The sequence below is a fragment of the Eretmochelys imbricata genome, chromosome 4 (genome assembly GCF_965152235.1).
Source record: "Eretmochelys imbricata isolate rEreImb1 chromosome 4, rEreImb1.hap1, whole genome shotgun sequence".
Taxonomy (NCBI): domain Eukaryota; kingdom Metazoa; phylum Chordata; order Testudines; family Cheloniidae; genus Eretmochelys; species Eretmochelys imbricata.
This window is the reverse complement of record NC_135575.1, coordinates 117,400,889-117,545,067: the sequence shown is the minus strand read 5'-3', so window position 1 is coordinate 117,545,067 and position 144,179 is coordinate 117,400,889. Positions and strand designations below refer to the sequence as shown.

The following is a 144,179-nucleotide window of genomic DNA, read 5'->3' as shown; positions in this document are numbered from 1 at the left end:
CAGCTGTTTGGCAGCTCAGGGAGGGTCTTGGAGAGGGAAGAGAGCAGAGTGGTGGGCGGGAACCTTGGGTAGGGGATGGAGCTGGTTCCAGCTTCCTGCATCTGGGGGAGATTCCCAGAGGTGGAGGTGGGTCTGATTCCCTCCATGCTGCATGGAGCCTTCAGAGCTGGCAGCAGCCATGGAGGTTCCTGCAGCCTGGGGAGGTACCCAGAGGTGGGTTTGATCTCCCCTCAAGAGTGGCCATGTAGGGAAAAGGAAGTCCTTTTCCTGCCCAGCCCGGATAGGATTAGCAACTAGGAGCTGCTGGCGGGGAGATCAGACCCACCTCTACCTCTGGGAATATTCCCCAGGTGCAGAAAGCTCCATGGCTGCTGCCTTCAGAGCTGGATTCTGAAAGCAGCACAGCCGCACAGCTTCCTGCAGCCAGGGGAGGTACCCAGAGGTGGGTCTGATCTCCCCTCAAGAGCGGCGATGCAGGGGAAGAGGAAGTCCAGCCCCTCCCCAGTCCTATGGGCTAGCAGCTGGACCCTGGTGAACAATAGGAGCTCCCGGCTGGGGCGCTCCTAGTCCAGCCCCTCCAGTAACTAAATTTCATGGGGGAAGTCTGATTTCACAGTTTGTGACATGTTTTTTACAGACGTGAATTTGGTAGGACCCTAGTGGTGTGGATGTCAGAAGCCCAAAACCCATATGGCCTAGGTTCTAGCCTTGCTGGTTCTTACAATGCCAGACAGACAGCCTTGGGGCAGGGGACCCTTGAACTCAGAGGGTCCACACTTCAGAGGTGGCCTGCCATGCAGAGTGTATCTGAGCCAAGGACCATGGAGCTTTACCTTTCACAGATATTTTTTTCAAAATATCAGAATCCTCCACAAACGGAATTACCTTTCTCTGCACAGCTCCAGATATTAAACATCATGCTTCAGGATTTAAAGTAATCTTTCCATTAGGGATTAGGATGAGATCTTCATGGGTGGGAGGAAGGGAGGGGAGGAGGAGATTACCCCACGTATGACTAACGCAGGGTTTCTTACACCTTCCTCTGGAGCATCTGGAGCTGGCCACTGTCATTGCCAGGATACTGAATTAAATGGACCTTGTGTCTGATCCAGTCTGGCAATTTCTATGTTCCCAATTTCCCAGTGGGACCCCGAACTCACAGGCTCAGCGGAGATGTGTGAATGTCTACGTATGCCTATATATCTACAGAAAGTTATGAAAAATCTTAAGCAAATTCTTTTGCTGCAATGTTGCATTTCAAAAGTCTCTGTTTTAGGGCAGTGTTTTTTCAATCTGTGGTCCACAGATCCCTGGGGGTCTCAGACTATTTCTAGGATTTCTAAAGGGATCTGCACCTCCATTTGAATGTTTTTAGGGGTCTGCAAATGAAAAAAAAGGTTGAAAACCACTGTTTTAGGGTAAAGTCCAACAATCTGCTCTTCCTGCATATCAACGAGTTGCACACATGTTGGAAGGAAAGACAACTGGTAATTATTGAGGCTCACTGAGCAGATCTGTGCATACAATTTTGTCCTTAAAATGTAAAATTTTAAATACATTGTAAAACCTGAAATACTGTGACTCTAAAGAAATGTGGAAACACACTATCCTCACTCCAATAAAAAGATGTATTTGATGAGCTTTTAGGTGTTGAGAGAGAATACATCGTTTTTCAGCGGCAGACCTATTAGCAGTAAAATCCTGCTAATGATGCTATATTTACATTGTGTGGATTGTACGAAAAGTTCCAAGACTAAGGTGAAGGCACCTTTTTTCCCACTTTGAAGTTTAGTTTAGCTACCTCTTTATTCTGAGACCTGAACTAAAAGTGAAGGGATTCTATCACCCCAGAGATTGACTGAAAAAATGTTCAAATAACTCAGAGTGCAGCCAATACCTTAATAATTCAATTATGTAAATTAAGAATATGAATTAGTAACACCAAGTGATAATAATTCAGTGTTAATTTATCATGAATTATGGAAAAATGGTTTGTAACCTTAAGGTCAATCCATTTAGTCCATGTCCCATACTTCAGAAAATTGCATTAAATTGTCCCAGGTGCTTGTCTACTCGTCCACATTTCTATAATTTTGGTATCTTTTATTCTGACCCATGTAATCTTTTCGGTACCTTTTACCGTGTGAAGTTAATTATCAAATATATGTTATCATTTATTCTGAGTAGTTGAGGAAAACCATAGGAAGCTAACTAGAATGACAATAATCAGCCATTTATTTTTATGGATTCTTTTATATTACTTTTCTTTCCCAAAATAATAATTTCACTCTGATTCTGCTGCTTCAATGGAGAATTGAGAGTTGTGAAAAATTAGGGGCTCAACATTTGGACATTTCGTAAGCAAAATAATTGTTACCAAGAGTTTGCTTTCTTCTGAGCAAACTTTGCTCTCCTATTCTCTTAGAATAATTCCAATTTGCATGTATATGCTGTGTTTATCACTGTACACAATTACAAAATTAATATTTGAAATTGTGCATAAATTGCATTAATTACTGGGTGCTGAGGTGGTTACCTGCCAGTTTAAGCACCTAAATCCAGCATTTAGCCATCACTGACATTCACAAAACCCCTGTTCAGCTGCTGGATAACAATGTAGGTATCTGAAGTCCCTAGGTGCATACGTTTCTGCCATTAAAGTCCCCAAGGCACCTACATCTTGGAAAAGGAATTTTGTAGTTTCACAATTTGCTGGAGCTGTATCACACTGAGAAAATCTCCTCTTATGCCCCACTTTTGATCACTCATTCTACCCCAGGAAAAGTCAAAATAGGGAGACCTCCGTGCTTAAGGTTGCAGTTGCTTTGCTGGCAGTTTTGGAATGAGTAACAAGGAGGACATGTCATGTCATCAGGGAATAAAATGACTACCCCAAGCAGTACAGTCCATTCATTAGGACATGGAACTGGAAGTCAAAAGACCTAAGTTTCTCTGCTTGGCTTTGCCACTGATATGCAGGACACTGAGCAGATCACAAAGTCACTTGATCTTGCTGTACTCTAGTTTCTTTAGCTGAAAGAATGAGGATAATGATACTTCTATTTCTTGGTTGAGCCCTTTAATTAGAGAAGCAGTGTGCTGGAACAGGCATTGAACGAGGAGACCGAAGAGAGCTGGGTTCTGGTCCTGGCTCTGGCACAGACCTGCTGTATGATGTTGGACCAGTAACTTCATCTCTGTTTTCTTTCTAATTAGATTATAATATCATTGGGTCAGAGACTGTTACTTACTAATTATAACTATTATTTGTCTTATGGTAGTGCTAAGAGGCCCTAGCTGTCTTCAGGATCCCATCTTGTTGGATACAGTACAGACACACAGCCCCCACCCAAAGAGTTTACCATCTAATTATATTAAATATCTGTCTATGTTAATAAAGTATCACACTGAGAATTTGTTCACTCTTTTTAGCTGTTGCCTGAAACACATGTTCTTGAAGTGTGGATCTATACATTTCTCCTACAGCCAGACCCTCATTCAAAGAGCAATAAAAATCAAAGAGTAGAAATTCTGCTGCTTTTAGAGCACACTGGTAGCTGACAAATTTTTCAGCTTAAGAATTTTTTTTTTTTTTTTTTTTTGCTTTCAAAGGAAACCACCTGGCCCTTTGTCCAGCTTTGTTTTCATGGTTATTAGTCACTTTCTCTATTCAGAGCACAGAAAAAAGCAAACTGGATTTTGGTTGTCACTGCTTCTTAATAGCTCTGTTCAAATAGACCATTAAATGGGAATCACAGATAGCTTTCTATTGGCATAAATCTTAAAGTTCATCTCTGCTCTGAAATGTGAGTGAATAAATGGAACAGTGGGGTTCATGTTTATCATGTCACAGTGACCTCTGGACCAGATTTGCTCAGTTTACAAATGGGAACATGTTTTTCTAACTCCCCGCCTTGAAAACTCAACCTGGAATCTGAAAGTCAAGCTTCATTGTTTTACTGGGTCATGCATTTTTAACAGTAGTAAGGATTCTGCTAGCCAAATTCTATCCTCAGTAAGCTTCACCTCTGCAACCCCTGTATGGCACTGTTCAGATGTAAATGAGGGCCAATTTTGGCCAACAGCTGGAACTTAATTAACACTTCTGTTAATGATATAGACAAGGACCATGTTCATTTCCTCTTAGCCATATTAGCTCTGCAGAGCTAACAAGAGTGAGAAATAGGATAAACTTATTAAAATGTCACTCTTTGACATTTGACACTCTTTGACTTTGACACTCTTTGAAGAGAAAAATGACCTTGAAACAATGTAACCAAATTTCCAATTGTCTGATCTATCATCTGACTTTGACAATTGGGCTGAAGATGAGGCCGCATAATTGAAATCAAGACCACTTATCATGAGTAGTGAAGCATCCATGTGCGCAATACATGGATGTCAAGAGGCACAGTATTGATAATGGTTAATATTAAAATCACTGCCTTTAAGAATAAGTTTTATTAGCAAGAACGACATTCTGAATTTTTAAAAAAGGCCATTCAGGGCCATCAGCATTGTGGAGTAATCTTTTCTGAATAAATACTGCTTAAAATAACTGAATGCTTCAGTAGGCACTTAGAGTGGGCTTGAAATTTCGCTGGAAATTAAATGTGATTGATAAGCTCTCTGTGGGTGCCTCTGAGAAAGTTTAGCATCCTATGTCACTTTCAGTAAGAGTGGGATGTAGCCACAAGAACCTGAGAAACAGCTGTTGATATAATGTGTTCTAAGAGAGGGCTGGACGGCTCAGGGTATTGATAATGCAATGTGAACTCTTTGTCACTTAGATGCTGGCTTAATTTCAGCCCCTGTCAGTAGTGACTGAAAGCAGTTACTGTCTGATGACTGTGAAATGACTTTGTGGTCTTAGCGAAATTCCTAGTAGGGAGACGCTTCCACAGTCAGTTCTGTGGCTGAACAGCAGACTTCTCTCTGCAGGGTTGTCAGTGAGGTACCTATCATATGCACTAAAAAGCTTGTTAAAGTATAACGGACTCTAATGGCCATTGATGATTGCGACCTGCTATTGAGTGGATAGATTTCAGAGTAACAGCCGTGTTAGTCTGTATTCGCAAAAAGAAAAGGAGTACTTGTGGCACCTTAGAGACTAACGAATTTATTTGAGCATGAGCTTTCGTGAGCTACAGCTCACTTCATCAGATGCATACCGTGGAAACTGCAGCAGACTTTATATATACACAGAGAATATGAAACAATACCTCCTCCCACCCCACTGTCCTGCTGGTAATAGCTTATCTAAAAGCCATTTCCAGCACAAATCCAGGTTTTCTCACCCTCCACCCCCCCACACAAATTCACTCTCCTGCTGGTGATAGCCCATCCAAAGTGACAACTCTTTACACAATGTGCATGATAATGAAGTTAGGCCATTTCCTGCACAAATCCAGGTTCTCTCACTCCCTCACCCCCCTCCAAAAACCCACCCCCATACACACACAAACTCACTCTCCTGCTGGTAATAGCTCATCCAAACTGGCCACTCTCCAAGTTTAAATCCAAGTTAAACCAGAACATCGGGGGGGGGGTAGGAAAAAACAAGAGGAAATAGGCTACCTTGCATAATGACTTAGCCACTCCCAGTCTCTATTTAAGCCTAAATTAATAGTATCCAATTTGCAAATGAATTCCAATTCAGCAGTTTCTCGCTGGAGTCTGGATTTGAAGTTTTTTTGTTTTAAGATAGCGACCTTCATGTCTGTGATTGCGTGACCAGAGAGATTGAAGTGTTCTCCGACTGGTTTATGAATGTTATAATTCTTGACATCTGATTTGTGTCCATTTATTCTTTTACGTAGAGACTGTCCAGTTTGACCAATGTACATGGCAGAGGGGCATTGCTGGCACATGATGGCATAAATCACATTGGTGGATGTGCAGGTGAACGAGCCTCTGATAGTGTGGCTGATGTTATTAGGCCCTGTGATGGTGTCCCCTGAATAGATATGTGGGCACAATTGGCAACGGGCTTTGTTGCAAGGATAAGTTCCTGGGTTAGTGGTTCTGTTGTGTGGTATGTGGTTGTTGGTGAGTATTTGCTTCAGGTTGCGGGGCTGTCTGTAGGCAAGGACTGGCCTGTCTCCCAAGATTTGTGAGAGTGTTGGGTCATCCTTTAGGATAGGTTGTAGATCCTTAATAATGCGTTGGAGGGGTTTTAGTTGGGGGCTGAAGGTGACGGCTAGTGGCGTTCTGTTATTTTCTTTGTTAGGCCTGTCCTGTAGTAGGTAACTTCTGGGAACTCTTCTGGCTCTATCAATCTGTTTCTTTACTTCCGCAGGTGGGTATTGTAGTTGTAAGAAAGCTTGACAGAGATCTTGTAGGTGTTTGTCTCTGTCTGAGGGGTTGGAGCAAATGCGGTTGTATCGCAGAGCTTGGCTGTAGACGATGGATCGTGTGGTGTGGTCAGGGTGAAAGCTGGAGGCATGCAGGTAGGAATAGCGGTCAGTAGGTTTCCGGTATAGGGTGGTGTTTATGTGACCATTGTTTATTAGCACTGTAGTGTCCAGGAAGTGTATCTCTTGTGTGGACTGGACCAGGCTGAGGTTGGTGGTGGGATGGAAATTGTTGAAATCATGGTGGAATTCCTCAAGGGCTTCTTTTCCATGGGTCCAGATGATGAAGATGTCATCAATATAGCGCAAGTAGAGTAGGGGCTTTAGGGGACGAGAGCTGAGGAAGCGTTGTTCTAAATCAGCCATAAAAATGTTGGCATACTGTGGGGCCATGCGGGTACCCATAGCAGTGCCGCTGATCTGAAGGTATACATTGTCCCCAAATGTGAAATAGTTATGGGTAAGGACAAAGTCACAAAGTTCAGCCACCAGGTTAGCCGTGACATTATCGGGGATAGTGTTCCTGACGGCTTGTAGTCCATCTTTGTGTGGAATGTTGGTGTAGAGGGCTTCTACATCCATAGTGGCCAGGATGGTGTTATCAGGAAGATCACCGATGGATTGAAGTTTCCTCAGGAAGTCAGTGGTGTCTCGAAGGTAGCTGGGAGTGCTGGTAGCGTAGGGCCTGAGGAGGGAGTCTACATAGCCAGACAATCCTGCTGTCAGGGTGCCAATGCCTGAGATGATGGGGCGCCCAGGAGTTCCAGGTTTATGGATCTTTGGTAGTAGATAGAATATCCCAGGTCGGGGTTCCAGGGGTGTGTCTGTGCGGATTTGATCTTGTGCTTTTTCAGGAAGTTTCTTGAGCAAATGCTGTAGTTGCTTTTGGTAACTCTCAGTGGGATCATAGGGTAATGGCTTGTAGAAACTCGTGTTGGAGAGCTGCCGAGCAGCCTCTTGTTCATATTCCGACCTATTCATGATGACAACAGCACCTCCTTTGTCAGCCTTTTTGATTATGATGTCAGAGTTGTTTCTGAGGCTGTGGATGGCATTGCGTTCCGCATGGCTGAGGTTATGGGGCAAGTGATGCTGCTTTTCCACAATTTCAGCCCGTGCACGTCGGCGGAAGCACTCTATGTAGAAGTCCAGTCTGCTGTTTCGACCTTCAGGAGGAGTCCACCTAGAATCCTTCTTTCTGTAGTGTTGGTAGGGAGACCTCTGTGGATTAGTATGTTGTTCAGAGGTATTTTGGAAATATTCCTTGAGTCGGAGACGTCGAAAATAGGATTCTAGGTCACCACAGAACTGTATCATGTTCGTGGGGGTGGAGGGGCAGAAGGAGAGGCCCCGGGATAGAACAGCTGCTTCTGCTGGGCTGAGAGTATAGTTGGATAGGTTAACAATATTGCTAGGTGGGTTGAGGGAACCATTGCTGTGGCCCCTTGTAGCATGTAGTAGTTTAGAAAGTTTAGTGTCCTTTTTCTTTTGTAGAGAAGCAAAGTGTGCGTCGACGAAACAGCAGACTGGACTTCTACATAGAGTGCTTCCGCCGACGTGCACGGGCTGAAATTGTGGAAAAGCAGCATCACTTGCCCCATAACCTCAGCCATGCGGAACGCAATGCCATCCACAGCCTCAGAAACAACTCTGACATCATAATCAAAAAGGCTGACAAAGGAGGTGCTGTTGTCATCATGAATAGGTCGGAATATGAACAAGAGGCTGCTCGGCAGCTCTCCAACACGAGTTTCTACAAGCCATTACCCTATGATCCCACTGAGAGTTACCAAAAGCAACTACAGCATTTGCTCAAGAAACTTCCTGAAAAAGCACAAGATCAAATCCGCACAGACACACCCCTAGAACCCCGACCTGGGATATTCTATCTACTACCCAAGATCCATAAACCTGGAACTCCTGGGCGCCCCATCATCTCAGGCATTGGCACCCTGACAGCAGGATTGTTTGACTATGTAGACTCCCTCCTCAGGCCCTACGCTACCAGCACTCCCAGCTACCTTCGAGACACCACTGACTTCCTGAGGAAACTTCAATCCATCGGTGATCTTCCTGATAACACCATCCTGGCCACTATGGATGTAGAAGCCCTCTACACCAACATTCCGCACAAAGATGGACTACAAGCCGTCAGGAACACTATCCCCGATAATGTCACGGCTAACCTGGTGGCTAAACTTTGTGACTTTGTCCTTACCCATAACTATTTCACATTTGGGGACAATGTATACCTTCAGATCAGCGGCACTGCTATGGGTACCCGCATGGCCCCACAGTATGCCAACATTTTTATGGCTGATTTAGAACAACGCTTCCTCAGCTCTCGTCCCCTAAAGCCCCTACTCTACTTGCGCTATATTGATGACATCTTCATCATCTGGACCCATGGAAAAGAAGCCCTTGAGGAATTCCACCATGATTTCAACAATTTCCATCCCACCACCAACCTCAGCCTGGTCCAGTCCACACAAGAGATACACTTCCTGGACACTACAGTGCTAATAAACAATGGTCACATAAACACCACCCTATACCGGAAACCTACCGACCGCTATTCCTACCTGCATGCCTCCAGCTTTCACCCTGACCACACCACACGATCCATCGTCTACAGCCAAGCTCTGCGATACAACCGCATTTGCTCCAACCCCTCAGACAGAGACAAACACCTACAAGATCTCTGTCAAGCTTTCTTACAACTACAATACCCACCTGCGGAAGTAAAGAAACAGATTGATAGAGCCAGAAGAGTTCCCAGAAGTTACCTACTACAGGACAGGCCTAACAAAGAAAATAACAGAACGCCACTAGCCGTCACCTTCAGCCCCCAACTAAAACCCCTCCAACGCATTATTAAGGATCTACAACCTATCCTAAAGGATGACCCAACACTCTCACAAATCTTGGGAGACAGGCCAGTCCTTGCCTACAGACAGCCCCGCAACCTGAAGCAAATACTCACCAACAACCACATACCACACAACAGAACCACTAACCCAGGAACTTATCCTTGCAACAAAGCCCGTTGCCAATTGTGCCCACATATCTATTCAGGGGACACCATCACAGGGCCTAATAACATCAGCCACACTATCAGAGGCTCGTTCACCTGCACATCCACCAATGTGATTTATGCCATCATGTGCCAGCAATGCCCCTCTGCCATGTACATTGGTCAAACTGGACAGTCTCTACGTAAAAGAATAAATGGACACAAATCAGATGTCAAGAATTATAACATTCATAAACCAGTCGGAGAACACTTCAATCTCTCTGGTCACGCAATCACAGACATGAAGGTCGCTATCTTAAAACAAAAAAACTTCAAATCCAGACTCCAGCAAGAAACTGCTGAATTGGAATTCATTTGCAAATTGGATACTATTAATTTAGGCTTAAATAGAGACTGGGAGTGGCTAAGTCATTATGCAAGGTAGCCTATTTCCTCTTGGTTTTTCCTACCCCCCCCCCGATGTTCTGGTTTAACTTGGATTCAAACTTGGAGAGTGGCCAGTTTGGATGAGCTATTACCAGCAGGAGAGTGAGTTTGTGTGTGTATGGGGGTGGGTTTTTGGAGGGGGGTGAGGGAGTGAGAGAACCTGGATTTGTGCAGGAAATGGCCTAACTTCATTATCATGCACATTGTGTAAAGAGTTGTCACTTTGGATGGGCTATCACCAGCAGGAGAGTGAATTTGTGTGGGGGGGTGGAGGGTGAGAAAACCTGGATTTGTGCTGGAAATGGCCTAACCTGAAGATTACTTTAGATAAGCTATTACCAGCAGGACAGTGGGGTGGGAGGAGGTATTGTTTCATATTCTCTGTGTATATATAAAGTCTGCTGCAGTTTCCACGGTATGCATCTGATGAAGTGAGCTGTAGCTCACGAAAGCTCATGCTCAAATAAATTCGTTAGTCTCTAAGGTGCCACAAGTACTCCTTTTCTTTTTGAGTGGATAGAGGCAGTTCTGCTGGCCTACATAGTCACTGCGCTTCTTTAAATTGACTCCATACTTTCTAAAGCCCTTGGGAGATACCAGATCAATAATATCTGTAAAACCAAACGATGTTCTCTCTGAGTGATTCCTGTCATTCCTAAACATATATTTTCATTTTGTGCACCGCCAACATATACACTATTGACCAGCTTTTACAAGTGTCTGAGTCAGAAAATAGTGCTGCAGAATTTAGATAACAATGCCAAATTGCCCCTTTTTCTACTGTACAAGATTCAGTCACTATTGCAATTATAAACCCCAAAGGGTTTTAGTTTCATAATAAACATTGTTGAGGAGAGCTGAAATTTGTCACGTGTGTTCTCAGCCAGAGATATTTTTTAATTTCAATGTAGAAACAAAATTCCTGTAGTCTAAAACTGCATGGAGCCAGAGATGTAGGTGCATTGTTCCAGTAATTGTTGTAACCCTCACAGATGAAATTAGTGATTTGGGGGGGGAGTTTTATAGACTGTAGTTGTGGTGGTGAAAGTTCTCTGAGATGGGAAGATAAGGTGGAATCTTATCTGGGGTAAATCCTGCAGAGTCTTTCCTCAGGATTTGACGCCATTACAGTTATCCGACCTGTGCTGCCTGCGTGCCTCCCTTGCTCACTGTGTGGCTTTGACCTGAGTGTACGGTCACAAAGATGCAGCAGTGTGATAGGGCATTTGGAATTGTGATAGGGCACAAGACTAGTGACTCAGGAAGGAAGTTGATGACAGAAAGCCCCAGTGAGCCTAATGCTTTTTTGCCTTAGGATCCCTTAGGATCTCTGAGGGCCAAAATTAATTAAGTTACAAGGCTATGATGCCAGCAAATGGTACTGTGTACATTCTAATATCTAAATTGTTTTTAACTTCCAAGGCCTCTGTTTAAGTACAGTGATCGAGTGATTTTACTTTCGACGTTTTTAATTTAAATTCAGAGCCAGAGTCATCCAGTGATAGGACTGAGGGGGAAGCAACTCGCAGTCCAAATGTTGCCCTTGCTTCAGTGAGCCAGTGGGATAGTGTAGGGTGCAGAATAGCTGGTGCATAAAAATGCCATGACCACATTGTCTCCTTAGCCCAATCCACTTGCCTTTCCCTCAGTCCCACCTCTGTCCCAGGGTGCCTTAATAGTCTGTGGAGACAGTGCAGAGCCAGCACTGGGAAAATCCCTGGGAGATAGACTGACCTAAGGCCCTTTTGTGGCAACCTAGCAGGAGCAAAGTGGACATAAAGCAATATTGGCTATAGCTCTATCGGTTTTCGTTCTGCAAACATTTATGAGTACATTTTCAGACACTGCAACATACACTCACATAGAGATGCATAACATTGGATATATTGTACATAACAAGATTATAAGCTTCTGGACAGATACTGTCTTTCTGACTACACAACACCCAGCACAACGGGGCTCTGACCTTCTCGGTGGTACTGTAATACCAATAATAATACAAATGGGTACTTCTGTGTACAGTTACCCATTTTGTGCATGCAGAGATGATGTTGCTTGCAAAATGGGTGCATGGGCGTATTTTGCTGATGAAAATTAGGCCCTGTCTACAGGGCGGGTGGAATGAGGCCCATTTTTCAATTGTTAGCTTACTACGCCTGGAAAGCCTTTTTAATATCTATGTAAACCAGTGGTGCAAGTAGGGCGGTATGGTCCGGTCTGCCATATCAGTGAGATATTTATAGATGGTGCGCCGTACCAGAAAGACACAGGAGGAGCAGAACATGGGGCTGCTGGGCGAACCCACACCAGAAGCTCCTCCAGCGCAGCTGTACCACCCCCAGCCCTACCCCCAGCCTGTCCACGCAGCTGCGTCTCCTGAGTCCTGTCTGGGGCCTGTACAGCAACCCCGCAGGAGGACAGGGCTTGGGGGCGGGCCTGGGGCCTCATGTTCTATTCCTTTCACTGCTGCGGTTGCTGAGAGCCCTGCGGTTCAGCGCAGCAGGAGGAGGACAGAATCTCTCCCCCAGGTAACATGAGATGGATCATGGGGAGGAGTAAAGGAGAGCATGGGCCCTGGGCTGGGGGTGGGGTGGGGAGGAGTCACATGGGAGGTAACTTAGAAGGTCACTTGCCCCTCCCTCCACCCCCGTTAGCTGGTTCAGGTACCAGTAAGAAATGAATTCTACTTGCACCACTGATGTAAATACAGCTTAATATCATTGAACATCTTCAAAGTCATGTGAACTGGTTGTGTGGTAGCCTAAGCTCCCCCGTCCATTACAACACGACCAGCCAACATGACTGAAAAGACGTTAAACTGTGTCAACTTGGCATTCGGAGGGCCACCAATTGTGTTATGCTAATGTGACTGAGCTAAGGCCTTGTCTACATAAGAAAGTTGAATGGGTTTTATTTAAACTGGTTTTTAAACTCATGTAGTTAAACTGGCACAAAACCTTTGGGTAGACTCTTCCATTTTGGTTTGAGTGGTTTTCTTCAATTTAGCTGAAACAAATTTCTAATCAATGCAAGCTAAACTGAAATAAGCCTGGTTTAACCCTGATAATGAGTATCTACGTAGCTTTTTCCACAGGTTTAAGTAAATCAACTTAAAATCACACCTAAAGTTAACTTGTCTTTTGTAGATTAAGCCCTGACTCAACTGGAAAAAAAATCCTTTTCCCACATATAGACAGGGCCTTACGCACCAATGCTTGGAAATGTGCCCCTCAAAATGTATTCTGAAGTTCATTGTAGCTACTGTATAATATATTTACAGACACACTTTAGTGCAGTATGTACCTTTTGGGCCACATCACTCCATTCCATAATTGTTTTCTGAAGAAACCCTTACTCTTGATTTGATTTACACAATACAGATGGTTGGTAAAACTTGAATTTTTATTGATGCATAGTAATATCTTTCTGGGCACCCTTAAAGAAAGTGACATAATTCTTTAAGACATAATATTACACTTAGGAATTGCAATAGGGGATCATCAATCTTTTGTGAAACTCTTTGAGCACTCTGCCGGTGTTAAATAAACCATGACTAAAAATGAAATTCAAAATAGTTTGAGTGATTTCTTCAAAACGTTCTCCATTTGCCAATTATGTAGCACTATATTTCATCTTCTCAGTTATTCATTATTCTTTGCTAAAAATACAGTAACAATAGGGGACTTTTGCGATTTCCATAAGAATTATAGATGACCCATTTCAAGAAAACCATGCTGTATATTATAACAAATGTCAAAATTAATAAAGTAAATAATGATGATGATGCATTTGTTTTTCAGAGTTGGTATCTTGTTAAGAAAAAATATCGGTGTCCAGTTAAGGGGACAGTGAATGAACAGAAATATGTTCTGACTGGTCAGTTGGGCTTTTGGAGTGATGCTCATACCACACTGCCTCCCCATCATGCATGGTTGAGACCTCAGCCCCAAAAGGAAAACCCCAGCAGCTCATGTGGGATGAGGAAGGGGGAAATTAAAAGGACCCAAAGAGAGTAATTATCTTTTCCTAATTTTAAATTAGGCCAGACCCTAACTTAGTGCTTCCTTCTCCTCCTGGCTTATCCTCAAGTCTTTCCCTTACCATCACATTCATCATCTTACCGTCAGTGATCCTTTTGCCATGGTGGTTTAAATACTGAGTTGGGAGCCTTAAACAAGCTCACCTTAAAAGCCTCACTGCAGCAGGAGCACTCATGGCAGCGCTTTGAAGGAACGCTGCTGTTTCCCCTCTTGGCCCAGATGTGCAGCTCTAAAGAAGAACTAAAGAAGTTGCTGAGCCACTTTAAACTGCGTTTTACCTGTAGAGAACTGCGCCGGTAGCTTACTTACCCTACGACAGCAAGTGCAAAAGAGCCCCCGGGGTAAGAGGAGCACAAGGGAATGACCTAGAGGGAAAAAGTTCAATATTAAAATCCCCACCTCTCATTTGCACCAGCCTGCCTGCCCCTCACCAGCCCTTTGACCTCTCACTTTAAACTCATTTCTCAAATTTAAAATACTAATTATGATTTTAAAGAGCTCCAATTTGGACCTTGGTAGCTGGGGGTCCCCAAACCTCTAAAATCAGTCATTAGGGGCCAGACACTACAAAAGTGTAAATCAGAGGAACACCACTGAATTCCTTTGGCCCAAGGTTCTAAAGTTCTCCCAAAATCTGAGGCACACAAAAATGGTGAACACTTCTGAAAAATGTAGACATGGTTTTTTTTAAATTGCAGAAGGCAAAAGCTAAGATAAATGTCAATGAGGCACTACGGCGTCTCAGGCCAACACAGATATTCAGTGTACTGAAGGTGAAAAATCCATTGCTATCTACATATTGCACAGACAATAGTGAGAGATTATGCCATACGCTATCAAAGAAACTGAGGAACCACCTGATCAGCATCCTATACAGCAAACAGGAAAACATCAAAAACCTGGAGACTCTCATAAATAACCAACCTTCCATACAAACGGACTTTTCTAAAAAAAGACAGGAGATCTGCATACACACTTCACCTCTTTACAAAGGAAAAAGAACGGTACGCTGTCTAAAATCCTACGTGCCACATGGGGCCACAATACTGGTACCCCTAACTCACCCAGCAATATTGTCAATCTATCCAGCTACACATTCAGCCCGGCAGAAGAGTTTGTCCTATCTCGGGGACTCTCTTTTTGCCCCGCCACCCCCACAAACATGATACAGTTCTGCAGTGATCTGGAAGCCTACTTTCGCTGTCTCCATCTCAAAGAATACTTTCAAGATAACACTGAACAACATACTGATACACAGATACCCTCCCACCAAAAGCACAAGAAGAACTCCACATGGACCCCTCCTGAGGGTCGAAATGACGTGCTGAGCCCCTTCTTCATTTTCCAACTCTGCAAACCTGTTCTTGAGCTCTATTTCTCCTTCACTAGCCCATCTTTTCCTTTGCCTGGTTCTTTTAGTCACATGCTTCCACTGACCACTTTCCTCACCCAGTCTCCCCTCAGAATTCCTCAGTCCTGCTTCCATCTGCAAGTCTGAGCTTTTCCCTTCAGATACCTCATGTCTTTGCTCCATAATCTGCTCAAACCCCTTCCTAAACTCAACCAGACTTTCCACCTGCATCTCCAAACCTCGGATCTTTTCTTCCATCAGCTCTGTCAGATGGCATTTCATGCAGACAAGATGGAATACAATCTGTCAGGAACAGTATCCCTAATGATGCCACAGCACAACTGGTTGCTGAGCTCTGTGACTTTATCCTCATGCACAATTATTTCAAATTTGGTGACAATATATACCTCCAGACCAGTGGCACCGCTATGGCACCCGCATGGCCCCACAATATGTCAACCTTTTTATGGCTGACCTGGAACAACGTTTCCTCAGCTCCAGTCCACTCACTCCCCTTCTCTACCTACACTACATTGATGACATCTTCATCATCTGGACCCATGGGAAGGAAACTCTGGAAGAATCCCACCACGATTTCAACAGCTTCCACCCCACCATCAACCTCAGCCTGGACCAATCTACATGGGCGGTCCACTTCCTAGACACCACGGTGCAAATAAGTGATGGTCACATTAACGCCACCTTATACTGAAAACCCACTGACCGCTATGACTATCTTGATGCCTCCAGCTTCCATTCCTGACACACCACACGATCCATTGTCGACAGCCAAGCGCTTAGGTACAACCACATTTGCTCCAACTCCTCAGACAGAGACCAACACCGACAAGAGCTTCACCAAGCATTCTCAAAAACTATGATACCTGCATGAGGAAATAAGGAAACAGATTAATGGAGCCAGACGTGTACCCAGAAGCCACCTGCTTTGAGACAAGCCCAAGAAAGAAACCAAAAGAACTCCACTGGCCATCACATACAGTCTTCAGCTAAAACATCTCCAACGCATCATCAGTGATCTAGAACCCATCCTGGACAATGATCCCTCACTTTCACAGGCCTTGGGAGGCAGGCCAGGCCACGCCCACAGACAACTCACCAACCTTAAGCATATTCTCACCAGCAACGACACACCACACCATAGTAACTCTAACTCAGGAACCAATCCATGCAACAAACCTTGATGCTAACTCTGCCCACATATCTACACCAGCGACACCATCACAGGACCTAACCAGATCAGCCACAACATCACTGGTTCATTCACCTGCATGTCCACCAATGTAATATATGCCATCATGTGCCAGCAATGTCCCTCTGCTATGTACATCAGCCAGACTAGACAGTCCCTACGTAAAAGGATAAATGGACACAAATCAGATATTAGGAATGGCAATATACAAAAACCTGTAGGAGAACACTTCAATCTTCCTGAACACACAATAGCAGATTTAAAAGTAGCCATCCTGCAGCAAAAAAACTTCAGGACCAGACTTCAAAGAGAAACTGCTGAGCTTCAGTTCATTTGCAAATTTGACACCATCAGCTCAGGATTACATAAAGACTGTGAATGGCTAGCCAACTACAAAAGCAGTTTCTCCTCCCTTGGTGTTCACACCTCAACTGCTAGAAGAGGGCTCATCCTCCTTGATTGAACTAACCCCATTATCCCTAGCCTGGTTCTTGCTTACATATTTATACCTGCCTCTGTAAATTTCCACTACATGCATCTGACGAAGTGGGTATTCAATACGTCTGTTGGTCTATAAGGTGCCACAGGACTCTTTGCCACTTTTACAGATCCAGACTAACATGGCTACCCCTCTGATACTTGATAGATATTCATGTGACCCCAATCACACTGAAAATTTCAGTTTTGACAAAACCCCATTTTCCAGTGGGAAAATGTTTCATTTGAAATTTTTCACCCAGCTCTCAGAGTAAATGTATGGATGCAAGACACACTGCATCAGGACTGTGCCCAAACAGTCCGCCATCTGGGTGCCACATAAGGACACCCAACAGCACATAAAGCCTCTTACACCAATGATTGAGGCAAATATATTGACAGCTGTGATGTGCATAACATTTCCTTTAATCAAAGGCACACTGCATCTAAAATGGTTTTATCACACCTAGACCCCCAAAAAAACCTGACTGTGGCTCGATACAGCAGAGGAGTTGGTATAGAAAGTGCCAACCATACCCTAAAAAGAAAAGGAGGACTTGTGGCATCTTAGAGACTAACAAATTTATTTGAGCATAAGCTTTTGTGAGCTACATCTGAAGGCATCCAATGAAGTGGGCTGTAGCTCACGAAAGCTTATGCTCAAATAAATCATAGAATCATAGAATCATAGAATATCAGGGTTGGAAGGGACCCCTGAAGGTCATCTAGTCCAACCCCCTGCTCGAAGCAGGACCAATTCCCAGTTAAATCATCCCAGCCAGGGCTTTGTCAAGCCTGACCTTAAAAACCTCTAAGGAAGGAGATTCTACCACCTCCCTAGGTAACGCATTCCAGTGTTTCACCACCCTCTTAGTGAAAAAGTTTTTCCTAATATCCAATCTAAACCTCCCCCACTGCAACTTGAGACCATTACTCCTCGTTCTGTCATCTGCTACCATTGAGAACAGTCTAGAGCCATCCTCTTTGGAACCCCCTTTCAGGTAGTTGAAAGCAGCTATCAAATCCCCCCTCATTCTTCTCTTCTGCAGACTAAACAATCCCAGCTCCCTCAGCCTCTCCTCATAAGTCATGTGTTCTAGACCCCTAATCATTTTTGTTGCCCTTCGCTGGACTCTCTCCAATTTATCCACATCCTTCTTGTAGTGTGGGGCCCAAAACTGGACACAGTAATCCAGATGAGGCCTCACCAATGTCGAATAGAGGGGAACGATCACGTCCCTCGATCTGCTCGCTATGCCCCTACTTATACATCCCAAAATGCCATTGTCCTTCTTGGCAACAAGGGCACACTGCTGACTCATATCCAGCTTCTCGTCCACTGTCACCCCTAGGTCCTTTTCCGCAGAACTGCTGCCTAGCCATTCGGTCCCTAGTCTGTAGCGGTGCATTGGATTCTTCCATCCTAAGTGCAGGACCCTGCACTTATCCTTATTGAACCTCATCAGATTTCTTTCGGCCCAATCCTCCAATTTGTCTAGGTCCTTCTGTATCCTATCCCTCCCCTCCAGCGTATCTACCACTCCTCCCAGTTTAGTATCATCCGCAAATTTGCTGAGAGTGCAATCCACACCATCCTCCAGATCATTTATGAAGATATTGAACAAAACCGGCCCCAGGACCGACCCTTGGGGCACTCCACTTGATACCGGCTGCCAACTAGACATGGAGCCATTGATCACTACCCGTTGAGCCCGACAATCTAGCCAGCTTTCTACCCACCTTATAGTGCATTCATCCAGCCCATACTTCCTTAACTTGCTGACAAGAATACTGTGGGAGACCGTGTCAAAAGCTTTGCTAAAGTCAAGAAACAATACATCCACTGCTTTCCCTTCATCCACAGAACCAGTAATCTCATCATAAAAGGCGATTAGATTAGTCAGGCATGACCTTCCCTTGGTGAATCCATGCTGGCTGTTCCTGATCACTTTCCTCTCATGCAAGTGCATCAGGATTGATTCTTTGAGGACCTGCTCCATGATTTTTCCAGGGACTGAGGTGAGGCTGACTGGCCTGTAGTTCCCAGGATCCTCCTTCTTCCCTTTTTTAAAGATTGGCACTACATTAGCCTTTTTCCAGTCATCCGGGACTTCCCCCGTTCGCCACGAGTTTTCAAAGATAATGGCCAATGGCTCTGCAATCACAGCCGCCAATTCCTTCAGCACTCTCGGATGCAACTCGTCCGGCCCCATGGACTTGTGCACGTCCAGCTTTTCTAAATAGTCCCTAACCACCTCTATCTCCACAGAGGGCTGGCCATCTCTTCCCCATTTTGTGATGCCCAGCGCAGCAGTCTGGGAGCTGACCTTGTTAGTGAAAACAGAGGCAAAAAAAGCATTGAGTACATTAGCTTTTTCCACATCCTCTGTCACTAGGTTGCCTCCCTCATTCAGTAAGGGGCCCACACTTTCCTTGGCTTTCTTCTTGTTGCCAACATACCTGAAAAAACCCTTCTTGTTACTCTTGACATCTCTCGCTAGCTGCAGCTCCAGGTGCGATTTGGCCCTCCTGATTTCATTCCTACATGCCCGAGCAATATTTTTATACTCTTCCCTGGTCATATGTCCAACCTTCCACTTCTTGTAAGCTTCTTTTTTATGTTTAAGATCCGCTAGGATTTCACCATTGAGCCAAGCTGGTCGCCTGCCATATTTACTATTCTTTCGACTCATTGGGATGGTTTGTCCCTGTAACCTCAACAGGGATTCCTTGAAATACAGCCAGCTCTCCTGGACTCCTTTCCCCTTCAAGTTAGTCCCCCAGGGGATCCTGGCCATCCGTTCCCTGAGGGAGTCGAAGTCTGCTTTCCTGAAGTCCAGGGTCCGTATCCTGCTGCTTACCTTTCTTCCCTGCGTCAGGATTCTGAACTCAACCAACTCATGGTCACTGCCTCCCAGATTCCCATCCACTTTTGCTTCCCCCACTAATTCTACCCGGTTTGTGAGCAGCAGGTCAAGAAAAGCGCCCCCCCTAGTTGGCTCCTCTAGCACTTGCGCCAGGAAATTGTCCCCTACGCCTTCCAAAAACTTCCTGGATTGTCTATGCACCGCTGTATTGCTCTCCCAGCAGATATCAGGAAAATTAAAGTCACCCATGAGAATCAGGGCATGCGATCTAGTAGCTTCCGTGAGCTGCCGGAAGAAAGCCTCATCTACCTCATCCCCCTGGTCCAGTGGTCTATAGCAGACTCCCACCACTACATCACTCTTGTTGCACACACTTCTAAACTTAATCCAGAGACACTCAGGTTTGTGTTAGTCTCTAAAGTGCCACAAGTCCTCCTGTTCTTTTTGCAGATACAGACTAACACGGCTACTACTCTGAAACCAACCATGCTCTGACGCACTGATGCAGGATTGAGCAAGCTACTGTTTGGATGATTGCACTGGGAATCCAAGTGGGGACCTACCAACACTGCCCGAAGTACCCAGATTGAGGGATGTCTATGCAGAGCCATGGCCTCCCCTGTGGTGTGCATTAGCAAGGACCAGAAAGAAAGTGCTGCGGAGAGTGCTGTGGACAAGTCATAGCAGCCTATGTTTTTGAATTCAGAGAGCGCTAGCAGTACAGCTGGGTTTACATTGCAGACACTGGACGAGCAGTTTCACTCACTTAGACGTTTTGCATTCCCGTCTTTCAAAGTGTGTGCGATTCAGTCTTGGCATAAAGTTCAACTTCAGTAGAGTTTTAGAGAGGCATGTTTCCTCTGACACTCCATGATGTTTTTCTAAAAAGAAATGCTCTAGTTCAAAAAGGAATTCTTACGGGGAAGTTAAGATCGGATCAGATGATCTCAATGGACCCTTCTGGCCTTGGAATCTATGAATGATATATCCACCTTTTATATGTGGGAAAATGTGCCCAACAAACAGTTTCAGTCACCAGATCTTCTTCCAACAAGATGGAGCTTCTGTTTCATTGTTGTTATTTCACTGGAACTGTGAAGCATAAGAACATTGCATAGAATAATATAACTGCAGCCAGAGTTCCTGGCTTTACATTATAAGTGTTATACGGTGTAACACTTCTTGGTTTACAGATTCACAATATAACACAGCACGTAAATAATGTTTATTGTTGACATTATGCAATATGAAAATCAATAAAACTCTCATCCAAGAGCTACACTGAGGGATATCATTAACTTCTAGCAATCTAGATCCAGATTCCTAAAAGCAATGAAGAATTTTTGATCCATAAATGGATTTATTTCATGCCCTACATATCAGACTGTGCTTCACTGCTGAAACGGGCTGAAGTCCCAAGTCTCACACTCTTGCTAATGTAGCGAATCAGAGCCCAGACGTTTGAGATCCAGAATTATTTTGAAATTCAATCACTATATCAGTGCCAAACCTCACAGACACAGCAATGACATGATTTAGAAGTGTGACAAATATGTTACAGTTGTTAAAAACAGTTTCAGTATTGAACATAAACACGTCTACACAAAAAATCCTCAGAAAAGAAGCTTCTGAAGAAAGTAGGCAAAGGCTTGCAAATAAGCAAAGGCAATAATGATCTATGTACATAAGCGTGTCTTCTAAAGTATCTGATCTGAATGCCTGCAGCTGTAGCAGGGTATGGGTCCAATATTTCAAAGTGGGTAAATATTCTCATCAGCAATGGACTTTAATGAGAGGTGGGAGATACTCAACAACTCAAAGCCCCAGGCTCTTTATTAGTTTATCTGTGCAATATCTGCACACTTTCTGTACATACACATGCAGTGTACTTCCTCTCTTTTATTTATTCCTTACCTTTAGAGTTGATTTTCAATACTTTGGAGAGACAAAGGTGAGTGAGGCAATATCTTTTCATAAAATATCAGGGTTGGAAGGGACCTCAGGAGGTCATCTAGTCCAACCCCCTGCTTAAAGCAGGACCAATCCCCAATTTTTGCCCCAGATCCCTAAATGGCCCCCTCAAGGATTGAACTCACAACCCTGGGTTTAATAGGCCAAAGCTCAAACCACTGAGCTATCTCTCCCCCCATTTTATTAGATCAACTTCTGTTGATCACAGAGACAAGCTTTCAAACTTACACAGAGTTCTTCTTCAGGTCTGGGTAGAATACTTGAAGTGTCACAGTTAAATACAAGGTGGAACAGATAAAGAGTTAACACATGTTGCAAGAGACTATTCAAGATGAAGTGGGCAGTCACAGGGCAGGTGCGGGTTAGTGAGTTACAGATTGTTGTAATGAGACATAAATCTAGTGTCTTTATTAAGACTATGTTTTAGGTGTTTAGCACAGTTATGAATTTAAGTTCCCAGTCTCATATTTTGAAGGTGATGTGCTGGTTTCCTTTGAGAATGAGGACTGAGCAGTCAGATAGGTAGTGATTGTTTTCTTAAAAGTGTTCACCCACGGGTGATATGGTGTTTTAATCTTTTATCATTTTTTTGTGTGAGCTCATCTGCGAGTGTAGTGATTGTCTTCTTTCACCAACATAGTTGTTATTGGGACATTTAGTGCACTGGATGAAGTACACCTAATGTTGCTGTGTAGAACCTGTGGATCTCGAAAGGTGTGTTGTGTGGGGTATTGATCATGATAGCAGTGGAGATATGTCTGCAGGTTTTGCATCTGTTGTTATGGCAGGAGCTGGTGCCACTTTGAGTTGTTGTGTCTTGGTCTGTGGGAAGCTTGTATTTGATGAGGAGCTTGGTGAGGTTCAGGAGGTTGTTTGAAGATCAGAAGAAAGGGTTCAAGAAAGATTTATTTCAGGATATGGTCCCCATCGAGTATGGGTTGTAATTGTTAAATGATATCCTGTAAGGGTTCCAGCATGTGGTGGTAGGATTTGCAATCAGAGAGGTTTTTTGTCCTGTATTGCAGCAGGTTCTCTCAGGGTATTTGGATGGTCCACTCCATGATGCAATCTACTTCTCTGGCAGAGTGTCCTTGTTTGGTGAAGGCAGTTTGAAGTATGTTAAAATGTGTACCCTGGACTTTCTCCTCAGAGCACATTCTGTGATAGCTGAGTGCCTGGCTGGAGATAACAGATTTCTTGGTGTGTTTGGGGCGGTTAGTTGATCTGTGGAGGTAAGTGTGGTGATCTGTGGTTTCTTTATACAGTTGTCTGTAGGGTTCCATTGTTGGAGCTGATCATAATGTACAGGAAGTTGGTGCTGGTGTGGAAGTGTTCTAGAGAGAGTTTGATGGATGGGCTAAGTTGTAGAAGTTGTGGTTGTAATCTGAGAGGGAGTTTAGGTTGTCTGTCCACAGAATGAAAATATCATTCATGAATCTCACATATATCACTGGTTTTGTGGTGCATTTGTCCAGAAATTCCTCTTCAAAGAAGCCCATGAGGAGGTTGGCATACTGGGGAGCCATCCTAGTACCCATGGCTGTTCCCATGGTTTGGACAAAGTGTTTGTTGTTGAATGTAAAGTTGTTATGGGTGAAGATGAAATGGATGAATTTGGCAATGTGTCTGGGGTGAATATCAGAGTGTTGTTCATTGCCTCGTAGCTATTTGAGGCAGGCAGCAATTCCAATTGTGAGGGATGTAGGTGTACAAGGAGGAGGCACCCATGGTGGCAAGGATGGTGTTCCGAGAGAGGTTGTTAATGTCAAGGAGTTTCTGGAGGAAGCTGTTTGTGTCCTGGAGGAAACTGGCCATTTATGTGGTGAGTTGTTTGAGGATGGTTTCTATGAGTCTGAATATTCCTTCAGTAAGCATGCCATGGCCAGATAGGATGCATAGGCCTGGATTCCCTTGTTTGTGTATCTTGGGAAACGTAGTGGATCACCGGGGGGTGAGATTGTACAGTTTGCCTTGGAGTGTTTAGGGGAGGATTTTATGATATCCTTAAATTTCTGGGTGGGTTGTCTTCTTTGAGTTCTTTATAGTAGATTATACTGGAGAGTTGTCGGTTGACGGACGTAGTCTTCACCGTCGAGGACTACTATGGTGCTCCCTTTGTCTGCTGGTTTGATCACTATCTGGTGGCTGGATTTCAGGGACTGTATTGCTGTCCTCTTGATGACTAAGAGATTGTAGTGGATGTGATGTTTGTTAAGAATTTCACAGTCAATCTTTTTCCTGAAGCAATCAGTGTAATTAATAAGTGCGTGATCTTGTCTGTGCTGGGGTATCCAGTCAGATGTTTCTTTTTTCTTATGACTGTTGGTAGGGACATGGCAGTTGTGGGTGGTGTCATCTTTGATGTGAAACAATTATTTGAGGTGAAGTAGTGCAATGAATTTTTCCACCTTATAAAACAGTTATTTTCACCTCTGCATATGAGAAATTAAATTACTTGTGCTATGTACTGAATAGCCACAGACTTTGAAATTTTGGCCGCAAAATTTATGTTCCTTCATAGAGCAAACACTGTTGCCCACAAAAGTTTTCAGATAGTGGGTTGAAAATGAAAACTTCTATTTGCTTTCTAATTGCTGTGACTATGCTGAAAAGTTAAAAGAAAAGAAGTGAAGCACAGTTTAAGCATCAGCTGTTCAGCAAGGGAAACAGATGTATTAATTAACATGTACTGTGGGGCATATTCTGTATTGAAATAGAAGACTGAGAAAAACAAGTGTAGAGTGCATATCCCCATGGGCAAGAAAAACTGAGTTCTGACCTAAGAAACAGAGTAATACATTTTTTTCAATACCGCATGTCTAAGAAAAATAAGCCAACAGTTTTGAGTTCCGAAGTAGACCATGAAAACCACATGCCATGTGTTACCAAGGTAATCAAACATATGAAAAGAGCAAGTGCAGATCCTGGAATATTTAGAACAAGTTAAATGGACCCAACATTGCTGATGTCACTGCAGAAACAATGAGAAAAAATGTAAATCATCTTCAAAAATAAAGTCTTCTTCTTTATAAGAATGAACAGTAAGGAATGAAGACTTAATAGGAGAGTAGTTTTTAAGAAACCACATCTGATACTGAAGCACAAGCAATGGATTCAAGTCCATTACAAAAGAGTGAAAAATTCTAGAACAAAGTTTTAAGGTCTGATGAACTACGAATGGTGATGTTCCACTCTGATGGGAACGTTTATACAGAAGAAAATGGTAAAAACCAAGTGAAGTATAATGAAGGTAATGTAGTAACAAAGGCTATGTCCACATGAGTATAACTGAAGTCGGAATATGGCCCAAAGTGTTTGGCATCATGACATCAGACATATAATCTGAATCCATTTAAAGGAATTTTAAATTAATTGAGCACAGGAGTAGGTAAGTTAAGAGGTCCTACAGCAACAAGCTAAAATGAATCAGCATACTATGCACACTTCAAAGGAGCTGTCTTGTATTTTCAATAAATATACAGACAGTGTTCCCAAGAGACTCGAGGTGTAATAAAATGAATGATGGGCTGGAAAACGATTGCTAGAAAGACAAAATCAGAACTTGAAGAGGTGACTTGTGGATATAACATGCTTACTACCTCTGAACCCGTACTCTTTTTTTCTTCCCCCGTTACACCTCCACTGGAGGGGATCAAGTGATAAGGGCAGCCATTGCTTTCTCCACAAATAAAACCTAGAGCACATATCCAAGCACTCCTTTTCCAATAACTTGCACGCCTTTCATTAATGTCTGCATGAGTAGACATCAAGGTGGAATTTGACTCAGAGTTTAAATAAAGGGTATTTAAATTATTTTTTGGTTGATGGCTTTTTTCACACTCGTGAGCTGATCATGTGTTGCTAATATGTTCTCCACATTTGTCTGTTTTCTGTTAACATTAGCATCTGTTACTTTCTTTGAAAACTTGTTTCCTAGCTATTAGTGTCATAAACCAAATGTTTTCTGCAGATTCCCCTGTTATTTGGACCCTAGCCAAAACACTTCAGCATGTTCAGAAAGCAGAGCATCAGAAGAGGGGGATATCATTGCAATCCAGTGATTATACAACAAAAAGGATGGGTGAAGCTTGATCCCATTACAGTTTCTCATTAAAATTAGTTATCAGCCATGGGTCAATTATTGGTCAGTGCTTGTAGCTAGAGTTGGTGAACAATTTTTGTCAACACATTTATTTTCTGTTTTCACAAAAAAAATTCTTGGCTTCTAAACATTTGTGCATTTTGCATTTATTGAGGAAAACCTGAGAAATTTCAAAGAGAAACATAGTTTTTCTTGATTTTTTTCCTAGAGAAAAAAAGTCACATCTTGACCAGTTCTACAGCTCTTATTGATCCAGAAAAGTGCTCACCAACCACAGGAAATAGATGTTTCCAACATCGAACCCCATCTTCCTTGTTATGAAACTTTCAGTAGTTTAATGGTATGGTTATTTTCCCCTCTCCTTCATTATGCAATCAAGATAGGAAATGAACTCTCAATAAATCAAGCTAAAGATTGCTGAAGAGGTCAAAATAATAATTCATTAATTTGCATCATGTAAAGATTATATTAGATGCATTGCATTATTTATAGAATATATAGACTTGAAATTTCTGCTATAGTAGCAATAAAAATGAGGCAATGTGAACAAATTGTATCCATTTACTTTTTATTATGATTTTTGCCCATTCTTGTTCTTGGGTAAATTTTCAGAAGTACCTAAATGACTTAGGTGCCTACGTCCCATTTTCAAAAGTTATTTAGTCACTTAGAAGCTGAATTCTCACTGAAAAAAGGTTCCTAAATGCTTATATCACTTTTGATAATGGAATTTAGGCTCCTAAATCACTTCAGTGTTTTTTAAAAATTTCACCCTTAATCTCTAATTTGAGGATCCCAAACGCTGTAATTTAGCATATGGAAATTTCAGTTACCCCTGCATTCATATACCTTTACCATTCTTTCAGTGAATGAAAACGATACATCAGAATGTTATTCCTGGCCGTTTAGTCAAAATTAATTGTTTACTGTCACATCTGATTTTATAATAATGTGATCATTCACAAGCTTGCAAGAAAGTGTGTAATCAATCCTTACCAAGAAGAGGTCAGCTAACCACGGTACAATCCTTGCACAATATAGTAACTTTATATTTAAATTCATATTGACATTCATTCACAAACCTTTTTAGAAATCTGAAGATTACATCTGCCTGATTAAAATGTAACAACTTTGTGAGTGTTCTTCAGCTATAGAAAAGTCTAAATAATACAGTGAGCTTTATCAAAGGGAATCTCTGCATCCAGTCACTGGCACAATACAATGCTTCATGTTGGAAGTGTTATCTGTGGGAGGCTAAGCTGGTTCTTAAAGTGACAGTTGCCTGACACACCTGTGTGAAATAGCCTTAAGAAAGTTTTGAGGAGGATACAAGTTATGATGTTGCCTTACAAATAAGGAATTATATTTTGTATTCGATACCTGACTGTTACAATATACACTGTGGCTCGTTTGAACTGTCCTGTTGAGCTGTATCAATCTATCTAAATATTTATCAGTGACATTATTAGCCACTTCAAGCAGGATTATTAAACAGAAATCAGGCAACACTATGAATGCTGTATCAAATCTGCAGCCTCCTAGGAACTTCCCAGTTGGCATTATGCTGCACAACATGGCTTCTTGGAATTTCACATTGAAAGTGGGGAGAGACTTCCAGTTTTCCTTCTTGCAGAGGACAGGAGATTACCACCAGTGCTGAAGAAAAATCTTTGCTGGGTATTGGCATGCATAGGGACCACGAGTTTGAGAAAGGTGAGCAATTCTGATTCCATCCAAGAAAGTTCAGTGAAACCCTGGAGAGTATACCACCCATCCATCCCAGAAGACCCTGAAGGGAAGAAGGCCAAGTAATGAGCCCTGAGACGGTGAATTAGGAGAAGCAAGCCTATTTACTGATTCCTGCTAGAAGGTGCAGTGCTTCCCCCATTAGAGAGGACAGAGGGTTTGAAAAGGGAAGTCCCAGATTGTGTGGAAATTGAGAAAAGATTCTCCATCACTAATAATTTTTAAATCAAGATTGGATGTTTTTCTAAAAGATAGCCTCTAGGAATAGAAGTTCTGTGGCCTACAGGAGGTCAGACTAGATGACCAAAATGGCCCCTTCTGGCTTTGGAGTCTACGAATCTATGAAGGTGATTCATACAGTTGTGGGAATGAGGGAACAACTGAAGGCTCAAATAACTTGATCAAGCCAAGGGTTTCCAAACTTTTTCATAAGATGGGCTGCAGTTTAACAGAGAGATTATTTTACCCATTACCTCCCCTGTAATTTTTAATCATATGACATCCCTGTGGCAACTATGATTGCTTACTTGGAAAAGTACAATAGGACAGTATTTAGGATGACATTTTCAGAAGTGTGCAGAGCTGGGCCAATGCTGGGCACTTTTGAAAATTCTACCCTTTAATGTATCTTTATCCTCTTCTAATACAATTTAGCAGCTAAAACAAGGGGGAGAGCAGCACCATCCACAAGTGCTCTGTATAGACTAATGCACCATGGAGCACAGTGTGGGGACCTCTGAATGGGAGATATTGTTTGGAGGTTTATTTGAACTGCACTAAGAGAAAAGGAGTACTTGTGGCACCTTAGAGACTAACAAATTTATTTGAGCATAAGCTTTCGTGAGCTACAGCTCACTTCAGCTTTCGTGAGCTACAGCTCACTTCAGCTTTCGTGAGCTGTAGCTCCCGAAAGCTTATGCTCAAATAAATTTGTTAGTCTCTAAGGTGCCACAAGTACCCCTTTTCTTTTTGTGGATATAGACTAACACGGCTGCTACTCTGAAACCTGTTGAACTGCACTGGAAGCCCAATCTTTTCAGTGATGAGTGACTGAGGCGTAGGGGAAAGACTGAATGTGTTCTGATAATTTGCATTGGTTTAGGCCAATTTCTAACTATTAGAGATCAGGATGAGACCTATCTGGAGGACAAATTAACCCACATCTGACTACTGTAGGGTTCTTGCACCTTCTCTGAAGCATCTGGTGCTGGCCACAGTCAGAGACAAGATATTGGACTGGAGTCTAAAACAATAATGTCCACATACTTGTTTGAATTGAGCACAAACTCCAAACCTTTTGAGGTTTGCCCCTCATTAGATTCACTGGAGCACTACACCTGCATTACACCACTTTACTGACATAAAGCAGCCATACACTTGGCTAAAACCTGATACTATTGAAGTCAATGTCAAAGCTTCTGTTGACTTCAATGGATCCAGGTTTTGATCACTGACTTCAATAGGAGTTGGATCTGGCTTTTTTGAACATTTGCTGCCCTATGACCCTCCCTATTCTGTATGTCTGTCCTTGCCCTGGTTAGTAACGACAAGAGAAATACAGGTATCAGCTTCACTATGTGAAGAGTACTTGCTTTTTTAAAATGCTTTTCAAATTCTTTTTAAATTCAAGATCAACAGATTTTTTAGGAAAAGCCCTTTTGGGTGCACAAACAAACCAATGCATTTTTCATCCTTTACATTTTTCTGGTTGGTTCTAAAGTTTCATTGCATTTAGGAATAATTTGCCTGCTTGATGCTTTTACTGGTTTTTGTGTGGTGGTTTGGGTCTTTTTTTTTTTTTTTTGATCCTGCATTTTCAGCAGGCAGCTAACAGAGACAAGTGAGAGTTCTGACTCTCATCTGCTAGCTATCTGCTGCTTTTCTGCTCCTGTTTCCTCAGAAACATAGTTCTGATCTATGAAAATTGAGCAATTAATATTTTAAACCTCTGACTTTTTTCACTGCATTTTTAATATTTTAGAATTTTTAAAAACTGGTCAGAAAAACATCTTGTTATTCTCCCTGCCTAGATGAGTATAAAAGATTTTTCAAAGGGTGGACAATGAGTTCTGACCTGTATGCATATACTCAATAGCCACAGCGTCTGAACCTTCATCAACCAACCTAATGCCTCTGTTGATATGATTAGATTGTCAGTTTACAATAAGGGGCAGTGCACAGCTGTGTTTCCCCAAAAGCAGACCAGGGAGGGAATTGTGACCTTGAGAGTCATAATCGCCCTGTTTCCCCACTTGTTCCAAGGGTAATTTGCTAGTAGCCAATCCCAGTAGCAGATTACTTCATCTTTCACACCAGCTCAGCTCTGCTTGCTGGTGTGTTCGGGGTCAGAGCTCGGACTCCATCCACTCTCCAATCATCCCCACCCTTCTAACAGGAATTGAGTACCAGTGTGCAGAGGCTATTCTCCCCTTCATTGTATTACGGAATGTGATGCCTTATTCCTACATACTCCTTATAGGGAAAAAAATCAATCTTGCCAATAATGTCCAGATGGTAGGCGGTCAAAAGATACCAAGGAGTTCTGTGATGAGTTCAACTAAGAGTTGGATCCCACAGTCTTCTCACAGGCAAAACTCCAACTGACATCAGTAGAAATTTGCTTATGTAAGGACTTCATGTTTCAGCCTTTGAAATACGTACAGTAGTTTTTTTATACCTATTCGTTATTTCTTCATATTGAATGTGATCATATGCCTTTCTTCTCTTTGAGAACACTAATATCCTGAGACAAGGGTATGAACTTGCTAGTGAACTGATTCCTTCTTCAAATAATCAATAAATATGGGGGCTTGAAACAAAATCCAGTCGATTTAGGATAATTTTCATTAAACATTTTCATCCTTATCTGTGTTCCCTAGGGAAGGTCAAATGCTTCTGATACTGAGCACTTAGCAAACAACGGCATGGAACTCTGTGTTCCTTTGTTTTTGCCTTTAGGATTCTCAAGGTTGAAAATGCTAAATTCTTCTCTTGGGGCCCATGCCTGTTCCCACTGAAATAAATGGCAACACTCCTATCCTGAGGAAGATTGCACTGTCACAGCCTGTTCTGTTCTGGGTAAATAGACTTTAATCTCCAGGCTATCAATCTGGCACTTTTCATGAGCAATAAATTCACTTAACATTTTAAAATGTAAGTAAATCTTGTGTGCTGCATCACTTGATCTCAATCTAAATATTAGGTGCATGAACAGCAATGCTTATGCTGGCACCAGAGCAGCTGGTGAGGGAGGGAAATTATAAGAAAATACAACTGAAAATGAGCCTAAGATGAGTAAAGAATACTATTTTTTAGATTTTTTTCTTTGCCATTTTATGAAGCATATTGTTTTTCTTTTGCAAGAAATGGCTGGGGAGCTTGGCTGACTGGGGGACCAACCGGGAGCAATAGATAAAGAAGGGTGAAAAAGTCAAAAAGAGGTCAAATGAGAAACAAGATCCAGGGAAAGGTTTGAAGAACAAATTGGAAAGATTTATAAATGCGAAATGAAATGAAAGAAAGAATGAGATTCAGACAGCTTGACAAGGGGAGAGAGAATACTAAGCAAAAAACCCTCCAAATGTCATTCAAAAATCATTATTCTGGCCTCCAAAAGTAGAAGTTTTATTAAAAAAAAAGTTTAAAATAAATAAATGTTGGGTTCATTTTATTTGCCTTCTTATTTTTGAGTCTTTAGGGTTCAAGGTTTTTTCCACAACCATGAAGTCTAAAAAAAAAAAAAAAGTTGAAGTTCTCACATGACTCCAGGAACTGGAGCTTTAAGAAAGTGACCAAATACAATGAGAGTCAAGATAAAATCACAAAATTGGCAACACTGTAATGTCCTGATGGCCCTGAGCTTTCAGCGATGTGTCCATTTTCTCGCTCCATTTACCTGTATTAATGTTTTCTCATTCACACATGTGCATGTGCTATAAGTATTCTTCTCCACACACACACTAAATCAGTTCCAATCCTCCCAAATATCACTGACTCAAAACCATGTTATGCCCCAGTCCATTCCACCCTCCCACAAAACAAACACCGCTGTGAAAAATTCACTCCCAATTCATTTTTGCCACACCCACAGTTCATTGCCCATTTAATCCACCTGCCTGATCCCACACCAAATACAATGAGAGTCAAGATAAAATCACAAAATTGGCAACACTGTAATGTCCTGATGGCCCTGAGCTTTCAGCGATGTGTCCATTTTCTCGCTCCATTTACCTGTATTAATGTTTTCTCATTCACACATGTGCATGTGCTATAAGTATTCTTCTCCACGCACACACTAAATCAGTTCCAATCCTCCCAAATATCACTGACTCAAAACCATGTTATGCCCCAGTCCATTCCACCCTCCCACAAAACAAACACCGCTGTGAAAAATTCACTCCCAATTCATTTTTGCCACACCCACAGTTCATTGCCCATTTAATCCACCTGCCTGATCCCACACGCCTCAAATTTCCATCTCATGTCTCCCCTAATCCTAGACTTTCTTGAGTCATCCTGCTGTTCCCAGACCATTAGATCTCTTTTGTCCCTATGTTGTCCAAAGTAATTTCTTGGGCTAGGGATAATGTCTGGCACCAGCGTCACTGATTGGTGACTTGCAGTTTATTCTTGGTGAGTCATTCCTGGCCTTAATACCAGAGGTGGTAGCAGTTTGATTTGAGGTGGGGATGGGGAAGAAAGGGGCCCTTTTAAAAAAATAAATAAGCAGTGATCCATTGTGCCATACATGTCTTGGATGGAGTTGAATTAAGGGGGCAAAGCTAACAGCTCAGAAATCTGCTAATCACTAAGTAAGGTTGTAGCCCGTGGACCACAGTTTAGGAACAGCTGTTCTAGAGGGTCCTAATTTTGGTGCCAAGACCATATGTGCAAGAATGAGGATATATCCTGAGAATATACTTGAATGAAAACAATGGTCAATTACTTACCTACAGATAGCTGTAAGTATCAGATCAACACACATGTGAGCAAAACAAAATTAGCAAAAGTTTCCCTTGCAGTTCATGCTCACACACCTGGTACAAGTTTTGCCTTAAAAGAGACATAAACTATTATTTTAAGGATTTATAGCACTCAAAAGGCCCAAAATTATGCAGATTTTAGATATGTGAAATAACTAAACTAGACTTTGAAATTAATGTTGCAGAACATAAGGACTTAACAAGAATAAAGTTCAGTCAGACCAGATTAATCTGTGTTTGCTTATGTCCGAATGCCCAAAACAGTTCACTGGCAGTTAGTCCAATAACAAGCACTGTGTGTTACTGCTTTGTTAATCTAGAGGGTTTTCTTTTTAATATTTACCAAAAAATGGTTTTCAAACTGATTCAGACTAACCAGATCTGATTGTACTGCCATTATCTTATCACAGCTTACTGTAGAACCTCAATACTGAAATAATTGCAAATGTGGTTTTTGAAAGAAAATAGAACCACTACTGCTGGAGCTTAAAACTCTGGGGATGACAAATTGTATTTATGATTATATGTTTGAAAGGAAGACAAAGTCATTTTAATAAACGTATCTGTCAAGAAACAGCATCAAAGCATTGTTAAAGTCCTCTATGCCCTTTGTCGCACAGACAACATTGAGAGATGCATCAAACCGTCTGCCTCCAGTGAAAGGATAGCGTTTAGCACAGCATTACATTTAACACAAACTGACAAGGTTGTTGACTTTGTAACAATCTAAGAAGATAAACAGTAAAAGTGAAAGTGAAGACATGACCCTGACTATTCCAATCCTTTAAGAGACACTTGAAGGGTTTCAAGATTAATCTCCATTTTATTTTATAAAACCAAACTCTCGTATAAATTACCACTGAAAATAAACAAAATAGACAATATCATTATATATTAATGTTATTTCTTCATTTACATAAAACATTTAACCTGAATGAAAGCATTTTGAAAAAGAATATAAATCATCCAACTCAGTTTGCCCGCCTCAAAGAGTATATAGTAAAATTACACAAACAGAGCTCCAGATTGTGCCATTCAGACACAGCTCCACAATAAATATGGTGGGGAGTCATATTGTCCCTAGGTGGCACACTGACAGACATTAACCTCAGAGAGGAACGCCTCTCATAGCTCCCAGATGCACAAGGGAAGGATGCCTTGCCAACTGCTAAAAACCTTCAGGGTTTGCTTCATGCACCGCCAGAGACATCTTGCCATGACCCTCCCTCCTCTACACCACCCTTTTTGGAAGCCAGGAGAGGTAAGAAGTTCCTGGGTCTTAGTCCTGTGCTCAGGCCACTCGACCATGTTACCCCTCTCTGTGTTGTGGAAATGCTCTTGCACTAGCCAAGACATTCTACTGAATACACTTATCAGCTCTCCTCACTACTGTACCTTCATAGTACCTTTGACGAAGGCTTCATGTCCTTAATTCCCACAGTAAAAGAAATGTTTGGAGGCTTTTCACCACTACCCCAGCCATAGTCAATGTGCATACTGGCTTTGCGTCTGTCTTTAGAATTTGGAACCTTCCAGGGCCTCTGCCATTATGATGACTCAGAATGTTTGGGCAACCTTAGAATTTAAATAAGTGACCCGGAAGACCCTGATCAACATACCAACTTTTGACATTGCTGTGATCCCTCCCTAAACTGTCATTAGATGGCACAGAAATTGGCTGGCATGGCAGAAGCAAGGCAGATATAGTATTTTCTAAACTCCTTGGATTTCCTGCATCCCTGTCAATTGGGTTTCAGGATTGGGTGTGGTATGAAGTCTACGGTGGCCTTGTAGTTAATGATCTCCTTGGGTTGGGCAAAGTTCAGTTGTCCATATTAATTCTTTTAGCTGTCAGACACCTTTGATACCTCTTATCAGCTGGGTTGGTTTGTTTTTATCCTACTGTATTCATAGATTCCAAGGCCAGAAGGACCACTTTGATCACCTAAACTGACCTCCTCTATAACACAGGCCATAGACCTTCTCCAAAATAATTCCCAGAGCAGATGTAACCCACACACCACCTGGGTGTGCTGCTCTCTCCCATCTTCTAGTGGCACCGAGACCACTGAGAGAGAGAGAGAGAGAGAGAGAGAGAGATTATGAGTCTGCTCTACAGCCTTAGCTAACAGCCAGTTGATTTTTAGCTCATGCAGTCATAGACACCGACTCCGTGGGTGCTCCGGAGCTGGTGCACCCATGGGAATAAATTAGTGGGTGCTCTGCACCCACTGGCAGCCAAGCTCACCCCCCCCGCCCTACTTCTTCCTCCCCGAGGGCACCATATCCCAGCTCCTCTGCCTGCCTCCCAGAGCATCCCGCCAGGCCGCTGCCAAAGAGCTGTATGGCAGTGTTAGTATGCTCTGGGAGGGGGAGGGGGAGGGGGAGGGAAAGGAAGAGGGAGGGAAAGAGTGCGAACGTGGTGAGCTCAGGAGTAGGGGAAGACACGGGGGTTGGGCCAGGGCTGGGGCAGGATTTTGGGGAAGGATTTGGAATAGGGGCAGGGAGGGGGTGGAATTGGGATGGGGGTTGGAATGGGGGCAGGGCAGGGGTGGGAAGAGGCAGGGCAGGGGCAGAACCAGGGGCAGAGAGGTGCCAAGCACCCACAGGAAAGAGAGGAAGTCAGCACCTATGCATGCAGTAGAGGATCATGCACTAAGCTTCCAAGACCCCAGGTTCGATTCCGCCTGTCAACAACCAGAGTTTGTCAGTGTTACACAGATCTTTTAGGAAAAACCTTCAATCTTAATTTTTAAATTGCCAGTGATGGAGAAAGAACGAGGAGTACTTGTGGCACCTTAGAGACTAACAAATTTATTTGAGCATAAGCTTTCATGGGCTAAAGCCCACTTCATCAGATGTATGCAGTGGAAATCACAGTAGGAAGAGAGATATAATACAGAGAACATGAAAAAATGGGGGTTGCCATACCAACTTTAACAAGACTAATCAATTAAGGTGGGCTATTATCAGCAGGAGAAAAAAAACTTTTGTAGTGATAATCAGGATGGCCCATTTCAAACAATTGACAAGAAGGTGTGAGTAACAGTAGGGGGGGAAATTAGCATGCAGAAATAGTCAAGGAATTTCTGTTAGGTGTTTAGATACTACAGTGATAAGAACAGTCAAATGTTTAGGGAGACAGAGAGATGGAAAGGCTACAAATGCAATCCTTGTCTTTGGACTGCCTTACATATAATACTGCTGAGTAATTTATGTTTTACTTTACTTTTATATATTCCAGGAAAACCAAACTTTCCAAATAAAGAGCAGAGCTCAGGGGAAATAGAGAAAACAGGTTAAAACTAAACTTTATCTGAAAACAGAAATGAAATTTTGTAGAGATTTTGTGTTCTTTCCTTTTCCAACCAATTCTAGGAAATAGCATCTCAAAAGGTAAAAATTTTGGCCTACTTCATGGTTAGTTGTGTCCCAAAGGGTAGTTATCAGCCAGCTGTCAGTGAATCAATCTACTTGACCACCCAGAAAGAGGCAAGGTCCTTGAAGAGGACCTGCTGCTCACAAACCAGGAAGAATTAGTAGGGGAAGCAAAAGTGGATGGGAACCTGGGAGGCAGTGACCATGAGATCCTGACACAAGGAAGAAAGGAGAGCAGCAGAATACGGACCCTGGACTTCAGAAAATCAGACTTTGACTCCCTCAGGGAACTGAAAGGCAGGATCCCCTGGGAGAATAACATGAGGGGGAAAGGAGTCCAGGAGAGCTGGCTGTATTTTAAAGAATCCTTCTTGAGATTACGGGAACAAACCATCCCGATGTGTAGAAAGAATAGTAAATATGGCACGTGACAATCTTGGCTTAACAGTGAAATGCTTGCTGATCGTAAACACAAAAAAGAAGCTTACAAGAAGTGGAAGATTGGACAAATGACCAGGGAGGCGTATAAAAATATTGCTCAGGCATGCAGGAGTGAAATCAGGAAGGCCAAATCACACTTGGAGTTGCAGCTAGCAAAAGATGTTAAGAGTAACAAGAAGGGTTCTTCAGGTATGTTAGCAACAAGAAAGTCAAGGAAAGTGTGGGCTCCTTACTGAATGAGGGAGGCAACCTAGTGACAGAGGATGTGGAAAAAGCTAATGTACTCAGTGCTTTTTTGGCCTCTGTCTTCATGAACAAGGTCAGCTCCCAGACTACTGCACTGGGCAGCACAGCATGGGGAGGAGGTGACCAGCCCTCTGTGAAGAAAGAAGTGGTTAGGGACTATTTAGAAAAGCTGGATGAGCACAAGTCCATGGGGGCGGATGCGCTGCATCCGAGAGTGCTAAAGGAGTTGGCGGATGTGATTGCAGAGCCATTGGCCATTATCTTTGAAAACTCATAGAGATCGGGGGAGGTCCTGGACGACTGGAAAAAGGCTAATGTAGTGCCCGTCTTTAAAAAAGGGAAGGAGGAGGATCCAGGGAACTACAGGCCAGTCAGCCTCACCTCAGTCCCTGGAAAAATCATGGAGCAGGTCCTCAAGGAATCAATTGTGAAGCACTTAGAGGAAAGGAAAGTGATCAGGAAGAGTCAGCATGGATTCACCAAGGGCAAGTCATGCCTGACTAATCTAATTGCCTTCTATGACGAGATAACTGGCTCTGTGGATGAGGGGAAAACAATGGACGTGTTATTCCTTGACTTTAGCAAAGCTTTTGATACGGTCTCCCACAGTATTCTTGCCAGCAAGTTAAAGAAGTATGGGCTGGATGAATGGACTATAAGGTGGATAGAAAGCTGGCTAGATCATCGGGCTCAATGGGTAGTGATTAATGGCTCCATGTCTAGTTGGCAGCTGGTATCAAGCGGAGTGCCCCAAGGGTCAGTCCTGGGGCCGATTTTGTTCAATATCTTCATAAATGATCTGGAGGATGGCGTGGACTGCACCCTCAGCAAGTTTGCAGATGACACTAAAGTGGGAGGAGTGGTAGATATGCTGGAGGGTAGGGATAGGATACAGAGGGACCTAGACAAATTAGAGGATTGGGCCAAAAAAAATCTGATGAGGTTCAACAAGGACAAGTGCAGAGTCCTGCACTTAAGATGGAATAATCCCATGCATTGCTACAGATGAGGGTCTGAGCAGATAGGCAGCAGTCCTGCAGAAAAGGACCTACGGGTTACAGTGGACGAGAAGATGGATATGAGTCAACAATGTGCCGTTGTTGCCAAGAAGGCTAACGGCATTTTGGGCTGTATAAGTAGGGTCATTGCCAGCAGATCGAGGGACATAATCATTCCCCTCTATTCGACATTGGTGGGGCCTCATCTGGAGCACTGTGTCCAGTTTTGGGCACCACACTACAAGAAAGATGTGGAAAAATTGGAAAACATCCAGTGGAGGGCAACAAAAATGATTAGGGGACTGGAACACATGACTTATGAGGAGAGGCTGAGAGACCTGGGGTTGTTTAGTCTGCAGAAGAGAAGAATGAGGGGGGGATTTGATAGCTGCTTTCAACTACCTGAAAGGTGGTTCCAAAGAGGATGGATCTAGACTGTTCTCAGTGGCAGCAGATGATGGAACAAGGAGTAATGGTCTCAAGTTGCAGTGGGGGAGGTTTAGGTTGGATATTAGGAAAAAACTTTTTCACTAGGAGGGTGGTGAAGCACTGGAATGCATTACCTAGGGAGGTGGTGGAATCTCCTTCCTTTGAGGTTTTTAAGGTCAGGCTTGACAAATCCCTGGCTGGGATGATTTAGTTGGGGATTGGTCCAGCTTTGAGCAGGGGGTTGGACTAGATGACCTCCTGAGGTCCTTTCCAACCCTGATATTCTATGATTCTAAGAGGTTCCACCACAAAGCCAACAGTGACCTTCCTTTCATGTAAATGGTGGGGCAGCAAAAACAGAGAGGTCAACTATATATATGGAGCTCAAATGAAAAGAGTATGGAGTGGGTTCAAAGGGGCAATGAAGGGAACACTGAGTGGAGAACCCAGACACTTTCCACAGCTCACAAAAGGTCTGTCCATGAACCAGGTTGATAGTGGGTTCTACAGAAAGAAGCCAGCAATGGAGGCAGTCTGAAAGAAGTCAAGCAATAGAAAATAGGGGAGACAAATAGATTCATAGACTCATAGACTTTAATGTCAGAAGGGACCATTACAATCGGTCTAGTCTGACCTCCTGCACAATGCAGGCCACAGAATCTCACCCATCCACTCCTGTAAATTATTAGCTTTCTACAGGGAAATAGTGATGCACTGTTTTAAAAGAATCTGGCTCAATACCTTTAGCTACAAAGCTGTGTAAACAACATCCTATTAATTGGCCCCTGTGCTGGAGGGGAGGATGAAAGCAAAGGGAAATTGAGGGAAATTGAATCAGAAATACCAGCCAACAAAAACAGATGGGAATTTAAGAAGTAAAGCATGCCCATTTTCCTTGGAACTTTATTCCTAAGTAGAAGAGTTAGGGTGATCATATTTCTCTATGCTGAATACAGGACACCTGGTAAAATTACTCGTATTCAAGAGAGTTCAATGACAATCAATCAGAACTATGCAGTACAAACATTCAAGTTAACATCAAGTTGACTGAGCCCCGCTAAAAAGAAATATTGTGTAACTGCATTCTTTTTATTTATATTCTTGTCTTTAAGACGCACAACACACTTCTGTACACCTCTCTCACACAGAGAGGGTGACTGACCAACCCAACCTTCCCTGCCTGGCGCTCTCTGCCCTCCATGCCTGGCTGGGCCCCCGGGACGGACCCATACCTGGTGCTATGTCTTCCCAAAGCAACTTGTTGTGGGGCATGCAGGGTCACATGCCCCCCCCCCCTCAGATTTCTGCCAGGGGTCACACCAGAATGTGGCCAGCAGCAGCCTTTTGGCATTGTGCAGAAGGGAAGGGATGGGAGCTGCTTCTAGCTGCAGGAGAGGAGGAGGAGGAACAGGTGACCTGGCCCCATGTCTTTGCAGAGCTCATCTCTCCCCAGCCTCCCCCATGGCTGGAAGCAGCCTGTCTCTTCCTGCCAGCAAAGAGGTGAAAGGCAGCTAACACCTCCAGGCTGCTGCTGGCCACTACATAACCCAGCTGCCTCCTGTCCCTCAGCTACAGCACGGGCAGGAAGGGGTTAAACCCTAAGGCTGCATTGCACACCAGGGCTCAAGGAACCTGATTGCAGGGGCTTCAGTGAACACAGCCAGAGAGGTGGCTCAGAAGAGGAAGGTGCCCAGGGGATGGAGAAGCCCCTCACTCCCTGGGGGTAGGACCCAGGGTGGGGAGCAGGGTGGGAGAGGAACAGGTAAAGAGGGTGCTAAGCCCCTGCCCTGGGGCTGATGTGGAGCCTGCAGGTTCGGGGCACGGACAGGCTGGAAATCACTTCCCCCCATGCCACTCCAGAGCTTAGCTGAGGGGTGGAGAGGCTTCCCCGTGCCAACGCTGTGCAGGGCTTTGGCACACTCAGGGCTTGGTTCCTCCTGGCCAGTGCCCTGGGCTGGAGGGTCTTCAGCTTTCCCATGGTGCTGGCCCAGCCAGAGGCAGTGGGGGAAGGAAAGAGCCTGCTGGCCAGGCTGTTGGTGAGCTGAGTGCTCCGACCAGGGGCTGGGTCTCTGCAGAGCACTGGGAGTGGGACGCACAAAGTTGGGGGGGGCATATGGAGGAGCAGCAGGGCTGGGAGGGGTGAAGGGGCAAAGCAGGGAGAGGACAGCGAGAGGGGGAGCATGTAAAGGGCCGATGGGTGAGCAGCTGAGGCGACACATAACTGGCCGCCACCTGACGCCTCCCAGCACTCACTGGCCAGTGCAGCCAGCGCCGGCCGGAAATGGAATGGGGGGAGGAGCCCGCATGCTGCAGGAGCTGTGCTGACGGACTGGCAGAGAGGGCAGCCGGCTCTGCACGCTGCATCTTCACCCCGCCATTAGCCTTGCATACCCACCCCCATCGTAGGCCACTGGACCCCCCCCACGCCCACTAACCACTGGTGGGCGGACAGCTGTTGAGCAGGGATCCGGCCAGCAGCAGGACCCACCAGTACGGATGAGGGTGAGAGAAAATATATGGGACAATTTGCTCATTTTTAAGAAAAATTTGGGACACTTCCAGGAGGGCTTAAATACACGACAGTCCCTTTAAAAATGTCTAGTCACCCTAAGAAGAGTGGTTTCATTTGCAGAGCTGTACAATTCTGGCAGGGTGGCCATTTAGAAATCTTTTCCTTTCTTTTCTTTTTAGATGGGGAGCATCAGGACTGTTTGGGTGTTTCAGGGTGTGTGTTTTCCCATTTGGAGCCACTTGAAAGTTTGGAAGGTTAGCCGAAAGAGGAGTATTTTTCAAAAGAAAGTTGGCTTTCTGTACATGTAGGGCCCTTGGAAGTAAAATTTAGCTACGTCAATGCGTCTGAATGGGGTTTCTACAATGCCTCAATAGCCTGTGATAAACTCTTGGTATGCGCATTTGGCTTCCTCTAGGTTGAGTCCCATGCCTGCGTCTTCCCTGCATCCCAGGGATGGCTACTGTGAGGCCAGCAGAATTTGGGAGAAAAGGGATATAAGAGAAAACAACTCAAGCTGACTTAGAGCGGTGGGAGAAGAAGTGAGATGGATACACATATTCTGCAGCCTGCTCTGCTGTAGTGGGAGACCTGCCCCTTCCTTGCTGAGCTGTCACTAGAGCGTGATCCCCTTCCTCCGCCCTCCTCATCTACACAAAGCTGATTGGCTAAGGGCGTTTCACTCAAATACAGAATTACTCACATCCCGGGGGTGGGGGGGGTGAATGAAGGGAATGAGGGGATGGGCGGGGGGGCATGTGATAGCAGCTCAGCTGAGACCATGTAAACCACACACCCTCCTGATCTCAGCCAGCATGGCAGCCATGGACCAGAGCACACAGATGGCTTGGAGAAAGCCAAAGTGGGGGAGGGCTGCACTGGTCTGGAACAGTGAGTCTGTGGGTGACTAGCCTGGTGGAGGCAGGGTCCTTTTGCTGTATGCTGTGCCAGGGGCCAGGGAGCCTATGTGAGCCCCACTAGAGTTCCCGAGCTGGGCCTGCTCCTCGCTTTGCTTGGGTTAGAGGAAAGTGGTGAAGATAAGAACAGCCCTCCTGGGTGAGACCAATGGTCCATCTAGCCCAGTATCATGTCTTGACAGTAGCCCATGCCAGGTGCTTCAGAGGCAATGCCAGAGCAGACAGTCATCAAGTGATGTATCCCTGCACTGTCGTCTTAAGTTTGGTGCTTGTTCCAGGGGATAACTCTCATTCCCCCGCCCCGACACACTCCAGGGAGGGAGCGTTGGTGGTTGCGTCGAGGCGCGTGGCTGGGACTCGGGCCCCTTCCCCAGCTCTGGCTGTGTTCTGCTGAAGGCCACAGAGCCCTTGCCTTTTTTGCCTGCTGCCTGAGAGTCAGGCCAGCTGTGGGGAATTAGCTCAAGCCATACAGTGCTCGCTTTGCATGCGAGAGGTAGTGGGGTCACTGCCCACATTCTCCAAATGGTTGGCTCCTGATGAGCATGGTGGGTGGGCAAGCCTGCCAACTTTGGGCCTTGCTGTCTGTAGCAGTCAGGCCGAAAATCAAAAGCCATCCTCCCCAGGCCCACGGCCACCTTTGCCCCATCTTGGCTTCATTAGTGCCACGCTCTGACCAGCTGAACTAGGCAACCCACAGGAGGCTTCTCAAGGTGTTCCCCTGGTGAGGCTCATATGTAAAAGCACCTGGAAGTTCATCAGCTGTTGCAAGAAGTGTGAATAGTAGGAGTGGTGACGGGGCTGTAGCTTTCCACATCGTCTCAGTTTGGGCAGCTTTCCATTCCCCCTTTCTGTGTAATGTCCCTCCCACTGGTTTCATTTATGGAGCTGTACAATTCTGGCAGGGTGGCCATTTAGAAATCTTTTCCTTTTCTTTTTAGATGGAGAGCATTAGAACTGTTTGGGTGTTTCTGGGTGTGTGTTTTCACCATTCTAAGTCGGCTTGAGTTGCTTTCTTTCATACCCCTTTTCTCCCAAATTCTGCTGGCTACTGTGAGGCCAGCAGAATTTGGGAGAAAAGGGGTATGAGAGAAAGCAACTCAAGTCGACTTAGAATGGTGGTGCCCCTGGGCAGAGTGCTCCTCCTGCTCCTTCCTGTCTGAGCTCTGGGCTCCAGTGTGGGCTTACGGGCCATCGGGCCAACCCACTGGGGACAATGGGGGTGAGCGAGCAGCCCGGCGACTTTGCTTCCTGGGCAGCCAGCTCAACCCTCGTCTCCATGGGAGCTGGGAAGGCAGCTGGCCAGGCTCACCCTTTTCCTCCCCTCCCCGGGCCCATCTCTTTCAGCCAGAAGGTTGAGCAAGGAGCCCAGAATGGGGAGGAAAGGAGGTGGCCGAAGCTTGGTCCTGCCAGCCTCCTCCTGCCCAGCGCCTGCACTATCTGACCTCTTCCCCCACCAGGGTTCTTGCCTGCTCCCTGCAAGCCACTCAGCCCATCTCCTTTTGGCCTCTCTGACCCCTAGCAGCAAGCCAAAAGAGCAGAAACCACCCTCTCCATCCAGGACACAGAGTGGCCAGCATGGGGTTTGAACCCATGACCTTGGTGTTATTAGCATCACGCGCTAACCAGCTGAGTTAGTTGGCCCATAGCCACCCTGTGCCTCCTTTGCACTGTGGTTCCACAAGAATCACTGATGACAGGTTTTTGTCCTATATTACTATGCTTCTTTGTTCTTTTTCTCTTTTTTGGACCCATTCAACTACTTAAAATGTACCATAACTGAGAATTTATTATACTGAGCTCTACATTAGTGTTATGCCTTCTTGACTATATTTGTGATTCTTGATTGTTTATTTCAACTATATATCTCTGGTACAAACCTGTTGGACTCAACCTATTTAAGTATGGTGTGCTTGTCATCTTTGTTGCATTACAGGTTCTGAAACTGCTTTTACATAGAGCTGTCTGTCTCTAACGGCTTTATTGCTTTTCTTTGCTTATTTAGATGATAATTACAACTATGGGATATCATGATACATTTTGATATTATTCCTATTTGTAACATCTGTTTACGGTACCTGACCTGAATATAATTAAACAGTTGTCTGTGTTTTATTCTGTGTTAGAAAATATTGTTTTACACAAAGAATTTCATGTTTCTCTGATGACTTGTGTTTGCTCAGAAAATGACATATTGCAGTGAAAACATTAGCCAAAATTATAGTATTACTTTAGAAATTCAATATCACCATTCTCTTTTTACTCACTCTACGGAATGTTATTGAAATCATGGTTAATTTTGACTTATTGTCATTGTACATTTAGAACATCTTCATATCTTAATGTGCACTAGCTCATTTTGAATGTTTGAATATTTTGACTTGAAGAGCTTAAGGCTATATTTTACTATCGGCAGTAAAAAAAGATGCATACGCTAAAAGGCCAGACGAAATCACTATCATCTGGTCTGATCTTCTGCTTAACAGAGGCCATAGAATTTCACTCAGTGTTTTTGCAGTAGAAGGCATTGTTCTTCTCCACTATACATATAAACACTACTGAGCCATCCCTATCTGACAAATCCTTGAGGAAGAATATTATAAATTCCCAAGATTTTTATGTGTTTAACAATACCATGACAGCACTCTCTGATGCTCCTTGAGTTCTCCCATCCTTCCTGGCAGCAAAAATACAAAGATTCCCATAATGTGGAAAGGAATGGAACATTTTTCTCTCCAAGACCCAAAGAAATGGCAGCCAATTTTTCAATAGGCAGATGTCATCTTACCTTACAGTTTACCTTTCTGTCTCATCCTCTTAAAGCTTGCAGCCCTTTAAAGTAATGACCCACAATACAATATCTTAAAATAGTAATATTACGGGGCTACTCTCACAAAGGGATTTAGGTGCCTAATTGCCACTTTAGGCACCTACATTTGTGCTGATAAAGTCCTTTAGGCACCTAAAAATCTGCCAGTGATCCTGCATAGAGCCACCTAAATGGTGCCGTTCCACTTTGTATAAATAGTTAAATAGTCATGGACACAAAGACTCTAATCTCCTACATCCCAGATGAGTGCCTTCACCATTGGCTATAGAGTCATTCTCACTCCTTCTCTGCACCAATGAATATTTAATTATGTATACACTGTGCAACCACTTCAACAGGAGAGCCCCTCACTACAGAGTGGTCTGTAGCCCAGAGGGTAGGGCACTTGCCTAAGAAATAGGACATGTAAATTCAAGTCTCTTCTCCACCTCAGGCAAAGGGGGGATTTGAAACTTGCTTTCCTGGGTCAGTGCTCTCACCACTGGGCTAAAAATTATAAGGGGGAGAGCACCATATTGCTGCTGCCTTTTTTTCCCCAGGAGAGGATACATGGCTGTGAATCCCAAGCAGAGATAGGCACTTCCCTCCAAACAAGATTTAGGTGTCTAAGTCCCTTTGAGGGGTGGGGCTTAGGCCACATCCCTCTCCTCAGCATTTCCTGTTGGCTGGTGTAGCTGGCTCCACACTCAGCATGCTGGCTTTTGTGGCTCCCATCATTAGACACCTAACTCTCCCCATGATTCCACTAGGCAGCAAGGCACCTCAAAGTTAGGTGTGGCAACACTGAGCCTAAGTTCCCTTTGTGGCTCTAGTCCACACAGTGTCTAGGGCCATTATTGTATAATAATGCAGTATTTTCTTTAAGGGTCAAAGCTCCCCTGATTTTTGCAGGCAGTGAACTATACAGTGCTGTTTTATAGGTAAATCACATCAGTTTATACTGTTTTTATGAGAGGAGGATGGCCTCGTGGTTAAGGACTCAGGTGATCTGAAATCAATTCCTAGCTTTGCTACAGACCTCCTGTGTATCCCAGGCAAGTCACTAAATCTCTCTGCCTCAATCCCCATCTTTAAAATGCTTCCTTTCTCCCATGCTTTGTCTTGTCTCTCTAGTTTGTAAACTCTTAAAGGACTATGTGTATGTATAGTGCCTATACATGATAGGGCCCGGAGGTAAGTTGGGGCTTCTAGATGCTACTGTAATACAAATATTAAATTAAGTAGATTGACAAATATTGTATATTAGTGCCCTTTATTTCAATCAGTGTGGAACGATCTACATGGCAAAAGCCCATTCCAATTAGTTTCTTCCTGAAAGAAATCTTGTTGTACCGGCACACATGGCATTTACTCACGCTGTAGCTTTTTCCTGCCTTTTGTATTTTTTCCCATGCCCAACCCTTTCCCCTCCCCCCATTTTGTTGTCCATTAAAATGTGTCAATCCAATAACAGAAGATCAATTGAACAGAGGAATATGGTACAGGTTTTAGGCACTATCTTGCTCATTCATCAGTGAGACAGATCTTCTCTTCTACCTGTAAAGGGGAATGATATATGATATATGGAAAATGAAACTTCAGTCATCTCTCACTCTTTTCGCTACATGATGATGCAAAGTCTGCCATTGGATTAAAAATGGCTGAAGAACCGTTCCCTCAGTTTCTCATCTCTCTTGACATTTCATTTTTTAAAGCTTCTCAGTGGCACAGGAGCCTGAGGATTGATGGTTGGGTTACTTTTGTGGAGCTCAGTTTGTTCCTTAAGGGGTGATGAAGGTAGAATCAGAAGATAAGTCATATAACGCAAATGGCAGTTATGTCCATATTCCCAAATGTTTTTGCAGGAGTTAATAAACAAATATTCCTATGGAATGGCATATAAGTTAAAACAGGGATATATAAAAACATTACAGGATTCTACTGAAACTATTCTGAAAGTATATAGGTAGACTATAATAGAAAATTATATCCTCTATTATTACATTCAATAGGATGTTTCAAAAGAGCAATGGAAATATTATTTTCCCTAGTGTATCTGTTACTAAAATTGCCACTTTCCTCCCCACCCCCACCCCAGTGCCTTTCCCTGTGGGGTGAAAGGCCCATGGGACTATACCCTTACTTGTCCAGATTCTGCTTTCCAACCACATTCGCAAAGGGGTTGAGGTGAATTGAGGATAACTTCACTTTGTGTTTGAAGTACACGATGTGTACTCACATATTGCGGAGTGGGGGAGAGGGGGCGTGAGACCTAGAGAGGAGGAATCAGCCTTTGTAGGGATGGAAAAAACATGGAAAACTGGCTGGGGTTGATGTTTGCTAGATCTGATGCATTTTAGGATGGCTTTCGCTTTTCACGTGGCAGTGAGACTTCATTGTGTTAATAAAAAGAAAAGGAGTACTTGTGGCACCTTAGAGACTAACCAATTTATTTGAGCATAAGCTTTCGTGAGCGAGCTGTAGCTCACGAAAGCTTATGCTCAAATAAATTGGTTAGTCTCTAAGGTGCCACAAGTACTCCTTTTCTTTTTGCGAATACAGACTAACACGGCTGTTACTCTGAAACATGTCATTCTGTTAATGTAACATAATGACAGAACTTCTCAACCCCCTTACTGGGCTGAACCCAGCTCCTCAACCTTAGCAGTAGGGAACTGGATTGACTTGGAATGATGCCCCCATCTTATGTATGAGGGTTCCAAACTAATTACATTTGGTGTGTGAAGTGAGGAAGGAACTGCCTTCTTTTGAAGGATGTCTGATGGAAAGGAAGTAGCTTGTAGTGACTAGAGGCCCATGGGATTGGATGGAATTGGGTCTACAACATTTTGGGAGCAGGGTGGGAAGACATAACTCCTCTTTGAAATCCCTTCCACTTCACACTTTTTCATGGCAGGGTGTTAAATGTGTAACAACCTTTTAAACGTGGCACGATTTAGCCCTACATTTTCATTTGGGTGTTCAGGAGCTAGCTGCTACATACACATTTTCCTATATAAGCTTTGTATAAAAAACAACAGCTTGCACTTCAGAAAGAAGGTAGAATAAAATACTCATGTTACCTCGCTCAGTGTAAATTGTTTTCCAGCTAACACATTATAAAATCTACTTACTGTTTACTTTTCATCTGACCTTTGTTGCTTACAGAAAAGTGCTGTGAACTTCAGGAAAACCAGGAAGGAAGAGTGCAAGAAACTTAAAATAGACAGCTGTCTCCAGACCATTACTGCGCACAACTTTGGTCACTAGAACAGGCTACTCTTTGACTCTGGTTGTTATTTTCTCTGTAAGAAATAAACACTATTGTAATTGGTTTGGTTTTACATATTTTTTTAAACAAATAGTTACTTATTCTAAATAAAAAGAACAATAAATTTGGGTTTGTTGATTTAAAGCACAGTTATTTGTCAGACACTATTGACTGGAAACATCAGTAACCATGAGCATAACTCTCTATGTATCTCAGGTATTTTAGTTGTGCATTGTTATGGAAACAGCGCTCTATTGATTGCATTCAGAATTAAAGCACTCCTGTGCTGTTGCAAGCATACAATGAATCACCTGCAATAAATTTGTTTGGGGAACTTGCTTAACTACAGCATCTTCAGGAAAAAAAATCAATGGCATGTGCCTATTGGCCTTTAAGATTAAAAAACCCAAAATAATAAAATATTTTGTATCTACATATTCCTTACAATGCTTATGCAATGTTACTTCAACAATGTTGTGATTGCATTCCACTATTTTTCAAATGTGAAAAATAAAACATTGGTCCAGAATCTAAGCTGATGTAAATCAATGTAGCTTTATTCACTTCATTGGCCATTCTGATTTACACAGTGAAGGATCTGGCCAATTTCTTATGTTGGCTGAACATTCTTCTGGTGAAAACCATGTCAGCAAAGGGAACCACTGAATGGTACAGTTAAATAATAACTCAACAAGTAGTAACTCCAAGATTCTTAAATGTCTGTCTTTTACTTCTGATTCTTCCTTTCTCTTCTTAGTCACTAAAGGTTAAATGTCTGAGTCTGAGATATGAGCCATCAGTTGCATTAGCTACCGCAGGTAGTCACATCATTCAGAAGTATAGAGTACTAAAGAATGGCATCACAGCCCAAATCCTCAAAAAGCGTTTAGGCACCTAACTCCCACTGATTTCAATAGCAACTAAGTCCCTTGGTGGATCTGGGCCCACATGACTAGGTCTGTATAAGAGACAAGGTGCGTGATATAATATCTTTTATAGGACCAACTTATGTATGTGAAAGAGACAAGCTTTGAAGCTTACGCAGAGCTCTCCTCCAGGTCTGGGAAAGGCACTCAACATGTCACAGCTAAATACAAGGTGGAAAATATTGTTTAGAATAAGAAATTAACATGTTGTAAGAGACCATTCAAGGAGAAGTGGGCCGTTAATTCTACAGCTATAGGACAAAAGAGGGCCAGTGGGTTATAGATGGTGATAAGAAATAAATCTAGTGTCTCTACGTCCATGATTTTTACTGTTTATGTATACACAGTGAAACCCTTCTTAAGTAACCTACCAAGGATCAGCAAAATTTCCACTGCCTGCCAGAGGTGGTCTTAAAAGGTCAAAGAAAATTGCATGACTAACTTTGAAAATACTTTAAAGTAGAGCTGGCCAAACATTATTCATTGAATGCAACATTTATTTATGGGGGATTGTCTTTGCAGACCATCTGCAATCCTGTCCAAATTTCTTGTGAATGTACTTGGTATTCAAGTCTAGCTATTTCTGACCTGATTTATGATCCACTTTTTTAAAAAGAAACTGGAGAAGAAAAAATATGTATTTTAGTAATAGGCAATTACACAGATAAAATCATCCTCTAACCGTTTATGTGTCTGGAGGGAGGGGTGTGGTGATTCAAACAGAAAAGACACATTTGAATTAAGCTCAGTGAACATGCTGTATTCAGTTAGGTGAATATTTTTGCTATTGAAAAGTGTACACAAACACCAGAAGCTTTTTTAATCTATCTTTTAGAGTAAACAAGGTTTTATTTAAAATAGGCATGTTCACAGTAGCTGTATCTACTCGAGACTAAAATTAAGAATGGCTGAAAACACCATGCTGTATCTCTGCAGCATGTGATTTTCTACTAAACTTTAACAATGTAATGAGATGTAGAGCCCAAGCTATATGGAGGTTCATGGATGCATATCTCTCAGCATGGGGACCTCAAACAAACAACACAATTCATACTGCAATAAAAATAAGTAGTCACTTTATTTCACTATATGATTCCTCACTGGGTTTCTCTACTGTGCTCTTCCAGTTTCATGCCAAAGTGATTCTGTTGAAATGAATGAAGTCAACAGAGTGGTAAAAGGAAAATGTTACCTGAGTAATCAATCCCACTATTTTTTGTTCTTTGAAAGAAAATTAAATGAAAGAGACTCTTTTAATTCAACATATAGAAATTTTACTCACAGATGTCAGGAGATTCAGTGTTGTGATTTCCACAGCACGAGTAACTTTGTCCCATGTACAGGGGCAAATTTTATCTGGCCTGGTGTGAGTGCATTAAGTTTGTGATCCACCCAACAGCCATTTAAGTCAATGGAAACACACCCACTGACCTCAGTCAGATTCTTGGGGGAAAGTGCTCAGGCCACCATTCCCATTCTCAGGCATAACATACACAGCCAGGAGACAACCCTACTTTTTCTACACACTCCAGAGTACAATGGAGCAGCATTTCCCAGCATGCAGGATACACCTTGTAAGAAGTGTAGGTATTCTTGCTACTCAGCATGCTCTTGCCCCCGACCTAGCACCCAGATAGAGTTACATCTTGCAGTGTCTATCTCTCTGCCAATGCAAGATTATTCTTCCGTATAATTCCTGTCACTACAGCAAATGTAAGTCATTTGCATTTTGCTGTAGGTATTCAAGTGTTCAATTATTACTATATTTCTGTTTATTAATGTAACAATATTCTGTATATTTACAAACTGTACTTTATGTTTCATTAGCATACAAAGAAATGGAAAATAGAGCCTGACTCCATATAAAGGGCCTGACTCCAGTCCATTATATCTGCTTTGAGCTGCTCTTCGAGATCTTTACCTCTGCTCCACTGTCGCAAAACAACCGTAAATTAGTTTAAGTAGCCCCTTGATAATTCCACCTGCACAGGAGAATCATCAATCAGGTAGCCTACAGCAGACATAGCAACCAACTTCTCCCCCTGCTCTTAGAAGGTGTGGTCAGGCCATGCCTACGTCCTAGCAATTCACAACTGCTGGAAAGGTTCCTGGGGACCACTGGCAGCTGGGGTAAGTTACAGCAGCCCTTAACTGCTCTAATGTACACCAAGGACTGGTCTGGGGGCAGGATACCTCCAGGACTGGAGGACCATAATGGTGACTTTGCTCCCCATCTCTCTCCTGAGCTGCCCCTAAATACAAGTGGGTGTAGCTGAGGTTTTGGGCCATTACAAATAACAGAATAAACCTACAGTCTATTGCAATGCTGTTACTTTCTGATGTTTATTTCCACAGAGACAATGGATCAGAAAGATAGTACTTGTGTGAGAGGAGAAGTGTGTATTTTTCAAGGTGTACTTTTAATTGCTTGAATGATATAACATCAAAATAACTGTGTGCCTACCTGGAATATTTGAATTGTCGGCTGCACTCAAATTTTGATATATGAACCTTAATGTTGGCTTCAGAAGTGAAGCAGACAATTAAAGTTCTTTCCTTACATTGTTTTCTACAGAAAAAGCCAGTCTACGGTAACGTTTACTGAATGTAAAAATAAAATACAATACAAATGTAATTTATTCTCATTAGGACGGCAGTAGAGGAAAGGAGAATAGTCTGTTAAGAAAAGATCCATTTGATAAATAGAATGAACGTCACATAACAGATTCCAGGTTTTAGTCCATATGTGATTTACTACCATTTATTTTAGGAAGTTGCAGTTAGATTAAACCATGCCCAACAGAAGCTGATTTCCTGTTTTCTTTAATGCAAGCCAATCTTAACATGTTTAAGTCACCACAAGCACAAAAGTGCATATAGCACATGACTCATAAGAATGTACTTGTATATTTGAAGAGGTGAAGGTGCCAACTGAAATGTCTTGACGCCAACTCAGTCTATCCCTGCAGCATTTCAACAGAAATGAATGAAAACAGCATCAGACTGAAGAAGGACAATCCACTACTTTTCCTAACATTTTTGACAAATTACTCCCTCATTTCCTTCCATTAGTCTCTTTTATTTTTCTTGGACTTAAACAGCAACTTGTTTTTCCCACTGATTGCTGAAGCTATTTTTGGTATGTTTACTTCCAGTATCGAAACATTTGTCTTGGCTACAAGCTTGTAGCTGTTTGCTGCACAAGCTTAATTGATGCTTAGCTGGTTGTTCAGAAGACTAGCTAATTAAAGATGGGCTAAATGTTCTGTTAATAATGTTGTTAAATACTGCTGGTAAGAGAAGTACTTACTCAGTCTGAGCCTTTTACCCATTCTCCATCCCACTTTTGAGAGCCTCTTTTGCAAATTTATAGGGAAAGGAAAGCTGGCTGAAATTCAGCCCTGTGCAGAAGGCCAACAGAAGATCTGTGCATCAAAGGCTATGTCTTCACTCGTAAAAAAGGTGTCTGTTTGGTTTTGTTTTCCTATCCTGGGGAAAAAAATATATTTTTCAGTTTCCCATTCCACATTGGGACCTTTTGACATTTTTATGAAAAATAAGAGAGATACTCCCTCCCCTGACCCAAGAACAGCCTGGGAGTTAAGCACACAATAGGGGTTTGTTGGAAAATGCTGATTTCTCAACCCCAAAATGTTTCTGTGTAGCTAGTGTAGATCAATCCCAGGTGGAGGGATATAGGATTCACCTCTACTAGCTAGAGCAAGGTAAAAAGCTACCTGCTACCTTGTCTTCACTAGCATTTAACATTCAGAGTCATCTCAAGGTTGTTATCTCGATGTAAAACACCTTTTTTATTTTTAACAGTGAACACAAAGCCATAAACCCTCAGAGTAGTCTAGGGTGTAACCAGTCAAAGTAAACCCTAAGGATGGGTCTAGAGTGTAGCTGGTCAGAGTAGACCTAGGCGCACCTCTAGGGTTTTCCTCTACCAGCTACACCAGAAGTAAAACTATCACTTGCCTGGCCTTCACTAGGATTTTACAGTGAGATAGCTAGCTTTTTTAACTCATGAAGATGCATCCAAACTAAGGCTTAAGTAGGACTAAAATGAGGCATAGGCCTTGTGCCTCTCTACAAAAGAGGGGTTTTCACCCTTAGCGAATAGGAAGACTGGAACCTTGGTTCAAAGATAACAATCAGTTTTAAATGGGAACACTAAAGTGTATATTAAGGAATGTCAGCTTTGTGATTTCTAAAGCCAGGACAAGAGAAATGAGGTTGAGATTGTTCATTTAGGTGGCTTAGTATTTGTCCCACAATGGATTCTGAAGGCACTGGGGTTGGATCATTTTGAATTCCATATATAATGTGTCATTTTAGTCCAGACTGGGGAGGAAACCAAATAAGCAAATTGCAGCATTTATAAAATGTGTAACTCATGTAGTGAGTAGACAGTTTTATCTTCAAATTAAATTACATGTAGGTGTGTGCAAGCTGATGCATACTGGAAGGACTAATCTCAATTATCCTTTCATATTGCTGAGTTCTAAATTAAGTGTAACAACACAGAAAAAAGACCAAGACATCTTTGTAGACAGCTCAATGAAAACGTCGGCCAAACGCACAGTGGAAGTCAAGAAAGCAAACAAGGTGCAAGGGGTGTTAGGAAAGGGATAGAGAATAACGCTGAAAATATCTGTGTATTAGTGTTCTCTAAAAGGCATTAGTAAAGGCACCTGTTATTTATATCTATACTCATTATCTGATGGAAAAATGACAGCTAGCATTTGGAAAAAGAACAAGTGGATTAACCATTGCCTTATTCTAGACACAATGGGTGCTTCTTACTCAGGAAAGTTTTCATTCTACAATCTATGTCCCTAAGGATCATCAGCTTTTGCAGCTTTAAACCCCTAAGGAAAGTTCAAGTACCCTTACATGAATTTTCCAGTTTAACCAGAAAGTAAACTACAAATACAATATTAAGGATAAACATCGTTCACTACTGAGTTAATGACATACAAACCTTATGTGCTGTTGTGGAAGGCGTATCGGTAAGATGTACTATTCCTGTCTCTTTAGCCTTTGCTAGTTACCTATTTGGGGAGAGGTTAAGTGTCAGATGTGAATTATTGGGCATGGACCTAATGCTAACATTGTAAAAGTCCTGAGAGGTTTGGGGTTTGGTAAAAATATGTTGTTAGAAGTGGATGATGCTATTTTTGGAACCTACCATTTTGTTTTGGACCCAGCTGAAGTCCAAAGGGGTTGTGCCTTTCAAATGAAAGGGAGCAGAATTAGGTTAAATATTTTTCTGCCTGTGCAACAATATAGTTTGCTAAATCTGAAGTTTTGCCTGTAATAAAATGTGTTTTCTTCCTATAAAGCAGTTTTAATTACGTTAAACTGTTTTGGGAAATTACTATATGAACAACCCAGGGTATGTCTAGACAGCCCATAGCAGAGAGCCTCCCAGCCTAAGTCAGCAGACTCAGGCTAGTAGGGGTTGCACTAGCATCCTAAAACTAGCTGCATAGGCAGCGCTTTGAAGTGGAAGCTTGGGCTCTAGCGCCTCAGGATGGCATGAGCTTCAGAGACTGAGCAGCACTGTCTCTTTTTAGCACAGTAGCATGAGCCCTGCAAGCAAGAGTCTGTCAACTCAGGCTGAGGGGATGGCTACAGTTGCAGATGTAGGGTGCTTTGAGTTAAAGCAGCCTTCGCAGAGCACAGTCGGGAAAGCACTGCAATCTGTCCACACTGACAGCTTCAAGAGCACTGGCGTGGCCAAATTTGTAACACTTGCAGGGGCATTCGGAGCGGTGCATTATGGGCAGCTATCCCAGCATGCAAATGGCTGCAACGTGCTTTTCAAATGGGGGGGGGTGGAGTGTGACAGGGAGAGCGTTGTGTGTATGTGGGGGAGAGAGAGTGGGTTTTGGGGGGGCTGAGAGCATGTCAGCATGCTGTCTTGTAAGTTCAGACAGCAGCAGACCCCTCTCCCCTCCCGCCACCTTTCCTTACAGCATTCAACAGTAATGGTTGCTTTGTCTCAGAGCAGATAAGCAGCCGGCTGTCAGAAACGGAGCTTTCAAATGGCATTTCCGCATTCCTACAGCCGATTCCAAACAATGACAAGAGTGGCCACTTGATTTAAAAAAGAAAAGGAGTTCTTGTGGCACCTTAGAGACTAACCAATTTATTTGAGCCTAAGCTTTCGTGAAGTGAGCTGTAGCTCATGAAAGCTTAGGCTCAAATAAATTGGTTAGTCTCTAAGATGCCACAAGTCCTCCTTTTGTTTTTGCGAATACAGACTAACACGGCTGTTACTCTGAAACCTGTCACTTGATTTAAGGGGATTATGGGACGTTTCCGGAGGCTGATCAGAGCGCAATAAAGCAACACCTCGTTCACACTGGCGCTGCGGTGCTCCAGTGGGGGTGCAGCAAACGTTATGCCACTCGCCGAGGTGGAGTACCATCAGCACTGTAGCCGCGGAGCCAGAGCGCTCTACGTGCCTTGCCAGTATGGATGGGTAGTGAGCTAATGCTCCCGGGGCTCCTTTACTGTGCTGTAACTCGCAAGTGTAGCCAAGCCCCGAGAGGCTTGCTGCCAGGGGCTGTGTAGACATACCTCAAATGGCTTCAGTTTAAAGGTTTCAGAGTAACAGCCGTGTTAGTCTGTATTCGCAAAAAGAAAAGGAGTACTTGTGGCACCTTAGAGACTAACCAATTTATTTGAGCATGAGCTCACGAAAGCTCATGCTCAAATAAATTGGTTAGTCTCTAAGGTGCCACAAGTACTCCTTTTCTTTTCAGTTTAAAGGAAATTTCTTGGGGATTAAACTTCAGTGGTGAAACCCAATGGTGAAGCATTATTGTGACTTTAAGAGAAACTAGTACGGAAGCTGGACACCACTCCAGAAAGTGGCTGAGGGAAAGTATGGCAGTATTTAGGCACTGGGCTGGGCCTCAAGAGAAATGGGTGCAGTTTCCAGCTTGGCTACTGAGTTCTTATGTGACTTTGTGCTTACTCTCTCTGTGCCTCAATGCTTTCTGCCTTGTCTATTGAGAATGCAAGTTCTGCATGGCAGGGTCTGTATGTCTCTTACTATGTATATACATAACGGGGCACTTGTCTCAGTTTGGGCCTCCAGGAGTTACTGTAATACAAATGGTAAATAGGTAATGTGGGAGGCAGAACCAGCCAGCAGCATGAGAGGCTGAATTAAAATTCTAGTACAGTATTATGTGCAGAATTTGGATGCTATGATAACCCTTCTGCCTGGTGTATTGCTAGCAACATGGGCTGGCTTCAAATAGCTAAGGATCCCTCTTAAAACTAACAGACACCACCATCTTGACCTCTCGCCACCCAGAATTGCTGGAATCACTAAATATTAGGCAACACTTCCAGTGCTTAATTTGTGCCCGGGCTGGCAAAGACCGAGCCTTGGCACTTCTAGGCTTGCTGCATCAGTTTTGAATGTAAAAAAATTGCTTGAGCCCTGGCACCTTTTTCACTACAAAATAAGCACTGAATACTTTTCTCTGGCAAGCATTGCCTCTGTGTATGAAACAAGGAAAATTCTATTAGAGGGAAAAGGGAACACAGCATCAACTTAAGAAAACACAGCAACGATATATCTAAATGAGTAAGTAAAACACTCCCTCACAGGAATTTTGGCGGGAGACACTTGCTCCCTCCCCACCAATTTCTGCCTTCCATTTGGCCCTGCTCCTTGAAGTGCTGATGTAGCAGGGCAGAGCATTCATGTGTCTCCTTGGCTAGCTGCTGCCTGCTCCTGGAGCCAAAGGCTGTGAGGCAACCCCTTCTGATGGTAGGGGGGACATGCTGCAACTTTTGGTTGTACCCCTCTCCCCAGCGCAAACAGGCTGGGTAGCCCACTGAGGTGAGTCAGGGTGGAGGTGGCGCTCCCTTTCCAAGCCCCACCACCTGGGACTGAAGCCCAGTTTATTTTGGCAGACTCCCTGAAACCTGCTCACGGGCCCCTAGGGAGTCCTGGACTCCAGGTTGAGAACCAGTGACATTGAGGTTATTCTGTTAGGAAGGAGAAAATAAGTGAAATATTGTTTTCTAAGAGAAGAGACTCCAGGAGGGAAAGAATTAGGAGCAATATCAGTGAGTACTTAGCATTAAAAAGATTGTTAAAGAGTAATTGCCTATGAGTCAGCATTTTATTTTTGGACTACAACATTGAGAGAGGTTTTATTTATTGAATGAGGATCAAATTGTAAACTTGATTGTGCCTTTAAGTCACAGTCCCGCACTCAGATACTATGGTGATGAGAGCCTTATAGCATAGGGTGTGTTGGTTAGGACGTCTTGTACCTCACTTTGGACACAGCTGTTTTAGAGCTCTCCAACATATAGGACATATCTATTTGCACCCTTCAGTACCTTTAAAGATGGTAAATCCTGTGCTCCTTAGCGCATTCAGCCCCTGCTGTCTGGAGCGAAGAATCCACCTTTTCCCTGTCCCCCTTGGGACAATGTGTGCTCTTAAAGTGCATAAAGCAAATATTCATGCATTCCTCCAACCATGGGGGGTAAAATCCTGGCCTCATTTAACTCAATGGGAGTTATGCCATTGACTTCAACTGGACTGGGATCCCCTCCTCCCGCCCAGAATGATATTGTCCCTGGTGGCCCATGTGTGGGAAATGCAGGGCAGCTACTTTTTGTCAATTTATGATCCCCCTGCCATGTGCTTCTACAGAGAAAATTTTACTCTGAATTAGCCACACACTGTATGCAGTGGGGGACATTTTTCAAACAGCTCAGGGCACTGTTTTAATACTCAGAATAAGTGCCCAATATTTTCCCAGCATGATTTACTGCACTCGCTGGGTTCTCTCCAGCTACCATCATCTACTGGACTGCCAGCTGCATTTGTTTCATTTTAAGATTGATGAATAAAATATCTATAGCATGTTAATTCTGCGATAGAGGGAATATTTCTCTTCTGCGTAAGAGAATGCCTATGACAATTCTATATCCTGTACATAATGTGCACATGCCATAACATCACCTACCCATGAGGGCACCCCGCTGTAGACTTGCTGTTCTAGTCATTCATAAATCATGTTTATTATGCACTGTTTATTAATAATGCAGAAGACTAAAGTGCGGAACCAATGCAAGTAAACAGTTTACTGGCAATGGGTTTTTTTCCCATAAGAGTATGCTGCAAACATAAGCAAATCTCAACAGTTACCTTTGTAAGCATTTCCTTCACAATTAAACATACAAGGCCAAAATCAGGCTGTGTAAATGGGCACAGTTTCATGGATAGGATAATATTCATGTAAAAAGTACATCAAATTCATTGTACTGAGTAACCTAGATTGAGTATTCATATATACTTATATAGAGAGGTAGTGCCTAGAGGCCCAAATCAGGGATCAGGGCCTCATTGTGCTAGGTACCTTATAAACAAGTGAAGTAAATGCAATATTTTTCCCAACAAGCTCACAGTGTAAGATTAAGCCAAGAAGCTATAAATTAGTAGTCTCAGTGGTCAAAGTAGTCACATGTGGCCCCATGACTCCTCTGCCAATATAATCAATTATTATTTAGAGATCACTATTTAGAGATTCTGTACTTTAATGCTACTCAAAAATCATCTTAGCAAAGTTTGTAGAAATTTCAGTGCATTATTTCTAGTCTCCCCTGGATGCATCACAGGTTCTTAAAGTGTTTTTGTTTGTTTTTAAATAATAAGATTTAGAAATAAAAAGACCGTGAGCAACGGATTAAATTTTACCCATAGGGAACAGATTGTAAGTCAAAGGGAGACCTTTGCTTAAGATGAATTTTTCCAGGAAAAGTTTGGAACAACTAATTAGTGAAGGAAGCTAATATACTAGGCTCACTCTCAAACAAGCAAGGTTTCCTGTTCAGAGATACTCCACATTTTATAAAGTGGTTCAGTGTATATGAAGTTTCATCTTTAAGTTGTCCAAAGAAAGCAGATGGGATTGTAAGTATTAATGGAAATGGTCTGAATAAAGCATTTGTTTAGTTAAAGAGATCCAAGTGATATCTTATGAGACAATGTTTGAGTGAATAATCTAAAGCTAGACCAGAGGTTGGCAACCTTTCAGAAGTGGTGTGCCGAGTCTTCATTTATTCATCTAATTTAAGGTTTCGCGTGCCGGTAATATATTTTAACGTTTTCAGAAGGTCTCTTTCTATAAGTCTTTAATATATAACTAAACTATTATTGTATGTAAAGTAAATAAGGTTTTTAAAATGTTTAAGAAGCTTCATTTAAAATTAAATTAAATTAAATTAAATTAAATTAAATTAAAATGCAGAGCCCCCCCTGGCCCGGTGGCCAGGACCCGGTCAGTGTGAGTGCCACTGAAAATCAGCTCACGTGCCACTTTTGGCACGCGTGCCGTAGGTTGCCTACCCCGAGCTAGACTCTAAGAGCTAAAGCAATTATTTACTTAGAAAGAACAAGAAAAATACAACTTGCCCATGCAGCATATGTTACTAGTCCAGGGAGTAAAGAACAAAAAGCACTTTTAATCACCGCTACTGTAAGAGAACACTTTCTGGGAATTGCTTGGACTTCTTACAGTGACAAAAAAGTATCATCATTGTCTTCTACTTGAATTTAAGTATCTGAAGAACCTCAGACATCACAATACACCATATTGGAGCTTTTCTTCCAATTGTCTTCTTTATAAAGAATGTAAGTTGAATGAGTCACAATAGGTTATTATTATAGTTGTACTATTACAAATTGCCATATCTTCAACTTTGACATTCTATCATTTCCATGCAAGAGGTGGAAATGAAGCTTAACAGGGTAGTATTTAAACTGAAAATACACAACCTTGTCATTACTGTTGGTACAATAGCAAGCCTCATTGGAATCTGCCATCCAAGCCATGGAGAGGCTTGGAGTTAATTACATCACCATAGACAATAATTTGCTCTTTGTGGCGGTAGTTATCTCTTTGCACAGTTGGTTCTCTTTTTTGTTGTTTTCTAATGTCCCATTAATCAAAGTTACATTTAGTCTGAGTCATGTGATTCATCATCCTTTTCCTCCAGCAGCTACTTCCACCCAATAAACTACTAATCTAAGCTGGCAGAACAACCTTGAATATCAGAATGGCTTGTACAAATGCTGAGGGTCAACTGCACTATGCAAGCTCCCTGACTTTCAGTAACTCATATTGTACTTCATCTTGTGTTCATTTGTTGTGATAGAGATCATATTCATGTCAAGTGCAGGGACATCGTTTTGAACTATAGCAGACACGGCACTAAAATAAATCTGACGTTTTCAAATTTCAGAACACACCATTTTTTACATGTGAGAAGATGAAGAAATGACACACAGCTAGAGTTCTTATACTTAGGTCAGATATGCATCATAGATATTCTTTGTATTATAAATTCATCTGAGTGGTTATTCAGGACTAAAAATTAAAGAGGCTTCATTTTAAAAAAAAACACACACTTGCACTTGTTTTTTTTTTTTTGAAACCTGCCAATGTTACAAGAAGTACCCAAAATTATAGTAACAGAGTGCAGGTGAAAAACCTGTGCTCCATTTCACTGGTTCCCTATTACCGTCAGCTAGTTTCCTATATTCCCTGTGTGTGTCATTCATGCAGCCACAGAGGAGAGAAACATAACAAATCCTGTTCTTTTTGCGGATACAGACTAACACAGCTGCTACTCTGAAACTAGACACTGAGATTCAGGGCCAGTGTAATATCTGAAATGACTTGATTTTTTTTAAATGGGTGTTTCAAATCATGTCTTAAATTTTTGTACAGAAGATTGTTTGATGTATCATAATGCTATTCAGTCCTTAATATTTCTAGGGAAGACATAAAGAATATGTTTTTGTTCTCCTGGCTTTGTACACTGTTCATCTCACTAAATGGGACCAGATATGTTGTATGTTAGTGTGTGTGCACACGCACGTGTGTGTGTGTGTGTTTCGTCTACATACAAGAGGGAAAATTTCCATATTTCATTTTTTTGAGGCACTGTGTGTCCTGGAGTAAGGCAGCATAGCTCATCCTTCCATGTCACATTTCAGGTCATGCGACATGCTGACAGGGATTCAATGGAATGCATTCAATGTCTTGTTCTGACATTCACCTGACAGCGTGGGCTGATACATCAAAACTCAGAAAGCATAAACTTTTATCCTCACAAGTCACTTCAAACTGCCGTTTCCAGAAAAAAGATTTCATGAAAGGTTAAAAAGGAAGCAGGAGGAATAAGGTCATCTTCACAGTTTCCATGGGCGACACATGGTATCATGGTTTGTGTACCAAAATGTGTAGCAGCTTACTTTTTAAAATGGCCTCCAAATTATACACACTAGCTAAAACCTGCTCTAGCCTGTGAAGGATGAACAAAATATATGGGAGGCACTGAGGGATAGGTGTATAAATAGGTTAGAGAGAGGACTCAGCACCTTGCAGAATATAGCCCCAATCAGAAATACCTGTCTGGTGAGGCTAAAACATGCTGCAAGCTCTATCTGCCCCATCCCTTGAATTTAAGTATCCCTAGATGGATGACCTCCTGCATAGGCAAGGAAGAGGTTCCTTACACCTTCTCCCCTGTCTAGGACATGAGTGTAGGGGGAGGCATTACTGAGTCCATTATATTACAAAAACTTCACAATAGCTTTTAAAGAACCAGACTTACAAAAGAGTTACATCCTGTACAATGCCTCTTCTAAACACTGGGCTTTGTCTAGATTTTAAAAGATGATGTTAGCAATCATTAGCAAACATGCTTTAGGGTTACTCTTAGATCAGGTCTACGCTACAGACCTATATCGGTATGTCACTCCGGGGTGTGAAAGATCCACACCCTGAGCAACATAATTATACTTACCGACCCCCGTGCCCCTCAAGTAGAAAGTGCTATGTCAATGGGAGAGCTTCTCCTGCCAACAGAGCTACTGAATCTCAGGGAGGTGGATTAATTATGTTGGTGGGAGAAGCTCTCCCGTCAGCACAGGAGCGTCTTCCCTAAAGTGCTACAGCCATGGAATTGCACTGCTGCAGCCCTGACCGTGAAGACATGCCCTTAGGCTTTAATTTGCCTTCTCTTCAGACTTTTGAAACGTGTTAGTTAGCATGTGTTACATGCAAATATTACATGTTTAAACCTTAGTTTGGACAAGGGCTCAGAAACAAACCTTAATACTATTTCATGCTACTGTTTGAGAGGTGGGGGGAAATATTTTTACTGTTCCTTAGAAAATGCCTCCAATCTTGGCTAACCCAGCGTATTTCTAATTTATTTCCAAAACTCCTGCAGAGAGGCTAAAGTTTTCAATGTTTAATGACTCATTCACTCAGAGAGCTAGTTAACAGCCTGTTTCCGCACATTCTTCACACCTTTGGTAACTTTAAATGTGCGCAACTTGACCAGTGCTATAGAACATCCACATTGTAGCAGCCACGCTTTGTGAAGAAATCTCTCATTAAGAACTTTATTGCTCACACTTCAAGAAATGCCGTTCACACGGTGAGCTAACTATGCCTTTGGGAGTGAATGTTAATGAAAGAATAGGCACTCACTAATAAAAGGAAGCCAATTCTTTTTCTTTTATATCAGTGTACTGACCATTATGTTGATGTGGATCTGTGTATTGCATATGTGATTTGAGCTCAACATGAATTATCTACTGCAAATTCACAGATTATATAAATTTGTTACCAAAGAAACAGTCATATGGAATTGCATTGTTGGTTTTCCTATCTGTGAATACAGCTATATCACCTGCATGACCTAACCTTGCGGGGGATGCAAATTTGCACACATGAAGCTTCCTTCTCAGTAAGGTAGTAATAGTAGGTTTCACCCCTCAAACCACCAGAATTTGAAGGATCCACAGAAGCTAGGCCCAACTGCTATGAAACCCTGAGCTTTCAGTTCCCTGCTCCTCTGCACGTTCTTTGCATCACAGCTTCTGCAGACTTTGTGCCTCACTGGGACAAGGACATTCTACATCACAGAGTTGGACAGCAGGTAAGTTAATGATGGTAGGCTCACAGCTATCTTACATGCAAAAATGCCCCAGCGCTGCTTGCAGGGGATGGCATCACATAGGGTACTCATCTCTACGGCCACATTCCTCTGACACTTTGAAACTTAATCACTACAGAGTGGATGGCCCTAAGTGATGTAGCTTTTGTATTTTCCATAACTTCTGCCCTTGTTGGAAAAGTATATTAAAAAACCTGCTCTCTACCAAGGGATATGGGCATATTTTTGAGGCAAATAAATAATAAGTGTTCCAGACTGGGTGTCTGGAAAACTGGTTCTGTTCCCAGCTCTGGCACTGAGTAATTGTGTGGCTTTGGACAAGTCACATAGGCTAAGACTTTCAATGAGCCATAGCAACCTAACTCCCACAGTCTCTTTAGAAAATTCCTGTGCTGATCTCTGTGCCTTAATTTCCCCATTTGTAAAAGTTATTTTAGATCTACTGATGAATAACTCTGTGTAAGTACTAAGTACAGAGTCAGAAAAATAAAAAGGAAGAGGAGTAACTGGACGATTTGAAACATCAAGTATGAATAGTCAGGATTTAGATCAGTTCTTATGTGATCAAAACTGGCTTGCCTATCTCTAATTGAGGGTAGAAGTGACCACAAATGCTGAGTGTCTACTAACCACAAATATTGTGACATTGATCGAAAGAAACAAGTGAGATTCAAGAAACCCACTTGCATAGTGGGATCCTGGAAATGTTCCAGGATTAGCACCAAATTTATAAATTAGATTAAGTCTATTTTAAAAGCTGTGTCACTGGTAAATTAGGAATTTGCATTAAAAGTCAAGGACAAGTTTCATATAAGTTGACTACAGTTTCCACCATGATTGCTGTTCGTTAATTTGGATAATTTGTTTATTGTTTGGTGTGTGTTTCTTTTTTAGACCATCTATGCATGGCATACCCTTGAAGCATAAACAGTAATAATCTAATCTCTCCAGGGACATAATTTATACTCTTAAAATCTCGCAGTGAATAACAGTAGTAAAAACTTACTGAGTTAGATATGTGCTGACGTTCACAGGATTGATGTTGGCTACACTGAGCACAAATAATCGGTGCCCACCCCAATAACAATTTTCAAAAATAATATAAAACACACCACCACTATCAACAAAACCACAGAGAGCAAGATATTTAAACTAATACAATAATCAATATTACCAATGTCAGGACAAAGGAATATGAAAACACAATCCCACTGTTTAAAACACTTAAGGACTGATCCTTCACACACTTCGGTGTGATCCTGCCAAAAAGTTAAGCCCATGCTTAACTTGAAGCACGAGTGTATCACTGACTAGCAAAGTCAATGTGACTACTCATGTGCTTGAAGTTATGCATGGGTTTACATGATCTGTTAAATCAGGCCCAGAGTGCTCAGCACTTCTCAGGACTGAACCCTTAGTCACTGTTTTCTTTTCTCTTTCACTACCGACACAAAGAAAGGCAAGTACATGTTCATAAGGTCAACGTATTCTAGTTCCCAATACCATCACAACAACTTGGTTTAGGTACCGTGTACCAGCCAGGCGATTTCAAAACTGCAATACTACATCCATGGGGAACCAAAATTTAGCATAGCTTTCTCCCTTTTATCAATGATGTACAGTGATAGCCTTCAAAGCTATGCTTGACAGTTCGTTCAACCATTCTGAATATGCTGTGGATGTGTTTTAAATTTCCGTTTTCTGAGTATTGCAGGTTTTGCTGCTAACAGACATACAGGTATTCATTTATCAATTTTCACTGGAAGATTTCATTCCTCTACTAATCCCAGCTCGAGAAGGGTGGATCTTGAGTTCAGAATCCATAGACAGCTCCAGTATTTTCTTGTAAACTCTGGCAAGGAAAACATTATAAGCACCAAGTTAGCTAATAGTTGATGGCATCTCCAGCATTTACTATGTGTAGCTGAACCAGATTTTGTCCTGGAAAAATCATAGAAATAATGAACCAAATATCTCTGTGACATTCTGCAGGATTTCTTCGCAATCTTCTTCTGACAATGAGATATGTAAATTGGCTTTCTACCTGCAATGTCAGTGAGTAAAACAGCGAGTTAAGCCATTTGTATGTATCCGCTGCAAGGCGTCCTGAATTATTGACTTTCTTAACAAAATTTTCCAATGGAGTCAATAGTTTATTGTGTCATACACTGTTATCTAACAGCCTGCAGTTATCTGTAATGCCATCCACTGATCCTGGTGGATATTCGTGTGATAGTGTGATCACCAATGATATTGGCACCTGATTTTTTTCATGTTAGATATTGATTGGTGAGTAGAAATTAAATCTTCAATCTTATGGAGTTGCTTTTACATCCATGGGTTTTTAATATTTGACTCCACAGTGAATTTAAATTTTGATTTGTCTGTATGTGTCTGAATATTGATGTGATGCTGGAAGATCAGATGCCAGGTCAGGCCAAGGTCTCCCTGTCTTGATTGAACACTGACGAATACAGAGCTGGAATCAGTCTGGCTCACCTGCGTGTTAGCGTTGTTCAAATAGGTGCTAGAATTAGCAGAATGTGTTTATAGTGTTCAGACTTTACTGAAAAAAGAAAAGGAGTACTTGTGGCACCTTAGAGACTAACCAATTTATTTGAGCATAAGCTTTCGTGAGCTACAGCTCACTTCATTGGATGCATACAGACTAACACGGCTGCTCCTCTGAAACCAGACTTTACTGAATGTTTGTCAGCTGCTGCATGCATTGACCTCACTTATAACATATGTATCCCATATTGCAATGCAATATTTCAGCGGTTGTATTGTGAGCCTGTGTGACTGCATAGCTCACCAGACAGAAGGAAGACATCAATTAGTTTGAAGGGCTGATCTTCAATAGGTGTTACACTCTTTCCAAAAGGAAAGGTTCATCACTACTAGATGGACTATTGTGGGACATTGCAACTGGTATTTCCCTATGTACCATCAACAAGAGGACAAAACACTTTTGTTGTTATGCTCTCCTTCCTGTTAAGATGAGTCATACAAGTGGACTTCTCCCATCAGCTGACCTTGTAGCTCAGAGCACATGGCAGGAGGGGGCTAAAAACCCCAACCAAAAGGAATTGGGTATCTCTATGGTGCTGGGACTCTTTTTTGTTAGGGGGTGGGGAGTGTTTCTAGACATAAGCAAGAGCTCCCCAGCTGCTTAGCATAGGTTAGCCCAAAAGGACATATAGAGTTTGCTGATTATAGATGTTTTTATTGCCCTTTGAAAGTTAAAACTGCAACTTATTTGTGTATCTATGTTTAACTGCTTTAACCTTGTAAATAACTCCCTGGGGTTTTTTCTACTTAATAAATCTTTAGATTATTATAGGATTGGCTGGAAGCATTGTCTTTTAAGTAATTGGTCCTTTGGGACTGGGAATAACTGAATATTGTTGTGATTTTTGGTGTCAGGGACCAGAGACGGATTAAGGTTTCCTGGGGCCCTGGGCCAGAGCAAGTGGGGGGCCCCTCTCCGCCCCTTCCACCTGCAGCCCTGCCCACAGCCCAACCCCATTCTGCCCCTTCCACTGTGGCCCTGTCCCTGTTCCACCCACAGTTCCACCCCATCCCACCACCCCCGTGACCCCGCAACCCATTTGCTCCTTTCTGCCCTTCCTCCATTGCAGCCCCCAAGACTGCAGAAGCTTTGTCCCCCCTGCCACAGCACCTCCAGCCCTGAGGCTGCATCAAGGAGTGAGAGCTCCTACAGGGCCACAGCGGGGGTCCAGGCACTGGGGCTTCCCTCTGCCACCCCGTGCTTCTGAAGGGGACCAGGGTCAGGGCATGGGGACTTCCCCCATCCCATCCCATTCCACCTGCCCGGCGCTTCTGCACGGGAGAGGGTTCAGGGCATCGGGGCTTCCTCCGTCCCACCCGAAGCTTCTGCTAGGGCTCCGGCCTTCTGCCATCCTGTAGTGGATTTCTGCTGGGGACGGGGCACCAGTTGGTGCGGGCACCGTCAACCCATTGGATAATCCATCACTGTAAGGGACCATCTATAACAAAGGTATGCTCACCCAGGTGGCAAGATAGATCATAGTATCCAAGGGAACTGTCTGTGACTTGATGTTAAGGCTAAAAGAAAAGGAGTACTTGTGGCACTTTAGAGACTAACCAATTTATTTGAGCATAAGCTTTCGTGAGCCACAGCTCACTTCATCGGATGCATACTGTGGAAAGTGTAGAAGATCTTATTATATACACACAAAGCATGAAAAAATACCTCCTCCCACCCCACTCTCCTGCTGGTAATAGCTTATCTAAAGTGACCACTCTCTTACAATGTGTATGATAATCAAGGTGGGCCATTTCCAGCACAAATCCAGGGTTGAACAAGAACGTGGTGGGGGGGGAGTAGGAAAAAACAAGGGGAAATAGGCTACCTTGCATAATGACTAAGCCACTCCCAGTCTCTATTCAAGCCTAAGTTAATTATAGTACCTGAGGAGTTCATACTTGATAATTGGTTGGTGAAATCTAAGTGTAGAGCTGACAGCCAATTTGGGGTTTGTGCCGTGGTCCCTAACAGTCTGCCCTGAGATTGGTGAGTCACCACACGCACTGTTACAACTGTATTTGATACTTGTGAGTTGGTGAGCGGTTTAGAAGTTGTAATAGGTCAGGCTGTATTGAATAAAGAATTCTCTCTCAAGTGTACTAGTAACTGCTGAGTTATGGAAATATCTGCAGTGCACAAAATGGAGTTGCTAAATCCAATGTTCACTCTTAGTGGGGCCACACCTGAAGTCCTAGAGGGAGTTTTGTGTAAAGAATAATGTTTGTGAGATTGGGTTCATTGTTATTAATAATCATTAAGTGTGCCCTGCCCTTTAAAGTGTGCCATATGTGGAACAGAATCTCTGCCCTACACAGATTACAGATGTAGGGCCCAATTCTGCGAGGTGCAGAGCACCCTCAATTCCCACTGACTTCAATGGTAGTTGAAGGTGCTCAGCACCTCTGAAGATTGGTCCTTACAGGTGCAAATGGGCAATGCAAACAAGTGCCATTTGAGTGATTGGAATTGTGTTTGCCATGACAAAAAAAGGTTATGGTTTTATCATGGCAAATAGTTCAAAAGTCCCCTATAAACAGCGATGACCAACCTGGAGACCCTACAATGTAGCCCTCAGGGTGACTGTTAAGACAACATATGCATTTGATTGTGAATTGAAGACGTGCAGTCTGAGCTCGGCCTTGCAGTTTCTAAATAGAAGTGTCTCAATCAGCCCTGTCACTATGGGAAGGATGTAAATGCACTGTTTCTCCAACTACCTGGCAGATGACAAATTAGTTCCAGTTGGTTTATTCCATGCTTCCTTGCTAGACTGTGGGAGCAGTAGGGAGAGCAGGATAGAGGTCTGACTGGCTCTGCCTGATTTTGGTGAAGTATCGATTGTGGGCTCTTGACCTTGTGGTAATGTTATATTTGGCCCTCAGGTTGGCCGTTGGTGCACTCCTGCACCTGTACTTTCAAGGCTTTGGTCCAGAAGTCTATCTCCTCAGAACCAAAGATTTGCATTTGAGGGCCTCTGGAGTCAGGGATGGTTTCTGAAACTCATTTCAGCATCCCTCAGATCCATGAGTTACCCAGACAGCTTGGTTGGGCGCCTGTCCCCTTCCCCCGCTCCCAATTCTTCATGATTTTGGAATGATCACCACTATTTATATGAGAAGCCAAGAAGCTGAAATTGAGGGAATTATAGTACACTAGCAGAGCTGTCTGAGGCAGTTGGAACAGAACCTGCCAGTAGCTCAGAGAATCAGTAACCTCCATTTCAGTGGCCTTAAAATTCCACACGTTCACCCCAAAATTGACAATAAGTAAAATAGTCCAAAGTGTTTTACAAGATTTATTTTCAGGACTTTTATTTAGAAGGCTTGGTGCAGATGTGTGAAAGTCACATTCACCCACTGTGGCTGTGTTATATCTAATGTCTTTCTCTCGTTCTAGGGATGCACCCAGCACACTTGTTGGTGCTCAGCAAATATATTTTTTTTTGTATTACATATTATGGCAATCAAGTTCTATGCTTAGATTATTCTCTATTATGTACTGACTCTCCCATTATGTTTATTACAACTGAGGTGTTCATTGTATTACGTATCACTGCAATGTTCTCATCTCTTATTTTGACTGTGTTTTTAATTTGAATACAAGTTTGCTCCTCCTTTTGTTCCATGCTCTCATTACAAGAGATAACTAACTTAAAATCATATTAAAATCGTACTACTGCTAAATAAGTATCACTCAAAGTTACCATTCTCCAAAAAAGCAAAAAAACCAACAGATTGTTTCAGCAACTCTAATATCTAAGGCAAGACAGAGAACTATACATGAACCAACAGGTATTAGCACGTGAAAATTGCATCTCTTGGGCATATCTTCAAGCTTGATTTCACAAAAAAACCATAAAGTATTCATGAACTCCAATCTGGAAATACCCCTACTGTAAGTGGCTTTCCTGGAAGGTGTATGCATACCACTCCTTCCTCTGCAATAACCCATCAAGGCCATTGAAACCAGGACACAAGTTAGGGCATCCCTCAGAAATTCTTTAACCCCTGGCTCTGGAAGGTGCATTGTTCCCATTCGCCACCACCGGCCCCGTGCCAGGTTCAGCTCTGATACAGGGATGAATCAGGACAATTTTACCTGCAATACCTAATAGCTCTTTTCTGTGCAAAGTATGTGGTAACCTATGTCCTGGAAAGTCTTACTAATGCTTTCAAGGGAGCAGTACAATACAGCCTGTTGTGTTCATAATCCATGCACTAATCAGTCCCCAAGTAATTGTTGACACCATAGAGTGCAACAGCTCTAAAGGGAAATTACTGGCGCATAAGTTACTTCTGCTGGGAATAGACTTAGCATTTAGAATATTCTCTTCACCACTTTCCAGCTCATTAACCTTTTTCTATCAGAAAAAAATATTGATATCCAGCCAGGATGAACTCATGAATCATTTAATTGGTTTCAAGTCTGGTCCAATAAGATCAGAATAAAAATTGAATGGGGGCTCTCAGATGTGTCTTTATTTTTAACTTAATGTCTTTAAACTATATACACACGTGACTACATTCTTGAAAGTTAGTATTAATTCTAGCATACATTAATATACTGGCCTTTCATCCTAAAGTACTTTATAAAGCAATATATAAACTCTATAGTGGTAGCACTTCACCCACCTTTGGGATAAACACAAATGTTGGTAATTCCACAGCAACATTCCTTAACCATTTAAGTCAGGAAAAAGAAGACTATCATATCCAAATGAAAGTGCAGGGAAATTGAAGTAAGGAGAAGGTAATTATCCAATATGGGAACTTGGTTAGGACACCAGGGTTTATGTGCCCTGCCCCTGATTTCTCCGTTACTTGTGTCTTAGGCTCTTTTATTGATCTACTTTAAGTCTTTCTAGTCTTCCCTTAGCAGGTACTGACCAAAAGTGACTAGGATTCAGGTGTTTGGTTTTACATCGTTTCTTGTGCACGTGCTGAACTTGAACACCTTACTCCCCTTGCATCAGAGGTAAACCAGAATCCTCTGCCCAGCTACCAGCATGTTCGATGCAGGATTTCTTCTTAGTACTGGCCAGACTAATTCATGTAGCTGACCGGTCCCCATGAAAATGAACGGTTACATGCCTAGCAGCTGCATTTGAACTAGGAGGCTACTTCTGGCTCTTGGGAACTGTGTGGGAAGGGATGGGAAGCACAGCCACAGGGGATAGAGTGCATTAGCAGACTCTTTAGAAAAGAGTATGGTGGCCCAGGCTTGAGCTGTGCTCACAATGCAAAACACCTGGGTGAGGATTCACATCACAGTAGGACCCAGGCTCTGACCTCCCCCACTTCAAAGGGTCCAAGGTTTTAAATTCACAGGGGTTCCTGGCTTAAGTTAGACTAATTTCTGTGTGGATGAAAGTGGGGCTTGGGCTTAAACCTGAGTCAGATCCTGGGCATAGAGAGCTGTGTAGACATATCCAGAGAGACAACCTTGACTTTGGGTCTCCCTTTTTTCAAGAGGGAAGCAATCTGTGATAGATCTACACCTGGTGCAGATTGAGTCCCCCCCCTTTACGCTGATTCAAATGTATTACCAGTAACTTCTCCATAGCCCTGGCTAAACCCGGTCTCCACTCCTGTCTGCCCACCTATGAAAAATAGTGAGGAGTGACCTTGACACCTGCTCTCCTCCTTATATTGGTACCTGGGACAGCTGGCACATGAGAGTAAGAGGCTGTCCATTACATAATGCATTAGGGGGTGGGTGGGTCATTAATTTTTCAGGTTTCAGTGTTTCATGGGGTGGATGGGTGTTGAAAAATCTCCCAAAAGTGTGTTATGCAATTTATGGTCAGCCTCAAAGGGGCACATTACACCCCTTACTCTCTTATGCAGACACATTGCTAGAGTCATAATTTTGCCCTTTATTCTTTTCTGCACTAATTCAGCTGAGAGAGTTGCAAATGCTTCTTGTAGCATGGTGCTGGTGCAAAAGCCCCTAATCAGCCCCTGCCCAGTCAGCTCCAATCAGGGGAAATAGATGCTGGCCTGAGGATTGGCAACACCTGCTGGCTTGACAAGCCAAGGGCTATAAAGGCTGGGAGGGAGCCAAAAGGCAGGGGGGAAGTCAGTGAACTGGAGGTCTTTTAGCAGATGCCTGTCAAGGAGGAGCTAAATCCTGTAAAACTTGTACATAGATGGACACTGGTGGTGGGATGAAGTTAAGTAAATAAAGACATGGGTGTTGCACAATCCTGAAGCCTCTCTGAGCCTTATTGGGGAGGACAAGCAGGCCCCAGGAAAAGGGGCGGGTTGTGGATCCTGTTACACTTCTTTTTAATGAGCTTCTCAGATCACTTGAAAATAGCTTACCTGTCCCATTTTAGAGAGGGCTTAAATCACATGTGAAGAGGTTTTTAGGAGTAAATAAAAAAAGCCTTGACGTGGAAAAGAAATATATCTTGTTACATGCTCTCACCAAGCTGTGAGGATTAACTACTAATTTGAAGAGGTTTGTATTGTTTTTTTCCCCTACTACAACTTTAGTTACACTGTGGAGAAAAATATTCTCTCATTTGTGCCTGTAACTTGTCTATAATGACAGTCAAGACATTGTAAGGAAAAAATGTGCAGGGTGGAAGGTTTTTAGCCTCAGGTCTCTCCAGTTACCGTGTTTAGGTTTCCCCTACTTTTCCCTTTGCGCTTTTCCCATCCTTAGCTGCCACCTGGTGCCCTTCTATTACAGCTGGAAAAGCAGACATAGCTTGCCAATTCTTTGACAGACACACACTGAATACTTCAACAACCAGCAAAAACATCCCTTTCCTCTGGAAAAATTAGATCTTGCCACTTTTATAATTCTTGGGATCCTGATGTAAACTCAAGTTCTTTGGAGCACAACACCAATGGGCAGTGGTTTAGTCCACCAGACTTAGTCTAAAGAGACTTTGTTCATACTTTCAAAACTAAATGTATGTGTTTGTCTTCCCTTTTTCTTAAATAGCACAATGCTGCTTTCCCAAAGCAAGTTCATATTTCTCACTTTCTTATGTAGGCAAAGCAGTTGCTTTTTGTTGCTTCCTGCTGACACAGGATTTATGCACAGCACTTGGCAAAGAGAAGTGCACTTCCCTCAGAGTTCCTACCCTACTCTGAAGAATGAACACTGCTCTTTTATTGAAACCTATATGGCCTTTTGGGGAGAGTTTGGGCGTGGGTGGGTTATACAATATCTGCCTGGGGAGTCCATCTCACTCAGCAAAGTGCTTACGGATCCGACTTTCCTCTCCACAAAAGTAAAACTCACTGCAGACATGACATGAAGAAGAGCTCTGCGTGGCTCGATAGCTTGTCTCTCTCATCAACAGAAGATGTCTCTGTAGTCATGTTGGCATGGTTGGCTTTTTTTAAATACCAAAACCTGTCTCTGAATCCTTGGCTCAGTTTTACTCTTGGTTCTTCAACATAAACCAACAGTGTCACCATTGACTTCACTGGATTTTCATTTGTGTAAATTTGGTCATTAATCAGCAGTAAAAAGGTTGTGATAACCTCAAGGAGGTATTTTTTGGCTTCTCACTACAGTTAAGTCTTTTATCTTGGTACCTGCACTCCCTATTAATTTATACATATTTTACTAGGCAGGGTTAGTTTCTGATCAAGTTGGCTGAACTGACTGAAAAGGGAACTTTGGGACAGATTCTGATCTCAGTTACACCAGTGTGAACCCAGAATAATTTACATCAGAAATCTAACCCTCTTTTTTGGGCCCAGGCTGAAAAATAAGTGCCCTCACTTCCAAGAGAGTACTTCCAGGAGGTCCTAAGCATCTCTCAGGACTGGCTACTGTGTGAGCAAGTATTTCTTCATTTTCCTTTACATAAGTCCATTCCAGCATTACCTTCACTGCAGAAAGTACTAGGGGCCCAATCCAAAACCTAGCCATGTCAAATAGGATCCTTTTTATTGATGTCTTTGTTCATTGGTTCAGTCCCTAAGACACTACAGATATAATATGGGTCTGGAGTACAAAGTAATATATTTTCCCTTTCAGTGTAAAATGCACCAATCCTTATTTGGCAATTAAAACACGGTTTGGGGCAGATGCCCCGTTGCTTGCTGGACTGGCTTAATAACAATCACAGAACGCTTATTAACCGAGAAAAACAGTTAACTCTCCAACATTCCAAGACATTTGTTTTGCCAAGACTTCAGCTTACACAAGTGATTTTTAAACATTTGTTATTTAAGACTGGAACAAACAACTGTACCTACTGAGAGTACCTTTGTTAGTGTCTCATAGTGCTTTTCTAATAAATCACTGATGATTTATAATATGCTCACACGAGAGACATATTATTGGGCCTATAAAGCAGTTGCAATGCAAGATTGTTTTGGTGCCAGAAGCAATTTCTTGTGATTTTTTAACAAAGATCTTCTGTTACTACTCTGAGAATGTCAGGGAACATTTCTGTGCAGTGCGTAAGGAGTAAGACATTCACTCTGGTTAATACCCACAGCCTGTTTCTCTCCCCAGTAGCTAAAGCCTACGTTTTGCTATTAATTAGAGCTGTTCTCCTTTCACTAGAATTTGGGTTGGGGGCTGGTACCCAAAGGAAATATCCCTGCCAGCCAAAGACACAGTGGCAGAAAAGTAAGTGTTAATGGCTGAATGTATATATTGCACTTAGCAAAATGTGTTAGCCTATCAGTGATTTCTTTCATAAGCCAGGAAACTGAAAACATTTTGACAGGTTTCAGAGTAACAGCCGTGTTAGTCTGTATTCGCAAAAAGAAAAGGAGTACTTGTGGCACCTTAGAGACTAACCAATTTATTTGAGCATGAGCTTTCGTGAGCTACAGCTCACTTCATCAGATGCATACCGTGGAAACTGCAGCAGACTTTATATATACACAGAGAATATGAAACAATACCTCCTCCCACCCCACTGTCCTGCTGGTAATAGCTTATCTAAAGTAATCTTCAGGTTAGGCCATTTCCAGCACAAATCCAGGTTTTCTCACCCTCCAGCCCCCCCCCCCACAAATTCACTCTCCTGCTGGTGATAGCCCATCCAAAGTGACAACTCTTTACACAATGTGCATGATAATCAAGTTAGGCCATTTCCTGCACAAATCCAGGTTCTCTCACTCCCTCACCCCCCTCCAAAAACCCACCCCCATACACACACAAACTCACTCTCCTGCTGGTAATAGCTCATCCAAACTGACCACTCTCCAAGTTTAAATCCAAGTTAAACCAGAACATCGGGGGGGGTGGGGGGGTGGGTAGGAAAAAACAAGAGGAAATAGGCTACCTTGCAGTCATTATGCAAGGTAGCCTATTTCCTCTTGTTTTTTCCTACTCCCCCCCCCCCCCCCCGATGTTCTGGTTTAACTTGGATTTAAACTTGGAGAGTGGTCAGTTTGGATGAGCTATTACCAGCAGGAGAGTGAGTTTGTGTGTGTATGGGGGTGGGTTTTTGGAGGGGGGTGAGGGAGTGAGAGAACCTGGATTTGTGCAGGAAATGGCCTAACTTGATTATCATGCACATTGTGTAAAGAGTTGTCACTTTGGATGGGCTATCACCAGCAGGAGAGTGAATTTGTGGGGGGGGGTGGAGGGTGAGAAAACCTGGATTTGTGCTGGAAATGGCCTAACCTGAAGATTACTTTAGATAAGCTATTACCAGCAGGACAGTGGGGTGGGAGGAGGTATTGTTTCATATTCTCTGTGTATATATAAAGTCTGCTGCAGTTTCCACGGTATGCATCTGATGAAGTGAGCTGTAGCTCACGAAAGCTCATGCTCAAATAAATTGGTTAGTCTCTAAGGTGCCACAAGTACTCCTTTTCTTTTTGAAAACATTTTGCGAATTGGAAAAAACAAACAATCCTCTCTAGTCAACAGAGGACAGAAAGGGGATTAATTTGCGGTTGCTTTACCATTGCTTAGTGGTGCTGGAACAATTTTTTAGAGTGAGGGCGCTGAAGCTGGAAACCATGTATTTGGGTTGTTATTACTACTTCAAGCCAGGGCGCGTGGCAGCACCCCCAGTTCCCGCACCGATGCCCCTGCTACCCTTCCACAAGGATTCTGCCAAGGGAGGACAGCTTTAAAGTCTGCCCTGGGCTCCACAAGATCTCCACCTAGGAGAGGCATTTAACATCTTTCAGCTAGCCTGACCTTGATCCCTTCTTGGCTGGCTCTACCCACTTTTAGGGCTGTACTGACTGGCTCAGCAGATGCAGGTTACAGAACTTGCATCTCCACACCCTTCCACCAGACAGATTTACTATATCCAGAGCCAGCAGCCTGAGTCAAGTAGCACCCACAGGATTACAAAGCCATATGTATATTACCATACCACGGTATAAAAACACTGACAGAAAAACCCCAACACCATACAATGAAGAGTGTGGGAGCTTTAATTCTTGTTTTGTCTAAGTCAGACCTTTAATGTTGTTTTAATGCAGGGTTGTTGGCTTTTTTACATTTACTTCTATTGACATCCTGATAGGAATGGATCAGGAAAACAAACTGCTTAAGAAACAAATGTAAAGTGGGGTGCTCCAGCTGACTGGAATTCTAATAATTATGTACTCAATTGACTCCCAAGACAAAGAAAGCTGGCAAAAAAAAAAAGCCAAATACATAGCAGGAATGCATTGTACTTATCAAACCCTTAGGCCGAGGGTAGTCAATAGGCAGATCATGGGCCAAATCTGGACTGCCAGATGCTTTTGAACAGACTGCAAAATATTTGTAATTATTTATCATCATTATTGTTATTATTTTTGTATTATTTTCTCTGGTGTCTGGACCTCGACTATACCTTGACAAAGAAATTTGGACCTTGACAAAAATAATTAATTATCCCTGCCTTAGGCAAACAATGAAAAAGTGGTATATGTGCTCTAGCTTTTTTCACTCACTTGAGTTTTATAATCACGCAAAACGCCATTGATGATAACACACCTGAAAGACTGGTACAGTCATGCATCAGTCATTACACTCTTTCTTGAAAGCCATTTGAAATCAGTTGGAGGGAAAAAGGGGGAAATGCTTGTAATGCTGGTCATGAATCTTAAGCAACCCAGAGACAATAGCGGGGTGGGCAAACTTTTTGGCATGAGGGCCACATCTGGGTATGGAAATTGTATGGCGGACCATGAATGCTCATGAAATTGGGGTTGGGCTAGAAAAGAGGAGTTCAGGGTGCAGGAGGGGACTCCAGGCTGGGACAGGGGGTTGGAATGCCGGGGGGGGGGTGAGGGCACTGGGGTGAGGCTCGGGATGAGGGATTTGGGGTTTAGGAGGGTGCTCCAGGCTGGGACTGAAGGGGTGGGAGGGGGGCTGGGGCAGGGGCACGGCGGGGGGGTGAGGGCTCTGGCTGGGGGTGCAGGCTCTGGGTTGGGGCTGGGGCTGAGGGGCTTGGGGTGTAGGAGGGTGCTCCAGGCTGGGACTGGGGGGTTTGGAGGATGGGAGGGGGATCAGGGCTGGGGCAGGGGATAGGGATGCAGGGGGGAATGAGGGCCCCAGCTGGGGGTGCGGGCTCTGGGGTGGGGCTGGGGATGAGGGATTTGGGGTTTAGGAGGGTGCTACAGGCTGGGACTGAGGGGTTCAGAGGGCGAGAGAGGGTTCAGGGCTGGGACAGGGGGTTGGGGCATGGGAGGGAGTCGGGGGTGCAGGCTCCGGCGGCACTTAGCTCAAGCAGCTCCCAGAAGCAGCAGCATGTCCCTCCTCCAGCTCCTACACGGAGGCACGGCCAGGCGCCTCTGTGTGCTGCCCCATCCGCAGGCACCGCCCCTGCAGCTCCCATTGGCCTCAGTTCCTGGCCAATGGGAGCTGTGGGGGCAGCACCTGCAGACAGGGCAACGCGCAGAGCACCCTGGCTGCCCCTAAATGTAGGAGCTGGAGTGGGGGACATGCTGCTGCTTCCGGGAGCTGTGGCACATGCATGTGGAGCAGCCCCCGGCTGGAGTGCAAGATAGGGGCAAGCCCCAGATCCTGCTCCCCAGCAGGATCTCGAGGGCTGGATTAAATTGGCTGGTGGGCCGGATGTGGCCGGTGGGCCGTAGTTTGCCAACCCCTGGACTATAGCATAAGTGACTTCATGACAGACAAGACTGCACACTGACAACACTTCTTTAGTTATTTTCTCATGAACTGAAAAGGGAAAAAGTCCCAATTCCACAGGATAAAGACATTAATCACTTTAGAAAGTCTCATACGCATTACAAATACTAGGTACGTGTCCAATTCTTCTATATTTACAAATAGCACTGGTCTGAAAAATTATGAAGGCAGATACAAACTATTTCTAACATAGGATATGCTACTCCACTATCAGGAATGGTCTGATACCATTGCCACCTACAGAAGCACTTTCTGGCATAGCTTAATAATAGGATATCAGATTCATTTCATATATATATTGTACAGCATGTGTCATAAATATAAAGGGAAGGGTAACCACCTTTCTGTATACAGAACTATAAAATCCTTCCTGGCCAGAGGCAAAACCCTTTCACTTGTAAAGGGTTAAGAAGCTAAGATAACCTTGCTGGCACCTGACCAAAATGACCAATGAGGAGACAAGTTACTTTCAAAGGTGGGGGTGGAGGGAACAAAGGGTCTGTCTGTGTGTGTGATGCTTTTCCCGGGATCAGGTCAGGAATGCTCTCCAGAACTCCTGTAAAAAGTTAGTAAGCAATCTAGCTAGAAATGCGTTAGATTTCCTTTTGTTTAATGGCTGGTAAAATAGCTGTGCTGAATGGAATGTATATTCCTGTTTTTGTGTCTTTTTGTAACTTAAGGTTTTGCCTAGAGAGATTCTCTACGTTTTGAATCTGATTACCCTGTAAGGCATTTACCATCCGCATTTTACAGGTGTGATTCTTTTACCTTTAATTAAAATTCTTCTTTTAAGTACCTGATTGTTTTTTCATTGTTCTTAAGATCCAAGGGTTTGGGTCTGTGTTCACCTGTACAAATTGGTGAGGATTTTTATCAAGCCTTCCCCAGGAAAGGGGGTGTAGGGCTTGGGGGGATATTTTGGGGGAAGATGTCTCCAAGTGGGGTCTTTCCCTGTTCTTTGATTAACATGCTTGGTGGTGGCAGCATAGGGTTCAAGGACAAGGCAAAGTTTGTACCCTGAGGAAGTTTTTAACCTAAGCTGGTAAGAATAAGCTTAGGGGATCTTTCATGCAGGTTCTCACATCTGTACCCTAGAGTTCAGAGTGGGGAAGGAACCTTGAAAGCATGTCAAAGCCTGGCGACAGACCACTAGCAACAAACCAGTTACAAAAATGGTGTAGCTGCCTTCCTACACCAACTTAGCCCAGTTACCAGAAAAATACAATTTATTATTGTCTCATTGTACTCCCATTTCACTAATAAATATCGCCATTATTTATTAATATACAACAAACTTGCTGTGAAGCAGTTAGGGTTGTTTCAGATACAACATATTTAACCCAAGTCCTGCCTCCCTCTCCACCCGCTCTTCCCCCCTCAACCCTCCCCCCCCCAACCAAGGAAGTGAAAAGTTACGCTACACAGCAATAAATACCCTCCACTCCTCCACCCTCACACACCTTACCATTAACACAAGTAGGGTACAGCACAGATCATGCATTGCAACGATTGGGATAAAATCTGACAGATAAATGCAGCACTGCAAGGAGAAGGATTTATGCGAATCTGGCATCCATCAACTAACCATACCTCTGTGCACCAGAACTCCCCTCAAATCAGCCATTACAGTCACCATCCCCTGTCAATCAGGCTTCTGTTTGTTTGGCTTCCTTCATCAATCACGTTTGCATGAGCCCTGCTCCTCCATCTATAGCCTTGCAAGTGCCTGGCCCTGATCAGGCTTCTGTATTGTTGGCCCCCTTCAGCCAATCAGGTTTTGTTGTGCACTGAGCCTCCTTCAGTCAGAGGGGGGTGTGTGTGTGTGTCCTTTCAGGTATAACATGAATACTAGCTAAAAAGGGATCCTAAATTCAATATTAAATAAATCAAAACAAAACCAGTTGCATCAGTGTTTCTCAGGATCCACCTCTCCATCAATAGTCATGTATACAATGTTTTTTTTCATTAATTAATCAACAATGAAAAATAGCCTTGACAAGGAGATATTTTAGCCAGAGCCAAAATTAAAAATCTTCTAATTAAAAATGTATTCAGAGAAACCAAAGAAAAACTACATCAACTATAATACATAGGATGCAAAAACTAAACATGAGTGATTGGACACCCACTATGGAGTCCACTGCCAGACACCCCCATCATTAGAGCTGGCTGAAAAACAGGCAAACAATTAAATGAAAAAATGTTGACGTTGTTTCCATTTCACAGGATTTGCTATAGATATATTTTCTGGTTTTCACATAATTTCACACATTAAAAATGTCAGAAATTATTTTTTAAAAAATGAATTTGATGAAAATTTTGCTACAAATTGTGGTAAAAAACTTTTTCTGTAATGGTTTTTTTTACCACAATTTGTAGTGAAATTTTCATCAACATCGTTTTTAAAAAAAAATCAATTCTGACATTTTTTATTTACTGCAAAAACAGGTTTCTTTAAGAAATTGAAATGTTTTGGAACATAAATGTTGGGGGGATAAAAGATATCTTGGAAAGTTTCAAGGAAAATGGATGTTTGATAATGACAACCATTATTTATTGTTGATAAAAGGCTCTTTTTGATAAAAAATAAAAATTTCTTGCAATAAATTTTGACTAGCTCTGTTATTTATTTTTACAGAACCCGAAAGTATGTTATACACTTTGACTAGACAGCCCCACACTTTTTTTGCTTTCCATTAAGTATATCTGATGTATCTGTGTTGAGATCACTTTTTCATTAAGCTTATGCTCAAATAAATTTGTCAGTCTCTAAGGTGCCACAGGTCCTCCTTTTCTTTTTTCATTAAGGTTGAGGTAGCTATCAGTCATTTTGGACCTGCAGTGTGACTTATTGAGGATCCCTGGTAAGAATGTCTCTTCACACAGACAGGTTATTGCAAACATAGACAAGATCTTGGATACTCACACAAGACAGGTTTATCTGCGTGTCAGGTGCTGGTAAAACTCTGGCAAGTTTATTAGTCCATCATGATTATATCACATTGCAACTCAATGAGTTCCATCTCAAATTCTTGGAGAACTTTTTAAACCTTAAATGAGAACAAAGTCCTGAAGAACATGAATTTGTCCTAGGAGGCTTGAAAATCAACAAATTGGTACTCAGATTTACATCTCTGTTGCCAAATGCTGAGCTCTGTCCCCAAAGAGACCACCACGTGTCTCCATCAAGTCCTTACAAGTGAGGAGGTGGGAACTGTTTTGCAGTTGTGCCTCCCAAATACTCAGTATCATTTCAAATGCTCAAACATGGCTGAAGAATGACATTTCTTGAAACTTTCCTTGAAGATCTGTTGTGCCGTCTACTGCATTGCTTATCCATTTTTTTTTCTAGAAAGAAGAAATGCTTAAGAACAGCATCACAAAGGAGTCATCTCCCTTCTGCATGATGTAAGAGCTATCCATACTGGAAGCAAGCTCTTCTAAGAGATGCTGCTGTGTTTGGCAGTGATTGAAACGTTTGATGTAAAAAAAGTCACTCTCTATACTACAGTGCTCATGATAAGTTCTGTCTGCACATTTTCACACAAAGTCTTACAGTGAACAATGCAGTTAAACTTTTGGAACTGCAGAGGTGCTGATAGAGCGCTCAACTTTTCATTTTCCTGACAGCCACTCAACACCTTTAACCATTTATGGCAGGAACTCAATGAGTTGCAAGTGAAATAAATTTTCCCCAATGCATTTCCATTTTATCAATACACACTTCAGGTTTTGAGAACATAGCAGCTGCCACGGTTGTGTCTTCCATGGGCATTATTTCAAACTGTTATTTACTTCTGTAAAATTGAATGGTTGGTCAACACTTGAAATAAACACAATCTACTGCAAAAAGTCTTTGACATCAATGCTTTTATTGGTAGCAAATGAAAATCCAAGATCTTCTGATTTGTTTCTATAATATTCTAGCAAATTATTTGATCATTTACTTACACTTTTAGTCAGTCTATTTCTGATCCAATTCACGCTCACAAAAACTTAGGAAAAGGAAGTTTACCTATTTTGACAAGACAAATCTTAGCAAACAGATCATCAGAGAACGGCGTGAAGACCTTCACAGTCATTTCGGCAGCTTGGCAGCTTGCTTAAACAGCATCACTAAGTTTTTCAGAATTCATAAGAAATGGTGGTGGTCTTTTGTACAAACAAAAATTGTACTGCTTTAATGATACTACTATAGTTAAAAGAGTACAGTCCTATTAGCATGGATGATGTTGTACCTGTATGAACGTGTTTCTACTGGTATAGCTTATTTCCATACAGGAAGGGGAATAAGCTATACTGGTATAAGTATATTTAAACTCTTGGGGGGCAAGGACCTTTTTTTTTTGTTCCATTTGTACAGCCTGATCCACGACTGGGGCTCTTAGGTACTAAGGAAATACAAATAATAAGTAATAATAATATACCAGTATATTACTTAGACTGGTACAAAAGCTGTCTATAGACCAGGCCTTTATCAATAGGAGACCTATTTTTATCAAGCTTCTCTCCCCTTATCTTTCCTCCTAACATCCCATATCTCATGTTGGGTGTGGTAATGTCTCAGCCTGAGAAGCTGAATGTTCAAATGTTAAAGAGTTTAGGTCTTATTTTCTTAACCACAAGTGGTTTATTGTAATTCACAACCATAAGAGGTTAATAATATCAGTGTGGCAAGGTATTTTCCACTCGATATTATAAAGAAAAAGATTACTATATCTACTTCACTGAAGTTTAAGAAGTATTGGTTTGGCTAGATCCCACAAAAAGTGGTGGGGTAGTAAACTAAATGGAGGCATTTTTCTTCAAAAAAGATTGGGATAAGGATTACTATAGTCTTTAATACGTATACTGAGGTGGCAAAACATCTCCACCTAAGGAGCAGAAACAATCTCACATAAACAATGTAGACATAAATGGAGTGCTATTTGACCTGCCTCCACTCATTAGAAATTAGATCAAAAGAATGGTGTGCAAAGATTTTTCATTATCAAATTTTAATGAATAAATGACATTCTTATTTATTATTTATCTACTTTTAAAATAAACCAGATTATTCCCGTGATAATGATGTCATTTGTACTACAGAAGTTTATACCAAACAACTCAGGGCCTGGTTCTGCCTTCACTCATACAGGCATAATTTAAATCAGGAGTGTCACAGGCCAGATCTACACTACAGATCTATGTTGGTATAAATATGTAGCTCAGAGGTGTGAAAAATCCACATCCCCTGAGCGATCTAGTTATACCTACCTAACCCCCGGTGTAGCTAACACTATGTTGGCAGGAGAGATTCTTCTGCTGACATTGCTACCATCTCTCGGGGAGGTGGATTAACTACACCAACAGGCGAAGCTCTTCCCGCAGCATAGGAGTGTCTTCACTAAAGCACTACAGCCGTGGAGCTACACCACTTTGTAGCACTGTACATGAAGACAAGCACACAGGGTAGCTTGTCCCCTGGACATAGATTAAGCCCAGATACCATGCACCAGAGCAGGTGAGCCCAGTCCAGCCAGTCGAAGCAAGCTGGGCTGTACCTGGGCCGACAAAGGGCTGCTACTAGGCAGCTGATGGGCTGAGACAGCCTGTGTTCTGGGGATGGAAAGCCACACTGGAGTGGATTTAGCCCCTGTGATGGGTCCCTGGAGCAAGGGGCTAGGAAAGCAGTCCAGGGGCTGCGGCTCCAAGAAGGAAGCAAGAGCTGAGACTGGAAAGCTTCCAGGAGCAGGAGTGCCAGAGGCCCCTGGGAGGAGTGGCCCTGAAGCCTGAGGCTAAGGAATGCGTTAAGACAGTTTTTCTGTTTGTTTGCTAATCTCTATTAAGGTAGTAAACCTGCTTCCAAAAGACAGGGCATGGCAGTGCATACTCTGGAGCTGGGGAGAAGCCCAGCTCAGTGATACAGAGTACTTTTGCTGAAGTCAGCAGAGTCACACTAGTATAAAATTGATGAATTGATAAAATTGATAAAATCAGGTCTTCAGTGTTTATTTTTTGTGCCTGTTTTATATAAGATTGAGGACTTTGTTAACATGTTCACACTTGCTTAATTTTATTTTATGTAGTCCCAATGACTTCAGTGGGCCAATGCACCTGAGTAAAGTTAAGCACACGGGTAAGTGTTTGTAGAATCTGGGGTGTAGGTATTTAGTTACTGTCTCTGGAACAATTTGCTACATTACAAAAGTAGCTAAAAAAGCAAGATGGAATGAATGCAAACATTTATTTGTTAAGGAAATATGTACTAATTTTCCCTTTAATGAATACGGACTACAGAATTAGAAGAAATGCACAGATGGTGGTGAAATCTAAATGAAGAAAGGACAGTTTGGGATAAAGAATTTATATTGTAATGTTCACATCTTTCATGCTGGGCAATTTCTACAGTATTTTTTCTTTCAATGCTTCTTTCCTTCATTCCAAGTCTCTCTCTTCTTTTTTAAGAGTTTTCACTTATCTTTACAAGGTGAAAGAAACTTCAAAAACATCTGTTCCACAACACTTGCTTTAAATCTATACCTCTCAAACTATTCTTCTTTCCCATTACCAGATCCAATAATCAAAAAGTAGCATGTTTCTGTTCAGGTGAAACAGATGATGAAGGAGATATCTTATTCTCCCGTTGCTGGATTATAAAATACAAACTGCCAAGAAATGTGGTGAATATGACAAGAAGTTCTTCACTGGATTCCTTGAAATAGTGAGAGGTTAGTGCCATCTATAGACAGAGATTAGTACTAAGAGACATAGCATCTGAAGAGGTTTGGCAACATGGTCCACAAATAAACTGTTGAATTCAATGAAACAAAGCATTTTTATAATATATAAATGAATGGGGGGAAAAAAGAATACCTACCTAGTATGGTGTGAAGTGCCCCCACTCCCCATCAGGTAAGGCGTTAATACAGAGATGGATTTAGGAGCTGGAGAAATTTGAGGAGGATCAAAAAGTTTAAAATATGAAACATTCACTGCTTTCAGGACGCCTCTTGAAGTCTGGTTTATATTAAATCCCTGTATAAAAATCCAAGAGTAATCATGGGGCTATCAAACGGCATGACAAACTTCACCACTCAATCACTGTGCTTTTTGTTGTTTTCAGTCTCGCACCTAAATTGTCTACCAGTGACCTGATCTTGCAGAGATTAAGCACGAGTAACTTTAGTCACGAGTTGTTTCATAAACGTTAATAGTACCACTCATATGACTAAAGTTACTCACATGCTTATTCTTCAAGGACCAAGCCCTTAGATGACAAAATTCTTTATGGAAGGGACCTTCTTTTCCTTTTAGTCCATAGAGCACCCAGAACCAGATTCACAAAGGTATTTAGGCACCTAAAGTTGAAAACAGGCACCTAGTGGGATTTACAAGTCACACATCTGCATTTTAGGCACCTAAATACCTTGTAAATCTGGCCCTCTGCACAATAAAAGAGGGTTGGATATCAAGGCCCCTATCTAACTCTCTAAGAGACACCCACCAATGTCAGTGGTGTGGGGATCAGGCTCCAAGAGAGCAGTGTCAGGCTCTATCAATGCCATTAATTAACATTTATTGGAATACAACTTTCTTGCAATCTTAACCACATGTGAGGAGAAAAAGCTCCATTGCCATTGATCCTGGAATCTCTTCAAGCTACTCTCAGGCAACTTCCTTCCTTCCTTCCTTCCCTAGCATATCTATCCCATTGTACTCAGATTTGCTCTGTTGCAAGCCTCAGTGTAGGGGAGAATAGGACCATAAAAGCCCATATAAAAATGTTGTCTTGCACAGAGAGCAACGATTGTAAGCATTAGTGAACAAGCAGTACATATTAGAACATACTAGAGGCTGCACTGCTACCTGGAAATCAACAACGAAAAGCTGTCTGATTATATAAAGTATCACATTTGATTAAATATTTCACTGTTTTCGTAGTGTTGAAAGACTACCAAAATCAATCAGAAAAAATTGCATATCCAAAATTTGATATGATAAAAATACCCCCTCTAAAATAATATAATTTGTATTTAAATTTTTAATGAAAAAACCCCTAACACAATTGACATAACTATACAGTTGTAGCTATGATCATACTGAAGTGATTTTCTGGCACATTTCAGACCCATTCCTGTGCAGTAGTTCAATCAATTGTGTATGCATATTTATTTTAGCATAGTTGGTCTCATAGCAGCACTTCAAATACTGAGTTTGTATAAAAAATGTCAAGAGTAAAATTGCTTTGAAATGTGTTTGTAATTTTGCTGCTACAACTTAGAGCACTGGGCATGCTGGAATAATGTGAGCTATAACAATACTCATTTGGATTCTTCAATGGATGCAAAATGCTTTTACAAATAGTTGTCTTTTGGTCTAGTTCAGCAGCATCAGAAATTGTAGTAAAGGAATTCTAAATGGAAATAAGTCGATTTACGTTGCTTAAATATTAAGTTTATGTGCCATCCCTCAGCAGTTTCCCCTGCCCTCTGGATAGATTTAATTATGAACTGAATTTGCAAAAAGTAGATAGCTAAATCTATGAAAGAAGCAGGTTATTAATCTTATTAAACATAACCTAATAATTGATACATGCTTCACCCAAAGGAAAATTGGCCTCCAACAGAATATGTGTGCTGTAATAAATAGCACACAGCATCTGATCTTCAGCAGCATGTATCTGATTTTAGTTATACCTGCTGATATGGTAGAGGTGCCTCATGTGAGCCATCAGATAACAAAGATAACGTTAGATAACAGACTATGTTTCTAGCAGTTTTCTGTGCATAGAAAGCTCTGATACTATACATTAATATAAACCAGCCTAGGTTTAAAGGAACAAACAATTGGGTTCCATTTCGGCAGTGAGAGGCCGAAGGGACCTGCTGATCCCTCAACACACACTTCCTGTGTAAAATTAGTCAGTCAAATTTTCAGTGTTTCTGAAAGAAATAATCTCACTAACTCTTCCTCCAAATCTTTTAAACAGACCTGAGATCAGAGAAGATGGGAAGCAGGTGTTGTGATCACAGAAGATGGGCATTGCTATGTTTTTGGTGGGGTAGGGCAGCAGTTGTTTTGCAGAACAGCTCTAAAATGCAAAGACTGGCTTTGTTTGTTCAAATGCTGAGCCTTCAGCGGAGAATTAGCCAGCTGCTGCTCACTCAGGCAGCTGCCATATTACAGGTGCTGCTTCTATTTCTGCAGCTATGGAAACTGCTTTAAGAGAAACGTTCCTTCTATTTCTCCTATGAGTGCACAGAGAATGCACCATTTAATCGGCCTCCCCTCCCCTGCTTGTTGCTCCAGCAGTGCATGAGGAGAAGGAGAAAGAGGTGGGGCTAAATTGCTGCTGAAGGTCCCTACAGGTGCTACAGCAAGTCACTCCCCAGAATTGGCTTCTAGTACTGGGAGGTAACCTGGAGCCATATTGCCCCTCAAGCCCTATGCCACCAACCAGTGGACTCTGCTCCCACATCTGGCCATACAGACAAATTCTGGGAGACCATAAGTAGTGGGGAAGGAGACCCAATACATCTGAAGAGGTTTGGCAACACGGTCCACAAATAAACTGTTGAATTCAATGAAACAAAGCATTTTTATAATATATAAATGAATGGGGAAAAAAAAGAATACCTACCTAGTATGGTGTGAAGTGCCCCCACTCCCCATCAGGTAAGGCGTTAATACAGAGATGGATTTAGGAGCTGGAGAAATTTGAGGAGAATCAAAAAGTTTAAAATATGAAACATTCACTGCTTTCAGGAAGCCTCTTGAAGTCTGGTTTATATTTATATGTATAAAAATCCTAGAGTAATCATGGGGCTATCAAACTGCATGACAAACTTCACCACTCAATCACTGTGCTTTTTGTTGCTTTCAGTCTCTCACCTAAATTGTCTACCAGTGACCTGATCTTGCAGAGATTAAGCACGAGCAACTTTAGTCACGTAACTTTAGTAACTTTTTGTTTCATTAACTTCAATAGTACCACTCATATGACTAAGTTACTCACATGCTTATTCTTCCAGGACCAAGCCCTTAGATGGCAAAATTCTTTATGGAAGGGACTTTCTTTTCCTTTTCAAGACCCATACTTCACTGTTATAGCAACCACCCATGCCAACACCTGTGGTGACTTGCTTTCCATCCAATCAATTATCCTACAATCAGGGACCACAGGACAATCCATTTGCAACCACTGCTGCTTCTGTGAGGAACAGATGGCAGGTAGGAGAGTCACCTTAGAAGACTTTTAATGATGAGCTGGAGAAAGGAAGCCATGGCATGTGAAGGTGTACTCACCAACACTAGGGCTGGAAGGACTGATGGATTGGGAGGCTCATAGTATGGAATTGATGGGATTATTGTTATTGGATGGGTGGGGTAGTTTATCCTCACAATGTCACACATATTGCCAACTGAGATAAGGCAAAAAAAGGTTGAGGAAACCCTTGTTCAAATTTTGGAGGTACACCATTGATTATGGCCCTAGTCTATCCTTTTGTGCAAGAACTCTTACTGTGTTTTATTTATGACAGAATGTTGTGTGTTAACATGAGCTGTTTATGCTTCCGACCCACCACACTATTCTAATTGTTCAGAATGAATAAATACAATAAAAAGTATTTCAAACTCCTAATTTCTTTGAACCTAAAATTATGGATGGGCATAAGCTACAAAGCTGAGATCCATATTTAAGCCCCAGTGCTGGAAAGTTACTAATTTTTCCAGCTAATCTTTAGGCACATGTGCAATCTTATGCAACTCGATAGGATGACTCACATATGTAAAGTTAAGCATTTATGTAACTGTTTTCAGCATGAGGGCCCCAAGTCAGAAGATTGCCAAAGTTTGGGAGTGTTTATATCAGGATTATAGGACTATATCAAACATAAGAACTTGAGCCCATCCTTTTCTTCTTTATACTCCTACACCTCTGCTTGAATGCCTAGAACAGGGGTTCTCAAACTTTTTTTGCTGAGATCACCTTTGAAAATATTTCAGGCTGTGATGACCCCCCCTCCACCCCCAAAGTGATAACAAAAGACTGTACATACTCATAAGAGCACTAAATAAAGCATGTAATCATTATCTCTGTATCAAAGGTCCTGAAGCCTTTCAAAAACTGTGGAACAAATGTATGGACTATTAAGAAACACATTTTCTGAAAAGAAAAAATAGACAACAGGATAGCTTGGGGAGCTGGAAACCTTTTCCACTGATTGTGGTAATAATCATAACATTGACCAAGTATTGTGGCTTTATATACAACTATATATGGACAAGTATTTGGATATTTAATGATAGAGCTGATGCTGTGGCTCCAAGGCCTGAGGCAGACTCTTAAATCATCCTCCACATTCAGTTTTGCCTGGTATTTATTCTTCAAGTAGTCAAAGGGGAGAAACCAGGTTTGCATAAGTAAGTGACTGCAAATGGGAGATAGTCTGCTTCCAGGGAAACCCAGAAGTCAGCCAGAGGCTGGAATTGTAATCTCTGCTTCAGAATGGAATCACACGAGTTGTCAATCTATTTCTCTGAAGCTTTCAAAGTGAGATATGAATTCGGAGATAACTGGTGGTCGAATGGATTTCTTATCCAGTTAAATGTAGTTAGGTCACAATCAGCAAAATATTTCAAAAACTGGGCTCAGCATGTAGAGAGGTGTTCACCTACTTGTTCTTTTATATCCCCAATGGTGACATAATTGGAAGAAGAACAGGAGTACTTGTGGCACCTTAGAGGCCAACAAATTTATTTGAGCATAAGCTTTCGTGGACTACAGCTCACTTCATCGGATGCATAGAATGGAACATATAGTAAGAAGATAGATAGATAGATACATAAATACATACATACATACAGAGAACCAGTGTGATATATGCCATCATGTTCCAGCAGTGCCCCTCTGCCATGTGCATTGGCCAAACCAGACAGTCTCTACGCAAAAGAATAAATGGACACAAATCTGATATCAGGAATCATAACATTCAAAAACTGGTAGGAGAACACTTCAACCTCTCTGGCCACTCAATAACAGACTTAAAGGTGGCAATTTTGCAACAGAAAAGCTTCAAAAACAGACTCCAGTGAGAAACTGCTGAGCTTGAATTAATATGCAAACTAGATACCATTAACTTGGGTTTGAGTAGAGACTGGGAGTGGCTGGGTCATTACAGATATTGAATCTATTTTCCCATCCTCACACCTTCTTATCAACTGTCTAAATGGGCCATCTTGATTATCACTATGAAAGTTTTTTTCTCCTGCTGCTAATAGCTCATCTTAATTAATTAGCCTTTTACAGTTGGTATGGCTACTTCCACCTTTTCATATTCTCTGTATGTATATATATATATATATCTTCTTACTATATGTTCCATTCTATGCATCCGATGAAGTAAGCTGTAGCCCACGAAAGCTTATGCTCAAATAAATTTGTTAGTCTCTAAGGTGTGACAAGTACACCTGTTCTTTTTGTGGATACAGACTAACACGGCTGCTACTCTGAAACCTATCATTGGAAGAGTTTTCCAGGAGATCGTTCAGCATCGAAAACATTTGAAAATTTTTGTTGTCGACTTCCAAAGAGCCAGCTTTTGTTTAAAGGCATTAATTTTGTCATTGAGTTTGAGAATGCTTGTTTCTTTTCCTTGTAGTGATCCATTAAATTCATCTAAATAATCAAAAGTATCTGCTAGATATGTGAGTACTGCGAACCATTTTATGTCACTTAAATGCTTCTTCAGGGTAGAATCCACTTCAATCATAAATGAACGTACCGCATCTCTCAATTCAAACAGGAGGATTAGAACTCTTCCCTGTGACAGCCAATGAACCTGTGGGTGCAGTAATAAGTGCTGATGCTCCGATACCATTTTTCTACAGACTTTTAAAAAGTCGGGAATTCAGCAGCTTTGCTTTAATAAAATTAACAGTTGCTACAGCTTGACTCAAAATTGATTTAAGACAGGGATCCGGGTTCCTGCCAGGAAGAGCCTCCCTGTGAATCATGGGTGGCACGTAGCATAGGCTGGGGAAGGCTGTGCCTCCCCAAATAGCCCCACATGGCTCTGCCCATGTTCCACCCCAAGGCCCCCTCCTGTTTGCCACTAGTTGCCCTACCCAGGCAGGCTGCCTCCTCTTCCGGGAAGTCTGCTGGGTGGGGCTGGGACTAAGGAGGCCAGCCTGTGGCCGGGACTTGGGCTTTGGGGGGGGCATAAGCCCAATGTTCCGGGTTGGGGGGTGGGGCCGTGCACCACCGCCCAGCACTCTAGGGTTGGGGGAGGCCCGAGTTGCCCGTCCACCCTGTGCTCCAGGGTTGGTGGGGCATGCTCTGCCTGCCTGGTGCTCCGGCACTGGAGGCACGCCATGACGGAGGCACTCAGGCGGCCCAGGGCTGGGGGAGAGGGTCTGGCAGCTGTTGTGGGGGCCTCTGGGCTTCAGCAAGGGAAGGGGGGTGGGAGGGGTGGGGCCTCAGGCAGAAGAAGTGGGCCGAGCTGGGCCAGGGCTAGCCTCCCCATGCCCATGGTTCACGCAGTGCCCACGCTGTGAATCATGTTGTATGTCCACTGGGCTTCTGGGGCCACTCCTTTAAGTCCGCTGACAAGCCCACTCTTGGTACCAGACATAGCTTTCACGGCACCAGTGCAGATCACTACACAGCTGTTCTAGTTAATGTGTTTCCCCATTATAGAGGCATCAAGGAGCTTAAATATTTCCTCTCCCTTAGTATATGTTGGCAATGCCTTGCAGAAGAGAAAGTCGTCTTTTACTGTGTTTTCCCCAGATGTACCGAATATAGACCAGTAACTGTGCTGCACCTGACACGTAGGTGGATTCATCAAGCTGTAAGGCAAAACACCTGCTCTCTTTAATCTTTCCCTTTTAACCACTTGCTCTCACATGTCATTGGACATAGCCTCAATACGATGATTCATTGTATCATTTGATAGTGGAACAGAACTCAGCTGAGTGGCAGCATCTTTGCCAATCATAATCTCACACGCATTTTTAGTTGCAAGAGGAATAAGAGATTCAGCGATGGCATGATGTTTCTTTGCCCTGGCGATTAAAAGTCGAATATGCCTCCAGAGTTTTGGCTGATTTATGTATAACAGTCTTTTATTGCTCAAGTTCATGAAGTTCTCTTTCAAAAAATTCCACAGACTTCACCGTGTATGTATTGTGTTTTGTTTGTAAATGTCACTGGAGTTTATTTGGTTTTAGATAGTTATTGGTGAAAACTTCACTGCACAAAACACACTGGGGACTTGGATTGTCTTCTGAGCCAAAACTCTGTAATGGATACCTAGAATGGAAATAGTTGTGGGGTATAGACTCTTTAAGTGCCAATTGAATTATATTAATTAGATCAACTTTGAACATGTCCCTGTAAATAAGTCTTCTGAGCCCACGTAAGTAAATCCAAATGCCTAATAAGAACTGCACTATTTGGGGGGGGGGGTGATTTTTTTTAACTGCATTTACAACTCCTGTTCTCCACCATCTATGTCAGCTTCCACTCCCCTTTTCATGCCACATACAATAAAATTATCCATTGTTTTAACAAAATTATTTTCAGAAGTTACAGCATTGTATATTTTTTATTTTCACTACCTATTTTTTCCTGCTGTTAGACCGGGGGCTGGCAGTCTTCATACAGTATAGAGGTGGTAGGCCACGTTCCATGACAAGCAGGGCTTTACTTCGATGCTGCTGCCTGGCAGCGCTGCCTTCAGGTATGGCTACACTACACAGCTTTTAGTGACACGGCTGTGCCGCAACGGCTGTATCGCTAAAAGCCAAGCAGTGTCACTGTTGTTTGTTGGCAGGAGAGTGCTCCTGCCGACAAAGCTCTGTTCACACCGGCGCTTTTCATCTGTAAAACTTTTGTTGTTCGTGTGTATGCTTTTTTAAGACCCCGAACGACAAAAGCTTTGCCAATGAAGTGCCAGTGTAGACAAAGCCTTCACAGTTGGGCACCCTGCCAGCCTCTGCCGATCTCCTGATCCCTTTACAGTTGTCTGAGAACCCCCACTTTGAGAAATGCTGGTCTAGAAGATATCAGCCAACCACTGATGGTTTGGTAGTACATAAATCAGGGAAAGCTGACCTTGTTTATCTATGTAATAAAAAATTGTTACATTCAGGAAGTGTCTGGTTGTGCAATTGCTACTTATATACCCATGTGATTGTTTTTATTGCTCGTTATCCTCTCCCAGCCTTTTTCTCTTAATGTTTGGTATGCTCATTTTTTGCATCTTGTCTCAAATTAGATTGTAAACATATCTCTTGTGGTGTTTGTACTGTGCTCAACACAATGGAATTCTGACCCTGTTTGGGGCCCCTATGTGTTACTACAATACAAATAATAAATAATATTTCTTTAGAGGAAGAGTGCAAAAATTATAAACAAGGGTTTAGACAAAATATATATGTATGAAATTCTATTTTCTATCAGTTTCTTCATCTACATACTCCCCTTTAAACATTTTAGTTGTTGTGCGTGCACATTTGCATGTTCTCTTCGACAAGCTCATAGGCAATCTTCATTTCCCAGATGCTCTAGAAAATGTAGCCAGAAGAAGATAGTGAACTAGAAATTTAATGCTAAAATAATGAAGTCTAGAATCGAATGTAGACTGCACTAAGTGCTGTTGAAGTTATGGGGATTTTAGGAAATGTGAATAAAATAAGAAAGAGATATGCAATGGCATATGACCCATTTGTTGCTTCTAGACAGATGTGTCTGTTTTGCCCCTCATTCAGAAGCTGTAAGGAAGTTATAGAAAGATCTGGGACTTAACCTACAGACTGTCTGTCTCAGAACAGCAAATTAATAAAGAAACTAAATACCACTTGGATGGTTTAGACAAACTGGTTCTGTTAATTTGATTCCTCCTTTTCCAAGTCTTGGGGATCCATATATAAAGGACATTTGTCAAAGCATTTTTTCATATTAGTTCATTGGAAGCCTCAAGCTAATATATATATTTCCATTATTTTATATATAATAGACACACTGGTTCACTGTTGGAGAGTTGTTCACGGATGCACATGTTGATTTCCTTTTAAACAAAGAAAGAAAGATAGTGAATCATTTGCTCAATGAAATAAAAATAAATGACTATATCACACAGCCACAGCATATGAGGAAAAAAGAGGCCTATTTGCTTCAAGACAGATCCATTAAGCAGAACCAAACCAAATGTTGGTGGCTTAATTCTGATTCATAAATATGTTGGTTTCAGAGTAGCAGCCATGTTAATCTGTATCTGCAAAAAGAAAAGGAGTACTTGTGGCACCTTAGAGACTAACACATTTATTTGAGCATAAGCTTTCGTGATCTACAGCTCATTTCATCATGCATATAAATATGTTGCTTTTTCATAAAATCTGAAACACAGCAGTTGAAGGGCATGATCTAATGACCACTGAGGTCCCTGGGGATCTATTGATTTCACTGGACATTGAATCAGGCCCCATAATGCCTTGTGTTTTTCATTCACAGAGCTAAAATAGGCAACAAAAGAAACTTCCAACATTTCAGAGACCAATTACACAATCTCCTGCTACCCAGAGAAAAGCAGTAAGGCCAAGATTAACAGAAAAGAGAAGAAACATGAAATAATAACACAGCATTTTCCATTTGGGATGAGAATTATGCAAAAAGATTCAGAAAAACAAAGCAATAAAAATTCTCCAACCATACTTGGCAATATAATAAAAATGATAATGAAATTTGTATTTTTAAACCGAAACAGTTACATAAGATCATCCAACAGCTAATTTGCAGTAGAGCCATGATTGATAAAAAAAACTCTGTAATGGATACCTAGAATGGAAATGGTTGTAGGGCATAGACTCTTTAAGTGCCAATTGAATTATATTAATTAGATCAACTTTGAACATATCCCTGTAAATAAGTTTCAGAAAAGAGGAACCAAAGGTTACACACCCCTAAGGAATACATTTAATAACATATCCATTCTCCTATAAAACCAAACTCATATTTATTTAGACATTTATATGTATAAAGTAATAATATTAAACAAAGGGGAAAATCATAGAGCCAAGTGATCAGATCAAAATTATTTAGTGTAGAAATTGAACATGCCCAAATTTTAGGGTTTTAGGGGAGTATTTTGTGGGAGGGGGAAGGAAAGAGGAGGTCTTTTTAAAGAAAAAAAATGAACCAGCTTTAAACAGGACTGACATTTCCCTGCTGTGGTCTGGAGTTCTGGCAATATCAGTTTATTAACTCCTGTGCTGGTTTGAATTTGTATGAGGCTATGCATATCATTTATGAAATCTTATATTGCTATGAAGCACATTATGCAAAATGTTTTTCGGTTGCCAAGAAAAATAGAAAAAAGAATAGCTTGGTGTCTTTGGGAAATTTTAGTATGTGCCACGCTTTAAAGGATGAATGTAAAGCCAAATCCAAGCTGAATGCTTTGGGTTTGCCCTGAGGCCTAGAAAAAACTATTATTTTCTCACTATGCTGGTGTTCTCTGCATCCACTTGGAGATCTTTATGGAATACTGAAGATTACTGAAGAAAGAAAGAAAGAAAGAAAGAAAGAAAGAAAGAAAGAAAGAAAGAAAGAAAGATCACAAACTTCTCCTGCTTGAAAAATACTGACTACTTGCATTTTTACGGTCATCTGAGTCAGTGAAAACTTTGATTCCTTCTCACTGGATGGTAATGGAGAAGGTGGAGAGGAATGTATCCGGTGGAATAAAATGCTACATTATTGCTCTCATAGAAAGATGAACAAGATGAACAAGGGAGAGCTGCTAGGTGTGCTCACCAAGCTGGACAATCAGGAAAAGACATTTCAAAGATATGCTGTGTTTTTAAAGCAGGGCTTGGTGGCTTTTGGTCACTGTGACCCCTGGGCAGTGGGGGTTCACAATTGTGACCAGACTGGTCAGTGTCAAGCATTGTGGGATAGCTGCTGGAGGACTGTTGGGGTCAACATAGGTCAGGAGGTGTCTACACTGCATCAACCATAGTAGGTCAACCATTCAGGGAGGGATGTTACTGAATCACCATAACGAGGCGCTTACATTGGTGGGAAACACATATGAGTGTAGACACATGCAGAACTAGGTCGACACAAAGCTATTTATGTCAACCTAACTATGTAGTGGAGACTAGCCTTATAAATCTTCTTTCTAAAGTTGCTGAAGACATCACTCAGGCAACATTTCCTTTCCAATTCAAGATCAGGCTCTCTGAGAAGGAAAAGATAAGGGAACATGAACTGGGAGAAGTGAGGGTGAAAGAATAAAGGCTAAATTGTGCCACATACAAAGAGTTTAGCTGAAGACTAAGGGAAAGGAGTGATTCTGCCTAGATGTTATTGCACCTATTTGAGACATAATACTTCCAGAGGCATTAAGGTGGAAGCGTGATGTATAGCGGAATTAGCTACACCTTTAAAAACACGTAACCAGTAGGGCTGGCTGGAAAATGAGACCTGAGGTTTTGCCATTTATTTCTGTTCAAGCAGAATCTTATGAAATTATTTAAAAAACAAAACAAAAATAAACAACAAAACCCATGAGAGAGAGAGGCCTGCACCAGAATATTCAATAGCCTGGTGGTGGTTGGGAAACCCAGGTGGGATGTGGGATACCCATGTTCAAGTCTCTTCTCTGAATCAGGCAAAGCAGGGATTTGAACCTGATGTAGAACACCACAAATGATGTCACACATCATGTCAAGTTCAAATTCCTGCTCTGCCTGATTCAGAGCAGAGACTTGAACCTGACGTGGTCATCTGTGGCGTTCTCCACAGACAACAAAGGTGTGCCCTGTAACAAATCTGACAACTTGATTCTTAACGGCCATATTCAAAGGTGGTAAAAGTCTATGATGTAGACAAGCCTCTGCTGGCTGATTATTTATGCAATAAGTGGTTTTAAATATTCATGCTTGAGGTAATTAGAAGGCAATGAGCTTGATTTTTCACTGGCTGGCCGTGTATGCCATCAATTGCTTCTGTGAAAAGCAAATGTTTTCTTCTTTGTTAGTATTTAAAACCCACTTTGCAAAGGGGCAAGTGACCGTACAAAGTGCAAGGCAGAGTAAAATCAGCACCATTGTCTCCAAAAGCAGTGACTTTGGCAGCTTTGTGATAATTCCTCCATGTAATCCTGACATAAACTGGAAGTTAGCCAGGTCAAATTAATCCATGGTATAACTCCATTGTATGAAAATTTGGCCTAATGTATCACCGCAGTCTTATGTATATTAACTACTGATTTTCCTACCTATTTTAGAGAACACAAACATATTCTGGGGAAAAATAAATGAAAGCCCATCAGAAAACTTCCTAAGTGCATCAAACACTTGCACCCCCTATACGCAAAAGTACCAAAAATTGATCTGCTAATTTTCTGTCACAAAGGGTGTAAAATTACCACAAAGTACTGTATATCTACACTCACCAGGCGAGAGAGGAAAACTAATCTATCTTTGTAACTATGTTAACATACACTGGCAGTGCCTGTGATTATGTAACATGGGGCAGTAATTAATTCCTAGTGTCACCTACATAGAGAAGAGGTAAGTCGATTTACTTACCAATTCTGTGCTACAGAACACCTCTATTGGACTTTGCACAGACCATGGATTCATATTCTTGAGACAGACTACAGCTGGATTTTCTATAGGACTCCTTTAAATACTAAAAGTGGAAATTATAATAGAATTCATCATTCTTTCTTTTTCTTCTTAGGAATCCAGTACCAGTCTTTACCATAAGACAGTTTTACACACACACACACACACACACACACACACACACACCCCAGTTACAAGACAAACATTACTAACTAGAGATCTGTTATTTATAAGGCCCTACTTGAATCACGGGATGATTGTCAAATATCTGTGGCTGAGTTGGAAAATCATGGAAAAGTAATAACAGACCGATATCAATATCTGTAATTTGGAAAAGCTGTCTGCCTGGGGCTGACAGTGGGCGACCCAGCCAACCCAGAAATGGGGTTCTACTGTACTAATGGTGAAAAAAGTGTGTCTTGAAAACCTCAAAATATATTCAAAGTTGTGGACTGTGCAAAGTAAGCTAATTAAGATCAAAATTGCATTGGAAGCTTAATATTGCAGGATCTGCAATTTCTGCAATATTGCAAATAAAGTAGAGTGTAGCTATTTTCCTTTAAAATGAAGATTCAAAATGATGGTGACAAACTCGAGTACTCCCTCCTCTGCAAGCTATGAAGAAGAAGACTAAAGGAGGACTTTTGAGGAGTACCGAAATGAAAGGCTCTTAAAGATGACTGAAGATCGCAGAAATCTCAAAAAATGCAAATGAGAATTGATGTTGTACAGGTCAACGGTAACGGTGCTGAAGAACAAGGACAGAAAAACAGTAATTGACAGAACTGGGATGGAAGCAGTCTGCAAAGATTTCTACACTGAAGTGTTCACGTCTCAAATAAATGTCCCACTACCAACACTTCAACAGACCAATGAGCGCATACTCCCAGTCCTCATCAGCAAAGTTCAACATGCAGTTTATCAAATGAAGGAATGAAAAGCTCCAGGAAAAGACGGACTCACAACCAAAATGATAAGAGCTGGAAGCCATGACCTCTTGAAAACTCTTGCTCAGAGGCTAAGCCATTACTTGAAAATGCAGAAGATACCATATAGCTGGAAGGAATCCAACACCATTTTGCTATACAAGAAGGGTGATTGTGAAGATCCAATCTGCCTGCTCTCACATGTCTAAAAACTTTTCACCAAAATAATAACAAACTGACTCTCACAGAGTCTGGACAAGCAGCAGCCAAGAGAGTAGGCAGGTTTGCAAAGGAATTTCAACACAATCGACCATATCTTCACTATAAACCAGCTACTGGAGTGCTCAAGGGAGTACAAATTCCCTTTATGCATTTCCTTCGTCGACTATGAAAAAGCTTTTGACAGCGTAGAGATCAATGCAGTGCTGAAAGCTCTCGCAGAGTAGGGCATCAACAAAAACTACATCAAACTACTAAAGGAAGCAAATTCTGACTGCACTCCAGATATAACTCTGATCAACACTCCCCTTCAAATCCCAGTCAAAAAAGGTGTGAAGCAAAGAGACATAGTTTCACAGAAACTCTTCACAGCCTGCCTCAAAATGGCAATGAAGTGGATGAACTGATAGGGTGAAATTAGCATCAACAGAGAGCAGTTAAATCACCTCAGATTCGCAGACAATATCATGTTGATTGCCGAAAACACTACCAAACTACAAATAATACTGCGAGAACTCAACACAAAAAGCAGCCAAGTCAGACTTCAAATGAACAGCTCTAAAGAAAACTTATACAGTCTGATGCCTTGCCAAAAGCCCAAATAATAGTCAAGGGAGAACAAATAGAAGAAGTTGAGCAATACATTTATTTGGGCCAAGAAATTACCATGTGCCATGATCAGAAAGGCAAACTCTCGTGAAGAAAGAAAGCTGGTTGGCATACATTCAATTCTATCAAGGATGTCCTCCAAGGAAAAATGGACAAGGCAACACTTGCCAACCTCTTCAACTCAACAGTACTGCCAGCAATATTGTACTGCAGCAAAACATGAATGCTGACAAAGATAGAAGAACAACAACTGTCTGTCATGGAGAGAGAGACAGAAAGAAGAATTTGGGGGATTTCAATCCATGACCGAGTCCCCAATGAAGTGATCAGACAGAGTGGAATGCAGGACGTCACTGTTGAAATCAGTACAGTAAAATGCGATGGGCTGGGCATATAGTTAAGCTCACTGACAATCGATGGACTGCAGCTGTTGCCGAGTGGTATCCATGGGAACTGAAATGACCACTCGGCTCATCTCCAAAGAGATGGGGAGATTTTATTGTGAAACGACATGGCCACACATGGAGAAGAAAGGCCAGGATAAGAGAAGAATAGAAGACGTGTTGTGATCAATGCAATCTATATGAGGGCTGAAGGACCGATTGATCAAGGTTTCAAGATGAAAACGAAGATTATAACACAGGGCCTAAACCCTAAAATATATATATTGAAACCTCACAAAATAAGTACAGGGATTGGGACTTTTGACAATCAGAGATCTTCTGCTTTCACCCAGGGTCACCCTGAATGTTATATTGATAACCAGATACAACATTTACTTGTACCACATGAGCAATTGTTTCAGCATCCACAATACTGACCACATACAGAACTTCAAACAAGTAAAACTGCCAATCACTGTACTGCTGAGCTCATGTGTTTTTTGGTTTTTTTTGGTTCAACAATGTAATACAACTCACAAAGACAACTGGCCTCCAGTCTATGATTTCTCCTTTATGCTGTTTTCCAAGGCTCAATCCCACTGACTTCTGTCAAATTTCAGATGACTGTATTGAGATCCAACCTACAGCTTCAGCCTGGATTACCCCTGGCAGCTCTATCTGCTCCCTGCAGGGCTGGGCTGGATCTAACTGGTGCTCAACATGGCTGCCAGTCTGATAGAACTCAACACTGACTGGTCAGGTGCTTCCAGCTCTTAACTAAGGGCATACAAGTGTGTACATGTGGGAAGCTACTGAGCACAGAATGATAGGACTGGAAGGGACCTTGAGAGGTCATCTAGTCCAGTCCCCTGCACTCATGGCAGGACTACATATTATCTATACCATTCCTGACAGGTGTTTGCCTAACCTGCTCGTAACATCTCCAGTACTGGGGATTCCACAACCTCCCTAGGCAATATGTTCCAGTGCTTAACCAGTCTGACAGTTAGGAAGTTTTTCCTAATGTCCAACCTAAACCTCCCTTGCTGCCCATTGCTTCTTGTCCTATCCTCAGAGGTTAAGAAAAACAATGTTTCTCCCTCTTTCTTTTCTTTTCTTTTCTTTTCTTTTCTTTTCTTTTCTTGAAAACTGTACCATGTCCCCTCTCGGTCTTCTCTTTTCCAGACTAAACAAACCAATTTTTTTCAAGCTTCCCTCATAGGTTATGTTTTCTCCATAGGTCACATCTTTCCTGAAATGTGGCGCCCAGATCTGGACACAGTACTCCAGTTGAGGCCTAATCAGTGCAGAGTAGAGTGGAAGAATTACTTCTCGTGTCTTGCTTACAACACTCCTGCTAATATATGGTGAACAACCTCCTGCAGGCCAAACTACTAGTGTACAGTCACTCAAGCCTCTACACTGTCGCCTTGTCTGGGAATGTTTCCATATCAACCCAGGGCAAGTAGAAACAGGAGCTGTAATTACAGCAATAAAGTTTTTGACTGAATACCAGAAAATAAAGAAAAGGGGTTTAGACTAGGTGTGAATAAAAAACATTGAGGGTGGGAGAGAAAACATCCCACTGATTACAAATAGTGTGAATGGTCATTTTTCTTCCTTACATGGACACTGAAGAAAGATAAATCAACATTAAATAAGGCCAACTATGTAATTTGATATCTTATTGAAGTGAGTGGAAATTACCATTTTTATACATTTATCATGCAAATAAAATCACATTATTTGAAATAAAATAGTATTTGGGGATCAACCAGTGGCAGTACTCCTCATCTAGAGCTCCCCCGAGAAATCATTTTGTTTATTCACCTTCATGATATTCTATAAAAGAAGACCTAAATCACACCTTTAAGGAACAGCCCTGTGTTTGGAGAGGCCATACTGCCCAAAGGTTTACGTGTTTTGGTAAGCACGCACCATTGTCCTTCAGGATGGTGCAACCAGCGAGACCTGGCAGGGCCAAATCCAGAATAGGTGTAAGTGGATGGAATTCGTATAAGTTTCTGGGCCATATTTAGCTGTGATGCAAATGGTGATGGTAAGTTCCATTGGTGGTGGAGAGGCACATTCTGATCTCAAATTCCACTGGTGTAAATCCACCATTGATATCAATGGGACACATTCTGAATTCATTTATATTAATATAAATCCAGCATAACCTCACTGAAGATTTCAATATTTTTAATGCAATGTTATCAAAGTGGGATTTATAATTCCCACTGAAATGCCAACTCACAAGGAAATGAGGTGGGGGACTCATTTGGCCAAAATAGCTCTTGTTAGCTATCAGAGGAGGACATGTCTTCTCCCTTGACAGGGAAGACTGGTTAGGAAAATGGAACATAATAAACAATTATTACCAGGTCAAAAAATGAATCAGCTATTTGTAAGTAATGTAACTACTGTTTGAAGTCATCATTACAGTTAAGATGACTTTGGAGAAAGAGGTCTGCCCTGTCAATGATTAATTATGCATTTTAAAGAACACAGAGATGACCCAGGATTTGAACCAAATGATTAAATCATGTCTCTCTTGCACAGAAGGGAAACTGAAAACAAGACTTAGAGTTTCATCTACACCATGTCCTCCAATAAGGGAGATGGGTCCCTTCTGATCTGTTTTCAGTTAGTCAGAGAGGAATCTGGGAGCAACTAAAAGGTTGTCACTGCTCTCCTGCACTTGACAAGAATAGTACTAACATACCCTGGGAAATTGTTATCGTGCCCAGTGGTTTTAGGAATAATGGACAAACCGTTAGAAGTTGGCTCCCCAAGCTTAGGGATCTAAATCCATATCTACCTACCTAAACAAATGCAGACTGATTGTTAAAAGAGCGGAGCATCTGTGGCACTCCACTAAGGTCAAGCGGGAGCTACAGGTGCTAGCATTTCTGAAAAATCAGCCACTTTTATTTAGGGGCTTACCTATGCATTTAGGTGCCTCGTTTAGGCCTCTAAGTCTGTACATTTTGGCCACTGTAACTATTGAGTATGTATCATCCCCAATGCATCAAGGCAGTATCCAGTGAAGATACCACGTAGCACAATGAAGTTTACACCTGAGTGCATGGGTATAATATTTACCCAAATAAATAAATAATCAGAATGGATGTTATTTTTCACATCTTGGCAGACTCTAGTAGGACATTTCATGGTGGGTCTGTTTTCTGGAGACATGACTTCCCAAGCTGGAGAGGATTCCTTTCCTGGTTGCTGTTAGAAAGTTCATAGCTACTGAAGCATCAAATTGTCCATTCAAGAGGCATTGTCGAGAAGAGCAAATTTAAGAGTAATTTCAAGGGTGTGAGGGATCCTGCGCCTCGAACCTGGGTCCCAGGCCACAACTGCCACCCAGCAGCTCACGTGAATAACCAGAAAAAGATCCAGTGAAGGATTAGCTTGTGGAAAGCCCTGCCCTCAAAGCTCCCAATTGGGGGACCATCCAGCCCCCGAGCTGGCTGAATGACTGTATATAAACCAGGAAGTAAGAACAGGAAGATGTCTGAGTAACTGGAGGAATCCCTAGCTGGCTGGCTGCTACTGTAGACTCCCTCCTGCTTACCTGACTCCTGAACCCTGCTTCCTTGTCTGCTCCTAGTTCCTGTTCTCTATCTCAGATTCCCATCTGCTACCAGTTCCCACTATCCTGCCCTACTTCAAGTTCCTGCTCCTGTGCCTTATCTCTGATGCTGTCTCTGGCTCCGACCTCTGGCTTGGCACTCGCCACTACCTCCGACTCTGACCACTAGGCCTGACCACCCACACCCTGGTCATTGTAAAGGGCTGGTTATAATACACAGTTGATCCTGTTTTCTTGCTTTAAATTAATAAATGTATTAACCTGTTTCAAACTACTATGGTGCTCCTAAAAATACCTAATATAAAGTACAGATAATAAACAAAATGGGCTAGATCCTCAGCTGGTGTAAATTAGCAAAGCTCCATTGGCTCAAATAGATCCAAGCCATGCTGATTTACACCAACTGAGGATGTAGCCCAAGATATTTTGCTTGTTCATACTGTTGTGGCTGCACAGACTATTTCACCCCTAGATGTATATTTTAAAATGAATCCTTCATGCTGCCAGTATCAGTTCCACATCAGCTGAAACTAATGAGAATCTCACTCCACCATTACAATGTTTATAGTCCTGGTGTACCTCATCATCACGAATACTTCCGTAGTGACTGAAATTGAACCTTACAATTTAACTGAGTTTTGTTAATGGGTCCATTAAAATAAAAATCATATAAATTGACAGCATCTTCTAGTGGGAGTCTTGCAACTGTCATATTTTTGTGGCTCTAAAAGAAAAATCTTCTGTGTAGGAAGTGAGAAGAGCAATGTAAATATGTCACAGTGCATTAAGGCAAATAGATTTATTCTACTTTCCAAATCACATAAATCATTCTTGAAGCGTAAATGTCTATATAAAAAAAGATCGTCCCTGAATAAGACACAATTTTTAACAGTGTGTGTAATTTACCATTTGAACAACCTAGGGATGTGGTGGATTCTCTGCAACTTGAAATCTTTAAATCAAGAGTGGATATCTTTCTAAAACATATGCTCTAATTCAACCAGAAGTTATGGGGTTAATGCAGGAAGCACTTGGTGAAATTTTATGGCCTGTGTCACGTAGGAGGTCAGACCTGATAATCATAGGGTCCTTCTGGCTTTAAAATCTATGAATATATAAGAAGTCTCTTTAGACCAAAACTCACTTGAAATGCCTCATTGTACTACACAATGCAGAAACCACAGGGTTGATCAATGTTATGGCAAATCAACTGATGGAATTAATCCATTAAAACATTCAGCACGAGCCAAGCAAAAATCTGTGAGAAGGACACAAATTCAAGAGTGATAGAGTCCTCACATGGGCTCGTGAGTCTGCAAGTGTTCCATTAGTGATACATAAAACTGACTCAACTTCTCTCCCATTGAGAGAGGTTATTACATCTTCCTGCAATAGTTAAGCATTGCCACCTAGTGGACAGTGTAAGAGCAGCTACTGCTGGAAAAACCTTTGGTGGGAAACAGATTTCCTTTTACAGTAGATTTGGGGGTGGGTAGAGAAGACTCTTGTAATAACATTAAAGAAATTGATAGAGTGAGAAACACAAAATGTCAACATATAAAAACAGAGGTAAATTTGCATCCATAACTACAGTAACTCATGTCTTTGTTTAAGATATGGCCCCTTTATGTGGCAGCAGAATTGTCCTATTTGAGGCACAAAGTAGGAAACAGTTGAAAGCAGTGTGACCTTTTGCTTAACTGAAAAAGGGACTTAGGGTTGGAAAGCCAATGCTATTGTCAAGAGGCTCTGTGCTGTAAAAGTGATGATGAAAAACAATTCACAAAATGAATCCAAGTTAAATAGAAGCTTTGGATAATTTGCCTCCCTAAATTGTCTAAAGGCTCTAATGTGGCTTTAAGAAAAGATACAGGAGCTCTACTGAGCACAGTAAGTCAATGGTTTCCATAGTGAAGTGGGTTCTTCTAGTTTAAGGATATATCTACACTGCAATAAAAAAAAAAAAAACACAGCACCAAATCTCAGCGTCTGGGTCACCTGACTTAGGTTCAGGGGGCTCAGGCTGTGGGACTAATAGTAGCAGTGTAGACATTTGGCTAGGGGTTGGCACCAACGCTCTGAGAATCACCCCCAACATGGGGTCTCAGAGCCCAGACTCCAGCCTGAGCTAGAATATCTCTGTTGCAGTTTTATAACCTCGCAGCCTGAGCCCCACAAGCCTGGCTCAACTGACTGGGGCTAGCTGTGATGGTGCTGTGGGTCTTTTATTGCAGGGTAGACGGACTGCTGAACACCTGTCAACCACACAATCCAGTTTTATTAGAGACAAGATTTTCTAGTTGCTTCAGGTAAATACATCTCTGCATCAAAACTTCATTGTTGCATGATATTATTTGCTAGGAAAATCCACTTTCGTGGAATATTTCAGTGTTTAGTTTTAACATTTACATTTTTATTACTTAATTTCAAAACAAGGATGCTAAACCGATAAACTCAGATACCATGGTGATGGGCAAGGGATAAGAACCAGCATAAAATGTTTGATGAAGAAAATAGCATGGTTTAACAGCAAGCAATTTGTGAGTCTGAGTGTGATCTTTATTCTATATCTGTGTAACTTCCTTGACTTCAGTGAGAGTTTCACCACATTTACCCTGGTAGAAGTTAAAGAAGAATCTGACTCTATGTTATTTGCCAAATTCAATTTGGCAGTATTTTTTCCCCATTGCATTTCACCTGGACTAGAGTATACATGACCAGACAGAAATTTTGGCTTGGAAACAGAGGCTTTTGTACCAATGGAGGAATAAAGGGAGTTTGTGTCTTGGGCCCTTCTCTATTCTCTGTAAAACCTTATGGGGAAAGGGAGGTGTTTTATTCAGCAGCTTGTCATTCACTTGCTCAGAAGCAATTTCATCTCCCTGATTCTGTGAAATGATATGTAATGTGCTTACTCTCTTCCCTTAACACATGACTGACTGGTTTATAATGTTTCTTAGTGGTACATGTGTCCTTATGCTTGATTTCTGCCTAATACACAGCTGATGGATCTTGAAGCTGCTGAGGTGTAAGCAGGTTTTTTCTCTGGCTAGTAATTGTGCTGCCCCATACTGAGCTAAGGACCATTTGTATACACGTTGTGGAAAGTAATTTATTCCCACATTTCAACAGACTTAATTTGGGCTTCACTGTTCTTCACATATCTGCATCCAGTTGACAAACGTAGTCAAACTGAACTCACAGGAAATAAAACAAAATATTTTATTACTAATCCAGATTCCTCATCTATCATGGTACAGAATTCATTTCAAAATCTGATTCTCACACAGTACATATTTTCCTTTTTTGTACCACCCATTTCTCCTTAAGGGGTCACTATCAATTGAAAAAGGAAATCACACTTTTGATTAAAAGTGTTACTGTATTTACAATTAAGACTTACGATTACCATGAGTGAAAGATTAAAGGAAAATTATGCTTCTCTATTTCAGTTTGTTTACTTTGCGATTTTGACAGTTCTTTGTGTGTAGTTCTTCTAGCTGTTTCACCGTATAGTCAGTTTCCCCTGGTGTTTACATGGGTCCTTCACAACACAAGGGAAAGAGAACGTTTTTAAAAGTAGTAAAATATGATTGTAAAACCACAGAAATGGGTCCAGATGTAATACCTGAGTCTGCTTTTAACTATTTTATTTTTAAATTCACTAGATCTCAAGTTGATGCTATCTCTTTTAAGACTAAAGAAAAATCATCAATTTAAAATTGGATCAAAATGTAACATTTTGTAAAAACATTTTCTATAAAACAGAACAGAAACATATTTCCACACTTTAGATTCCAATAAAAATTGTTTTAAACAAATATTTCACTGCATTGTCTGAAAACCAAAATTGCCTATGAAAAGCTAAAAGTGAAACTGAGTCCAACATGAGAGAAATGAAAATACAAACAAAATGGCCAGAACATTGCACTATTAAAATTCTTTTATCTGTAACAATCAGACAAGCTATTTGTAACAAATACTTTCACAATAAATAATATTTAATTTGCTAGTTGCCCTTTAAGTTACATAATTCTGATATGAATTATAACTTGTGTATACGAAAATAGACTTAGATCCTTTCTAAAGACACAATAAGCAATAGAATATGTATTAAAAGCAATAGAATATATATTAAAAATAACTGAAGAATAATAATTTAAAGGAAGGAAAGTCCATAAGAGATGGAAGGTGCTGTAGAAGTGAAAAGTATCAGTATTATTATATAATATAAGTATAAAAGGATCTATTGAAAATAGCACCCAATTAATGTAGTCGTAATCCAATCAAACATTTTCAGGACTGGAATGAAACACACAGACTCCATCTGCAGATACAGCTGGGTTCAGTGGTATTCGTCCACCTTATTCAACTTATGTGTAAAAGCAGTAGGAAATGGCATGACTTTCAATGCTTGCGGAACACAGATAACATCCAACTCCTTCATGCTAAACACATGCTAAAATCATCCCCCACCTCTCCTGGTTCCTAACATAAACAATCCCCTAGATGAAAAGCAGCTGGCTGGAATTAAATCCTCACAATACAAAGAGAAGAGGAAAATTTTGGAGAAACTATATATCTCATCCCAGGGACTTGGGGCCCCAAATGATAAGGTTGTTTTCATAGAATCATAGAATATTAGGATTGGAAGAGACCTCAGGAAGTCATCCAGTCCAATCCCCTACTCAAAGCAGGACCAACACTAACTAAATCTTCCCAGCCAAGGCTTTGTCAAGCCTGGCCTTAAAAACCTCTAAGAATGGAGATTCCACCACCTCCCTAGATAACCCATTCCAGTGCTTCAACACCCATCTTGTGAAATAGTGTTTCCTAATATCCAACCTAGACCTCCCACACTGCAACTTGAGACCATTGCACCTCATTCTGTCATCTGCCACCACTGAGAACAGCCTAGCTCCATTCTCTTTGGAACATCCCTTCAGTTAACTGAAGGCTGCTATCAAATCCCCCCTCACGCTTCTTTTCTGCAGACTAAATAACCCCAGTTCCCTCAGCCTCTCCTCGTAAGTCATGTGACCCAGCCCCCTAATCATTTTCATTTCCCTCCACTGGACTCTCTCCAATTTGTCCACATCCCTTCTGTAGTGGGGGGAACAAAACTGGATGCAATACTCCAGGTGTGGCCTCACCAGTGCCGAATAGAGGGGAATAATCACTTCCCTCGATCTGCTGGCAATGCTCCTAGAAATACAGCCCAATACGCCATTGGCCTTCTTGGCAACAAGGGCACACCAGCTTCTCATCCACTGTAATCCCCAGGTCCTTTTCTGCAGAACTGCTGCTTAGCCAGTTGGTCCCCAGCCGGTAGTGGTGCATGGGATTCTTCTTTCCTAAGTACAGAACTCTGCACTTGTCCTTGTTGAACCTCATCAGATTTCTTTTGGCCCAATCCTCCAATTTGTCTAGCTCATTCTAGACCCTATCCCTACCCTCCATCGCATCTAACTCTCCCCTCATTTTAGTGTCATCTGCGAACTTGCTGAGGGTGCAATTAATCTCATCATCCAGATCATTAATAAAGATGTTGAACAAAACTGGCCGCAAAAGAGCAGAAGCCACCCTCTCCACCCAGCACACAGAATGGCCAGCATAGGGCTTGAACCCATGATCTTGGTGTTCTTAGCACCACACCCTAACCAGCTGAGCTAGCTGGCCAACATTTTCAGTTTAAGGGTCCTTCTGGAATGCTTACTCCTCCTGGATACACCAATGGACTCATTAGACAGATATGGATTCTACAACCTTTTCAGTGGCCAAAAGACTGCTCTCCTCTTCCTGTCAATTAATAACTTGATCCTGTCCAGATACTGCAGCTCTCTATCTTGAGATGATAGAAAACACTATGAGAAAGCACCATGGTTCACCATGTGGCAGTTCATCTTCTGAGCAACACAGAACAACAAGTACAACTCAGCCCAGTGCTTTGCATGGCTTCCAGTTCACTATCAGAATTTTTTTTTTCAGAATAATAATGGGACCTCTGTGATTACTCATCTTCAGAGAGAAAGGGGCCAGAGAAACTCAAGTGAAAGAGAAGGCTCCTCGTTTCTGGGATTTGACAGGATCATCTTATGAGCCAGTACAAAAGAATTCTAGGGCCCACTGGATGACATCAAGTGCAGTAAGACCAGTCCTGTCCTCATCTGTCTGTCTGTCTGTCCATCCATCATGTGGTATCTGAGTGCTATCAAAATCACATAAGCAGGCAAGTAGTTAAGGCACGTTACAATAAAATGTAATTCCATTGCAGCATCTTACTATTAGATGAACCTGCCAGATCCAACAAACCAGGAGACTTCTTCCATTTGAGTTTCCCTGGCCCCCCTCTGGAGTTAACCAGAAACATTCCATAACTGTTCTGATATTCACTTATATGTGCTACCCCCAGCGAGAGCCTATGGGGGACTTTAACACATAAAAGCTATGAGATTCAGAACTGAGGCAAAACCTTGATGCTGGCTTACTATTTTATGCCCAGATATTTTATGGAGCCCTGCAGTGTGGCAGTATTACATTTTTTACACATTAAATTGTCTAGACACTATAATGTGTGCTAAGGATGGTGTTTTTCCTTTAAAGTGAATTTATTGTGTTTTGAGTGGTTTCAATCAGACCAATAACTTTGTTTTCACATGTATTTTTCCCATTTAATATCTAGCAACCATTATAATAACCTCAAATCATGAATTTCATCATGGTGCAATAAATCAAGGTAATGAAGCATGCTTCATAAATTTCATCACTATTATAATAAAGGTCATAGGCTGATAGGAGTTTGAAATTACTGTCTGAATTTAAATATTTTGTGATTTAAAAATTAAATCAGATCTCACACTCAATAATATTCTAATGCAAAACTAGAAACACCACAGGGTACATGAGGGAGAAGAGAAAATATAAGCAATGTGTCTTTTAAGTGGTGGTTGCATTGTACTGTATACACACTATTTATATTACTGTAGATATGTTACCCAACTCATACATAGCTCCTCCACATTTTACTGATGCAAATATGGAAAGTGATTTAGGAAATTGGACTGGGCCTATACATATAAGTTAGGCATGTAATTAGTTACTTTGCTTGGCCGAGGTCCTAGAGCAGAATATGACCCATTCTTCCCAAGGAAAAAGGAATCTAGTCCAGTATAATAATAACAATATTATTATTGCAGATATATAACACCTTGGGGATATCAAAGTCCTTTCTAAATATTAATAAACTTATTCTCTTGGTAACACATCTTATTATCCTCATTTTACCTATGGGGAAACAGAGGTCCAGCATGATTAAATGACTTACATAAGATTGCACAGGATAGGATTTTCAAAAGAGCTCAGCATAGATTTATTTCTGGTCCCGTTGGAAGTCCAGGGTAAAACTCCCTTTCCTTTGTGTCAGTCACAAAGTCAGGGACAAAAATAAAAGCACATTTCAGGCATACGCCTATGCTTGAGCCACAAACCTATGCTTTCCCTCCTCACATTACCATCAATGGAAATCATAGAATATAGGGTTGGAAGGGACCTCAGGAGGTCATCTAGTCCAACCCCCTGCTCAAAGCAGGACCAATCCCCAATTTTTGCCCCTAAGTGGCCCCCTTAAGGATTGAACTCACAACACTGGGTTTATCAGGCCAAAGCTCAAACCACTGAGCTAGCCCTCCTAACAGGAAACATTATCTAATGATCAGAGAGCAGTATTGATAGTCAGGAATCCTTGTTTATATTCCTGGCTCTGTCCACAGCTTGCTCTCTGATTTGGGGTAAGTTACTTCACTTCCCAATATCTCAAGTTTGTCCATCTGTAAAACTGGTATAGTGAAGCTTAATTAATGTATGTTATGCCCTTGGTAATCCCTGGATTATATATGATAATGCTAAAATATTTTTATTTACAGCTGAGTGAATAATTCAACATGAATAATCTATTCAATTAGTTTAATTGTTTTTCCTTTGCATATTGCCCACTATCAATTAATTATTTTTCTAAGTTACTTGTTTTCAAAATTATTTGTTGAATAATTTCCGTAAATATTTCTTGGTTAATGGATCGTTCACAAAGAGTTCATTGAGAGTGTTCGTTATCTGAAATTTGGTGGGTTGGTTTCTTTTGATATATAGGTCACATGGCATTGCCTCTATTCCCTGATTAGATTAATGTAGTGTTTCGAATCAGTTTTCTGTTGTGAATGCTTGAGTCTATGAGTCCACATTTTCAGTGAATATTCTTCCTTATTATAGTTGCTTATAACATGTTGTTTAGGAGAACTTGCCTGCCTGCAAACGCATTTATGGAAAGCAAACATTTATTTTTAATTCACAAACACAGGCAAAGTGAAGTCAATATTTTATTTAGGGAAACAGTCATAAAAATATATTTCAAGTACTCTCCCAAGTCAGTTCTTAAATATATCTTATTCTTCATGCATGGAAAATAAAGACAATGTTAAAATGTTCCTAATTTCCTTTTCTTCAATATAAATTAAATTAGTATTTACAACCTACAGGTCAAGGTAATTTAACATGATTAGAGGTAAACGCTGTGGATTTATATTTTCCAAATGGGTTAGTAACTGATCTTTTTAATTCATTAGATATATGTGTCAGACTGTAAAATTATAATTTAAGTAAATGTAAGGAATATGAAGATGATTAAAATAAGATCTTTAGGGCCAATACCATTGCAGTGTATATTTTATAGTAGCATTAAATCTTTTGAAATATTTACAATGAAGAAATATTCTTTAGCTATAAAGATGTATTAAATTATAAAATGCAGTACTTTGAACAAGCCATTACATTTTTACTTACCTTAGGGGTTCATTAATTGCTAGAACTGATTAATTATCTATGGATTTACAAGTAAAAATGGGAGAAAAGAAGTTTAAAGTTCTTAGGGTGACAAGCACAGTCAGATTTAAATATATTTATGCAGTCTGTTTTTTTTATTTTTTTTTACTCCATTTAAATGATAAATTAAATGTTTTAAGCTATTTCCATGCTATCATTTTATCTTGGGCTAGAATTATGGAATGACAGATGAAGGAATTAATTTTAAAGGCATTGGTCCATTTAAAGTTTGTTGGGCTCAGAATGAGATTTTTCTCTTTTCATTAGAAACAGCTTAAAGCTACATAAATAATCAAGGAATCAAAGTTGTTAAGGGGTTCATAATTTCCATAGGCACTTCATACTTGCTGTGCAACTTGGATTGCCCAAGTCAAGATAGATAGCTATGTCAATCAGGGGTCTGAAAAAGCCACACCCGCAGCCAACATAGCTTTGCCAACAAAGCCCCCAGTGTAGGCACAGTTATGCTGACAGAAGAGTGCTTTTGTTGGCATAGCTAATGTTGTTCAGGGAGTTGATATTATTATATCAGCAGAAAAACTCCTTCTGTCAGCATACGCTCTGTCTACACTACGGGACTCTGCCAGCTTAGCTATACCAGTATGGCTGTATCGGCAGAGCCTGTATAGTGTAGACTAGCCTTTTGTATAGTGTTGGCATAACTCTCATCCATTTAAGTGAACAGTAAAAAGCCAATGCTGAATGCTTTTGATAATCCCATCCATGCAGCATTTATGGCATCCATCCCTCACTTGTTTAGTATAATAATGATTTGGCAGCATGCAATATTTTATTTTTCTTGTGTGGGTGTAACTTGTTGGCACCAGCTATTTAGAAAGAGACTATGGGAGAAATGAATCTGTAAACTTGGGGGTCATACCCCATGCTGAAGAATTGCAATATAGTACCCATATTTAAGAAAGGGGGGAAACAAGTGATGTGGGAAACTACAGGTCTGTTAGTTTGACCTCAATTGTATGCAAGGTCTTAGAACAAATTTTGAAAGAGAAAGTAGTTAAGGACATAGAGGTAAATGTTAACTGAGATAAAATACACATTGGTTTTACAAAAGGTAGATCATACCAGACAACCTGATCTCTTTCTTTGAGAAGATAACCAATTTTCTAGATAAAGGAAATGCAGTAAATCTATCTGGCTTTCAGTAAAGAATTTGATTCAGTTCCACATGGGAAATTATTAATTAAATTGGAGAAGATGGGGATTGATAACAAGAATCGAAAGATGTGTAAGGGACTGATTAAAGGGGAGACTATAACAGGCCATGCTGAAAGGTGTTCTGTCAGGCTAGAGGGAGGTTAATAGTAATCCCTCAAGGATCAGTCTTGGGACCAATCTTATTTATCATTTTCATTAATGACCTTCGCACAAAATTTGAGAGCGGGATAATAAAATTTGCGGATGATACAAAGTTGGAAGGTCTTGCCAATGCGGAGGAGGACCGGAATATCATACAAGATCTGGAAGACTGCAAAAACTGGAGTGAATTTCAGTAGTGCAAGGGGCAAGTTCATGCACTTGGAACTAACAACAAAATGTTTTGTTATGAACTAGGGATGTATCAGCTGGAAGTGACAGAGGAGAAAGCCAGGGGTGTATTGGACAGTAACAGGATGACTATGAGCTGCCAATGTGATGTGGCAATGAAAAAATCTAACACAATCCTAAAATGCAGCAGGTGAGGTATTTCCAGTAGAAATAGGGAAGAGTTATTATCATTGTACAAAGTACTGGAGTACTGTGTGTAATTCTGTTCTCCCATGTTTAAGAAAGATTAATTTAAACTGGAATAGGTGCAGAGACGGGCTACTAGGATGATCAGAGGAATGGAGAACCTACCTTATGAGAGCAGTCTTAAGGAGCTTGGCTTGGTTAACCTCACAAAATGAAGGCTGAGGGGAGATATGATTGCTCTCTATAAAAACATCAGAGGGACAAACATCCAGGAAGGAGAGGAGTTTTTAAGTTACGAGCCAATGCTGGCACAAGAACAAATGGATATAAACTGTCCATCAATAAGTTTAGGCTTGAAATTACATAAAACTATTTCTCCATGTTTATTTTTCCCCCTTACTGTTCCTCACAGGTTCTTGCCAACTGCTGGAAATGGCCCACCTTGATTATCACTACAAAAGGTTGGGGTTTTTTTCTCTCCTGCTGGTAATAGCTCACCTTACCTGATCACTCTCGTTACAGTGTGTATGGTAACACCCATTGTTTCATGTTCTCTGTGTATATAAAATCCCCCTACTGTATTTTCCACTGCATGCATCCGATGAAGTGAGCTATAGCTCACAAAAGCTTATGCTCTAATAAATCTGTTAGTCTCTAAGGTGCCACAAGTACTCCTTTTCTTCTTGCGGATACAGACTAACACGGCTGCTACTCTGAAACCTGTCAAAGGTTTCTAACCATCACAGCTGCAAATTTCTGGAACAGTCTTCCAAGGGGAGTAGCGGGAGCAAAAAACTCGAACTTATTTGAAAACTGGGCTTGAGTTTTTGAAGGGGAGGGTATAGTATGATGATATTGCCTACAATGGCATATGGCCCATTGGTGACTGTGATTAGCAAATATCTTTACTTGTTGGAGATGGGACACAAGATAGGGAGGGCTCTGAGTTACCATAGAGAATTCTTTCTCAGGTATTTAACTGGTGGGCCTGGCCCACATGCTCAGGGTCTAACTGATCACCAAATTTGGGGTTGGTAAGGAATTTTCTCCTAGGTCAGATTGGCAGATCCCTGTTTTCTTCTTCTTTTGCCTTACTCTGCAGTGTGGGGCACAGGTCACTTGCTGGTTTGAAGTAAAAGAAGTGGTGGGTTCTCCATAAGTTCAATTCTTTAAATCAAGACCAGAAGTTATTAGCCTATTTCAGGAGTGGGTTGGTGAGGTTCTGTGGTCTGCGATGTACAGGAGGTCAGACTAGATGATCATGAGAGTTCTTTCTGGTCTTAATAATCTATGAGTCTATGAAAAGGACTTTGATAGGATCAGTTTCTGAAAAGAATTACATCACGGTTGACAAAAAGAATTTCCTAAGAGCTAACTACTTATATGTTTAAAGAAATTGAACTGGCAAGTCTATTCGCATCTGGTGGTTCCAAATAAACATTTCCTATAGTGGAGAAATGGATGGAATTTGTGATTGTGAGGCTCTGGGGAGGCAAAGTATCAGTCTTCAATAAATCATCGGTTGCGAAGGATGATTTTTTCCATATCTCAAATCCTCTCAGAACAATTACTATGCTTAGATGATCTGGGACTTTAATGAACACAAAAACATACCATACACACTCAATTGAATGCCACAGCTCTACCTGCTGTTCAAAGTTGTACATTATTTATCATATAATTAAAGTTAGGAAGTTGCTGTAGAAAATGGGTTTATATATATTGAATTGACTAAGAATCCATGCACATAATCCACATACTCTGCCCCAGATTATGGCTGAAAGCTTCTTTCAATATGTCACTGTAACCATGCCTCAGTGGGTCACAACTGATGATGCCAAATTCAGGACAAACTGCTGAGAAATAGGGCAGATATACCCCGACTGGTGACTAATTCCCCATAGGATATACCAAACCAACAACAGAAGTAAACTTCTGTTTTACCACATTGGCTAACAAGAAGTCATAAAAGCAGTGTCTTTAGGCATTCCAGTTCTTATATCACCACTAAAAACACTGGACTGAGAGATAGCTCAGTGGTTTAAGCAATGGCCTGCTAAACCCAGGGTTGTGAGTTCAATCCTTGAGGGGGCCATTTTGGGATCTGGGGCAAAAATTGGGGATTGGTCCTGCTTTGAGCAGGGGGTTGGACTAGATGATCTCCTGAGGTCCCTTCCAACTCTGTTATTCTATGAAATATCTATGAGTGGTTCTTAAAAACCAATCTCTTCAAATAAAAAGTTCTTCTGATCCCATAGGACCAGCCACACACCCAGGTCAATGTATAACTTACGGTACATCTTACCCAAAAATCACGCTGATGCCAATCCTTTAGTATCTAAAATCTAATTTAATAATCTATGAATGTGTTCTAGCTGTTCTCCTTCCTCTCTGGGTTCCACTAGCTGAAGACAAACAGCTCATTGTAATATCATCTTATTGAGATTAGAGTTGGGAGTAGAAGCACACAGACAAAGTTTTCCCCACCTTCATTCCCTTCCCCATGGTGCTATATTGAAATCTGTTTTTTTAGGCACATGAAGTGTTCAGCTGTTTTATGCGCACTCTTCCATAGTAAAGATCTATGACTCTCCTACCCCATCATGCTCGTTGGCTGGCAGACAGCCTGACTGCACACAGTCTGCAGAGGGCTGGGGTTCCATTTGCCAGCTCTCTTTAGTGAAATACTCCTGCTGTACTATAGAAATTTTAGACCCATGACATACACAAAATGGGATTTCCCTCCCTTTATTAAAATTCCTAGGAAAAGAAATGGCCATTTTCAGAATATTAGCCATTTTAAAAGTGTGTGATTTTACTGTTGTTTAAAACTAGATTCCATTATCCACAGAAACATTTACTAGAATTCACTATTTCAAAAATGTACATTTCTTTCCTTTAAAATGTTTCCAGTTTTATCTTTGATAACTAGATAGCATTCTAACTATTTGCACTATTCTTTATGTGTAGGAATAACTAGGGAAAACTGCAGGAACAGTATTTTAGTTACAAAGTCAGTGGAAATCTTTTTTAAGGGAGCTATTGTAACAGTAAGTCTAGCTAAAAAAAAATTACCACACATCTAGTTCAATATATTAACTTCTTCAATTCAGGTGCCTGAATGGGAACATTTTTTCAGGGAAACTCATTACTTATACTCAAAATGCAGCAATGAAGTCACAGTGAACTGTTGTGATATTCTTTACATTCATTAGAAGATACTTAAGATGATTATGACCTAAATTTCAAAATACTAGAAAAAAAATCTATTTTCTTACAGAAGGTAAGAAAAAAATTGGAAATCTGGATTAAAATTGGACATTTTAATGCAAATTCAAGATGATGGAATTTTCTCTTTAGTTTTCACTAAAGGTCTTTTAGAGTTTGAGAATGACCCTCCAACTTCATAATTATTTATTTTAATCTTTTGGATGTTTGATTTCTCAACAAATTCTTTGACTATAATAATAAAAATTATTCCTCTTCATGGTTCCTTAAGCACCTTTCACACTGAATTTTAGTAAGATGCTCCTATTTCAGTGACTGATCCAGTGTCCACTGAAGTCAATAGAAAGACTCCAAGATAACCCTGTTATGATGGATTTGGAGCTGCCCTGTGTCAATTTATTAATACTATGTGTTGTCCTGGCTACTAGTGTTTTCTATATTACTATATTAGTTTAACTCAGCAGGAGTCTGTCTGGAAAAACAGGCAGGAAGGAAGAGAATGGGTCAAGATAGCCACATCTCAGATACCTCAGAGTTGTTAAGGGACAGTGCCAGCAATGTTAGTTGCTGATTGAGCCTCCATCTTCACCCAACCATCAAAACTGGTTTTCATCAGGATAGGAAAAGGCCCCCAAAACAGAAAAATGAAATAACTCTGGCAGGATTAAAAGAGGGTCACACTCTCAAGAGACAAGCAGTAGTTGCTCAGCCCAGATTGAAACACAGGACCCTGCTTGGGTGTCTGGAGAAACTAGGTCAGCCTAGGAAACCATTCAAAGGATAGTAGTACGGCTTTAGGTAAGATAGATGTTTGTAGAAAGTGAATTTTAAAATTATTTTTCTCTAAAAGTTTTGCTCCTACTGCTAAATATTCAATACTGTTGTTTTATGAAACCTGTTTTATGCCTGTGTAGCTCTGGTTAGACTCGCAAAAGGAAGAACTGCAGGTGCTCAAACTCAGTCAGACCTGGAGGGTAATCACAGCTGATACACGAGGTACTGCAGCCCACGTCCCAGTCTAGGAATGAGAGAATTATGAAACTCCACCCTGAGATATGTAAAGGCATGAGGCCTAACAACTGTGGGGGAGGCACTCATAAGGGATCCAAAAGGGGGCAGAGGTGTAGCTAGTCCTGCAACAGTGACACTTACATATTGATGATAATATGAAATAAATCAGACTTGTCAAGAATTAGTTAACAAATTCACCTAATTTCTTCACAAGTTAGATTTCATACCTGTCAAGGCTGATTCCCCACTCTGGCACTTTGAATGTAGAAGGTGGGGGCCCGCAAGGATTCTAAAAATTAATACTGGCCACTCCAGGCTTGTATTAAACTCCCAAGGTTACAGCTTTTCTCTGACCTTGGATTGGTAGATGCTGCCACCAACTAAGTGCAAAACCCCTTTGAGAGCTCAGGAAGGCACACTTGGGAATTTCTTCCTGTAGGGTATACTCAAGCCCTTTCACCCCGGCTCCAGGGAAGAGCTGAGAAGAAAAACAAAGGAAATCAGTTGTTGCAACCAGCTAATTAAACAACATGTGCACAAACCTCTTAGGACACAAAATTTAATTTTGTTCTTAAAAAAATGTAAATTTTATTAAAAAACAAAAGGAAGAAAATATATCTGGGAACTCAGGCTATTGATAGCTTTTAAAAGAGCAGCTACAAAGATTAAGCATCAAGGATAGTTTCTTGAGGTCCAGCTTAAAGGTTACAAGCAAAACAAAAGCACCTGGGGTTAGCACAGAGGAGTTCACAAGCCATAAAGAAATGAAAGGGATAAACCTAATCGCGTCTTCCTAGGCATTTCCTGATCTACTTACATATCTGGGGTTTTAAATGAGTGGTTTCTAGGTATGATCCTGATGATTTTCAAATACCTGGCCCCAAGCTTCTTACAGCATAGTTCTGCCCTGTCCCCTCGCTCCAGGAGAACAACCACAGACAGACAAAAGGGGAGTCTTGTTTCAATTTTTAAAAGTTCTAGCCTTTCCATTGGCTCTCCTGGCCAGGTGCCCACTCACTTCTTTTAACCCTTTACAGGTAAAGCAAGTAGAGAACAGCTACTAAGAGGGATTTTATAGCTAACTGGCTGGCTGGGTCCGTAAAAGGCAGCTACGCCCCCTTTCATTTATCACAGTAGCTGATTTCTAGATTCCTTCTCAAACACAAACTCTGAAAAATCCTGACAATTCTAGCGGATCCATTGACATACAAGTACTTCCTAGCACACCATTTGCCTCCTGTCAGATGTATTAGATCTCTGCAGACATTTCTTTGTCACCTTAAAATCAACAGAACACAGGAGGTGAAATGTCAACAAAAATATAGTTAAACATGTATGTTTATTGGTTGAATACCCTGATCAGACTACAGTGAGTCAGAAAAATCTTTCATCTTCCCAGTAAATGAAAGACTTAAGATGGCCCAAACCCCCATTCTTCTGAAGTAGACTGTAGAAAAGTTTTACACATTAATCCAAGCCAGAGAATAGTTGGGCTTTCATTTGGTTTGTGTAAAAAACAAAAATTCATGTTTGCAAAAACACAGGCAAGAGGTAGCAGAAATGGAGACAGAAATGTCTTGAAACTTTCTTGTAAATAGGAGATACAGAGTTTGTAAACTGATGCTGAATTCACAAAGTTTAATGAAAAGAGTGAAGTACTTCATTATCAAAAATCGCCAACTGTTTAAAAAAAAGAAAAAACCAGAATAAATTACAAATAGAACCTTACTAACTTATAAAAGACAACAACATTCTCAATAAACAACAAATGGAACCACCTAAGGAGCAATAATGAGAACTTTGGCAGGACATGAACTGGACCAAAACAGCTTCCAGCTTCAGTGTCTATTAAGCACAATTTTACATCATCTGTATATACTTTAATACCAATTCCCATTAAACAGTGAAGCTGAAAGTGGATACTTTTGCTCTTTTCCCACACTTTCCTTCTGTTATTGTTTTCTCATTCTCTTTTCCAGCATGCCACAGGGAAGCAGTTTTCTGAGCCAATCCTCCTCTCCCATCCAAATTAAGGATTTGTATCTTTTAATAATTATTCCCGAGTCAGTCCCCGCTCTGGTGTGCCTAGTCTGACTGGATTTATTCCTAGAGTTATATGACAGTGAGCCTTGCTATACATGTACATTTTAAAAAGTTGAATACATTTTATATACTTATTATTTTTGGCCAGATTTTGTCTTGGCTCATGATAGGTTATTTTATTTAATATTGTATATTTTGATGGTTTTCTTTGATTGAATGTTGTGTGCATGACCCTCCCCTTCTGTTCCAGAATTCCTACACTTAGATCAATCTGACCCAAGTTTTCTATTGCAGTTCACTTGGATTAGGTTATTATTAATGCAAACTTCTTGATTTTTTTTTAATAATAAAGGTCGTTTACTACTTTTTGGTTATCTTTTTAATTAGGAGAAATTAAAGTTGGAAATGACCTAGCTCAAGGAAATCACTAATGGAAGTGAAGCAATGGACAATGTTGAGTTATTGAAATCATTGTTGTTTTTAATGGCTAGCTGCCAATGGGTGCTGAGCACCCCCTAATTTTTTTCCATGTGGGCTCCAGCCCTGGAGCATCCACGGAGTTGGCACCTATGCATCAGATCCAAGCTCCGGTTCCTCCACTGGCTCCCAGTCAACTTCTCATGCCAGTTTAAGGCCTTGATGCTAATTTTCCAGAACAATTAATGGATCACACCCTAGATACATCGGAGACCACATTTCAGTCCATGAACCACTGTGACATCTGCTCTCATCTGGGACAATACAAGTAGGCTTTGGCAGAATAGTAACACACTAGCTGTCAGCTAACCAAGTAAGCACATTCCTGACCGGAGAGGACAGTACAAGAACACACAGACCTCTCAAATAACTACTTAAACATATTGCTAAGAGATGGTACAGGGGGACACACAGAGACCCCTCATAAGATAGCGATGGAATGACAGGATAATGGATGAAGATGTTTTGTCCAAACTGGGAGGTACAGGGTACAAGAGTGGTATCTAAAAAGTATAATACATAACATCTGAAGTGTAATACATAACATGTTTGTTGCAATGTATAAAAAGAGAAGTCATAGGACGGGTAACTTTCTACTGGCCTAGGGGAGTATTATGCTGATTGAGCTGATACCTTTTGACCAGTACCAGATTTACCATGGTGCATAGCGCCTGGACCAAGCTCAGAAGGGGGCCCATAATACTCGCTTTCTCCCATGCTCAGAGCCTCTGAGCATCAGCGATCTGAGCATGGCAGCTTGGGAGCTGAGAACCCAAGGGGCCCTGGGAGCTGTAGTTCCTTGGCCAGCTCCCTGCCTAGAGAGCCAACCCTGGAGCAGGGACGGAACTATATTTCCCAGCATTCTCTTGGCTGCTATCAATAAGAAAGGGAGGGGGAAAGAGTAGGGAAGCTGAGACCCCATGTGCTACAGCTTGCTGTGAATGGAGAGCTGGCTGCTAGAAGGGGGTGGCACTGTGAATGGGGAACAAGTATGCCCAAGGACTAAAAGACTTTGACCCAGATATCACCCGCAGAAGACTTCCCCAGATTGGATTAGGGATGCTGGTGTGACCTCACCAGGCAGCCCCCAAAGAAGGAACTGGGTGGAATGAATGGACAGTGCACCTCTCTATCGGAAGCCTAGCAGGGGAGGTATGTGGACCCCACCAGGAGAAGTTAAAATGAAAAGTAAGGGAGGGGAGGCTCTACTAGAGGACCTGTGCAGCTTTAGGTACAGTACCAGGCATACAGGAGGATTTCCATGTCTGAGCCATGGAAGCAGAAATTGACTTTTCCTTTCCAGATTTATCCAATATTCAGAAAGGGAATCTAGCACATGCCTTCCAGATTTGAACACCCTGAAAATTCAGGAGTGCTCAAGCTCAATTTGGGCAGCTGTTACTTCATTTCTCCCAAATCAAATATACTGATCCACTGTAATTTGCTGTAGAAAAAGTAGGATAAAATTGAGCAACAAATGCTGGGGTCTTCCCAGTGCTAACTAGGACTGGAATTGCTATTTTCAACAGCCATTGCCATTTTTTAAAGTTTTATTTGTTTAAAAAGAAGACAGTGATATTGCATTGGCAAATTCCCCACAGAAATGAAGAGTGGAAGAAAAGAATAACAAAGGCACCTCAACTTTTCCTCATTTATGTAGGACAGTCTTACAATATGGATCCAGATATCCTCCAGTCACACAAGTTGAAAATTGTTCCACTTGACTGCAGTTCTGTAACCAGGCAGGAACCAGTCCTGTCTGTGTTCTGTGCACATCTAAAATTCCTACTGAATTCAGAAGTGCCTTGCTTTTGTAACCATACCACCTGATCTTTTCAGCCCTGGTAAGCGAAGCAGGTTTACATTTAGTAATTGGGCAGGAGGCCTCTCGGAAAAGGTTAGGTGCTGTCAGAGGTGTTGCTTATCCACTAGGTCATGTGAGACCTTCCTGTTACAACAGTAAACCAGTGCAGCATAGAATGCACTTTGCTCCTGGAGTCTAGAATGGGGTCCTTTGCTTCTATACGCAGTCCACTAAAGACAGTGAAAGGACTCCCACGTACTTCAACAGGCTTTGGACAGAACTGGTTATACACAGGGTAACTCCATTGTCTTCACAGCGTCCTGGTCCCACAGCGGAGGCGGGCCATGTGAGCTTGTTGCAGAGCTGTTGCTCAGGGATGGGAACCCACTGGAACTCCAGCCTCCAAAATCATTCAGGCTGCACTTTCTGCACGACTATGTGCTAGCTGCAGGGGTGTGTGGGAGTTGGTGGCCTCTGCTGCAAGTGATGGGCATCTCAGGTACTTAAAGCCATGGCCTAGAGGAGGGAAGTGCCTAACTCCAGAGTCTGCAGCTGCCTAGGGACAGCGCTGAGGATTTAGAACCCCTAGTGCCGCCATTGCAAGGTTCAAGCATGCTCAGCCTTGGAATTGAAATCCCCTCCCTTGCTAGCAGCTGCAGCTATCTAAGGCTGGCAATTAGCTCCATGGCTGTAGCCAGAGAAGCAGCAGGTGGATCTGTGACTACTGGGGACCATTCAGCTAGGAGCAGATAAAGAAACTGGAGTTAACCTCATGGAACAGAGGTCACCTGTAGGAAAGGAATGTCAAGGGGAGCAGGCAAAGAGGAAGCAGATCAGGCTTGCAGTGGGAGAATAGCCCCAGTTGGCTAGGGATCATGTCCAAGGTAGAAGGGAAACAAGCATGGGGAGAGGTTGTGGTGACCAGCTAGTAGACTAACATGTAGATGGGAGCAGAGGGAGAAACGCTGGTGACTTCAGGATCCCTGGGGCTAAGTCCTCACTTTGGGGAAATGGTGTTTGCAAGTGTCTTGCTCAAATGGTAGGATGAGCACTAAGGGAGGGATTTGTCAGAATTGATCAGGTATCTGCTGGCTGTGAAACTTTATTGAGCTGAGACCAGAACCACATATAGTGACTGGTGACATAGGGTGGTACTGGAGACATGGCTATAGAAGGCCTGAATAAGGAAGGAGATAAATCTGTGGGGAGTTTCCCTTGATCTCTGTGAAATTACTGCTCACTGTGGACACGGGTAAACCCACATGGGTGTACAGCTCAATGAGAAAAACTGGGGGCTGAGGGAGCTGTGTATGGCAATGCAGATAGTCATGCAGAGCTGTGTGATCAAAATGAAAAATGTCTCTGAGATTCTGGGTATACTATGGCACCCATGGCACTGCTGCACCAGGCCCACACCCGGAGCCCACAATGACTATATGGGGGCCCACAAATATGTTTGGCGCCAGGGCCCACAAAAGGTTAATCCGGCCCTGTTTTTGACAGGCATACCTGTGTTAGTGAACCTGTAGCTCGGTATGCGGGACACTAGTAACCATGCTTGGTTGACAATAAACCTGGCCAAGTGCCTTTGCCACCGAACGAAGACTGTCATCTTTCTGTATGAATAACATTGAGGTTTGCTGAATCAACAAGCTGCACTCTCTGGTTGTGCAGCTAACACCAGAGCTCCACAAATAGCATAGGAAACGCACAGATACACCCAATAGCACTAACAATATCTTCCAGAAGAGATACGGCAAATCTAGAATCTGACCATATTTAGCAAATGTTGCAAAACCTTCCTCTTTGAGAAAGCTTTTCCAACAAAAGTGACACACATAATACGAACAACCTCTGCTAGTCCCAAACCCTTTACCAAGTCCTCCCCAACTAAAAACAAAAAACCACAATGCTTTATCCCTAGCAAAGTTTTGGCTCTGAAAATTGAGACGTTCCAGAGACTTCATGAAGTTTGCTAGGGACTGAAGTCTGCTAGGGACTTACTATTGCTATTGATTTTATGTGGAAGGCTCTCAGGTACTACAGAGACGGATGGCAATACAAAATCCTAAGATATGCAGATAGATCTGTCCGTGTAACCAAGTTTGCCAACTACAACTTCATATCCAATATGACATGTCTTTGCAAAGTAATAGAGAAGAGCCAGTTTCAATAATATATGATCTTCATGAATATCCAGGCCTCTTCCATAATTAGGCTTAGAACCAGGATGGCTCAGCAGCTCTGTTGGTTGTGCTGTTAGATCTTTTACCAATCATGGACAAAGAGCAAATATCAGTGTTCAGACTACTAGCTCCCTCAACAATATTTGACACCACAGATCTGGTTAACCTTATAGATTCAACGGTAGTGAATGGAAGCACAATGAACTGAGTAATGCTTCCTCCCAGACAGTTACTATGGTCAACTGCACGTAAGCCTTAAGAACCCATCTCATGTTGAATTCTGCCAGGCTACAACCTCTTTCTCATACAACTGAATATACTGTAGGACTACTGGGAGATACAGTAATACTGGGAGATACTGTGGTGTGTTATGTATTCAAATGCTAACAATACACAGATGATGCCCATCTCCAGATCACTTTCACATCCAGTACAAAGAGTACCATCTCCCAGATATCCCACTGCCTAAACACAATTAGCTCCTAAATGTTAGAACTGGTGGGTGAAGCAAAACCCTGGCAAAGTGGAATATTTATTAGGCCAGATAATCAGCTGATGCAAATTGGCATCGCTCCATTGATTTCCACCAGCTGAAGATCTGGCCCATTTTTTAATCCTTCTTAAGGGCCAAATTGTGACCCAACTAGCATAGAAATGTAAGGGCATATGGCACCCCCTTATGCCTCAGTACCGTCCACCCATATCATAAGTAGTAGCATAGGAAGGGAAGGCTCCATGGGCAGAAGCTGTTTTTTGGTTCCGTGTTTGTACAGTGCCTAGCACAGTCAGGTACTGGTCCATGATTAGGGTTCCTAGGCACTATGGTAATTCAAATAATAACAACATCAACACAGAGGAGGATCAGAATATTACACAGGAAGAGTTGGATGACTCTTGAGGATTGGAGTAATAGAAATTAGATGAAATTTAATAGTGCAAAGGGTAACGTCGTGCCCTTAAGGACTAATTACAGAAATGTCTGAAGTAGGCCGGGAGCTCATAAATTGGAAACAAAGGAGGAAAAAAATCTGGGTATATTAGTCAATCACAGGATGACTCTGTGCCACCTATGTGATATGGCCATGCAGAAGGCAAATGTGATCCTAGGATGTATCAGGAGAGGCATTCTATAATTAAAATTCTTCTTTTAAAATCCTGATTGCTTTTTCATTGTTCTTAAGATCCAAGGGTTTGGGTCTGCGTTCACCTATGCAAATTGGTGAGGATTTTTATCAAGCCTTCCCCAGGAAAGGGGGTGTAGGGCTTGGGGGAATATTTTTGGGGGGAGACGTCTCCAAGTGGGCTCTTTCCTTGTTCTTTGTTTAACACGCTTGGTGGTGGCAGCATAGGGTTCAAGGACAAGGCAAAGTTTGTACCTTGAGGAAGTTTTTAACCTAAGCTGGTAAGAATAAGCTTAGGGGGTCTTTCATGCAGGTCACCACATCTGTCCCCTAGAGTTCAGAGTGAGAAGGAACCTTGACAACCTCATCCGGAATACTGTGTCCAATTCTGGTCACCTATCTTCAAGAAAGATTAATTCAAACAGCAACAGGTGTGGAGAAGGGCCACTAACATGATCAAAGGAATGGAGAGCATATTTTACAAGAGGAGATTGAGAGTTTGGCTAACCTAGTAAAACAAAGGTGGAGAAAGGATATGATTGCTGTCTATAAATACGTTGATGGGTAAAAACCAGGGAGGAAGAACTATTTGCGCTAAAGGACAATGTCTAGAACTTAGAAGAAGGTTTCTAATCATTGAGGAGTGAGGTTCTGGAACAAGCTTTTGAACAGGAGTAGTGAGGTAAACAACCTACCTAGTTTTAAGATGGAGTTTGATAGATTTATGAATGCAATTATATGAAAGGGTTGCCTGCAATAGCAGGGGACTGTATTTGATGACCCAGGAGGTCCCTTTCAATTCTATATCCTACAGAAGAAGTTGTGATGTCCTGGATCTTGAACCTCAGCCTGGAAGTCCCCAAACAGCTGCTGCATCCTGGACTCCACCCAAGGCCTGTTAAAACCTCGTGGGCCATGAAGCTTCAGCCAAAGCACCACCCACTGGAACCCTGATTGGAGGATTGCCCGGCTCCACTGATTGGTTCAACCACATTACTTAAATCAGAAGGAGGCATAGAAAGTTTGTCTGAGGAACAAGGTGATTTCCTGTTGTGACTGCATTGGAACCTGCTTGTACCCAACCCAGTTCCTGATTCCTGTTCCATGGAAATCACCTTGTTTGCTTGGACAAACTTCCTGACCTGTACCTCCTTCTGATTTAAATAGCATGGTTAGACCAATTGGTGGAGCCAGGCAATCCTCCAATCAGGACTCCTGTGGGTGGTTCCTTGGCTGAAGCAATAGTCCTATTAGCATCTTGCCCCACCAGGTTTCAGCAGACCATGAGAGGAGGCCAGAATGCAGGAATTGTCTGAGGACTCCCATGCCTGGATGGAAGACCTGGGACATCACAGCAGCGTCCACAGACGAGGATAGGAGGGAGAAGCTTTGGCTCCACTCCTCCAATGCACTGGTCATCATATTGGCAACAGTATACTGTGGAACAAACACTATACTGCGTCTGTACCTGGTGTAGTTTATTTCCTCCCTGGAATAATCCACTACTCGTTACAGTGGGCTCATGGCAAAACCATGATGGGTTCTAAATTTGCTGATGATAGTAAATTGGAAGGAGTTATGAATATCACTGAGGACAAAGGCCATTGAAATAATACAGTGACTCCTGTGCCATGCAAACAAACAACAGTGTATTAATGTGCCGTACTATTATTTGAAAGGAATGCACGTTATATCTTATTTTACTGATTAAAACTAAAATACACCGACATTTTTTAAAAAGAATTCCCTCCTCCAGTAGAAACTGCCAAGGGAATGATCTGTTCACAGTGGACATTGCCTATTAAACAAATTAAAATGTTCAGCCAATCAGGGCTATTTGATCATAGGTACTTTACAACAACAACAATAAAATAACAAAGTACATTACTGACTAACTGTACCTAAAAATGGCTACCAATAAATATTAGACAATTAAAAATCTAATTATTCAAGATAGGTAATTCAATCAACATAGTATCTATATTTTAGATTTCTAAACTAATATACACAGTTCTCTGCAGCTAACTTTTCATTAAAATTCAATGTTAAGTATCAGAAGATAGATTTACTGAATTTTCATAGATTTAGGATAGATCCTGTTCCAACTGAAGTCCATGAGAATTCTCCCATTAACTTTAATACGAGTAGTAATGTATATCCTGTGAAGAAGTGAACAGAGACTATCATATTTGCACCATTGCTGGTCTGATTACCATAACTTTACCAAAAAAAAAATACATACAGTGCAATTAGTCTCATCAGCACCATCTAATGACCACATTGTAAAATCACAAATGACCAGTGAAATAACTGACTTGATTAATAGTGAAAAGAAAAGGAGTACTTGTGGCACCTTAGAGACTAACCAATTTATTTGAGCATGAGCTTTCGTGAGCTACAGCTCACTTCATCAGATGCATACCGTGGAAACTGCAGCAGACTTTATATATACACAGAGAATATGAAACAATACCTCCTCCCACCCCACTGTCCTGCTGGTAATAGCTTATCTAAAGTAATCTTCAGGTTAGGCCATTTCCAGCACAAATCCAGGTTTTCTCACCCTCCACCCCCCCACACAAATTCACTCTCCTGCTGGTGATAGCCCATCCAAAGTGACAACTCTTTACACAATGTGCATGATAATGAAGTTAGGCCATTTCCTGCACAAATCCAGGTTCTCTCACTCCCTCACCCCCCTCCAAAAACCCACCCCCATACACACACAAACTCACTCTCCTGCTGGTAAAAGCTCATCCAAACTGACCATTCTCCAAGTTTAAATCCAAGTTAAACCAGAACATCTGGGGGGGGGGTAGGAAAAAACAAGAGGAAATAGGCTACCTTGCATAATGACTTAGCCACTCCCAGTCTCTATTTAAGCCTAAAGTAATAGTATCCAATTTGCAAATGAATTCCAATTCAGCAGTTTCTCGCTGGAGTCTGGATTTGAAGTTTTTTTGTTTTAAGATAGCGACCTTCATGTCTGTGATTGCGTGACCAGAGAGATTGAAGTGTTCTCCGACTGGTTTATGAATGTTATAATTCTTGACATCTGATTTGTGTCCATTTATTCTTTTACGTAGAGACTGTCCAGTTTGACCAATGTACATGGCAGAGGGGCATTGCTGGCACATGATGGCATAAATCACATTGGTGGATGTGCAGGTGAACGAGCCTCTGATAGTGTGGCTGATGTTATTAGGCCCTGTGATGGTGTCCCCTGAATAGATATGTGGGCACAATTGGCAACGGGCTTTGTTGCAAGGATAAGTTCCTGGGTTAGTGGTTCTGTTGTGTGGTATGTGGTTGTTGGTGAGTATTTGCTTCAGGTTGCGGGGCTGTCTGTAGGCAAGGACTGGCCTGTCTCCCAAGATTTGTGAGAGTGTTGGGTCATCCTTTAGGATAGGTTGTAGATCCTTAATAATGCGTTGGAGGGGTTTTAGTTGGGGGCTGAAGGTGACGGCTAGTGACGTTCTGTTATTTTCTTTGTTAGGCCTGTCCTGTAGTAGGTAACTTCTGGGAACTCTTCTGGCTCTATCAATCTGTTTCTTTACTTCCAACCTTCCACACAAACTTCCTCGTGGCTGGATTTTACTAAAACTAGACAAGCCATTTACAACACACACTTTGCTTCTCTACAAAAGAAAAAGGACACTAAACTTTCTAAACTACTACATGCTACAAGGGGCCACAGCAATGGTTCCCTCAACCCACCTAGCAATATTGTTAACCTATCCAACTATACTCTCAGCCCAGCAGAAGCAGCTGTTCTATCCCGGGGCCTCTCCTTCTGCCCCTCCACCCCCACGAACATGATACAGTTCTGTGGTGACCTAGAATCCTATTTTCGACGTCTCCGACTCAAGGAATATTTCCAAAATACCTCTGAACAACATACTAATCCACAGAGGTCTCCCTACCAACACTACAGAAAGAAGGATTCTAGGTGGACTCCTCCTGAAGGTCGAAACAGCAGACTGGACTTCTTCATAGAGTGCTTCCGCCGACGTGCACGGGCTGAAATTGTGGAAAAGCAGCATCACTTGCCCCATAACCTCAGCCATGCGGAACACAATGCCATCCACAGCCTCAGAAACAACTCTGACATCATAATCAAAAAGGCTGACAAAGGAGGTGCTGTTGTCATCATGAATAGGTCGGAATATGAACAAGAGGCTGCTCGGCAGCTCTCCAACACGAGTTTCTACAAGCCATTACCCAATGATCCCACTGAGAGTTACCAAAAGCAACTACAGCATTTGCTCAAGAAACTTCCTGAAAAAGCACAAGATCAAATCCGCACAGACACACCCCTGGAACCCCGACCTGGGATATTCTATCTACTACCCAAGATCCATAAACCTGGAACTCCTGGGCGCCCCATCATTTCAGGCATTGGCACCCTGACAGCAGGATTGTCTGGCTATGTAGACTCCCTCCTCAGGCCCTACGCTACCAGCACTCCCAGCTACCTTCGAGACACCACTGACTTCCTGAGGAAACTTCAATCCATCGGTGATCTTCCTGATAACACCATCCTGGCCACTATGGATGTAGAAGCCCTCTACACCAACATTCCACACAAAGATGGACTACAAGCCGTCAGGAACACTATCCCCGATAATGTCACGGCTAACCTGGTGGCTGAACTTTGTGACTTTGTCCTTACCCATAACTATTTCACATTTGGGGACAATGTATACCTTCAGATCAGCGGCACTGCTATGGGTACCCGCATGGCCCCACAGTATGCCAACATTTTTATGGCTGATTTAGAACAACGCTTCCTCAGCTCTCGTCCCCTAAAGCCCCTACTCTACTTGCGCTATATTGATGACATCTTCATCATCTGGACCCATGGAAAAGAAGCCCTTGAGGAATTCCACCATGATTTCAACAATTTCCATCCCACCACCAACCTCAGCCTGGTCCAGTCCACACAAGAGATCCACTTCCTGGACACTACAGTGCTAATAAACAATGGTCACATAAACACAACCCTATACCGGAAACCTACTGACAGCTATTCCTACCTGCATGCCTCCAGCTTTCACCCTGACCACACCACACGATCCATCGTCTACAGCCAAGCTCTGCGATACAACCGCATTTGCTCCAACCGCTCAGACAGAGACAAACACCTACAAGATCTCTGTCAAGCTTTCTTACAACTACAATACCCACCTGCGGAAGTAAAGAAACAGATTGATAGAGCCAGAAGAGTTCCCAGAAGTTACTGACTACAGGACAGGCCTAACAAAGAAAATAACAGAACGCCACTAGCCGTCACCTTCAGCCCCCAACTAAAACCCCTCCAACGCATTATTAAGGATCTACAACCTATCCTAAAGGATGACCCAACACTCTCACAAATCTTGGGAGACAGGCCAGTCCTTGCCTACAGACAGCCCCGCAACCTGAAGCAAATACTCACCAACAACCACATACCACACAACAGAACCACTAACCCAGGAACTTATCCTTGCAACAAAGCCCGTTGCCAATTGTGCCCACATATCTATTCAGGGGACACCATCACAGGGCCTAATAACATCAGCCACACTATCAGAGGCTCGTTCACCTGCACATCCACCAATGTGATTTATGCCATCATGTGCCAGCAATGCCCCTCTGCCATGTACATTGGTCAAACTGGACAGTCTCTACGTAAAAGAATAAATGGACACAAATCAGATGTCAAGAATTATAACATTCATAAACCAGTCGGAGAACACTTCAATCTCTCTGGTCACGCAATCACAGACATGAAGGTCGCTATCTTAAAACAAAAAAACTTCAAATCCAGACTCCAGCGAGAAACTGCTGAATTGGAATTCATTTGCAAATTGGATACTATTACTTTAGGCTTAAATAGAGACTGGGAGTGGCTAAGTCATTATGCAAGGTAGCCTATTTCCTCTTGTTTTTTCCTACCCCCCCCCCCAGATGTTCTGGTTTAACTTGGATTTAAACTTGGAGAATGGTCAGTTTGGATGAGCTTTTACCAGCAGGAGAGTGAGTTTGTGTGTGTATGGGGGTGGGTTTTTGGAGGGGGGTGAGGGAGTGAGAGAACCTGGATTTGTGCAGGAAATGGCCTAACTTCATTATCATGCACATTGTGTAAAGAGTTGTCACTTTGGATGGGCTATCACCAGCAGGAGAGTGAATTTGTGTGGGGGGGTGGAGGGTGAGAAAACCTGGATTTGTGCTGGAAATGGCCTAACCTGAAGATTACTTTAGATAAGCTATTACCAGCAGGACAGTGGGGTGGGAGGAGGTATTGTTTCATATTCTCTGTGTATATATAAAGTCTGCTGCAGTTTCCACGGTATGCATCTGATGAAGTGAGCTGTAGCTCACAAAAGCTCATGCTCAAATAAATTGGTTAGTCTCTAAGGTGCCACAAGTACTCCTTTTCTTTTTGCGAATACAGACTAACACGGCTGTTACTCTGAAACTTGATTAATAGTGTAATCAGTTATTTAAAAAGGGGGCTAAACTCTGATTTTGACTAGAGGTGATCAAGAATATGTCATCAAAAATTTCCAGTGGAAAATCTCTTTTGGTTGAAATGCAAACTTCCATGGCAAATGTCCAATTTTTGACTAATTTGGGGGCTTTCTGAGAGAAGGTAGAGTTCTTTCAAAAAACTGAAAACTGCAAATCAAATTCCTGCACATTTCTCATTTTGTGGCTGAAATATTTTTATTTTTCAGCAAAATCAAAGAAAAACTTTGATGAACATGTTTCAGAGTAGCAGCTGTGTTAGTCTGTATTCGCAAAAAGAAAAGGAGTACTTGTGGCACCTTAGAGACTAACAAATTTAATTGAGCATAAGCTTTCAAGTGAGCTGTAGCTCACAAAAGCTTATGCTCAAATAAATGTGTTAGTCTCTAAGGTGCCACAAGTACTTCTTTCTTTTTCATGAACATGATATTTTTCATTTTCATCAGAAGTTTTTTGTTGGAGAAAATAATCATTTCCTGGACAGCTCTAATGCAAACCTGATAAATCAATAGATTACCATATGTCTTTCAACGAAACAACTGAAAAATAAAAAATGCCACAGATATAAAGTATTGAATATATTTTATTAGAATCTTTTATTTACACATCACCCACGCATTAGATATAAACACAAAGTCCCTGCCTGAAAGGGCTGATGGTATAAGCAGAGGCAAAACACAATAAATGACAGAGTCGGATGATGAGGGTTATTCCTTGTATGTATGTATATGTATGCTTCATGTTTATTGTAATTTTAGCGGGAACGTTGCGGGAATAGAAAAGTGGGTTGAGTTATAGGGGTGAGAAGATGGGGTGGGAATGAAAAAATCTGTGAAAAAAACAGTGGAAAAATTAGAAGCATGGGACATATCGAATGGGTAAGATGGATCAAGGAAGAGGAAAAGGGAGGGAACCAATGGAGACATCAAGGAATGCTGGATGATGGAGTGGTGATGGGGTAGTTGAGCAAGGATTTCAAAGTCCAAGATGCTCAATGTGTCAGGAATCAGAAGGTCAAGACTGGCTCCCAGGTTATGATTCTTTATAGGTCAGCATAAAGACTCCTCTTGTTGGGTTCTGATCATGCCCATGATTGGGGGAAATGGGAGATGCTGGGGTTTGATGTATCTAAGTGTCTGCTGTTGGCTTTCATGAATGGGTGTAGGGGCTGACAAAGAATTGAAGAAATATAGGACTGGAAGGGACCTTGATAGGTCATCTAATCATTCTCCTGAATTGAGGCAGGACTAAGTCTTATCTAGATCACCCTGACAGGTGACACTTGTAGAGATATGTTTAGAAGAGATTATCATTTGGGATGCTCCCTCATAAGGGACAGTGATGTGAGTGTGGGAATTTGGAGATGTGTCCTGGAGGTGGGGGTTGAGAACACCGCATGGCTGCGTGCAGCCATTCACAGAGGTGCTCTCCAGTTTGTTTTATTAGAGTTTTATTTCTTTCTCATTCACTGGTTTGTTATTTAATGAACCCCAAGATCATTACATGGTATCAGAAGTGCTGAATGAGAAGGTAACTCCAATCATTTTGAAGTTAACTCCTGCATTTGCGACTGAAAACAAAGACAAAGGAAGGCACCAGAGAAGAACTTGGAGCACCAGGCACAGAGGCACCATGGCTTTTGCATGTACTTGGTGAGCACAATAGTAGCTTGACTAGCTTAAGAAGGGAGAAAAAGCCAAAAATGGATGTGTTGCAACCTCAGTTCAGTCTGCAATTGTCAGGCAACGTTGCAGAGAACTGGAAAAAATCCAGACAGAGATTTGAATGATATTTAGCAGCAATGGGGCAGAGGAGAAAAATGATGTATTGAAATCATCAATCTTTTGCATGTTGTTGGGGAGGAAGCATTGGATATTTATAACAATTTTAAGTTTTCAAGAAGGTAAAAACATGAAGTTAAATAAAATACTGACTAAATCTGAGGAACACTGCATGCTAAAAAGGAATCAAGCCTTTGAGAGAGACATTTATTTACATACATGCAAAAAACTGATGACACCATACAGCAATATGTCACAGAATTAAGGAAACTCAGTAAAACCTGTGACTTTGGTGAGTTGACGGTCTCTAGTCAGAGATAAAATCATTTTTGGGATTAAAGACAATTGTTAAGATAGAGACTGCTCCGTGAAGGAGACTTAACTTTAGAAAAAGCTCTCCAAATATGCAGGGCAGCAGAAACTGTGAAAGCGCAAGCCAAAGAGCTAAATTCACCAGACAAGGCTATGCATGTACTAAGTACAAAAGAATATAACCAGAATAGGTCGAATCAAAGAGCGGAACCACTCGCTATGAAAACCACTGCTAGGGGGAAGGCTGAGTACATAGATGGTCATGTGGAAGCTGTGGATCACAGCATGGCCCCAAACAGTATGTTGCTTTTGGGGAACTCTGTCATAAATGAGGGGGAAAATAATCATTTTGCAAAATGCTGCAGATCCCAAATGCAGAAAAGTCAAGTGCATTCAGTTAAAGACAATCTGGTTGAGGAGTTTTTCATAAATGTATTGGGATCTAGCAAGCCTGATGAGAAGGACTAGATACTGCCTATGACAGTGAATGGAACTGGACACAGGAGCTCAGGTTAATATTCTGTTTGAACAAGATTATGGGAAACTGAAAATAAGACCAAATTTGGGACCAACAAAAATAAAAGTCACTGATTATTCTGGAACAAATATACCAGTGAAAGGGAGGTGCATTGCTAGCGTCAAGCATAAAAACACCAGGTGCAGGCTCCCTTTCATCATAGTGCCAAAGGAGGGACACCAATTTTAGGCCTGTCTGCATGTGAGAAACTCAATCTGGTAAAACGGGTGCTCTCGCTACAAGATCATACTGTACCTGGCTATGAGGCACTCTTTCGGGAATATTCGACATTGGTAAGGCCTCATCTGGAGTACTGTGTCCAGTTTTGGGCCCCACACTACAAGAAGGATGTGGATAAATTGGAGAGAGTCCAGCGAAGGGCAACAAAAATGATTAGGGGTCTGGAACATATGACTTATGAGGAGAGGCTGAGGGAGCTGGGATTGTTTAGCCTGCAGAAGAGAAGAATGAGGGGGGATTTGATAGCTGCTTTCAACTACCTGAAAGGGGGTTCCAAAGAGGATGGCTCTAGACTGTTCTCAATGGTAGCAGATGACAGAACGAGGAGTAATGGTCTCTAGTTGCAGTGGGGGAGGTTTAGATTGGATATTAGGAAAAACTTTTTCACTAAGAGGGTGGTAAAACACTGGAATGCGTTACCTAGGGAGGTGGTAGAATCTCCTTCCTTAGAGGTTTTTAAGGTCAGGCTTGACAAAGCCCTGGCTGGGATGATTTAACTGGGAATTGGTCCTGCTTCAAGCAGGGGGTTGGACTAGATGACCTTCTGGGGTCCCTTCCAACCCTGATATTCTATGATTCTATGAATATCATGACCTGTTTCAAGGACTGGGTTGCTTGCAGGGTGAACATATATCCAGATAATCAAGCAGGTCTCTCCAGTTACCCATTCATTTAAAAAGGTGTCATTTTCACTTTGGGATAAACTCAAGGCTGAGCTTGCAAGGATGGAAGTAATGCAAGGAATAAAAAAAAACTGAGGAGCTAACAGAATGCGTGAGTTCCCTCATTATCGTGAAGAAAAGTCTTGGTCAGCTCCACATATGCTTAGATCCCAGAGAGCTCAACGGGGCTCTGAAAAGAGACCATTTAAAACTACCAACCAGAGAATGGATTATGGCTCATTTTGCAAATGCTCAATATTTCAGTAAATTGGATGCATCCTCAGTCTTATGGCAGCTAAAATTAACTGTGTAAAATCTGACAAGAGAAAGATTTCAGCCTTTGAAATGATGCCACGTCACCAGTCAAAGAAAGATGTCCAGTGATTCCTGGGAATGGTTAATTATCTTGGAAAATTCATACCTAATATATCTACCAAATAGAGCTTTGAGAAAACTCTTAGAGCAGCAGCTCTCAAAGTGTGCGTCACAACCCCATTTTGATGGGGTTGCCAGGGCAGAAAGCCACAGCCAGGTGCTCCAGGGTTTGCTGTGGGGCTGAAATCCCAGCCTGCAGCTCAGGATGCTGCAGGGGGCTGAAGCCCCAGCCTGGAGCTTTGCAGGCAGCGAGGGACTGAACCCTCAGGCCGGACCCCCCAGGCGATGAGGGGCTGAAGCCCGAGCCTGCAGCTCTGGAGGTGGTGAGAAGCTGAAGCCCAAGCCTGGAGCTTTGCTTTACTCAGGCACTTCCTGTACTCAGGCACCTGTGTTTATCTGGCATCCCACTGAGCGCATATGTTGTAACCAGTTTGCAAAGTTGCTGTAGAAATAACGTTAGTAATGGACCATTTTCTGAAGAAAAGTGGAGGAAAGGTGGGCACTGAAGGGGAGTCAATTGCCACTTGCAGCTAAAGAAGGGCTGACAACGAGGATCCAAACAGCAGTAAAAAAACTAAGAAACAGCAAATACAATCCAAACTATTTGGAATATGGATTCATATGGACTGGTTTTCAGGAGGACCCATGGCCACAGTGTGCCGTGTGTGGTGAAGTTCTGGCAAAGGAAAGTTTAAAACCATCTAAAATATTGCAGCATTTATAGACACAGCAGAGTTCTTGTCAAACAAAACCACTTGATTTTTTTCAGCTAAAGGGCCAGGAAAACAGTACTGAGAACAGCAGCAAATGAGAAAGCCCTGGAGTCATCTTTTGCTGTGTCATACTGGATAGCTAAAACTGGGAAAGCGCACACTATCAGAGAAACGTTTTTTCTGCCATGCGCCAAGGAAGTGGTGGGGCAAGGTGCAGCAACACAACTTGATTTGATTCTCCTGTCTAGTGATACTATTGCCAGACATATTCACAGTATGGCAAATGATGTGACTAAACAAGTGATTGCCCAAATCAAGAAAAGTCCTTTTTTCACCCCATTCAACTTGACAAAACAACAGATATGTCGGGTGCTGCCCAGATGCTGACATAGGTACAATTTGAGAATGACAAAAAGCTCCAAGAGGAATTTCTGTTCTGCAGGCCATTACCACGGCATATGACAGGGGAATAACTCTTTGCACTTTTGGATGCGTTTGTCTTTGATTCTGGCTTGGAATGGCAGCGCCGTGTAGGAATTTGCAGTGAGGGTGCTCATGCAGTGATTGGAAGAAACAATGGGCTAGTCACCGAAGTGGCAGGCTGTTGTACCGCAAGCAGTTTGGGTACATTGCATTATACACAGGCACCCTAGTGCCATTTTCATCCACCTACCTATGTGAAGCCAGCTTTTCAGCACTGACTTTCCTGAAAAACAAATACAGGGCCCACCTCACTGTTGAAGATGACCTCCGTCTTTACCTCAGCCCCACAGAGCCCCATGTCAAGGATTAGTATTCATCAATACAAGCTCACCCCTTCCATTAGGTGCATATTTATTTTTATTTTTCCTGCGGGGTATAAAGATTGTCTTGTGAATTAAAATATGTAGTGGCTATTTTTTGTAGCTACGGCTTTTCTTGTAATTTTTCTTGTCAGAAGGGGGTTACGATGCAATGAAGTTAGAGAACCACTGTCCTAGAGAATAAAAATGAATGGTATTGGGATGCAGAACAGGAGGAATTATGGGAAGGTTTAAAACAACAAATGATGCAAGAACCAGTGTTGAAGTTTTATGCACCAGGAAGGCCTATTAAAATCTCAACAGATGTTTCACAGTCTGGGTTAGGTGCAGTGATTTTACAGAAGTGTGAGGATTGTTGGCAACCAGTGGCATATGCGTCCAAATCACTGACTGAGGCAGAAACCAGAAACACTCAAATTGAAAAGGAACTTTTAAGAATATTGTTTGCCTGTGAGTGACTCAATCAGTATATTATTTATGGACAGACAGTGGAAATTGAAATAGACCACAAGCCCCGATAGCGTTAGTTAGCAAACTGCTAAATGACTGCACCTTAAGGATTCAAAGAATGATGATAAAACTGAAAGCGTATGATTTGGTTGTGACCTACATGTCTGGTAAATTCACGATCACTGCAGATGCACTTTCCAAAGCAGTGATTCCCACAAAACCAGAGAAGAGTTTAGAGACAGAGATGCAAGTCTATGTCGATCTGATTGTAAAGTCAATTCCCATAACTAACAGGAAACTACAACAAATAAGAGAGGAAATGGAAAAAGATGAATCATTGGGAATCCTTAAAGAAGTGATCATTAAACGGTGGCCTGAAGAAATAAGGAGTTGCTGTCCAAGTATAAGAGACTATTGGAACTGCAGACATGAACTTACGGTGATAGATGGGGTGATTTTCAAGGACAGTAGGTTTGTAATTCCAATGAGCCCCAGAAAAGAAATGCTACAGTAGGAGCATGAGAGGTGCTGTATTGGCTGCGGATCAATCACAACATAGTTAAGGTGGTAGGAAACTGCTTTTCATGCTTGAAATACATGCCATGCCAACAGACAAAGCCACTGAGACCTCATCCAGTTCCACAAAGGCCTTAGAAGGTAGACACTGATTTATTTACCTTGTAATCAAAGGATTATTTAATAGTCACAGATTATTATTCTCTGTATCCAGAAATTTGCAAACTGCACAGTACTAATAGTAAGTCAGTGATAGCTGGCATGAAGGGAATCTTCTTCAGACATGGAATTCCAGATAGGGTGATCAGATATCCTGATTTTATAGGGACAGTCCCGATTTTTGGGTCTTTTTCTTATATAGGCTCCTATTACCCCCCACCCCCGTCCCAATTTTTCACACTTGCTGTCTGGTCACCCTAATTCCAGATGAAGTCTTTAGCAAGAATGGGCTGCAATTTTCCAGTGCAGATTTTAGACAATTTGCCATAGATTGGGATTTTCATCACAAGACATCAAATCCAAATTACCCCCCCCCAATCAAATGGACGTTTGGAAAGGTCTAAACAGACAGTAAAGAACCTTATGAAAAAGACTTTTGACAGTGGGAGTGATTTGTATAAAGCGTTACTGAAATACACCCCTGGAGAACGGCTCTTCTCCAACTCAGCTGTTAATGGGAAGAAGGATCAGATCTAATTTACCAGTTACTGATAACCTGCTGAAATCTCATAACAATGAAACCAAACAGAAGGTGAAAGAAAATCGGAAGCGGAAGCAGAATCATTATTTTGACGAAAGGGTCCGTGATCTCCCATCTCTTAACCCAGGTGACAGAGTGTGCCTGAGGAATCACATCTCTAATACTCTGGGCCAAAGGATAATTTTAAAAAACAGCCACATCCAAGGTCTTATGTAGCCCAAACAGACTGGGGGGGCACATTTCAACATAATCAAAGGGATCTACAAGTAATCCCAAAAAGAAGAGGAGGACTTGTGGCACCTTAGAGACTAACAAATTCATTTGAGCATAGGCTTTCGTGAGCTACAGCTCACTTCATCGGATACATGCAGTGGAAAATACAGTGGGGAGATTTTATATACACAGAGAACATGAAACAATGGGTGTTACCATACACACTGTAACGAGAGTGATCAGGCAAGGTGAGCTATTACCAGCAGGAGAGCAAAACAAAACCAACCTTTTGTAGTGATAATCAAGGTGGGCCATGTTAGGGGGCTTATTCCTTCACCCACTTCCTTCCCTGGTCCTTCTCGCATGAACAGAGAGCAACAACACCCGAAGTCCAAAGGTGCAAACAATTCAATGTTTCTTGGGGTGAACTTCCAGCAAGCATGATTCCAATTTCCTTCCTTCGTATCCTCCTTCCCAGCTCTGACACCACAGAGCCTGTGTCCCTGTTCCCATTCCTGCCCTTAGCCAAACATGATTCCAATTTCCTTACCCCCATTCCCTGTTCCCATTTCCCCCTTTAGCAAAACATGATTTCAATTTTCTTACCCCAATTCCCTGTTCCCATTTCCCCCTTTAGCAAAACATGATTCCAATTTCCTTACCCCCATTCCCTGTTCCCATCTCCCCCACCCACACACCCACCCCCTTCCTGATTGACTACAGACTAGATAGTAAAACTTGAGTTGTGCTTAGCTATACCTTAACCAATCATTTTCCTGAAATTTAACTAACCAATCCTAACATATTATAACATGATTATGTAACCAATTATATCCCACCACCTTAATTAGTTTACACCCAGCAAAATTAATTATACAGCAGACAGGAACAATCACAGAACCAGACAGAGATTATACAGACAAACAATAGCAAAGTGGAAACTATAATGACAAAACAAAACAGAAGTGAGGATTTCACATCCCAGCTATTGATAAGTGAGTTCTTGCCAGACAGGATGCTATCAAACTAAGTTTCCTTTTACATTTTCTAGGCACTTCCCTTTCTCTGGAGGTGATAGGCATTATCAGGACAGGATTGTATTCCTAACAGCCCAATAGCACCTTATTTCAATGTGACTAGTTTGGAATGTGAGGAAGTGACCGGTCACTTCCCAGCTTATGGCTGCTTCTGTTGCTTAGCCAAAGGCCTTAGCCTAAGCACAGGGCCTCAGACTGTCACAGTGAGAGAAAAAAGAAAAGGAGTACTTGTGGCACCTTAAAGACTAACCAATTTATTTGAGCATAAGCTTTCGTGAGCTACAGCTCACTTCATCGGATGCATACTGTGGAAAGTGTAGAAGATCTTTTTAAACACACAAAGCATGAAAAAATACCTCCCCCCACCCCACTCTCCTGCTGGTAATAGCTTATCTAAAGTGATCACTCTCCTTACAATGTGTATGATAATCAAGTTGAGCCATTTCCAGCACAAATCCAGGTTTTCTCCCCCCACACACACACACAAACCCACTCTCCTGTTGGTAATAGCTTATCTAAAGTGACCACTCTCCTTACAATGTGTATGATAATCAAGGTGGGCCATTTCCAGCACAAATCCAGGGTTTAACAAGAACGTCGGGGGGGGGGGGGGGGGCGGTAGGAAAAACAAGGGGAAATAGGTTACCTTGCATAACACCATCCTGGCCACTATGGATGTAGAAGCCCTCTACACCAACATTCCACACAAAGATGGACTATAAGCCGTCAAGAACACTATCCCCGATAATGTCACGGCTAACCTGGTGGCTGAACTTTGTGACTTTGTCCTTACCCATAACTATTTTACATTTGGGGACAATGTATACCTTCAAATCAGCGGCACTGCTATGGGTACCCGCATGACCCCACAGTATGCCAACATTTTTATGGCTGACTTAGAACAACGCTTCCTCAGCTCTCGTCCCCTAATGCCCCTACTCGCGCTATATTGATGACATCTTCATCATCTGGACCCATGGAAAAGAAGCCCTTGAGGAATTCCACCATGATTTCAACCATTTCCATCCCACCATCAACCTCAGCCTGGACCAGTCCACACAAGAGATCCACTTCCTGGACACTACAGTGCTAATAAGCGATGGTCACATAAACACCACCCTATACCGGAAACCTACTGACCGCTATACTTACCTACATGCCTCCAGCTTTCATCCAGACCACACCACATGATCCATTGTCTACAGCCAAGCTCTACGATACAACCGCATTTTCTCCAACCCCTCAGACAGAGACAAACACCTACAAGATCTCTATCAAGCGTTCTTACAACTACAATACCCACCTGCGGAAGTGAAGAAACAGACTGACAGAGCCAGAAGAGTACCCAGAAGTTACTGACTACAGGACAGGCCCAACAAAGAAAATAACAGAACGCCACAAGCCGTCACCTTCAGCCCCCAAATAAAACCTCTCCAGTGCATCATCAAGGATCTACAACCTATCCTGAAGGATGACCCAACACTCTCACAAATCTTGGGAGACAGGCCAGTCCTTCCTTACAGGCAGCCCCCAACCTGAAGCAAGTATTCACCAGCAACCACACACCACACAACAAAACCACTAACCCAGGAGTCTATCCTTGCAACAAAGCCCGTTGCCAACTGTGTCCACAAATCTATTCAGGGGATACCATCATAGGGCCTAATCACATCAGCCACACTATCAGAGGGTCATTCATCTGCACATCTACCAATGTGATATATGCCATCATGTGCCAGCAATGCCCCTCTGCCATGTACATTGGCCAAACCAGACAGTCTCTACGTAGAAGAATAAATGGACACAAATCAGACGTCAGGAATTATAACATTCAAAAACCAGTTGGAGAACACTTCAATCTCTCTGGTCACGCGATTACAGACCTAAAAGTTGCAATTCTTCAACAAAAGAACTTCAAAAACAGACTCCAAGGAGAGACTGCTGAATTGGAATTAATTTGCAAACTGGACACCATTACATTAGACTTGAATAAAGACTAGGAGTGGATGTGTCATTACACAAAGTAAAACTATTTCCCCATGTTTATTTTCCGCCACTACTGTTCCTCACACGTTCTTGTCAACTGCTGGAAATGGCCTGTTAGGATATAGATATTCAGGCCTGTCGGTAAAGTCCTGTACTCGAAGAATTTAGGTGTATTCTTATCACTTGGCTAGTTATAGAGGTATAAAAGAAAGAATCAAAATCACTGTCTGCCGGTGTAAGAGACTTCTCTCACTGTTTCAGAGTAACAGCCATGTTAGTCTGTATTCGCAAAAAGAAAAGGAGTACTTGTGGCACCTTAGAGACTAACCAATTTATTTGAGCATAAGCTTTCGTGAGCTACAGCTCACTTCATCGGATGCATACTGTGGAAAGTGTAGAAGATCTTTTTATACACACAAAGCATGAAAAAATACCTCCCCCCACCCCACTCTCCTGCTGGTAATAGTTTATCTAAAGTGATCACTCTCCTTACAATGTGTATGATAATCAAGGTGGGCCATTTCCAGCACAAATCCAGGGTTTAACAAGAACGTCTTGGGGCGGGGGTAAGGGAAAAAAAAGGGGAAATAGGTTACCCTGCATAATGACTTAGACACTCCCAGTCTCTATTCAAGCCTAAGTTAATTGTATCCAATTTGCAAATGAATTCCAATTCAACAGTCTCTCGCTGGAGTCTGGATTTGAAGTTTTTTTGTTGTAATATCGCAACTTTCATGTCTGTAATCGCGTGACCAGAGAGATTGAAGTGTTCTCCGACTGGTTTATGAATGTTATAATTCTTGACATCTGATTTGTGTCCATTTATTCTTCTACGTAGAGACTGTCCAGTTTGACCAGTGTACATGGCAGAGGGGCATTGCTGGCACATGATGGCATATATCACATTGGTGGATGTGCAGGTGAACAAGCCTCTGATAGTGTGGCTGATGTGATTAGGCCCTATGATGGTATCCCCTGAATAGATATGTGGGCACAGTTGGCAACAGGCTTTGTTGCAAGGATAGGTTCCTGGGTTAGTGGTTCTGTTGTGTGGTATGTGGTTGCTGGTGAGTATTTGCTTCAGGTTGGGGGGCTGTCTGTAGGCAAGGACTGGCCTGTCTCCCAAGATTTGTGAGAGTGTTGGGTCATCCTTCAGGATAGGTTGTAGATCCTTAATAATACGTTGAAGGGGTTTTAGTTGGAGGCTGAAGGTGACGGCTAGTGGCGTTCTGTTATTTTCTTTGTTAGGCCTGTCCTGTAGTAGGTGACTTCTGGGAACTCTTCTGGCTCTATCAATCTGTTTCTTCACTTCCGCAGGTGGGTACTGTAGTTGTAAGAATGCTTGATAGAGATCTTGTAGGTGTTTGTCTCTGTCTGAGGGGTTGGAGGAAATGCAGTTGTATCGCAGAGCTTGGCTGTAGACAATGGATCGTGTGGTGTGGTCAGGGTGAAAGCTGGAGGCATGTAGGTAGGAATAGCGGTCAGTAGGTTTCCGGTATAGGGTGGTGTTTATGTGACCATTGTTTATTAGGACTGTAGTGTCCAGGAAGTGGATCTCTTGTGTGGACTGGTCCAGGCTGAGTTTGATGGTGGGATGGAAATTGTTGAAATCATGGTGGAATTCCTCAAGGGCTTCTTTTCCATGAGTCCAGATGATGAAGATGTCATCAATATAGCGCAAGTAGAGTAGGGGCATTAGGGGACGAGAGCTGAGGAAGCGTTGTTCTAAGTCAGCCATAAAAATGTTGGCATACTGTAGGGTCATGCGGGTACCCATAGCAGTGCCGCTGATTAGAAGGTATACATTGTCCCCAAATGTGAAATAGTTATGGGTGAGGACAAAGTCACAAAGTTCAGCCACCAGGTTTGCCGTGACATTATTGGGGATACTGTTCCTGACGACTTGTAGTCCATCTTTGTGTGGAATGTTGGTGTAGAGGGCTTCTACATCCATAGTGGCCAGGATGGTGTTTTCAGGTCGATTGTAGTTTCCTCAGGAAGTCAGTGGTGTCTCGAAGATAGCTGGGAATTCTGGGAGCGTAGGGCCTGAGGAGGGCGTCTACATAGCCAGACAATCCTGCTGTCAGGGTGCCAATGCCTGAGATGATGGGGCGTCCAGGATTTCCAGGTTTATGGATCTTCGGTAGCAGACAGAATACCCCTGCTCGGGATTCTAGGGGTGTGTCTGTGCGGATTTGTTCTTGTGCTTTTTCAGGGAGTTTCTTGAGCAGATGGTGTAGTTTTTTTTGGTAACCCTCAGTGGGATCAGAGGGTAATGGCTTGTAGAATGTGGTGTTGGAGAGCTGCCTAGCAGCCTCTTGTTCATATTCTGACCTATTCATGACGACAACAGCACCTCCTTTGTCAGCCTTTTTGATTATGATGTCAGAGTTGTTTCTGAGGCTG

General features: G+C 42.0%; 1 non-coding gene across 1 annotated transcript; it reads right to left on the bottom strand.

Moving 5' to 3' along the window:
• Positions 1–108,127: 108,127 nt before the first annotated feature.
• TRNAL-AAG (transfer RNA leucine (anticodon AAG)) lies at positions 108,128–108,201 on the bottom strand. The gene has a single exon. It is a non-coding gene; the product is annotated as a tRNA-Leu (tRNA).
• Positions 108,202–144,179: the final 35,978 nt, after the last annotated feature.